The sequence below is a fragment of the Cryptomeria japonica genome, unplaced genomic scaffold, assembly GCF_030272615.1.
Source record: "Cryptomeria japonica unplaced genomic scaffold, Sugi_1.0 HiC_scaffold_79, whole genome shotgun sequence".
Taxonomy (NCBI): Eukaryota; Viridiplantae; Streptophyta; class Pinopsida; order Cupressales; family Cupressaceae; genus Cryptomeria; species Cryptomeria japonica.
The window spans coordinates 822-145000 of NW_026728901.1; the positions used below are offsets into that span (position 1 = coordinate 822).

A 144179-nucleotide genomic window follows, 5' to 3' on the forward strand; every position below is an offset into this window, starting at 1 on the left:
TCACAAAAACTTAATCTTCCTGCATTTTAAATCGAATCTTTAATAAGCACCACTTACACAAATCAAGAAAACCATGAACCCAATTGTTAGGGGTACCCAAAGATGCAACACTCTGTCAAAGGCTACTAAAAAGAATGGTACACATGCAAGTGAAGAGCTAAAGTTTGAAGCAAGTGATATAATGGAACTTGGGAATCCCTGGTGCTTCATTTGGAATTAGTGACATGAAAGATGGAAGACCATGCAAAAGCAAAGCAGAAAGGGCTCCTAGTATTTGGTGATTCCTTGTTTTGGCATTCCTTAGATACGAAACTCTCTATTCAATTTTGTTATTGTATGAAAATGAATGACATCAAAGTTTGAGCTAGAAGAGCCACCACTATAGATATCTAATACTAGCCTATGTGTTGCATTTAAAATATGATAATAAAGCAAAAACCTGAACATCTCACTAAATGCTAGTCTTTGTATGCACATCCACTTGACAAATTATTCTTCTTCCTAGGAGTGGTGAATTTATAGTGATAAGAAAAGACAAAATTTAATAGTGTAGCATCATAAATTGTCATCGGGCCAATTTACACCACATGTTTGCACCCCTACTTTAGCACATCTCCCCCTCCTCTCCTATTTGGGTGCATTCAGTGTCTTAACTCCAATTTCAATGCCACATACACCTACCAAATGACTCCTTGGAGGTGTGTCCTCCTTCGTGGGCCCTAATTTTGGTGCCTTGGTCCTGGACCAGAGCACCCAGTGCCTTGGTCCCCCTCAATGGGGCCCAATTTTTAAGGGAGGGATGCAACCTATCTCTCTAGTGGGAAATGAGTTTAGTGGCTCAATATGACTATTGGTGGTTGGCCTAATTGATAAATTGACCTAGGATCTGATATATAAAGACATTAATCAATTCATTTCAGTATGTCTTCACATTCAAGCAATTAAGCATTCAAGCATTTCTGGAGGTCTTCAAGGCTGTGTTTTCTTCATTCAACCATTATGAAGCAAATTACAACATTCATATGCAAGCATGTGTGTGTGATTAGGTTTTTTTCATATTTATGCCATTTCATACAACACATGTTATTGCATTCAATAAGCAAACCATCATTATTAGCTATTGTAGATTTTTGGTATATCTTTCCATTATTTATTTCAAGTATTTGCAATATTTCTTTCAAGGTTAATTCTTAAACTGGGATTTGACTTATGCAAACCCCTATTCCCAACCTATTTCCCTTCTCTAGTGTGTGCAGGAACAGGTACGAAGATGTGATCTTCAAGATAAGCTTTATTTACACTAAAGAATCAATTCTCTATTGGAGTGTGAAAAGTGCAGAGGACCAGAGTGACCACCGTACCGGTATTGATAAATCGGGATCTCCTTCTGGAAAAAAATCCGAATAGATTTACAATCCTCAAAGCCAAGTTCATGGCTCAATCCGACAGTTGCAGCTCATTGTTTATGCATAATTAATTCAATTTTATCCCATTTACCCTAATTTGAACATCTTTAACAAATAAATTCAACTCAAGGGAAAGAAGAGGTACATCCAACACCCCTAGAATCTGATCAACATCTAGATCTATTTGGTTTAGATCTATCAAATTCCTATCTTTGCCTAATGTGATGGTCCCCAAGAAAAATATTAGCAGTTTTCATACATGTAATGGTGGACACCCTAATATTTTCACCATTCCATTTTGGTGAATCCGATGCCTTATACCTTTAATTCTAATTTATGTTCTCAAATCTAAGTATTTATGCAATTTAAAATCCAAATTTACATTTACAAGTTTCATTTCCAATTGAATTTTAAAACTTTAGAGGTTAATTTCACAAAAAACCCTAATTTTTCAATTATAAAATTGAGCTCGTGATTTGTTTAATTTGGATTAATTGTTTCAGATCTAATTTGAAAACATTTCAAAATTTAAATTTAAATTCATAGATCTCACTTTAATCAAATTACATAAATTAAGAGGTTTAATTCATAAAAACCCTAATTTATTTTGGTTAATTAGATTTGTGGGTTGCATAATTCATCAATTCAATTTTTAGATCTGATTTTAAAATGGAACTTAATAGATTTGATTTATCTTCTATTTCACATATGATTACTTTTCTTTTAACTTATATTTATCATAATCATGTGTTGGATGATGGCTTCTTTCATTTCACATTTATTCTTTTCATTCATTTAACTTTAGCATATTTCATTTTTAGAGATTCCAAATTACTACCTTTGAATCAACTAGATCTCAAAGCTTTCATTTATAGTTCATGTTGTTTTATCATTTATTTTTTAGGAAAATGCATTTCATATATTGATCATATTAAAGCTTTTGTAGATCCCAATCCTAAAGATGCTAATGGAGAACCTAATACTTATACCTCTCCTAGGGTATCTAATGTGAATTTAGAATAAGCTAATACTCCTATCAATGATCTCTCTAATGGACAACAATTATTGAAGAACCACATGGCACCATCTTCTTCTCATGCACATAGCCTATCGCAAGGGGGATAAAATCAAAATATTGGTGTTTATATCTCTCTAGATCCTCCTTATTCTCCTAGCGTCTATCTTAGTCATCAAAACATTTGTAGAGAGGTGATGTTATGTACTTTATTCGTGATTTATCTCCCATAATAACATTAAGCAAATATGAGGCCTTAGATGATAAGGATCTTCCTTCCCAATCTACCAAAGAGGATATGAATGATGATAGAAAGAAAAATCCTCCTCTACAAGATATTCCTTCTTCATCTACTTGTCCCATTGTTCCTTCTAAACACACTTACACTACAAACTTAAAAGAAATTTATTGTAATGTTCCTCCCCTTGTCGATTAAGAAATTCTTATAGGAGTGTATTTAACATAATATCAAAACAAGGTTTTAGAGGACAAGGACTTGGAAATTTTGAACAAGGAATTAGAGCCCCTATTTATAAAACCTCCTACACAAGCTAGCACATAAGGCCTAGGAAATTATCATAATTATCCTATGGATGATCTCCTTAGGATTCAAGATTTCAAAGATCATTTTGCAAGACAAAAAAACTATCATTCATCTCAGAAAAGTGTTGCTTCTTCAATAGCTCTTTTTTTCTCATATCACCAAACATATAAACACACTACCAATGATTGTCTTGATTTTCAAATGGAATGAAAGGACTCATTGATAGAGGCATAGTTAAAATCATAGATGACAATCGTTCTTGCGCTAGCAATCCTTGTCCTAGATGACCCTAAAGAGAGAGTGTCATCACATGGCGTAAGATGGTTACCCTAGGTAGGTCTCCATAGGTCCCGGCCCCCATCCTGGGTTATCCTGGTAACTTCTCTCGAACCCTCGGGTCCATCTAAGCATCATGCGGACCCTACCAACCTTTCGTGAAGACAAGGTCGTAGGTCTGCCATTCTAGGCTTTCCCACAACACCTTGAGCCTATACAAGCACTCAACCATGTGTCGGGTACAATATCTTAATTAAATTAATAACTACCCACCCCCTAATCAATTATTAGGTTATCACTTATTAACTGACTTTCGAGGGGTTATCCTGCCAACCATTTCGGGTGTGAGCCCCGCTCGAAAGCCACTCTCTCTCCTAGGACCCTAATAGGAAAGGTCTCTCTATGAGAAGTCTATGGCGAAACTGACAGCCATATCTAATCCTGGCATACAACCGGTGAAGGATTCATCATCACTAACCCAGGATTGACCATTTGGAAACATAACACACAATGGCTCACATCCACAGGGTTTATACAATGACACCTGACTAAGATGGTATATGTCATAAGACAAATGACAACTCACCAAAATTGCAACGAAATTTAAACTTGATTGTAGCTACTATAACACAAGATCCTAAACAGGCAATCTTTTCTTAAATCAGTCAAATGCATAAATCACTTGCAAATAAGATTTCTAGAAATAAAGAATTCACATCTATATTACTATAAGGAAAGTATGAAGTCACATGTGTAATAAAATTAATTGAAAACACATTTAAAATTTAACCCCCCAATCATAAGATTGATTAATCTACAATTAACCCAAGTTGGTTATAACCATGATTTAAATTAAATTTCCAATTCAAACATGTTTATATCCTCGTTCTTGTAGGTAGATGTAGGCTGGGATTCTCTCTTCCTTTATTAGTTTTTCGTGGCTAGGTCTCCTAAATTTGTCTACGACTATCACGACCCTAGACTGGGTTATGCTATGGATACTTAGATTTGGCAACTAAATCTTGCTTTGGGTCTTGCTTACCTTGATTCATCTTCGATGCGTCAGTAAGTTTTTGTCAGGAAGGTTTGAGAGTATATTGATCTATCTTGTCTTGAAATCTTCGGGTATGTTCTCATAGTGGAAATCTATGGAAATGTTTGTATTAAGACAAAACACAGGAATTTATCAATTTTGGGTTACAGTTGCTCGTAATTCTCAATTCAAACTAGCCTAACAGTGTGTAGGAAGAATGTGGTTTCTGTTTTGACAATCTGACTATGTAGGATTCAGGTGGAGGTCTTCGTCATGTCTTACTCAGAACAACACCATCTCAATATGAGTAGAATATGACTCCATTGTAGTCAAATTATGCATCCATCAGCAATGGAACGAGTATGGTGTTCTCGATAGGAATTATCAATTGTAATTTTCTGTATTGGCATCTGGCCATTTATTGTATTACCCGATTATTTCCAGGAATTATTTTTCCTTGGGCAAGACTGGAGGTTTTCTTCTCCCGATTCTTTCCTACCAGTTCCCACACTAAATTGGGTTGCAAACTTTCATGTATTTTCATTTTATTAATACAATTATTTGGCCACGACCTATTATTCATCAAAAAAAAAAACACTAGTGCATAATCTTCTTTAGTACCACATGAATCAAGTAGGGTGGTATTATAGACACCATTTCTAGGAACTTAGTAAGCAAGGGTTATGTTCTTATTAGATAGTGCATTAAGTAGACTAAATTAATGGTGATGAATGAGGATTAAAGACATTAAGCAAGTATGTAGGACACCTAGAATGATGTTGCAAGCTAATGATGCCCTTACTAGGATGTTACATGATCTTTCTATTATATTTTCATGTAAATATTATTTTGATTATCTCATGATAATTTAAATGAAGTGAAATTAGTCCTTACAAACACTAACCTAGGTTGTAATGTGGAATAAATTAGACTTTAATTGAATAATAATGGTTAAAAAGGAATGAAATTATCAAATCGAATTTTAAACTGTTAGGTTCAAATATGCATGTATGCAAGTGACCTACATGAATTATGCATTTGTGGGTGTAATCTAGGATGATGAATGGTGGAGATTTGATATGATTACTTTTGGTTTTAATTGTGTTTTTTTTTTAATGAAAATTTTGGGTCACACTCAGTTAAAATCAAACTGACGATTCATAAATATCCATTATTAAAATCAAAAGTAATAATATCAATTCTTCGCGGACTATGAAAAAATCATGCCAACTAATGGTGGAGATTATTGACTATGTTCATACCTTTGAGATGCATGGAGATGAAATGAGATTGGGATAAAATCATTGAAATTCGATGTAAAATTATGTCAGGACATATACTAATCAATACATAAAAGATAACCTAATCAAATTAGGCCTAAAACATAAAAGAAGAGGACATGAATATACAATCTTTTCTATTACAATATGGATAAATATAAACATTAGCAAAATTAAAGAAAAAATTAAAACAAAGCAATTTGAAATTTTGTTGCCAATCCTTGGATGAGTTTGGACAAAAAAGATGTTTCCACTCTATGTATGATTTTTTTTTTAATATATGAGATTCACAAACAATTGTTTTTTAAATATATTAGAAACTTGAATTTAATTACTATATAATCATATTTAATTTTTTAATCATAAAATAAAATTAGTTTTTTATCAAAACTCTATTACCTATATAATTTTATAATGATAAACAGTTAATGAATAAACCACAATTAAAAAAACTGCTTGATATTCAACATAGATTTTTTTTTTAAAATGCTTGGCCTAAAAACATCTCAACTCCGAAAATTTAGTTTGTGCCCCTGATTTCTTTATTATTCTTGTATTTTTTAAGTATGTTCTATTTTTGTGTGAGTCATATGATCTGGTCTATGTTTTCCAGCGATCTCAATTTTATGTGAAAGCTTTTCCTGGTCGATACGAATATTTGTGGAAAAGAAATGCACGGGATTTAAGTCTAATAAAAATTGTCAGTCAATGTTGGAAATAATTGGAATGAAAAATATATAGTCACAATTTACATAGTTAATTTTCCATATTGACACGCCATATTCTTGTTTTACACGATACCCATCACATTCAAATTGGACCCTCGGATTTGTTGTGCCTTACCTTCACATGACTTTTCCACCCATTGAAAATGACAAAAATGTTACAGTGTTGATGTGACACTCTTTCTTTGCATACGCGACACTCTTCACACAACATTATTTAACCACAGTTAGAGATATATTCATCATTCGTCTCCCATGATTTCTGATCATCTCTTTTCTTTCAAAGTAAAGATAATAAGAATTTTAGTTTCCAAAACAATGGAAGCTATGTTTGCAATTATAACAATATTATGCTGCTTCACTTCCCCTGCAATTGCATGCCCCTTCCCTGAAAGAAATCTTCTTCTGGATTTCAAGGCAGCCGTTGTAGATGAGTATAACACACTAAGTTCCTGGCACGGATTCAATTGCTGCACGTGGAGAGGAGTCAGTTGTAATCTCCGCATAGGCCATGTTTCTCGACTGGATCTGAGTGGATTCAATTTGGAAGGTAACATCAGTTCATCGCTGTTCCAACTTGCACGGTTGGAGCACCTCGATCTCAGTGACAACCTCTTCAAGGGTAAATTCAGTCCTCCCCATAATAGAAAGTTGAAGAGTCTCACTTTTCTTGACTTGTCATTTGCTGGTTATGTAAATGAATCCTTTCTGGGTGATGTAAGTGAATTTTACGTGAGTTTGGAAAGCTTATCAAATCTGGTGAGCTTGGAATACCTCTCTCTTGCTGAAGTGAACATCTCTGTAAACAAAGAGTGGGGTGAAGTTGTTGGCAGTCTATCCAACCTTCAACAACTCAGCATGTCTGACTGTGGGCTTGGAGGACAAATTCCCAATTCCCTTCTCAACCTCACCTCTCTCCTCCATCTCGATCTATCATACAACTATTTGTCAGCATATATACCAGCTTGGATTGAAAATGTGACTGGGCGCTTGCTCTCTCTTGATCTCTCTGGGAATTACAATCTTGGAGGAGACATTTCTTTCATTGGACAACGAAAGTCTTCTTTGTCACTAACCAGCATTGATCTTTCACGGACAGCCATCAAGGGCCGAATTCCATCTGCTATATGGAATATCTCATGCTTGGAGCGTCTTCGTCTGTCAGGTACCAGAATTGAAGGTGAGATTCCATCTGCTATAGGGAATTTGTTGTCCTTGCAAAGTCTTGATCTATCACTTACCGGAATTGAAGGTGAGATTCCATTTGCTATATGGAATATGTCGTCCTTGAAGGATCTTCTTCTATCAGATACCAGAATTGAAGGTGAGATTCCATCTGCTATAGGGAATGCGTTGTCCTTGGAAAGTCTTTATCTGTCGTATACCGGAATTGAAGGTGGGATTCCATCTGCTATAGGGAATGTGTCGTCCTTGAAGAGTCTTTATCTGTCTGATATCTCTATTGAAGGTGAGTTTCCTGTCTCCATACTCAATCTCTCTAAACTTGTTGAATTGGACCTGTCCTACAACATGTTAACTGGGGTAATCCCACCTTCAGTGGACTCACTTTCTTCCCTTGTTAGTCTTGACCTTAGTGCCAACGAATTGAATGGTACGATTCCATCTACAAATTCAAATCTTGTTAACTTAAGAAGCCTTTTGCTCCACTCCAATAGTTTAAGCGGCCTCATTTCCCTTTCCGTATTCGATAATCTCACTAGTCTTGATAGCCTGTATCTTTCTTACAATCAGTTAACTGTAAACATTGATTCAACATGGATTCCGCAGTTTAAGCTTTCCGCTTTGGCATTAGGCTCTTGCAATTTAGATAGAATTCCATCGTTTCTTGTGACCCAATACGACTTGGAATATCTAGACCTATCTGCTAACAGTATCCAAACAAATATTCCATCTTGGATATGGAACTTACCCAGCCTTTATAGTTTGAACCTTAGCTGTAATCAATTAACTGGGTCATTGCCATCTAGACAAACCTTACCCATGTATATTGACTCTCTAGATTTGCACAATAATAGCCTAGAAGGTTCTCTTCATCTTCCTCTCGCTGGAGCTTATCTGCTGGATCTGTCGACGAATCAGTTTAATGGTTCTATTCCTAGTCACATCGGTGCGTATCTTGAAAATGAAAGGTTCTTATCCTTGTCGCGGAATAACCTCAGCGGAGCGATTCCAGATTCTATTTGCACTCCATATTTGCAGGTTCTTGACCTTTCAAAAAATACGCTGAGCAGTGTCATTCCTCCTCATTTAACCAGGAATTGTTCTTCTCTTAGTGTTCTAGATTTGGCAGAGAATCATCTGGAAGGTAAATTGCCAGCAGAGTGGGGCAACATTACAAACATGCATACATTGAAGCTCAATGGTAATCATTTGAGAGGAGTTATTCCCTCATCCATTTCAGAAGGCCGATCTCTGCAAGTATTGGATTTGGGAAATAATGATTTGGAAGGCACCCTTCCCCACTGGATTGGAAAGCTATCACAGCTGCATGTGTTGGTCTTAAGGTCTAATCATTTTCATGGCAGTATCCCACGCCAGGTAATTGGCCTTCCGAATCTTCAAATTCTGGATCTTTCTGGCAACCACCTTTCAGGAGCTATTCCAAGCAACCTTACAAACCTGCTTGCAATGGTCAATGCATCGCAGAATAATTCAAACCATTTGGAAGACGTTAGATATACAAATAAAATTACAATTTCCTGGAAAGGCTGGGATGTTGAATTTGTGAATGTTCTCTTTATTCTTAAATGTATTGATCTTTCAAACAACAGTTTATCAGGGAGCATTCCTTTTAAAATGGGATCTCTTCAAGGCTTGATAGCCCTTAACCTTTCAAGGAATCATCTCAGTGGCCGAATCCCAAAAACATTGGGACACATGGATCAGCTAGAGTCTCTGGACCTCTCGCTAAACAGGTTGAATGGCAACATTTCCTTAGAACTTGAGTTCCTGAGTTATTTGGAGTTCTTGAATCTATCTTACAACATGCTTGATGGAAAAGTACCCCATGGAGGACAGTTTCTAACTTTTGGGGAGTCATCCTACTTAGGCAATTCTAAGCTAAGTGGGATTCCATTTACCAATATAAGCGTGTGCAACAACTCTTCTGGCTATGGCAACTGCACAAGTATTGAGAGAATTGGTGAAGCAAAGAATTCAGATGGTGAAATGATAGGATGGGCAGTCGGACTTGGATTGAGTTATGGTTTGGGATTCTCTGTTGTGATTGGAGTATTGACTTTAAATAAAAGGGTGAGAAAGAGAGCCTTCGATTTGTATGATGTTGTAATATTAGCTATTGATGGGTGTATAAGAGGTTAATAGATGAAAGTAGATACAACTGTATAGAGGGTTTTGTTAGTATAATGACAAAGTTTTCTTTTAGTATATGGCCGCTGCAAATTTATTAGCATGAGGTGTGTAAGAAATTGTTGGTGTCTAAGAAACATTTCTAGGGGTAATATATGAAATTCAAAATGATTCCTTGGTTTTAGCTTTTCTAGTGTAAAGGTGTTTTTTCTTCATCAGTGTATATGAAGTTTTTTTTAAGTGTTTTTGTTTTATTAAATAATTTGATGTGTAAAATGTAATTTTAAGGGATGAAATTGTATATTTTATTATTTTAAAAATTATAGTATTTAATTTAATTTTTTGTATTCTTTGATTTTTATTTTAAAATTTATTATGTTTTATTATAATTTATTTTGATCTCTAACGATTTCTATTAATATATTTTTTTAATTTACAAATATGTTATATTATAGGATCAGTTTTTTGGACCAAGTAATATAGTTCAACCAAATTTATGTCTATTTCAAAATGTAAATATCTTGATTTGTGGGTGATCTTTCTACAATATGTTTTTGAGCAATTGAACATCTCCTCCCCTCCATAGGATGAAGTTCACAAACCCTTATTTAAAGGAAATATCGTAAAGACTAAAATCTTTGCTAAGGAAAAATTAAGATTGACAAAAAGTAGAAAAACAAACTAGATTGAGGTAAATAATGAAAAGGAACACAGAAGAAAAGTTTTAAAGTTTCATTTATGAACTTCTACAAAGTAAATAAAGTTTGAAATAAAGGTAAACATCTATAGAATGATAATCTAGTTTTTGTAATTATAATTATTGATCCAATGCAGAACCAAATAGAGATAATAGGAAAACAAATTAGGGAAAACAAAGGAAATAAAAGAATATACGAAAAAAACACATAATATAATATTTATGTGGAAATATATTTTTGAGAAAAAAATAAACACAAGAAGAGATGTGCACTGGTCTATATAAATTTCAATAGAGTTTACAATACATCACTAACACCCTTCACTTTTTGTCTTTATTTCAACATCGTCTATTCTTTTCTTTGAACTCTCTGTCTTGTTGTAATCTTAATACAATGCCCTCATTAAAATGTGTTTCCTTCTAAGGAAACGAATCCTACCATAATTTCTATGACCTAATGATGAATGATTTAGATTGACTAAAAAATTATATAATTTTACAATGCAATTTTCTAAAAAATTCCATTTGGGAGCACTTCCCTAGAACCCCTGCTAGGGAGAATCTTGGAGGGGCAACAGTAGTGGGGGGTAAGTGCCCCCACACCCGTTTTTAGGTATTGAGATCTAAAAGTAGCTAAAATAAGACCATTTCTTAGTGAGTACATATTCTATTATGGAATTTTACAAACAGTAGGAATAATTAATTATACAAGATTTACAAGGTTGATGGCACCTTAATCATAACAAATGAGACATATATACATTGCATTCATAGAACTTTGACCATTAAATATACTTGACTTTGTTTTGTTGTACCTTTGGACCTTTCTCAAATACAAATTGCTAATTGAAACATTGATGGTGAATTCCTATTATTGTTGGCCATAGCAAACTGACTTCCAAATAATTGATGAATCCTTACTAAGTTGCGGACTGTTCAGCACGTGTTGAGGACGTTTTCTAGAAAGCTACTATTGTTGGCCATAGCAAACTGACTTCCAAATAATATTCAACGTTCACATACAGGTAGACTCTTCAAAGTATCAAATTTTAATATTAAGAAAATATGTTTCCTACAAATTTCGTCATAGCACATGATTTGATTTGATTTGCCGATGTGAGTGTCCGCATTAATTATAATAAAAGAACAAAACAGCAATGTTGGGACAATGGGTGATGAACGGATCTATCTGTTTCAATAATAGAGAATGAAATTGATACGAAAATAATGTTTTACCAGGTTTTTAACTCAGTAGTTTTTGAGTCCATCATATTGATTTGAAACACCTTTTTTTTTCCTATTTTTAATTCCTGTTAAGGCAGGATATTATTGTATTTAAAAGTTCTATAATTTATCTACCAAAACAAAATAGTAGATGGTGTGTGGTGAACAACTCTATTATCTCAATGATAAAGAAAGAAAATAATATTTTACCAAGGTTTAATGTAATTTTAGGAATACCATTTCTTCTAATTTAAAAGAAATTCATAATCTTTTAAAAGTTTTCTTTAGTAAAAGTATATTATTCATGTTAATCACTTTTCATTAAAAGCACTCAATAAATATTCCTAAATATTCTTGATCTTTTTGTTTACCTATATCAAGATATGAGAATGTGTTATGCGATATAATTTGAACAATTCTTTTTGAGGAAAATATAGATTTTCAATGTGAAGACTAAAATACAAAGTTAATTAAAATTTTAAAAATCCATAAAAATATTCAACTCCCTTGCATTCACCATATATAGTTTCTCTCATTAGAAATAAGAAAATGTCCATACAACAAGTTTAATCTAGATATAAATTATATATGATGATGTACTAAATGTGATGCTAGAATATATTATGTAATTAAGGGATTCTCTAGAATTTATAATTCATTCTCATGTTTATGCATTCATTTTAGATTATATACATATAATACCTATTTCATTCTTAAAAGTTTCACAATATATACTAATCTATTAATCTTCCCATTGCTATACTCTTTAGTTCTCACTTATATGCTTCCTACACTTTAATAAATAGATCTTCGAGTTTATGATTCCTTGGTTGCATATGTTCACTCAAACCAGTTTTACACATTATATGGTACATTTTTCTTTTACATTATAGAACTAGAAAGCTACTAGATACGGTTTGAACTAGTTTGCTAGAAAGGATATCTAATTTTTCTTAAGAGGGTGGGTATTCTTAGACAATAATTACCCCACATTTGCCTTTTTGGAAGGTATGTATCCCTAATGAGGATCCCTTCTCTTTGTTTCAAACTGCATATCCTTGATAAGGATCCCTTTACCCTTATTTAAATACGTATATATCATTTGTGATGATTCCTTCCTTTCTTAGAGGTGTGTACATCATTCATAAGGATATGTTACTCACTTGGATGCATGCATCATTATTGTGTATCTCTTCTTCATGTTGAAGGTGTGTTTTCTTGATATGGATCTCTCTCTTATCCTTGAGGCATTAGTATAAAAATATGCTAACATATAAAGGGGAGTATATGACCTCCTTTTTGTGTATTATTTTCTTTGGTGTGCCCCATAAGTGGTGGCATTGTGTTGCATAACACCCCCTAAGGTGTGATCATCAAATCTATCTCTTACAGTTTTTATTGTATATGACTTCTCTTGATCATCCACTATAGTGTGAGCTATTAGTGTGATCCATTTTTACATTCCCTAAGGTTTTGATTGTATATGATTTAACCAATATAACATAAATTTCTAGCCAATGACATCCATTTCATATGACTCATCATGATCATCTAGTACGACATGGCTTGCTATTTTGATCTCTATTGTTGTTTACATTCCATAAAGAATTTATTATATAGTAGAGTGTGTCTTTCTAGTTTTTTTTGTTTGTTCTTGTTTATGTTTCTTAAGGAATTGGTCACCTAATATAGTATGGCTTGCTAGTTGTGATTGTTTAGCATAGCAATATATGGATCACCCAACATAACACAACTTGTTGGATGGTGGAATCCATACCGTATACATTTCATTGCAAGAAGTTGAGTCCACATAAAGTTCCTAAAGTGGATGTTCTTTTTCTTGATTTTTAAAATTTTTCACAATTGATCTTAAAAATTGAAATACTTAAAGATTGAAACACTTCACCTAGTTGATGTTGCACAATTCCACCAACTCACTAGGCCTAGTTGCACTCTAGACCTCCAAGTCCTTCTCAATCTCTTCTAGGGATTGATTCTTTACCATTATAAGGTGTTTTCTTCAGGTGTTTTGGTTAGGAACCATATCAATTCACAGTGCTTCTCAGGTGCTCAATTCTGGCCTCTTGGATTCAACTTGTCAAACTGACCTCCTACTATTGTGGGATGATGCAAATGTGTGGAGGTGTCTTCTAACATTTTTTGAATGCATTTAGGATCCATTAGTGGTTTGGAATCATTAGGTTTCTTACCGATTTCAAAATCTTGCCTAGGAAAGGGCTACAAGGAATGAGCCCCACTTTGGCCTCCAAATCCGATTTTCTAGGGCTTGAAGGAAAATGATACAAAAGACCCTCAAATAAATTTGGATTTTATTCAAAGATACACCTAAACCTGAAGGATTTGTGTGGTTTTGTCCCCTCGTTTCACCGTACAATGTACTAACCCCAAAATGAGGGCTTTGAAGGGTTTACTAGGCCTTCAACTAGCAGTGAATGAACAAGTTGGGGTTTTGGCATCAAATGGATTTGTAAAATATCCTCCCTTAATGAAAAAGTCTATCCCAACTCCATGGACCCCTCCAAACTCTGAAATGGTGATTTGGCACACACCCCTGCAATTAGCACTTCATTTTCACCTTGTTTCCTCTTGCCGGGTTGCTCCTCCACTCACCTAGAACAAGGTGACAGTCATACTTCAACTCTTCTCCAGAAATTGAACCTGAATATTTAAAATGTAAAGTTGGTTGCCTACAATTTCCCAACTAGACATGATTGTAGCATGTGTGGAACTCATGGGGCAACCATATTTACAAGAAAACTATTATATACAAGCCAAAACTGGCTGCTTGCAAACTTAAGAAAGAAAACACCAATGAACAGTATTTATAAAACTCTAAATTGAACCAAAAACACAAAAACAAACAAGATTTCAATCCATTGCTGGATCAATGGATTCAATTCATATTCAATTGCAAAATGAGTGAAATGAAGCCGAAATCATGTCAACAAGACTGAAAATGAATAGTTTCAATTGTTGAACTTACATCACACACTTCTCTAACCTTGGTAAATGTGAAAGAGAGGGTATTTATAGCTTTCCCACATTTGGAGTCCTCCTAGGGTGTTTGAAAATCCCTAACTCCACTGCTAACCAATTCAGGACAAAAGTTGTCATGACAACTTTCAAAAGTTGTCATGACAACTTTTTGCAACTTTGTAATTTTTGCACTTTTGGTCTCTCCAAACTATAAGACCTATTCCAAAACAAAACATATGAATTTTCAAACATGTCTAAGCCCTATTTAACCCTCTCTAATTCCTATATCAATTTTTGACACTTTTAACCATCAAGAAGGTCAACCACCTACTCAAACCCACTATTTACATAAAAATGCAAACCTAAGAAGAATTAACTCAACCTAGGCCTACATTGAAAAAAAATACCAACTCTTGGACCCTCCTGGAATCCTTATTCACTACTGACTTCGCTTGGGTCAATACAAGCCAAAATTGTGAAAAATAATTTGCCTAAGTCCTAGGTGCTCCTGCACCATTCTCCCAAACAAAAGAAGATCATGTCACCTCTCTGGAAATCAGATTCTAATCAATCCCAAGCTTCTTAAACTCTATCTCAATCACCCATGTAGCTTCAACATCATACATACCCTGCCATTTGATGAGGTTCTCCCAATAGGCTTGATACCATGTCTTCTTGGCGATCCTTGAACTCAACACCTTCTTGACATGTGGATTTGGTTTGGCTGGTAATTGAAGGTGGTTCACATCATCTGATACCTCTGAGTGACTACAATATGAACCTTGAATTGGTCCCTTATAGTCAATTAAGTCTGCTATGTTAAAAACCGGTGACAATCCTATGTCACTAGGTAGATCCCCATTGTATGCATTTTCTCCATACTTGGCTAGAATGGTACATGGACCTATCCTTCTCATTTGTAACTTGTTAGGCACTCCTTGCTGTAGCCTTTCTTTTTTTAGGTGCACCATGACAATATCTCCCACTTGAAATTGTAGATTTTTCCTCCTTTCATCAACTTTTTGCTTGAGTTTTCTTATGTTCTCCTTCAATGCTTGCTTGAGTTTGCTTCTGTTCTCCTTCAATGCTTTCTTGACTGATTCATGTAATTCCTTCATTGATTAAGCAAACTCTTTTGCATATCCACTTCTTGCTGCTGCACTACCTAAGTCTCTCAACTCCAAAATTCCTCTTGGGTGCACTCCATAGACCACCTCAAAAGGGCTCTTGTCGGTAGTCCTATTCATGGTGTCATTGTATGCATATTCAGCTTGTGAGAGTACTTGATCCTATGTCTGACCATATTCCTTAGTAAGGCACCTTAATAGGTTTTCCAAGCTCCTATTCACCACTTCAGTCTGCCCATCTGTTTGAGGATGATAGGGTAATCCAAAAGAGAGGTTGGTGCCAATCTTTTGCTAGAGTGTCTTCCAAAAATTACTCATGAACTTTGAGTCTCTATTGGAAACAATTCTCATGGGTAAACCATGTATCCTCACTACCTCTTTGAAGAACAATTGAGCTACTCGGCATGCATCATGAGTAGTCTTGCAAGGCACAAAGTGAGCCATTTTGCTAAATCTCTCCACAATGACATAAATGTTGTCATATCCATGTTTTTTCCTTGGTAAACCTACTACAAAGTCCATACTAATGCATTCCCAAGGTCTATTTGGTATAGGAAGAGGTTGGTATAAACTGGCATTTGTAGAAGTACCTTTGGCCTTTTGGCAAACTATGCAAGTCTCCGTATACTTCTTCACATCTTGACTCATCCTTGGGCAATAGTAGTACCTTTGAACCAACTCTTGAGTCTTATTGACTCCAAAAAATCCACTAAGGCTTCGATTATGCTTCTCTTGTATGAGATTTTCCCTCATTGAGCCTCTAGACACACAAAGCTGCCCACCTCTAAACAATAGTCCATTTTGCAAAGTAAAATCAGAATACTCACTATGGAAGTGGTTTTGATACTCCTTTTACACCTTGTAGGCATTTGAGAAGTCTTCGTCATCTGGATATAAGCCTCTAAAACTGTCAACACCTATGCTTCTCAATTGGATCTCTTGGATTGTCAAAAGTCTTCTACTCAATGCATCCGCTACCCAGTTTAACTGCCCTTTCTTGTGCTTCATGGTGAATGTATAGGCCTGCATATACTCCACCCATTTCATATGCTTATGACTGAGCTTATCTTGTGATTTTAGAAAACTCAATGCTATGTTATCTATATAGACTACAAATTCCTTAGGGAGGAGATAGTGTCTCCACTTTCTCAAAGCCTGCACTAAAGCATGCAACTCAAGGTCATAATAGGAGTATTTCTTCTTGGAATCACTTAGCTTCTCACTATGGAAAGCTACTGGTCTTTCTTATTGGCTTAGGACAACACCTATCTCAACATTGCTTGCATCACATTCTACAATGATAAATTTCTCAAAACTAGGCAACACTAGCACCGATTGAGTAGCTATCGTCCCCTTCAAGGTTTCAAAACCTTTTTTGGCTTCCTCATTCCCCTGAATTTTTGCCTTCATTCCACCTCTAATGGTGTCTAACATCGGTGCACATATAGCACTGAATTTCCTAATGAACTTCCTATAGTACTGAGCTAGTCCATGGAAGCTTCTCACCTCTATTGCAGACTTAGGAGTGGGCCAATTTACTCTGGATTCAACCTTGTTGGGATCCATCTTGAGGTTTCCTTGAGACAATACAAACCCAAGGTAAACCAACTCTTGGCTGACAAACTCACACTTATCCAAGTTCATGGTTAGCTTTTCATCATACAATCTTTGTAATACATCTTGCAAATGAGTAATATGATCTACCATCTAGATATACCACCACAAATTTACCTATGAAATCCTTCATCACCGCATTCATGAGTCTCATGAAGGTGCTTGGATCATTGGATAATCCAAATGGCATTACAAGCCACTCATAAAGTCCCTTTGTTGTCTTGAATGTTGTTTTCCACTCATCACCCTCTTTAATCCTAATTTGGTGATATCCACTTTTAAGGTCACTCTTGGTAAAGAACTTAGCTTCCCCTAAACAATCCATGAGGTCTTCTATTCTAGTAATAGGGAACCTATATCTGATGGTGATCCTATATATGGCTCTATAATCAATACACAACCTCCAAGTACCACCTTTCTTTGGGGCTAACATAGTAGGGACAGCACAAGGGCTAATGCTTTTCCTAATTAGGCCTTGGTCTAAGAGCTCATGGATTTGCTTGGTAATCTCAACATTTTGTTGGGGAGTCATCTTATAAGATTCCTTGTTAGGTAAGGATGCTTCGGGAATGAAGTCTATTTGATGGCTTATGGCTCTTTTAGGAGGTAATGTGGCTAGTTGTCCGTCACTTCCTACGCCTTTGAATTTCTTCAACAAATCTTGCACCTGTTTTGGCAAATCTAACTGTTCTTTCTTGTCTTCCTCTTTAGGGTTCATCACTAGTGCAAATCCTACACCTTCACCTTGCTCAAGTGTCTTCAAAAACTATTTTTCACTTGCCAAAAGAACATTAGGACCTGCTGCCCTTTTCTCACCTTCCTCAAGGATAGAGTGAATCTTGAATGTGACTCCATCTTTCTTGAATGAGTATGCATTCTTGGCTCCATCATGGATAGCTTGTCTATCAAATTGCCATGGTCTTCCTAATAGGAGATGACATGCATCCATGGGTAGGACATCACATAATACCTTGTCCTTATACCTTCCAATGGTACAATCCACCCATGCTTCCTCATTGACCAGAACATGTTGGCCTTTGTTTAACCAGGTGAATCTACAAGGATTGTTGTGAGGTATCCTTTGTAATTTGAGTTTACTCACTGCCTCTTCTAATACAATATTGTTTGTAGACCCTGAATAAATGATCACTTTGCACACTTTGCCCATAATCTTGCATTTGATTCTAAAGAAGGACCTTCTTTGGCTAGGCTCTTCTCTGACTAGTTCCTTGATCAAAGTTCTCCTTATCATCAAGTTGTCACCTACTTCTGACTCTAAGGCAACCTTTGAGGTCACCTAGTTCTTTGTTCAGTACTTCTTCCTCCAAAGCCTCCCCTATGGCCTCTATTGCTACTTGAGTCATGTTTTCTTTTCAGTTTTTCCTCCACCTTAAGGGCAAGTTGAAAGGTTTGATGGACTGTTTTTGGGCTCATTAGGCTGATTTCTTCTTGGATGTTCCACCGTAGACCATTTAGGTACCTAGCACCCTTGAGACTCTCTTCTTCCACCACATGAGATCTAAGGCTAAGTTTGTGAAACTCCTGCATGTAGCTACTAACATCAAGGTCTTTTTGTCTTAAATTTTGTCTCTTCCTATGGATTTTCACTTCATAGTCATCAGGGAGGTAGACTTCTTTAATTTTTACAAGCATCCCTTTCCAAGAAGAGATGGGTGCTTCGTCCATTTTCTTCCTCTCATCTTTTACAAATTGCCACCATGTGAGAGAAACTCCTCTCATCCTGGACTTATCTACCATGACTCTCTGGGATTTAGTTATACCTTCATATTCAAATTGGTTCTCCATACCTTCTATCCATTATAGGACCATTTCTGCCTCCATCTTAGCAGTGAACAATGGCAATCCTTCTAGTGATTTACCACTCAAGGCTTTCAACGCCTTCAGGAAAGGTTCTTTCTCTAGGACAGGATCTGGTTCAGGCACTTTGTCTATCTCTAACACTTCTTTACCCTTCCCTTCCGCTCCTTCAACCTTTACCAACACTTCATCAGCCTTAGTTTCAATTGCACCAAGCTTACTCGCCAATTCAATCAATCTCTCTTTCAGGAGTCTATTCTCTTCCTCCTGATCATCTACTTTCCTTGCCAAGTCTGCATTGGTCAGCATGATTTTGTCTCTTACATATTCCACTGATGACATCAACTCTTTTCACCCAAATCTTATAGGCTCTGATACCAATTTGATGGGGTTTACCAAGCCTGCTAAACACTTCACCTAGTTGGTGTTTCTCAATTCCACCATCTCACCAAGCCTAAATGCACTCTATACCTCCAATTCATTCTCAATCTCTTCTAGGGATTGATTCTTGACTATTCTAAGGTGTTTTCTTTAGGTGTTTTGGTTAGGAACCCTATCAATTCACAGTGCTTCTCAGATGCTCAATTCTGGCCTCTTGGCTTCAACTTGTCAAACTGACCTCCTGCTATTGTGGGATGATGCAGAGGTGTCCAGGTATCTTCTAACATGTTTTTAATTCATTTAGGGTCCATTAGTGGTTTGCAGTCGTTAGGTTTCTTATGGATTTCAAAATCTTGCCTAGAAAAGGGCTACAAGGAATGAGCCCCACTTTGGCCTCCAAATCCGGTTTTCTAGGGCTCGAAGGAAAATGATGCAAAAGACCCTGAAATAAATTTGGATTTTATTCAAAGATACACTTAAACCTAAAGGATTTTTTTGGTTTTGTCGCCTCGTTTCACTGTACAATGTACTAACCCCAAAATGAGGGCTTTGAAGGGTTTACTAGGCCTTTAATCGGCAGTGAATGAACAAGTTGGGGTTTTGGCATCAAATGGATTTTTAAAATTTCCTTCCTTAATGAAAATGTCTATCCCAACTCCATGGACCCCTCCAAACTCTGAAATGGTGATTTGGCACACACCCCTGCAATTAGCACTTCATTTTCACCTTGTTTCCTCTTGCCGAGTTGCTCCTCGACTCACCTAGAACAAGGTGACAGTCATACTTCAACTCTTCTCCAGAAATTGAACCTGAATATTTAAAATGTAAAGTTGGTTGCCTACAATTTCCCAACTAGACGTGATGGTAGCATGTGTGGAACTCATGGGGCAACCATATTTACAAGAAAACTGTTATATACAAGCCAAAACTGGCTGCTTGCAAACTTAAGCAAGAAAACACCAATGAACAGTATTTATAAAACTCCAAATTTAACCAAAAACACAAAAACACACAAGAGTAACTCAATCCATTGCTGGATCAATGGATTCAATTCATATTCAATTGCAAAATGAGTGAAATCAAGCCAAAATCGTGTCAACAAGACTGAAAATGAATAGTTTCAGTTGTTGAACCTACATCAAACACTTCTCTAACATTGGTAAATGTGAAAGAGAGGGTATTTATAGCTTTCCCACATGTGGAGTCCTCCTAGGGTGTTTGAAAATCCCTAACTCCACTGCTAACCAATTCAGGACAAAAGTTGTCATGACAACTTTTTGCAACTTTGTAATTTTTGCACTTTTGGTCTCTCCAAACTATAAGACCTATTCCAAAACAAAACATATGAATTTTCAAACAATTCTAAGCCCTATTTAACCCTCTCTAATTCCTATATCAATTTTTGACACTTTTGACCATCAAGAATGTCAACCACCTACTCAAACCCACTATTTACATAAAAATGCAAACCTAAAAAGAATTAACTCAACGTAGGCCTACATTGAAAAAAAATACCAACTCTTGGACTCTCCTGGAATCCTTATTCACTACTGACTTCGCTTGGGTCAATACAAGCCAAAATTGTGAAAAATAATTTGCCTAAGTCCTAGGTGCTCCTGCACCATTCTCCCAAACAAAAGAAGATCATGTCACCTCTTTGGAAATCAGATTCTGATCAATCCCAAGCTTCTTAAACTCTATCTCAATCACCCATGTAGCTTCAACATCATACATACCCTGCCATTTGATGAGGTTCTCCCAATAGGCTTGATACCTTGTCTTCTTGGGGATCCTTGAACTCAACAGCTTCTTGGCCTGTGGATTTAGTTTGGCTGGTAATTGAAGGTGCTTCACATCATCTGATACCTCTGAGTGACTACAATATGAACCTTGAATTGGTCCCTTATAGTCAATTAAGTCAGCTATGTTGAAAACCGGTGACAATCCTATGTCACTAGGTAGATCCCCCTTGTATGCATTTTCTCCATACTTGGCTAGAATGGTACATGGACCTATCCTTCTCATTTGTAACTTGTTAGGCACTCCTTGCTGTAGCCTTTTGTTTTTTTAGGTGCACCATGACAAGATCTCCCACTTGAAATTGTAGATTTTTCCTCCTTTCATCAACTTTTTGCTTGAGTTTTCTTATGTTCTCCTTCAATGCTTGCTTGAGTTTTCCTGTGTTCTCCTTCAACACTTGCTTGATTGATTCATGTACTTCCTTCATTGATTAAGAAAATTCTTTTGCATATCCACTTCTTGCTGCTGCACTACCTAAGTCTCTCAACTCCAAAATTCCTCTTGGGTGCACTCCATAGACCACCTCAAAAGGGCTCTTGTCAGTAGTCCTATTCATGGTGTCATTGTATGCATATTGAGCTTGTGAGAGTACTTGATCCTATGTCTAACCATATTCCTTAGTAAGGCACCTTAATAAGTTTTCCAAGCTCCTATTCACCACTTCAGTCTGCCCATCTGTTTGAGGATGATAGGGTAATCCAAAAGAGAGGTTGGTGCCAATCTTTTGCCAGAGTGTCTTCCAAAAATTACTCATGAACTTTGAGTCTCTATTGGAAACAATTATCATGGGTAAACCATGTATCCTCACTACCTCTTTGAAGAACAATTGAGCTACTTGGCATGCATCATGAGTAGTCTTGCAAGGCACAAAGTGAGCCATTTTGCTAATTCTCTCCACAATGACATAAATGTTGTCATATCAATGTTTTGTCCTTGGTAAACCTACTACAAAGTCCATACTAATGCATTCCCAAGGTCTATTTGGTATAGGAAGAGGTTGGTATAAACTGGCATTTGTAGAAGTACCTTTGGCCTTTTGGCAAACTATGCAAGTCTCCATATACTTCTTCACATCTTGACTCATCCTTGGGCAATAGTAGTACCTTTGAACCAACTCTTGAGTCTTATTGACTCCAAAATATCCACTAAGGCTTCCATTATGCTTCTCTTGTAGGAGATTTTCCCTCATTGAGCCTCTAGACACACAAAGCTGCCCACCTCTAAACAATAGTCCATTTTGCAAAGTAAAATCAGAATACTCACTATGGAAGTGGTTTTGATACTCCATTTACACCTTGTAGGCATTTGAGAAGTCTTCGTCCTCTGGATATAAGCCTCTAAAACTGTCAACACCTATGCTTCTCAATTGGATCTCTTGGATTGTCAAAAGAATTCTACTCAATGCATCCGCTACCCAGTTTAACTGCCCTTTCTTATGCTTAATGGTGAATGTATAGGCCTGCATATACTCCACCCATTTCATATGCTTATGACTGAGCTTATCTTGTGATTTTAGAAAACTCAATGCTTGGTTATCTATATAGACTACAAATTCCTTAGGGAGGAGATAGTGTCTCCACTTTCTCAAAGCCTGCACTAAAGCATGCAACTCAAGGTCATAATAGGAGTATTTCTTCTTGGAATCACTTAGCTTCTCACTATGGAAAGCTACTGGTCTTTCTTATTGGCTTAGGACAACACCTATCTCAACATTGCTTGCATCACATTCTACAATGATAAATTTCTCAAAACTAGGCAACACTAGAACCCATTGAGTAGCTATCTTCCCCTTCAAGGTTTCAAAACCTTTGTTGGCTTCCTCATTCCCCTAAAATTTTTCATTCATTCCACCTCTAATGGTGTCTAACATCGGTGCACATATAGCACTCAATTGCCTAATGAACTTCCTATATTACTGAGCTAGTCCATGGAAGCTTCTCACCTCTATTGCTGACTTAGGAGTGGTCCAATTTAATCTGGATTCAACCTTGCTGGGATCCATCTTCAGGTTTCCTTGAGACAATTCAAACCCAAGGTAAACCAACTCTTGGTTGACAAACTCACACTTATCCAAGTTCATGGTTAGCTTTTCATCATACAATCTTTGTAATACATCTTGCAAATGAGTAATATGATCTACCATCTAGATATACCATCACAAATTTACCTATGAAATCCTTCATCACCTCATTCATGAGTCTCATGAAGGTGCTTGGATCATTGGATAATCCAAATGGCATTACAAGCCACTCATAAAGTCCCTTTGTTGTCTTGAATGTTGTTTTCCACTCATCACCGTCTTTAATCCTAATTTGGTGATATCCACTTTTAAGGTCACTCTTGGTAAAGAACTTAGCTTCCCCTAAACAATCCATGAGGTCTTCTATTCTAGGAATAGGGAACCTATATCTGATGGTGATCCTATTTATGGCTCTATAATCAATACACAACCTCCAAGTACCACCTTTCTTTGGGGCTAACATAGTAGGGACAGCACAAGGGCTAATGCTTTTCCTAATTAGGCCTTGGTCTAAGAGTTCTTGGATTTGCTTGGTAATCTCATCTTTTTGTTTTGGAGTCATCTTATAAGTTTCCTTATTAGGTAAGGATGCTTCGGGAATGAAGTCTATTTGATGGCTTATGGCTCTTTTAGGAGGTAATGTGGCTAGTTGTCCGTCACTTACTACGCCTTTGACTTTTTTCAACAAATCTTGCACCTCTTTTGGCAAATCTAACTGTTCTTTCTTGTCTTCCTCTTTAGGGTTCATCACTAGTGCAAATCCTACACCTTCACCTCGCTCAAGTGTCTTCAAAAACTATTTTTCACTTACCAAAAGAACATTAGGACCTGCTGCCCTTTTCTCACCTTCCTCAAGGATAGAGTGAATCTTGCCATGGTCTTCCTAATAGGAGATGACATGCATCCATTGGTAGGACTTCACATAATACCTTGTCCTTATACCTTCCAATGGTAAAATCCACCCATGCTTGCTCATTGACCAGAACATGTTGGCCTTTGTTTAACCAGGTGAATCTAAAAGGATTGTTGTGAGGTATCCTTTGCAATTTGAGTTTACTCATTGCCTCTTCTAATACAATATTGTCTATAGACCCTGAATCAATGATCACTTTGCACACTTTGCCCATAATCTTGCATTTGATTCTAAAGAAGGACCTTCTTTGGCTAGGCTCTTCTCTAACCAGTTCTTTGATCAAATTTCTCCTTCTCATCAAGTTGTCACCTACTTCTGAATCTAAGGCAACCTCTGAGGTCACCTAGTTCTTTGTTCAGTACTTCTTCCTCCAAAGCCTCCCCTATGGCCTCTATTGCTACTTGAGTCATGTTTTCTTTTCAGTTTTTCCTCCACCTTAAGGGCAAGTTGAAAGGTTTGATGGACTTTTTTTGGACTCATTAGGCTGATTTCTTCTTGGATGTTCCACCGTAGACCATTTAGGTACCTAGCAACCTTGAGACTCTCTTCTTCCACCACATGAGATCTAAGGCTAAGTTTGTGAAACTCCTCCGTGTAGCTACTAACATCAAGGTCTTTTTGTCTTAAATTTTGTCTCTTCCTATGGATTTGCACTTCATAGTCATCAGGGAGGTAGACTTCTTTAATTTTTACAAGCATCCCTTTCCAAGAAGAGATGGGTGCTTCGTCCATTTTCTTCCTCTCATCTTTTATAAATTGCCACCATGTGAGAGCAACTCCTCTCATCCTGGACTTCTCTACCATGACTCTCTAGGATTTAGTTATACCTTCATATTCAAAGTGGTTCTCCATACCTTCTATCCATTATAGGACCACTTCTGCCTCCATCTTAGCAGTGAACAATGACAATCCTTCTAGTGATTTACCACTCAAGGCTTTCAATGCCTTCAGGAAAGGTTCTTTCTCTAGGAGAGGATCTGGTTCAGGCACTTTGTCTATCTCTAACACTTCTTTACCCTTCCCTTCCGCTCCTTCAACCTTTACCAACACTTCATCAGCCTTAGTTTCAATTGCACCAAGCTTACTCTCCAATTCAATCAATTTCTCTTTCAGTAGTCTATTCTCTTCCTCCTGATCATCCACTTTCCTTGCCAACTCTGCATTGGTCACCATGATTTTGTCTCTTACATATTCCACTGATGACATCAACTCTTTTCACCCAAATCTTATAGGCTCTGATACTAATTTGATGGGGTTTACCAAGCTTGCTAAACACTTCACCTAGTTGGTGTTTCTCAATTCCACCAACTCACTAGGCCTTATTGCACTCTATACCTCCAATTCCTTCTCAATCTCTTCTAGGGATTGATTCTTGACCATTCTAAGGTGTTTTCTTCAAGTGTTTTGGTTAGGAATCCTATCAATTCACGGTGCTTCTCAGATGCTCAATTCTGGCCTCTTGGCTTCAACTTGTCAAACTGACCTCCTACTATTGTGGGATGATGCAGAGGTGTCCAAGTATCTTCTAACATTTTTTGAATGCATTTAGGGACCATTAGTGGTTTGCAATCGTTAGGTTTCTTACCGATTTCAAAATCTTGCCTAGAAAAGGGCTACAAGGAATGAGCCCCACTTTGGCCTCCAAATCCGGTTTTCTAGGGCTTGAAGGAAAAAGATGCAAAAGACCCCAAAATAAGTTTGGATTTTCTTCAAAGATACACCTAACACTAAAGGATTTTTTTGGTTTTGGCCCCTGGTTTAAACGTACAATGTACTAACCCCAAAATGAGGGTTTTGAAGGGTTTACTAGGCCTTTAACGAGCAGTGAATGAACAAGTTGGGGTTTTGGCATCAAATAGCTTTGTCAAATCTCCTCCTTGCGTGAAAAAATCTATCCCAACTTTATGGACCCCTCCAAACTCTGAAATGGTGATTTGGCACACACCCCTACACTTAGCACTTCATTTTCACCTTATTTCCTCTAGCCTGGTTGCTCATGGACTCGCCTAGAACAAGGTGGCAGTCATACTTAAACTCTTCTCCAGAACTTGAACTTGCATATGTATAATGTATAGGTGGTTTCCTGTCATGTCCCAACTATCCATGATTTTAGCACGTTTGGAACTCATGGGGACCATATTTACAAGAAAACTGCTATATGCAAGCCAAAACTAGCTGCTTGCAAACTTAAGCAAGAAAACACCAATGAACAGTATTTACAAAACTCTAAATTGAACCAAAAACACAATGACACATAAGAGTAACTCAATCCATTCCTGAATCAATGGATTCAATCCATATTCAATTGCAAAATGAGTGAAATCAAACCAAAATGTTGTCAACAAGACTGAAAATGAGTAGTTTCAGTTGTTGAGCTTACATCACACACTTCTCTAAACTTGGTAAACATGCAAGAGAGGGTATTTAAAGCTTTCCCATGTGTGGAGTCCTCCTAGGGCATTGAACAAACCCTAACTACACCGCTAACCAATTCAAGACAAAAGTTGTCATGACAACTTTCAAAAGTTGTCATGACAACTTTTTGCAACTTTGTGATTTTTGCACTTTTGGTCTTTCCAACCTATAAGACCTATTCCAAGTCATCACATACAGCTTTTCAAACATGTCTAAGACCTATTTAACTCTCCCTATTTCCTATACCAAGTTTTGACACTCTTGACCATCAAGAAGTTCAACCACCTACTCAAACCCACTATTTACACAAAAATGCAAACCTAAGAAGAATGAACTCAACCTAGGCCTACATTGACACAAAATGCTAACTCTTGGACCCTCAAATGTAAATAATACAAAATTTATTAAATAAATTAAAAATATGATTTTCATAAAAATAATAATTGAAAAATAAAATAAAAAATTCCAAAAATCCAAAAAAATTTACATATTTGAAATCTACACACCATAATCTATAATGTGTTTTAATTTCGTCAAACAGTTATGTCAAAGAAGGCTATAGATATATGTTGAAAGTCGGTATTTTCCATTGTTGTTGACATATCCTTGTACTTGTAGGTCCAAGGCTAAGGGTCGGGCTAACCAAGCCTAGTTGCTGAGCTGAAACCTAATGCAAAGGGCAGGTTGGAATTTCAAACTTTAAATAACGGGTACCCATTATTTAAATGTAATGGGCACTCATTATTTAAGGTGTGAAAATGAGTTTGTAGAAATTAATAAAATATACTTTAAAATAATGGGTAACTTTTTAAAAAATATATATATTTAAGATAACATTACTTGTTTTTTAAATAATGGTTACCTACTATTTAAAAAATGGGCAATCATTATTGAATTTTAGTCTCAGGCTCTGATGCATAATAGGTACCCATTTCTAGTGGTATCTTTCCCAATGCACAAACTTCCCCAAAATTGTGCTCGTCTTCTTGCACTTGTCCATATATGAATGACCAAACATAACACGACTTATTAGCTAGGTAAATTCATGTAGCTTGGAATGTCTGTGGACCCCCAACACAGCACACTTGTTGATTTGTAAACCATGGAATATCGTCTTAGTGGTGTATGCTTTAGTCTCTTTCTAAAAGTCCACGTGTCTTTACAATAGCATTTTGGGAATGATACTTAATATTTGGCACAAATTTTTAATTGAGGTCTCTTCACCTAGTTGAATTGGAACCTTTGTTTGTCTTATTACTACTATCCTTTTTTGTGCTTTGTGTTCCTTTTGTGTCCTTAGTAAGTGTATCCTTCTTTTAGTATTCTTGTGTAGGTTGAAAAGATCCTAGGCTCTAGAGCTTGCAAATCCCTCAACTTAGTGTTATCCTATCCCTAGAGTGCCTTGCTCTCAACTGCTATATTTCTTTACTATGAGTATGAGCATAAGATCATACTTTCACTAAAGTAGGGGCTAAATATTACGTCATAAATTGTTTACGTTAAAAATTTTAAAGTTTATCTAGTACCTACTTTAGTGAGGTTTCTATTAGATCATTTTAAGACCATTTGTGCTCTATCCTACCCTATAATTTTACTGATGAGCCTATAACTTAATCATCATCAAATATAAAATTGAAGACTAGGTCCTATGTTTAGGATCCTGACATTTTAAGTTTCCCCTTTTGAAGGTTCCTTTTTAAGTGGACCTATTCCTTAATTCTCTAGTCCCTCTAAAAGAAGCTCAAATTTTATTATTGCAAGTGTCCACCTTCATTATTAGTGATTTGGTCTAAGAATTATTTGCATTTGATCATTATTTTCTAATCTATATTTAAAATAACCTTGTAATCTCTACATAAAGGACATCTTCGATCATTCATAAGGCCCTAAGGTAGATAAGACTATCTAGTAATCACATTACAATATAATCAAATATAGAGCTATAAATATATAAAGAAGTAGACTGCAAGAATTCTATATTCAAGTATGGATTCATATTTGTCATTTATTTTCATTCTTTTATTGCACTATTATTTGCAGGACTTCCAAAAGAGAATCACATTACTAAAGGGAATCATGCCATTTCAATATTTCACCATTGATTTAGCCTCTATCTTTGCAAGGGCATGCACTCTATCACTCATCATAGTTGTTGTGGAGGTGGGAACACAAACATAGGGTTTGAATTAGGCAAGCCCTTATACAACACAACCATTTTCCCCTTTTATGTGTGTGTAGGTTCAAATCTAATAGTGAGAGAGCTATAGAAGAGCACAGTAAATAGTGATAGACTATGATGGATGTTGAATAGATGGAATACTAGGGTTCCTAACACCCTTTTTTCTCTATAATGACCCAATTTTTTGAGAGATAGATGTGTGGAGCCTCCTAATCGCATTTTTAGTCATCTTCCACAACCTTCATCACTTTTAGACTAGGGCACCCAGAGCTTATATCCTGTATAGTTAGCTTCAAATTTACGATCATAGTTCCTCTATGTATTCTCATCTCATATCTATCTTATTGTTCATGCTTTTCATCCTCTATCTACTGTATACAATTAAATTTAATCATTTTGTCATTTTTAGTCTAGATTACATACACACACATCACTATCTCATTCTTTTTCAATTAAAGAACATAATCTCAACACCTAGCTCTCTTGTTTAGGATAATAATAAGGCCTATTTATGTTACAATGTTACAAAAGGACCTTGAGATCGTTTTAGCTTAGAGGTCTGAAATCCCATTGTTTCAAAAATATTACTAAAATACCAAGTCATCTACCTCCTAATGTTGAATATACAATAGCCATTATAAGAATGTTACAACATAAATATTTTATCCATCTACCCATTATTAAAAAAAACTTTTGAATTGGAGTGTAAAAAATGTGCAACAATAGTACTCTAATAAACTACAAGATGATATCTTTTGCGTTCCAATTTAATTAGTACTAGCAAAATTGATTCCCACGAGTAAGGTTTTTACCTAAATCTATGTAAACAACATACACCCCTATGACCTATAACATTCTCTTCACCTTTGATATCTAAAATTGTGGTGTCTATAGAGAATAGTGAAAGTTTATCGTGGAGAGATTATTCTTCTTAGTCAAACCCCTAAAGTGAATTTAATGGTTTGAATAAGGATGAAATACTTGTTATGAAATTTTGCAACACCATAATGTGCAAATTATCTCAACAACTAACAACTAGTTGAAAGGAAGTAAGATAAGTTTGGGGCAATTTGTTAACAGGTTCAAAATAACAACTATAATTCTAAATTAGATTATCTCCATCAGTTAAAACGATAGACGTCAAGACATAGATTATACACAAATTAATTCCAAATTATTTAAAATTCAAATAAAATTAAATTCAATGATACCATGGTGAATTCCCATAGTTGTCAGGAATATGAAAGGTAATTGATTTAAGCATTCATTGATGAATCCTTACAAAGTAGCGGACTGTTTAGCGAGTGTTGAGGACGTTTTCTAGTCAAGTCAAATCGTAACTTGACTGCAAGTCGGTACCTAGAAAGTTGTAAATTAGATTTCTAATGGGTAACAATCCTTTTCTCATTGCCGTATTGCATGGGTTCAGTCCAGAAATTCAGGGGGGGAGAGAGGACTGAACGAGACGTGGGTCCCAGTGGAATCCTCCGTTCTTTATTTTTTGCTTTCTTCTTTCCTCGCACTTATCGGGTAAGACGAAGAAAATTCAAAGTCATAGCGGAAAGAGATGATGCACGTATTGTATGCATTTAGCATTATGGTATTCATTTCACGTGAATTAACTTTTACATTTCTTTTTTTTATTGATTGTAAGCCGATGTGACTGTCCGCATTAATTATAATAATGTAGGCTTATATTCATTGTATTGGTTAATCCTATTGATCATTTGCATATTGATGAGAATACAGTTTGTTCTTGTCAAACTATTGTCTCTCTTTTGTGTGCTTTTCATTGTGCCCTTGATCTTGGAAAAATCTCACACTTAGGATAATGCATTCATTGCAGTTTGCATATGAGACACTTAGGCAAGTGTGCATCTAGGGAAGATGGTTGTAGGACAAAGTCCACCTTTTGTGGTGTTATCTTGTTATCACATTTTACCTTCGGTGGATGATCAACCTTTAGTGTTCAGAATATTCTGTTATTTCTCCTACCTACCCCTACTTACCTTTGTATTTCATTGAGCCATATGTCATGGTTGTGTGCTCTCATTCCTTTCCTTTATAAGTAGGCTCATTCACATTGTATGCAATCCAATGATCTAGTTGATCATGTTTTGCATCTTGATGAGAATACAATTTGTTCTTATCAATATTTTGTCTCTCTTGTTTGTGATATTCATTGGGCTCTAGATCTTGGCTACTTTTGACAAATTCTCACATGAGTGAATAACGTCTAGTCCCTAATTAAGATCACATACCTTGTAAATTCCTAGTAAGGAGACATATTCACATGTTAAGTTAACTTAGTTCCTAGATGTCATTGTAGAAGTTAGTTATAATGGGGCCATGCTCACCACATTTATTTTTAGTTACCTAGACATTTAATATTAACATTGAGGATTTAATCATTGTCATAATGTAATTTCTCATCCTACATCTCACCTTGCCTATATAAGCAAGGCTAATGTATATTTGTAATCTATCCCATATCTCATATCTCAATATTGAGGAAATCTCATTATGTAGCATGCTCTCTTGTGGAAGGCATCATTTTTTTTGTAGGTGATCCTAGAGTTTTCAGCTCCTACATGAGCTCCTACACTAAGCAGCCTCCTTGGCTTCAATCCTTGAAGCTAATTTTTCTTGTCATTTCTTTCACTTTTTCTCATTTTATTTTCAATTTTAGTTGATATTTGTAAGAGCCAACATTCAAAATTTCCTTACCCATAGAACATTAGTACTACTATGAATAAAACACATTTAGCTATATAATTTCCTTGGATAAAAAAAAAAATCATTCCTCTAAAAATATAACCTTGCTAAATCATTAAATAGATTGCATCATTTTTTTATTTTCCATAATTTACTTTTACTATTTTAAAAAAAAAATCTCATGAGCACAATAGATAAATTTTTAATCACCATAAAATAAAATATATTTTAAAAATATTTTCTATTTTCAATGTTGTCAAAATTTTGTTTTACTTTTATATAGATTATGTCTTTATTTTAGTAGTTTAAATTTTACTAATTTAACAAAGATTTAATGGTTATAGAAAAAACTATTTATAGCTATATTGGCCAAGAACTACATATATTTTGTTTGTTCCATAATCCACTTTTTGTAGTTTTTAGCAGATGGGACTGCAAATATTTCTATATTGGCCATTCTATGGTACCTTTAGGGGTTTTTGTAGTAGCAAGTAGTAAGACAGATTTCTATCCCTCATTAGACTCGTGGGATGTAAGATAGATTTCTATCCCTCATTGCAAATATGGAGTGAATGATGCTATTGCTAAGTGGAAACTTGATAATGTGTTTTTTGTGGAAGTTAAACTTAATAGCCTCTATATTGCGTCTTTTGTATCCCACATATGGAGAGAGGTTACTTTATTTTACATGTCGTATAATGAAGGTACGAGGATAAATATTGTGATGGCTTCATGGACATATAAGTTTGTTATTGATAGTGGGGATGACCCTTCACATAGTTGTGTGTGGGTCCTTTCTTTTATCAGTGGATAACCTATTGATTTTTGCTTACTTTATGCTTCTAATGATCCATAAGATAGAAGTGAATTATGAGAGTGGATGTACAAAATGCTTCATAGAGATAGAAGTGAAGTGGTGTACAAAATGACTAATAGAAAGAAAAAATAATAACAAAATTATATTTGTTTAACTAGTTTATTTCACTAGCTTTCTACTTAGTTATTGTCTTGATCACATATGTTATGATTAATTAAAAACTTCAATTAATTACCCTACCCATTAAGATATCATATATATTTTTGAGGTATAAATTCTATAATAATCTTGAAAAATTCACTACGAAAAAGTATAATAATTAAAGTAATTTTTTCAATCTTTGACGCCTCTTCATTTCTAAGGAACCCCTGACTTACAGGGCCTCCCCTCGAGAATAGAACACAAAACTCTGGTTTTGATGAAAGAGGTAACCAGGTAGAGTCAAATAATACAGTAGTTGCAGATGCAGAAATAATGGATTGATGGTGGGAAGTGGCAGTGGGATTATGTTATGGGGTGGGATTTATTTCTGTGATTGCTTTGTTGCGTTTTCACATAGAATGGAGGTACAGATGCTTCGTTTTTCTGGATGGTGTTGTTTAGAGTGTGAATTGTTTTTAGGTTGAAGGTGTGCACTTATAAGCTTTTTCTACTTACAGTTTTAGAACATTTCTTTTAAAATATGAAAATTATGTGGTATTTAAAAAAAAAAAATTCACATTATATGGTGAATGATCTATTCTCTTAGTTTTCTTATTGAAATTTTGACAAATAGTAGGTAAATATCTACATCAATTTGATATCATACTATTGTTGAGTAAAGAGGGATCTAATTAAATTTAGGTGATAGTGAAAATATAATTTAAGGACTTTAATATTACACTTGCACAATGATTATATAGGTTTAGATGGGATTATTTTTAATTCCAAATAATTGAGAATGAATATATATTCTTCCTACCCTATTTATTTGTATATGTTTGGAAATCATATTATTATTGGAAAAAAATTTAATTTGAGCTCTTATTGCACATCCACAGGTGGATATAGTTCATTTTGAAACCCAAACCATTTACATGGTCATACTAGTTGAAAATGATGATCATACATATGATCTTGAAAACTATGTAAATGTTTACATCCTTAATAGCTAAGATAGATACGCCATATACCTTGCATGAACTTTGTACAAGGGAATATACTCCCTCCTTACTAGCCTTTTTCTTCAGGAATTCATTAAAAAAAAAAAAAAAAAATTGTCCTTATCTCAGTTATGTACATCCCCTCTCACTTGTTGTAGGGAATCTTAGTGATTTCCTTGATGAAGAGGGGTGTTCACTTCAATATAGTTATTGTTTCTAGGGCTAGGTGAGATTCACCTTACAATCCTAAGAATAATGTATTTCATTTCATTACTTTATGAGAAATAATTTTGTGCCTCCAACAATCATGGAGAGGGTAATTAGATGCCCTACACAAAGAAGAGAGATAAATATTTAGTTATCCTCTCTTAGTGACATAGGAAATGCATGTAAGCTAAAATAGAATTAGAGTGGGGCACGAGATTTGTCTCATTCCAGATGAAGGGTATAGCTATGGTAGCTACATGATATATTACTGTGATAACATGTAGTAATGGTTATGAAAATGTGTAGGAGCACCTTCTGTCCTGTATGACAATTATGACAAGTTATGGCATATTCCTTACAAAAAGATAAATGCATACTATTCTAAGAGTTTCCACATGTGTATGTGTATGTGTATATGTGTAGGTGGGGAAATTAGTATTTTTTCCACATATGTGTGAGTTATGTTTGAGCCTGAATGGGCATTTTTAAGATGTGATATGGGGTCATATTTTATCACATTCTTCACAATACCATTCATGGTATCTTGCACTATTTTTTCTTATAAATTAAAACCTTGGGATAGAAAAGTATATTTTTTGTAGGTTAGATTGATTTATGTCAACTAATAGTCTCTGTGCAAGAGCTCTCCATCATATTTATCAACTATGGTAGATGCTAAATCTCTTATCTTTTCTTGAAGTTCATTAATTCTCATTAACTACACAATTGTGGCTCTTTTATGAGATTTGGGTTTCTCGTCCTACATAGAAGTATTTTGTAAACTAATATTATTGATGAAAGCATGATGTCTCTTTTTCCAAATCGAACTTTAACCTTGTGGGAGTTAGCAGGCTAGGTTATAAATCTTGTTGTTTTTTCTTTTGATTTTCTTGTTTATCCTTCATTGGAGACTCCTCTTGCTACTCCTATTGTTAATATTTCACTATGGTCTCTTTCTTTGGTTGTTTTCACTTATTAGGAGCATGTCCCTTTTGACGATGTCTCCCTTCTCTTGGTATTACTAGGATTGTCTTGTTATTGCCTTTTTCTATCCCTCCATTGAGCTTATAAGATTTTTTTGCTCCTTTGTAGTTAGGACCAAATTAGAGGAAAACTTCACTAAAGGTGTGTAACCTAGAAATATACTTCAAAATTGAACTTGCAAGATTGATTAGTTTTCACAAATAACAAGAGAATCCTACAGAATACTCCAAAAGTTACCAATGAAACAAATTATAAAGGATTTAAAACTTAGAACATTATACCTTCACTTACTGTCCCATTGTGTCCTATCACCATTTGAACTTGGTTGTAGATATTCGCTCTCAAACTACACTATAGTTGCTTCCAGGATAAAAATTTGATGAATAGACCGATAACTAGATTTTTGATATGCAAGTTGCAATGATTATGAAAAACTATATGAAAATGATTAAGCCAAAGGCACACTTCTAATTTTCTTAGAATGCTTGATTGCTAAAACTCATGGATGCAAGATAACTATTAGATGACTACTAGACTTAGAATTCTTAGGGAATGCCCTTTTTATAGATATTTATGAGCAATCTTGCAAGATTGATGGCTATGAAGAGATTGTTTGGAATGTGAGAGAAAAAGGTGGAAGGAGAGGCTAAGTGTTAGAAGGCTCACCTTGACTGGGGTTGAAGACTTGAGAGAATATAGGATGGTTAGAGGAGATTTAGGGATGTTGAGACAAGTGGACTCAACTTACTCCAAGAATGTAGGGATGTTGGAGAGAATATAGGGGAGTTGAAAATGTGTGTACATACACATTATTTTATTTAGGAGATGGAAATTGAAGATAAATATGGCTATTTAATAATTGAAAATTAATAAAAATTTTAGCAACAAAATTGTGAGTTGGCAACATTGAGTGATGTGGAGATGAGTTGAGATAAAAAAAGAAGATTAAATAATTATAAAATTATTTAATTAATGGAGACCTTAGAAGAATGCATAATGCATGATTAAATATTAAATATTTAATAAGATTGAATTAGAAGAAAGACTAAATGAATTAAATTAATTAATTTTTTTTAATTTAATTCTTTAATAGAGGAATTATAATTAGATAAATAATAAATATTTATTTAATTATTCATATAAAATTTTGAGTGTATACATTTTGCCCCTCTTTGAAATATTGTTGAAACAACATTGTTTCAAAGAAAATCAAGTCTCGATATTTTTGCCCCTATCGGTGATAAAATGCCACTAGTGTGTGCCCCCTTGGGAGATTGATCATGAAATTTTGAATTTTTTGATTTACCAATGAATTCCACAATAAAATGATGAAAAAGTTTGATTTAAAAGCCCCTAGAAATTAAAATTTAATTTTGAAAAATAAAATTTCCCCTCAAATTTTAAAAATTAATTACTCCTTTAATAAATCAAAAAGGTAATTATTTAAATCACATTGGGCCCATTTCCACCTTATTTGCATTTTGTCATTTTGGAGAGTGAAAGTAGGAGAGCTAACTTGGAGTGTTAAGCTATCACCATGGTGGTACCATACACGATTCACCACTTCGAGTGAGTGCAGAGATACCAGAGACCGACTATGTATGGAGCCCCGGTAGGTACCCTAAACTTATTCTTGCATTTCAATTTGTACGATTTTCTGATTTTTCCAATGTGTTAGTTAGGTTTTTAAACTTTTTTATTTTTTTCGATCTTGATTTAGCGCATTTGTTTGATTTTTTAGTCCTTTTACTTGTTTTTTTTGTGCTTTCACTTTTCTGGCACTTTTGTGCAAAGTATTTATGCTTTTGTTAAATTTTTTCACATATTTGTCATTCTTGCACATGCATTATGTGTTTTCTCATCTTTGTCGGATTCGACAACACATTCATTTAGTCTTGTGCATACACTCGATCTTTTCATTCATTTGTTAGATTATATGGCGCATTTGCTTAGTTTTACACTTTAACTCAAAGTTGCCATGCATTCATTACATGTTGTAGCGCTTTTGTTTGTTTTAGTGCAAATACATAAATTTTTCATGTTTTTGTGGTTTGGTTTAGCGCTTTTACATTTTTACCTTGCACGATTATGTCTTAAGTCAATTTTGTTTGATGAATCAATGATTTTTTATGTGTCGAGATAGATAGATGATGTGATTGATAGATTGATAACCATGATTCATGGTTTTAGATTGGATAGAAGCTCAAAGAGACCGGTTTAGTCTCTGATGAAGAGCTTGATGAATAGATTCCTTGATAGATAGGATAGATGAATTGATAAATGATGATTGACTTAGACAACATTGTTTGCATAAATAAGAGAGATTTGATGTTCTCAAGTGTCGTGAGCAGTTTCCCTCGATGCAACATTTAGTTCCTGAGTTAGATGCAGTTGCCTTGAGACATATTGATGCCTATGGTTTAAGATAGCTCCTGTATATGCTTGATATCAGGATAAATAGGGGATTATTGATAGCCAATTAACCAAATGGTATGATTACATCTACAATTTCAAATCTTGTTAACTTAAGAAGCCTTTGGATCAACTCCTATAGTTTAAGTGGCTTCATTTCCCTTTCTATATTTGATAATCTCACTAGACTTAAAGAGTCATATCCTTCTACCAAACACTTAATTGTAAATATTTATTCAACATGAATTCCATAGTTTAAGCTTTCCTCTTTGGGAGTAAGACCTAATCCCACTCTCATGCACACATTGGAATACAAAATAGCCTAAGGAGATGATTCACTTTGACTACTTCTTGCAAGAGCGACTCAAGGAATATCTTTAGGGTCTATATTTGTTTTCTTCTATGAAGAGGAGATATGTAAAATGTAATTATATGATAAATTAAGCTAGGGAGATGACTAAAAGTGCAGATGTAAATTGAAATACATAAAAATCTAGATCTAACACTGAGATACAAAGTATAGAACAAGAAATTAAACTTATATGTGCACCTGTGACCAAAATTTGAGCGTGACTGAGCAGGACCAGGGTGCTAGGTGCCTTGGTCTCTAATACTGCACTGAGCTGGAATCCTAAAAACTATAGATTAAGATCCTTGCAAGTTGAACTGCTAAAAACTACAGAAATATATTGCGGGCTAGGGTGCTGGGCACCATGGTCCTAGTGTTTTGGGGCCTGTTTTTGGATCTGAGACTGCACTTGTGAGTTCTATCTTTCCAAAAGATCGTGCATCCATTAGATTCCTTTACCTGCACTCGCAACTTGAAAAATGGTGTTTGGGTGGCTATATAGTATTTTACCTTAGTCAAACCCCTTGTTTTGGTGATTTTTACCTCCACAATAGTCAATAATGTATTGAAAATGTGTGTGCAAGAACCTTATGTGTGTATAAGATCTTAAATGTACTAAAATATAAGAATAAGAGTTCTATCCTATGATATGAGCATACAACCCTAAATGAACATGATGTAAATGAGAATGCTTCAAATTACAAATACAAAACTTGATCTAAAGCAACAATATAGGTCTGAAAATAAGTATTGTGAAACTCATACAAACATATAAAAATAACATGAAATCATACCAAACCCTAAGGGAGAGGTACAAGCCAATCAACTGTCAGATATCTCCTATTATTCTTCAATATCTTTAAAGCTTCAATTGATGATGAAAATGGTTGATGTAGAATTTATAAGAAGCTTAATTTTCTAATTGAATACTTCATATAAACTTATAGTTTCACTTCATAAGAGGCTCCTTCAATTGCTAGAGTTGTCGGATCCTTCAAATGAGGAAAGGAAAGGTTATATGTATGAAACCCTAACTTTACTTTTGATAATAGGTCGACCTAAAAGTCGTATAATTTCACACCAATTCGGTTATAAACATTATAATATTTCCAAAACATGATCCTAAAATTCGAGGAGAAAAAGTAGGGACCGATGTGAACCACATCGGTCTGACCAACTTTTTCCCAAATTTTTAGGGATGCAAGGTATCGTGATTATAAGGTGATCCCCAACTCGATGCGACGATTCAAGATGTTTAGATATGTGAAATTAGGCCTTGAAGGTCAAAATAGAACATAGTTAGGGCTTTGATGAATGAATTAATTAAAAAAATAAAAAATAAAAAGGAGCACACTTATAGTTAAGGGCCCATTTTTATGATATGTGAAGTGATAAAAGAGGATTTTAGATTTAATTAAATTCATTAATTAAATGCTTAAAGGGGATTTAAAATGAAAAATGCAACACACTAAGGTGGGTGCTAACCTAAGCATGGAATTGTACCACCCAATTAAGAGTGTACAATTTACGATGCTACAATCTTATACTATTATTTTACTGTTTGATTCTTCTCAATGATATTGAAATTATTGTTATCAACATTCATGATTTGATGAATTTATGTGCTAGAATAGTGTAGGGTAAAATGTGTTAAGCAACTGTTTGGTTAATTTTTTATTGGGTTTTAGAAGTATCACTAACTAGACATCCAAAGGTAATTCAATACCTATAAGACTCTTACACATAACCTCCATCTGATGCACCTAATTTATAGGATATAACAAATGACATCTATACCAAAATCAATGATTTACATGGGGAAAATCCTTCCAAAAGAAAAATAGCACACTTTAAAGATACCCAATTTATTATTTAAAAATAAACAAAGTAATACTATATAGTTGCATAACAAGTTTCTCATAGAAGTATCACTAACTAGACATCCAATGGTAATTGAATATCTATAAGACTCTTACACATAACCTCCATCTCAAGTAGCTAGTTTATAGGATATAAAATACAAGAAACTATCAAATGGTATTACAAAGCCATGAGCTAAAACTAGCTAAAAGTGGTGTCCAAATTATTTTTTATTCAAGATTCCCTATGATGTGTTAAAAGACACACCAACACATGTAACTCCCTTTTACAACTCATTTATATTCCAATACATTTTTATATTTCCCATTTCAAGAGACCCAAGTTCTAGAGGTCATAAATTTGATCTGAGAGTTTGATTGACAAACCACTTGAATAAATTTGGTAAACACATTTTTATACAAACAATAATTTTTCAATAACTTGAGTTTATATTTTATATTAAGTATATGAAATATGGTTGGATATGATGAGTTGTGCAATATGTATGAGAAGTTAGATTATGTTTAACATTTAAGAGAGAAAAAAAATCAATTGTATTTTTTTTAAAACGTTTTATGGATATTAAGATCATTAGCTAGTTTTATTATAAGAAAAAACGTTATTTCTATAAATCTAGATTAAACAAATAAATAAAAATAATTATCTACAATGGTGATGCACGAGGATTAAAGACATTAAGCAAGTATGTAGGACACCTAGAATGATGTTGCAAGCTAATGATGCCCTTACTAGGATGTTACATGATCTTTATATTATGTTTTCATGTAAATATTATTTTGATTATCTCATGATAATTTAAATGAAGTGAAATTAGTCCTTACAAACACTAACCTAGGTTGTAATGTGGAATAAATTAGACTTTAATTTAATAATAATGGTAAAAAAGGGATGAAATTATCAATCCAATTTTGAACTGTTAGGTTCAAATATGCATGCACGCAAGTGACCTACGTGAATTATGCATTTGTGGGTCTAATCTAGAGTGATGAATGGTGGAGATTTGATATGATTACTTTTGTTTTTAATTGTGGTTTTTATTTTCAATGAAAATTTTGGATCACACTCACTTAAAATCAAACCGTCGATTCATAAATATGCATTGTTAAAATGAAAAGTAATAATATCAATTCTTCATGGACTATGAAAAAATCATGCTAACTAATGGTGGAGATTATTGATTATGTTCATACCTTTGAGATGCATGGAGATTGAATCAAATTAGGATAAAATCATTGAAATTCGATGTAAAATTATGTAGGACATATACTAATCAACACATAAAAGATAACCTAATCAAATTAGGCCTAATACAATCTTTTCTATTTCAATATGGATAAATATAAACTTTAGGAAAATTAAAGAAAAAATTAAAAAAAAAGCAATTTATAATTTTGTTGCCAATTCTTGGATGAGTTTCGATAAAAATGATGTTTCTACTCTATGTGCGATTTTTTTTTTAATATATGAAATTCACAAACTTGTTTTTAAAAATATATTAGAAACTTGAATTTGATTACTATCTAATAATATTTAATTTTTTAATCATAAAATAAAATTATTTTTTATCAAAACTCTATTACCTATATAATTTTTATAATGATAAACAGTTAAACTTTATACAAAATTATTCAGATATATAATTAAATTTTATATAATTTAACTTGTTACCAAATATATCTTAGTGTTCAAAGATCACATGAATAAACCACAATTAAAAATGTTGCTTGATATTCAACATAGATTTTAGAAAAAATGCTTTGCTTGAAAATATCTCAACTCCGAAAATTTAGTTTGTGCCCCTGATTTCTTTATTATTCTTATATTTTTGTAGTATGTTCTATTTTTGTGTGAGTCGTATGATCTGGTCTATGTTTTCCAGCGATCTCAATTTTATGTGAAATCTTTTCTTGGTTGATACAAATATTTGTGGAAATAAAATGCACGAGATTTAAGTTTAATAAAAACTTATCGGTCAATGTTGGAAATAATTAGAATAAAAAACATATAGTCACAATTTACATAGTTAATTTTCCATATTGACACACCATATTCTTGTTTTACACGATACCCATCACATTCAAATTGGAAATATCACTCCACGACCCTCGAATTTGTTGTGCCTTACGTTCACATGACTTTTCCACCCATTGAAAATGACAAAAATGTTACTGTGTTGATGTGGCTCTTTGCATACACGACACTCTTCACACAACAACACTTAACCACAGTTAGCGATATATTCATCATTCTTCTCCCATGATTTCTGATCATCTCTTTTCTTTCATAGTAAAGATAATAAGAATTTTAGTTTCCAAAACAATGGAAGCTATGCTTTCATGTGGCAGAGTTGCATTTGCAAACATAACAATATTATGTTGCTTCACTTCCCCTGCAATTGCATGCCTCCTCCCTGAAAGAAATCTTCTCCTCGATTTCACTTCCCCTGCAATTGCATGCCCTCTCCCTTAAAGAAAACTTCCTGGCACAGATTCAATTGCTACACGTGGAGAGGAGGTGGCTGGTGTGGGCCCATAGCTTCTCCCAAATCCATTCCATCGAGTCTTGTTTAGCACCGTTAATGTTTGAATTCAAACTTTATTCCCGCCCAATGATTCCCATTTATATCACTGCTGTCATGAAATGGTCAAGGATTTTTACAGCCCAGCACAACACAGCCCAATAATTATCAAATATCATAGTTGGAAATGCTATGGTAGAGATTCAATCAAAATGTGGAAGCACAGACAAGGTACGTGAACGGTTTTACAGAATGCCTTGAAGAAATATGATCTCACGGAATGCTGTGATTGCAGGGTATGGAGAAGATCTATTTCTTGAAAAGGATTAAGATGATTTCAACCAAATGAGATGGGCAGGTGTAAAGCCAGACATCGCAACCTTTGCCAGCTTCCTCTCAGCCTCTGCAAAAATGGGAGCTTTGGAATAGGGGATGGACATCCATCACAAGAATTTATTCAGATCCTTTAGTTGCAACTATCTTGACTGCCCTTTTAAATATCCGTGCAAAATGTTTAAGCAAAGATGAGGGACATGAACTGATTGACAAAAGGCCATGATTGCAGGATATGCAAAATCTATAAGCATAGGAAAGGCACCTGATCTGTTTGACAAAATGCCTCAGAGAAATAGAAATATCTTCTCATGGAATGTCGTGAATGGGATACTAACAAAAGATTTCATTTATATCCACCAAGTTCTATAAAAGATTGCATTGGACAAGCCATGGGCAGATAGTTTTTGAGCTTATTAATAGCTTTACAATACTTTGCAATTTTGAAAGATACCCTCGAAACAACATTGTATTATCCATATTTCTAAATGATACCATGGATACCCACTTGCTCCATTTCTTCTTGAGCAAAACAAACACTCTCCCATGTTTTGCCATCATGACCTACCTAATAGGTCTAAAAGACAATTTTGTTCATTTGTAATAACAATGCAAGTTCTTTTTCTTATCATAAGGACTGTTTCTTACCATTCAACCCAATTATATGTAACCTAAATTACTATTTTGTAACAATCAAGCAACATTATAGTTCGAATTTTGCTCTGAAACTAAATTGAACCTTTCCTTGTGGGGTTTCCACAACCTCAATTTAATTTTCTTACAAATCCTCCATTAAAAATCTTGGAGAATGAGATGATAACAAAAACACAAATTAATTAAATTACAAGGCTTCCAAAAGCAACAATTTAAATGCATCTCGAGTAAACAAAAATATTCCACCCATGCTTCTCATGCCACTACTACTTATACTTTTAAATCTTCAATATATTAGTGAAGCAATTTGATCAATTTAAGAAGAAAATGGATGTTATCTGTGCAACTTTGACTCGATTATATTAAATAGATGTTTCTTATGAAGAAAAGGATTGAAATTATTAACTATAGTCAATGGGCCCTTGAATTGTTGGTGAAGTCGAATGGTTCTTAATGAACCCATCAAGGATCAAGTCTTGCTAAGTGCATGGCTCCAACATCTTGAAATAGGATGAGGTCGAGATCGTGCCTTGGGTGAATTTGGATACCCCTTAGTCCTTGGCTCTTATGATAACTCTTGTTCTCTACCAATAAAGAAAGAGGAGGACAATTTCATTCTTCAATATATATGAAGAAAGAGAAATTTTCATCTTTATTATCCAAAGAAGAATAAGAAATCAACTTTTAACAATCTCAATGCTAATTGATTTGAAGGCACTACTTTATGAATCAAATAGTTTATTTAGGATATTTATAATCTCATCATTTCCTTTAATATTTGTGTTGTGTTGATTTTTGATTCCTTAGGCTTGCCTAATTCTTTTCTGTATCATTTCATTAAAAAATTTGTGAGATATTCTATCTATTATTTTTTCTGTAATGAATTTTTTATTTATAATGCATGTACAAAAGATTGGTTTAACCTAACTTCCTATAAACTAATTATATCTAGCTATATTAAATTATACATTTGATTAGCATTTGGACAAATCTCTCCTTATACATACCCGTGCATAAATCCTTGAATCTCCCTACACAATTAATTCATCTAAGATTTCAATTTTTTTAAAGTGAAATGTCAATCTACTCCAAGATTGTGCATTACCACTATTCTTGAAGAAGACTATAAATTCTAAATATATTGAAATTTATTGGATTTTAAGATCTAATAAGTCAAAACAATTGATAATTTTTCAAGAAGAGGCCTACACCATTTGACATCCTTGGCCCTCCATTAAGGTCATTATCCCTTTCCATTTTATTAGATAATTCTACTAGAAAGAATCCTCTTGAGAGGAATTTCAGTGTATAGGATTCTCCTATTTGATTTTCAATTTAATTTTTCATTTTCCTTTTTCAAGATAGGAGCCAATAAAATTTATAATTTCAGCAAACTAAATGAAAGATGAATTTCATTCTCTAGTCAAGAGCAAACCAAATGAAATATGAATATCATTCTCTAGGCACAAATTATTAGATGAGGATCTTGATTGATGGAATAGAATTATTGTTAATTTTCCCTAGCCTCACTTGCTTCTCTTAACGTTGATTTCCTTTCTTGAAAGGTGAAAGATTCATTAGTCTGTTTCAAGAACTATTTTCATGGACATTATTAAAAAAAAAATTTGTTGAGATATGATTGATTATTAAAAAAAAATGACATTCTTTTCTTTCCTTTTTGCCACTCATGATATTCATGTATTCTTTTTGTATAAGTGTACTTCTTCCTATGGAGTTGTTCAAATTAGAAAGATTCTTCTTGCCTTTTTGTGCACCTTTTCTTGGAATTTTTCCTAACCATTGCTAGTTTATTTCTCAATTATATTTTTCATCAAATTCATGGTGATTATGCTAATGATTTACCAAACCCTCAAAATTGGTTCATAATTTGTTGCTCCAATTCACTCACATGTGGTTTCTCACTATTTCTTATGGAATATTTAAATTATTTGTATATTTAAATGGATATTTTAAGAACTCATTACATATTAACACGTTACAGTCACTATTATTATTTATAAGTTTATAGAGCCATTTTTTATCAACTTAGAGACAATCTATAATTGGTTATAGAGCTTACTAGGAATATTTTCATAATAAATATGCCCTCAATCATAAACCCAATTAAATCAAAGTTGCACACATTATGTTTCTATCATCCTTGAATTTATGCTTCATTAAATTAGTTTATTAAATGGTTCAATATAGTGCATAATTAAGGATGATTAGGCTCTGTAAATCTAATTAAAATAAATTAGCATGCCTTAGGGATTTATTATCTTTAATTTGACATGTGATGTGACCAATAAAATTATTTGTTTAATCAAGTGTTCAATTGCAACAAGCCCTTTATATGAGTAAGGGAATTTGTTATGTTTTATGAATTAGTATGTTAAAAATGTATAATACCTTAATTGTTATCATTTAAGGAATTAGAGTTACATCAACTAAAACTTGATTTAAAATTAAGGACATTCAACTAGGTGAAATCCAAGTACTGTGACACATCATGATAAAAGAAATGAATAGCACTAGCCTTTGGTCTAACTTTTAAACTTGAAGTACATGAAAGTGACATAAATTTTTAATGCATTTAATGTTTTTATTTAAATTTTAAATAAAAATATTAAATTATATTTCAAAAATTAACATTTTCTTTAATAATTAAAAAATTTCAAAAAATGATACCATCTCAAGATATATTATGTTCTCTAGAACATCATATTTATTTATTTATTTTAAAAATTATATATATATATATTATATTTTAATTTTAGATAAAAAGTAAGAGACCATCAATAATAAATATATTATTTAAAATTCAACGGCTTGTCCGTGCTTCCACAGTTTGCATACGTTTGTCAGAGCATTTGCAACCGTGCCAGCTCACCACATAGCTCCCATTTTGGTACAAGCTGAAAGAATGCTAGGAAATAAAAATTGCCCAGAGGCTATTAGCAAACACGTACTGAATTCACTATACTTACTGGGCGGGAGAAATTTGAGAATTTGAATGCTAACGGAAACGGGACAAACGGCAACGGATGGTGGCAAAGGGAATGGGCCCACACCTGCCATACTAAGCGGTCAACGCTTAGTGTGTGCTGTTTAAGGGTGGCTGTATCTTTCTTACAATCACTTAACTGTAAACATTGACTCAACATGGATTCCGCAGTTTAAGCTTTCCTCTTTGGGACTAGGTTCTTGCAATTTAGATAGAATTCCATCCTTCCTTGTGACCCAATATAACTTGGAAATTCTGGACCTATCTGCTAACAGTATCCAAACAATATTCCATCTTGGATATGGAACTTACCCAGCCGTTATAGTTTGAACCTTAGTTGTAATCAATTAACAGGGTCATTGCCATCTAGAGTAACCTTACCCAAGTATTTTGGCTATCTAGATTTGCACAATAATAGCTTAAAAGGTGCTCGTCCTCTTCCTCTCGCTGGAGCTTATCTGCTGGATCTGTCGATGAATCAGTTTAATGGTTCTATTCCTAGTCGCATCGGTGCGTATCTTGAAAATGCAAGGTTCTTATCCTTGTCGCGGAATAATCTCAGCGGAGCGATTCCAGATTCTATTTGCACTCCATATTTGCAGGTTCTTGACCTTTCAAAAAATACGCTGAGCAGTGTCATTCCTCCTCATTTAACCAGGAATTGTTCTTCTCTTAGTGTTCTAGATTTGGCAGAGAATCATCTGGAAGGTATGCCAGCAGAGTGGGGCAACATTACAAAGATTCATACATTGAAGCTCAATGGTAATCATTTGAGAGGAGTTATTCCCTCATCCATTTCAGAAGGCTGATCTCTGCAAGTATTGGATTTGGGAAATAATGATTTGGAAGGCACCCTTCCCCACGCCAGGTAATTGGCCTTCCGAATCTTCAAATTCTGGATCTTTCTGGCAACAACCTTTCAGGACCCATTCCAAGAAACCTTACAAATTTGCTCGCAATGGTCAATGCATCGCAAAGTAATCCAGACTATCTCGAAGAATACACTTCAATTGGTGCTACATATACAAATCAGATTAAAATTTCCTGGGAAGGTTGGGATGTTGAATTTGTGAAAGTTCTTTTCATTCTTAAATGTATTGATCTTTCAAACAACAACTTATCTGGGAGCATTCCTCCCGAAATGGGATCTCTTCAAGGCTTGATAGCCCTTAACCTTTCAAGGAATGATCTCAGTGGCCGAATCCCAAAAACATTGGGACGCATGGATCAGCTAGAGTCTTTGGACCTCTCGCTAAACAGGCTGAATGGCAACATTCCATTAGAACTTCAGTTGCTGAGTTATTTGCAGTTCTTAAATCTATCTTACCCCACGGGGGGCAGTTTCTAACGTTTGGGGAGTCGTCCTACTTGGGCAATCCTAAGCTAAGTGGGATTCCATTTACCAATGTAACCGTCTGCAACAACTCTTCTGGCTATGGCAACTGCACAAGTATTGAGAGAAGTGGTGAAGCAGAGAACTCAGATGGTGAAATGATAGGATGGGCAATCGGACTTGGATTGAGTTATTGTTTGGGATTCTCTATTGTGATTGGAATATCGATCTTCAATAAGAGGGTGAGAAAGAGAGCCTTCCATTTGTATGATGTTGTAATTTTAGCTCTCGATCGGTGTATAAGAGGGAATAGATAAAAGTATATAGCATTGTATAGAGTGTTTTGTTAGTATATGGAGTAAGTTTTCTGTTTGTTTTGTTAGTATATGGAGTAAGTTTTCTGTTAGTGTAGGGACACAAAATTTAATAAGCATAAGGGGAGCCAGAAATCGTTGGTGTTTCTATGATGTAAACATCGCGAGGCGTAATATAGAAAATTCCTTGATTTTAACTATTTTAGTGCCTAATTGTACATGTTTTATTTTTATTATTTTTAATTTAATACGTAAAATGTATGTGTAAGGGGTAAATTTGTATATGAAGTAAAAAATAAAAAATGTTTTTTTTTTTATTGTAAATATGTAATTATAGTACCTTATTTTATTTTCTTAGTACATTGTTAGATTTTTATTTAAAGATTTATTAATTACTTGGTATTATATATCATTTAAATTTCCATCAATAATTATCAATAGATAGTTCAATTCAACTTGTCTATTTCAAAATTTAAATCTTTTATTTTTTGACTGACCTTTCTATGATAAAAAAGTTATTATGATATAATGATCCAACCAATTAAATCACTAATGAAACAATTACTTATCCTTAAAAAAATGGCATTTAGAAAAAAATAATATCATCCACTCTAGAAATTCATTTTCCAATAACCATAAAAAGAACATCTCAAATTCTATGTCTCTTTATAATAAAATTGTTTAGAGTTTATAAAAAGTTCTTGAGATTATTTCTTAAAATATACCCTTCTCTTAATTTATATAAAATCTATTTTATCTTATCTTAAGAATATACCTATCTCTTCATGTTACTTACAATCTCTATTTGATGTTCACTATAATTATAAACGACATGATATCATATATCTCATGTGTGTGTGTGTGCACGCACACACGTGTCTCATTTTGAAATCTAAGATGTAAGAATTCAAGAATACAATATCGACCACCTAATATATTTTGTAATTAATTTTTGTGAATTAAATTATGCAGAATAGTTTTGAAGATCAACATTTTAGATCATACATCATTATCTATTTTTAGTATGAGAATAATAGTGATATAAATTAATATCAAAAATTTAAATATCAATTATGAAAACATAATATTTCACTTAATTCATATTACTATTTTTAAAAAAGAAACATAATGATTTGAATTCAATTTCAATTATTTTTGTATAATGTTTAGTATAAAAACTAGCCTCTTATTATAAATGCCTCACTTTTATGAAATTTGAAAAAAATAAAAAATCCATAAGGTTCCTTCTTATCCTCGTATCTATGGGGATACTGATCTTAATAACCCCTTGCAAAAGTCTATTGAGATCGAACTAAGCAGCTTGCATTGGTTTCAACACTTGGATTGTGAAGCTCTTCCTTAAATTGGTGTTAGCTTTCCCAAGTTTATGAGAATCTCGTATGGAATTGTTTTAAGAGGGCCTCTGATGTTTGTCCCTTATATTCTATGTCTTCCAAGTATATGTCTATGGTAAAGGGCAACAAACTAGTGTCTAATATGCGTACGAAGTCTACTAAGTTTATTCTTGTAAGAGATTTGAATAAAGTGAAAAAAGTTGCTTGAAAGAAGAAAGGTTTATCTAAAGGATATTTTAATAATATATTTGATGTTTTAGAAACGTTTTATGACATGAATTTAAATGTGCTAGGCAAAATTTTAGAAATTTCTACTTTGCGTCCTTCTTCTTTTGTTGTTGATGTATCTAAGGAAGTCCTGACTCCTTCTAGTGTGCATTCTATTATTGGGCTACTAATCATAAAATGTCTGTTCCTTCCAAATATGACTTGGTGGATTCCTTCAAATTGATCTATTGCTTATTTTGCAGTTGTTCCCTTTAGTTACCCTACTTATACTTTACCTAATGGTTGTAGGATGGTTCATGCAAATGAGAATCTCAAGAAAAATATTCCTCTTCCTTTGGGTCTTTAGTAGTAGAATCTCAAAAAAGATACTTTGGACAAGAATAGCAAGGTTGGGAGGAAAAGTTATCAAAATAAAGTAAAGTTTTTGGGTGAAGCTTTAGTAGAATTGGATGATGTTCATCCTCTGGACTTGCATTTCACTGACTCTCACTAATGATTATCCTTTCATGGAATGCAAGGATTTGGGTAGCACCTCTTATCAAATAGTTTTTTTCAATCTTGTTCAACATCATGAGATGGTTATTTTGTTCCTTCGGGGGACTAAAATTTCCATGGATGATATATGAAGTCTTTCTTACACTTTGTCAAAGGGATGCTAATGTTAGTATGTGGGGGTGATAGGGGGAAAAGGAGGAGTGACCTCATCAACTTACTTCTATATTTTTCATTTCTTCCAAGCACTCACTATCCTTGGTGGACAAATATTTTTCTTCTATTGATCTTATTCTTCTTTCTGACATTAATGCACCAACATATTTTTACAATAAGCTTAAGTTATGGTCTAATTTATATCTTTTGCACACTTTATTTGTTTCTCTTCTATGGATTTTGGATGAAGACTTTAATTCTATTCTTTCTCTTGAAGACATTATTAGAGGTCTTAGTTGACTAGATCAATCTTTTATCCTTTTTAAAAACAATATTTCATTTCTCAATCTTGTGGATGTTAATCCTATTGATGCCTCTTTTACTCGAGTAATTGTCATTCTTTGGAATAAATTTCTAAAAGATGAGATCATTTTTTTTTCTTCTTATTACATTAGTGATAAGTGTCTCACAACTTTTGAAAATTTGGATTCGATTCTTCTCTTTTTCCTATGAAGAATCATGTGTTTTTTTAAATTTCAATTAATGTGGCTACAAGATCATGCTCTCTATGAACACATGTCATAATGGTGGAATTTGGAAAAACCTCCATGTGGTAATTCCAATTACTAATTCTCCAAGTTACTCCAATTTATAAAATTCCAACTCAGAAGGTGGCACGGTTCTAGATTTTGGAATATATTTATATAGACGAAGCCAGATTCAATCTCAGTTGAATAATGTTACTTCTCTTATTATAGATTATGGTATGACCATGGATCACCTTCGAAAGGAGTCTTCTTTATTGAAATGACTTCATGAATGGGAGCTTTGTGAAGATATTTTTTGGAAACAAAAATATTGCATCACTTGGCTTTAGGAGGGTAGTCAAAATACTACTTTCATCCATAATTATGTCAAGGATAAGAATTGTATTAATCCTCTTTTATATGAGGTAGAGGAAAACCCTTATTCTTGATGCTCTCAAAAGAGCATAGAATCAAAATCTTCTTGACAAAACCAAGAGGAAATCCCATCACTATGGAAGTGGAACTTATGAGGGGTTTGAAAAAAGAGTCCGTAATCCCAAAAACCAATATATAGATCAATGTAACTTTGTTGAGTAACTTTGAATCAATGTCAACACAAACAAATTATAGTAAAAAGAAAACAACTTCTAGATTTTGTGATATCATTAATATAAATGAACTGGCCAATTGCATCACCAACTCGTTGGATGATACGTTAATTCTAGAATTCCAATGGGAGTTATGAAAATTTAACTCATATAATGGTCAAATTAAATTTACTAGCATTAAAATCAATAGACCATCTTTGAAGGTGAAGAGAATTCTTACCAGAAAACCAAGGACCACCCTAAAGAACGCAAGAGAATCCCTCATATAATTTGAAGGAGAATATGAGAAATATGTTCAACAAAGATTACACATTTTGTCTGAACCATTCCATCTATTAAATGGGCTCCTATAGATAGAGTCAATGTTTGGCTTGTGACCAAGAAACCTCCCAATGAGTGAAGACTGCAACCTAGAAGAAGTTTTGCAAGCCCAAGGATCTAATAAAGAGTAGAGTGAAAATAATCCAAAGAAGAGATCCTTTAGAAATTACATTCAGTGGTATTGGAAGGAGAAGACACTCTAAGAATTGAGGGTTTGCATAGGTGAAGGAAATAATTTGGTGAAACCCAAACCAATACTAGGTAGAGGAAAAAAAACCCTTATGTACCCAACAATAGGGAACAACACCAAAAATTGCTTTACAATATAAATAACTTTAGTTAAATGAGAAGAGGACCCAACATCTAACTTGCATTAATAAATAGGCATCTAAGGAGGATCAATGTCGTCGTCCACAACCTCAAAAAAAAGTCTGTAAAGTAGAGCCCTTCTAGCCCCCAATGACTACCTCAACACAAGAGTCCTCAACCAAATCTAACCCATGAAGAGGTAAAAACAAAATCATAAGAGGGGGAAAGAACATGAAAAAAGTAGGTGCAAGGACATAGCGGAAATTTTAACACTTGACAAAGTGGGTATTTTGATACTTAGCTTAATTGAGTATATCTAATAGTAGCTCATCGTCTGATTCACTCTAGAGAGCCTCCTCATCCACCTAAATACCATCAACAACAAACAAAGTAACATCCCCAATAGGCAAGAATCCCCAAACAACAAACTCAAAAAAAACCTTATCACCCTTAATAAGCCCACCCTAGTATTCCCCTAACTCTTACATAAGAAGAAACTCTAGGGTTTCTCCTCATAGGTTCCCTTCATTGTTTAACATTGTGCTCCACACTTTTATTTTGTTTGTGTGTAGGGGAAAAAGTGAGACTAGGTTAACATGCCCTAATCCTACCTTTTGACACACATTACGGAATACGAAAGAGCCTAGAGATATCGCACAATTGGCTACTTCTTTTTGTGAAAGAGAGAGCCATGGGATATCTATTAGGATTTCTATTCCCTTGTTGAAATTGTAAGATCAAGTAATGCAAGTTCAAACCCTAATCCCAAAATGCAAGTATGAACTAATAACAAGATTGCAGAATTGAGATTAAACAATGAACAGCTGTAAATACACAGATGAAATAAGAATGCAGATATGTACCCAGAGTCAAAATCGGACTGAAAATGTTCGGGACGGGAGCGCGGGCACCACTATCCTGAAAACTGCACCGGAAACTATCGTTCTACACTCTAAAACACTGTCAGAAAGCTATCTGAAAGCTGTCTGTCCGGAGGACCAGGGCGCCCAGCGCCTCTGTCCCAGGGACCAGGGCGCCCAGCGCCCCTGTCCCAGTCTTCTGCTCTGCAATTTGATACAGAGTGCTGTCTCGACCTTCTCTCTCCGGATCTGTATCCCGCGGCGTCGTCCGAATCCCGAAACCTGCAATGATATCTGAAACAGGGTGTATGGGCGGCTATATAGGGTTTTGCCTTAGTCAAACCCCCGCTTCGGTGATTTCCACCTCCACGAATAGCCGAGTTGTTTTGTAAAATGTATTGTGTGTGCAGACCTAGTGTGTGTGCAAGGTCCTAAAATGCAAGAAAGCAAACTAGAGCAACCTAGAAAGTAAACCCTAATTGCTTGTAAATGATAACGTAAATGCTCTAAATCAAGATGCAATGTGATCTAAAGCATGAATAAATGATGTATTGAAGCTTATGTAAAGACATGAAAACAACATGAAATCATACCCAACCCTCAAGGGAGGAGTACAAGCCAATCTTCAGTCGGTAATCTCCTATTGTTCTTCAATGTCTTCCAAGCCCTAAGTGGATGAATGAATTTGATAGATGCTTGATAGAAGGATGTTGAATGTTGTTGAAGTCTTCAAAGATCTGCTCTTTCGCTGCATATGAGGTTCCTCAAAACCAAAAATTAGATCCCTTCAAATGAAGAAAGAGAGCTCTTATGTAGGAAACCCTAGGTCGTAAATTCGTCTTTTGGCTGACCTAGAGATTGAATATCCCACCAATTTCTTGGGGTTAAGCTTTATTTTATGATTGGATCGTGCTCCCAAAATTTCGGGAAAAATGTCCGGGACCATGTGCACTCCAGGCGCCACGGTCCCGACAACTTTTCACCAAATTTTCAGGGCCGTCGGATATGATAATTTTAGAGAGAATCCCGAAGTTACAGGTGATTTCGAGATGTTTTGACCCCAAAATCAAGCCCCCAAGTTCGAAATAGGACTTAATTAGGGTTTTTGATTGAGTGATGTATTGGAGGAATAAAATGCAAAGGGCACGCTTTAGCGAAAGGGCCCAACTTTATGATGCAAAGGACGATGAAATAGGACCTTAGACCTAATTAATTTGATTAATTAAGTGCTAAAGGAGAAATGCAATGCAAAATGCAAAATGCACTAAGGCGGGTGCTAAACTAGGTGTGAAATTGTACCACCCTAGCAAGTGCGTACAATTTACGACGCTACATTTAGCCCCCACTTTAGCAGTCATATGAGTACTACATGCATATGCAAGCTAAAGTACAGAAAAGTAAACATCATTTGAAAAAGGATATATCCATAAGTTGTCGGAAGAAGCCCCCAACGATATCTGCAGTACACAGTTAGGAACCGCACCCTACAAAACACACGTTAGATCACAAAATCACCTAATGCTTACTAGGGAAAGTGATGAAATCTGTGAGTAGCTATATGCCCCCCCCTATTTCGGCTTGCTTATTAGGGAGGTGAATTAGGGTAGCATGTTTACTTGTGACAAATTGTGTAAGAGAGTATTGATGAGGGGTGTTCACTAAATAGGCTTCATTAGAGCACTTTTTGGAACATCCCGAGAGTAGGGGAAGGAAAATACGATTCCAACGCAACAAACGGCTCGAAAATCGCATCTCCCAAACCCAAGTTATGATAAAATGAATGATAGAGGAAAATTAGGGTTTCAAAAGTGAAGATAAACAAATGAGAGTATATACTTTGAAAGTGACACTTACATTTATCACTTTGTTGATTTCAGAATACTATTCAGTGCAGCGGAGCCCACATAGCCATCATCATGCCTTCACGACGACCGGAGCGTCCCACGAGGATCAAGATCCTGCGCCAGGCCATGATCGACGACGAGCCACTGGACAAGGTGAGTTGACTGAATGTTTGACTTTTAATTTTTTTGCATTTTGACTCTTTTATGATCGTATGCGGGCCTTGAAGGCTGACCGGGGCCCACCCAGGGCGCCATGGTCCCTGTGGGGCGCCCTGGTCCCCTCAGGGCGCCATGGTCCCCTCAGGGGTGCCATGGTCCCTTCAGGGTGCCATGGTCCCCTCAGGGCGCCATGGTCCCTGACAGGGCGCCATGGTCCCCAATCAGGGCTTGGCGAGGGGTTTCAAGGCTGGCATACGATGTTCGATAGTTTGCATTAATGATTTTGATGATCGAGTACTGATTACGATTATGTTTTTGTGTTGCAGGGTCTCCCGTACATGAGAGAGCATACAGCGGGACATATTCTTCACAGTTTGCGAGATCAGATTCCGCGGCTGACTCAGGCAGAGAGAGACACACTATCGATTGTGGGATTGTGGTATGTGATCCTCATGCTAGCCATTCGGTTCCATCCTGCGATGCTGATGGCATTGATGGAGTGATGGGATCCTGACACATGCACTTTTCACCTTCCAGTAGGAGAGTTGATGGTCACACTCGAGGATGTGTACCGTATACTTCGTCTTCCTACTAGAGGAGTGATTGTTACATACGCGACCGATCGGTCAGTGGAGGATCATCAGAGAGAGCAGGTGTATTGCATAGGGAGAGTCATGCCAAGCGAGACGAGAGGTCGCATCATGGTCAGCTGGCTCTTACATCCTACAGGGGAGGTACCCCTTCTGAGACGCCTTATGATCGCCATCATAGCACTAGCCGTCTGCCCTAATGGGTGAGGGACGCACATGCATGGGGGTCTCACATGGTGTATCAGAGCGATGGAGAGACATAGGAGAGTGTATGCTTGGGGTCGGAGTATGCTTGCACATCTCTATCACGACCTTGAGGAGTACGTATTCGGATAGGGTTTCAGTTTAATGACATGCACACTTCTGCAGGTGTGGATTTTAGAGCACTTCACATGCACCAGGCCCGTCGGCTTTCTGCTGAGTACAGCGAGCAAGTGACCTAGGGTGTTTGCTTATCCACTTACCAGCGAGTGGAGATTTGGAGATTTGTTATATTGGAGAGTGGTTTTTGATAGACTGACAGCCGAGGTGACAGTGTGGAGACCGTACCTACGGATGCATAGATGGGATGGGATGGAGAGACAGTTAGCATGCCTACAGAGGAACCGCCTACTGCGGGGACGATATTCACACATCATAGTCCCATTCTACTTCGACCGAGTACGGAGGCAGTTTGGGCTAGAGCAGTGTGTTCCAGCCGATGTGCCCATCTATACTCGATACTCACGGGTCCTTCCCAGACCTAGAGCAGTAGCGAGACCGACGATAGATGACATCGAGACTACAGACTTAGAGGGATCAGATCAGGATGTAGTCACTGATTATTCTGCAGAGCCTGGAGCACAGCGCAGGTACGTCTCATGGTTTATGAGATCATATCCAAGTCCTATCTTTCCACCAGATCATCCGACAGGCTATCCAGGCCCATGGAGACATGGAGACCGAGACGAGGACTAGGGATCCAGGTCAGAGGAGCCAGAGGAGGGAGAGGGTCATGAGGAGGTGGGAGATCCTGATCCACCTACAGGCGATCAGCCCAGTGCCGAGGAGGAGGAGGAGGAGGATACAGATAGAGAGGAGGACGAGGAGGATGCAGGTGATGATGCGGATGAGGACGAGGATGAGGATGATGAGGAGGACAATGAGGAGGAGGATAGAGATGATGAGGAGGAGTCGGATGCAGCTCCCCACCATTCAGGAGATGATACCATAGCTCTGGATCCACCTCTTATTCCCCAACAGGGGGAACATGAGGCGATACGGAGACCTATTCCTAGTATCGTCCAGCCTACACCCGTCATGCACAGATTATTCGAGCGAGGGGAGCCTAGCGGTTCCCAGGCACAGATGCTACCATATCATGATCCCTACTGGCGTGAGGGAGATCCAGGTATAGTAGGTTTATATTGATTGATTGATGTTTTGATGATATAGAATGGTACTAACAAAAATCTGTTCGACTGCCACAGCTAATGTGCAGGAATGGTGTTCCCTGATTCAGCAGGCAATGACAGACATTTCCATGATAGCACAGATCCCCAGTTCCTCACAGATTGCCTATAGGCCTCAGGGGAACGCGGGTCGGCATGAGGACTTGTTTTCCCCATTCCGAGTACAGGTAGACATATGGAGGGAGAGAGAGAGAGTCCTATCAGAGGACCTTCAGTAGGCGCGGCAAGATCTAGCAGCAGCTTAGGCCGAGGCCACCACCTATCGCGCGATCCTTATGGATAGTGATCGTAGGAGTTCCTCTCGGAGTCACTCACGGTCTGTATCGCGCTACACACCCATGGGTCCACCTTAATAGCCAGATCAGGAGGGAGCGTCCAGTCGACACTCTCCAGCCACTAGTCCTAGGGATAGGAGATGATTTTATGATGTAAAAGAGAGGTCACATTTTGGATATACAGTGACCTATATTTGTATACGATCCACACATATATGTATATATACATGCTTCTCTTTTGCCTCAAATGTGTTATCTTTAATGCTTAAAACAATGTATATTTTGCTTTGATTAAATCTAATACATTTGGTAAATGTACATGTATGTTCAGAATTTAATTTCCATGTGATTGATTTCTCAATGCTCCATAATTAAATTGATACATGTGTGACTTAATTAAAATATTTAATCAAGTACTACATTGATGATAAGGAAGAAATATGCATTAAGTCTAAGAATCATATAACTAATGTGATTTAATTTTGAACTTAAACACAACATGATACAATTCTACTTAACACATAACGACACTGTATAATATGCTAGCATAATGGAAATGTAAATCTTTTACAATTTACATAAATGAATTCAAGACAAACTATAAAGTAAAGAGACGCGCTTGTCAGGAATGAAGCAATGTAGATTAAACAACATAACATTTAATTCTATTTTGCTCTAATTAGGAGATACTAACATATTATCCAATGTTGAAGAATTGAAAAGAAGATAGATGAAGAACGAAGAATTAAGCATAATATCTACGCAAGTGCATAGCATTGATAGGTTCTTTAAGAGGCATACCGTCTACATCTGCTATTTTGTAAGCACCTGATCCATAATCCTCAATAACGATATATGGTCCAAGCCAATTAGGACTAAATTTTCCCTTTTCTGCAGGTAAGGCATTCACATTGTGCTGATTCTCATAAAGGACTAAGTCACCTACTGAGAAGGAACGTTGAATGACCTTATCATTATAGCTTCGTTGTAGAGTTTTGTGATATGCTTGAATATGCTCAAGAGCATTTATACGCTGTTCATCAAGCATCTCAAGCTATTGAAGTCGTTGTTCTCTATAAGAGTCATCATCTACTATACCTTTGAGAGAAACCCTAAGTGATGGAATCTCTAATTCTAAAGGCATAATAGCGTCAGCACCATAAACAAGATTATAAGGAGTAGTTCCCGTAGCAATTCGTACACTCGTTCGGTAGGCCCAAAGAGCATAGATTAGCTGGTTACTCCAATCCTTACCATGCTTATTCACGGTTTTGCGAAGAATTTGTTCAATTATTTTATTAGATGATTTGGCTTGACCATTTGACTGAGGATAGTATGGTGTAGAAAATCGATGTTTGATATAATACTTCTCGAGGAATTTCTTCACGTCCTTGTTCTTAAATGATGTCCCATTATCTGAGATAATAGTGGAAGGTATCCCGAATCAAGAAATGATGTTTTCTAGGAGAAATTGACAAATCACTTCGGCAGTAGTAGAGTGAAGGGGAATAGCTTCTACCCACTTCGTAAAGTAATCTGTTGCGGTTATAATGAAGGTGTGTCCTTGAGATGAACGAGGAGAGATTTTTCCGATAAGATCCAAACCCCATGCGGAGAAAGGCCAAGAAGCTACTTGAGAACGAAGTTCTTGGGCAGGAGCATGAATCAAATTATTGTGTTGTTGACATTGATGACATTTCTTAACAAATGAAAAGGAATCCTTCTGCATAGTTTGCCAATAGTATCCCATACGAAGCAATCTATGAACCAAGGATTTGCCCCCAAAATGCCCCCCACAGGCACTTGAATGTGCCTCTTCAAGAGCAATGGGGATTTCTGATTTGTTAAGACAGCGAAGGAGAATACCATCATAACCCCTTCGGTAAAGAACATTAGAAAGAATGATATATCTAGCAGACAGCTTGTGGATTCTAGCCCTAGTGTTCCTATTAGCGGAATTAGGAAAGGTACCATCGGTCAAATATCTTACGATATGCGAGAACCATTCATCTGAATCTACAAAGTCACAACATGTTACCAAGCTAGAATCGTCTACAATAGCTGGAGAAATAAGGTTGTGAATAATGAATTTAAGATCAACCACAAGGTCCTCTAAAGATACAAGAGAAGCCACACATGCCATTACATCCGCATGTCGATTATCTTTTCGAGGAACGGGTTCCATGGTATAAGAATCGAATTTTTGTAATAAAGAGATAGCAAGATCTTTATATTGTGATAATTTGTCTTGTTTTGCTTGATACATTCCTGTTACGTGTCTTATAATCAATTGCAAATCTCCATAGATATGTATGTGTTTTATATTCAGAGCTAAGGCTGCTTTTATTCCCACTATAAGAGCCTCATATTCAGCAATGTTATTAGTACACAGGAAATTTAGACGATATGATAAGGGAATGGATTTCTTTGTAGGAGAAATTAGAACAACACCTGCCCCCGATCCCGTACGACACTTAGAGCCATCAAAGTATAACTCCCAAGTTTCATCTTTCTCTATAGAAAGAATAAAGTCATCAGGAAAAGACTCAGGGTTAGGGAAGGAGAAAGGTGAAGGGACCTCAACTAAGTGATCGGTCAACGCTTGTCCTTTAATTGCTCTTTGTGAAACAAATTTAAGGTCAAATTCAGTTAACATCATAACCCACTTAGCTAGACGTCCTGATAAATCAGTTTTAGAGAAAAGATGCTTCAAAGGATCAAACTTTACCATGACATGGACTTCTGAATTTAAAAGATAATGTCTTAATTTCTGAGTTGCAAACACCAAGGCCAAGCATTGTCTTTCTATCGCAGAATATCGGGTCTCATAATCGAGTAAGGTACGACTTATGTAATAAACCGGACATTCCTTACCATCTTTATCATGTTGTGCTAACAATGCTGCGAGAGCATGAGAAGAAGCAGTTGTATACAGAAGGAAGGGTTTAGAAGGTTGGGCAGGTTGAAGAATAGGAGGACTAGCCAAATACACTTTTAAATCTTCAAATGCTTGCTGACAATCCTCATTCCATTGAAAAGTGATATCCTTTTTAAGAAGTTGAGTAAAAGGAAAGGTATGATCCGCAAGTTGAGACACGAACCTACGAATGGCTTGAATCTTTCCTTGTAAGCTTTTAAGCTGAGAGACATTTCTAGGAGGTGGCATGTTAACAATAGCATCTATTTTCTTAGTGTCCACCTCAATCCCACGATGCGAAACTATGAATCCTAATAGTTTTCCACTATCCACACCAAAAACACATTTTCGGGGATTCAAGCGCATGTGATACTTACGAATTCTTTCAAAGATTTGACGAAGGATTTTAACATGATCCATGCGAAGAAAGGATTTGGCTAAAATATCATCAACATAATCCTCTAAAATCTTATGCATATAATCATGAAAGATAAGGGTCATCGCTCGTTGATAAGTTGCACCGGCGTTTTTAAGTCCAAGAGGCATCATTATCCAACAAAACGTACCCCAAGGAGTGGTGAAAGCGGTTTTGAATTGATCTTGAGGGTTTATGAAAATTTGATTGTAGCCTGAAAAACCATCCATGAAGGATAACAAGGCATGTCCTGCCGTAGAATCAACTATCATGTCAATGTTTGGAAGAGGGAAATCATCTTTTAAAGAAGCCTTATTTAGATCCCGAAAGTCAGTACACATTCTTATTTTGTTGTCTGGTTTAGCCACAGCGACAATATTTGAAATCCATGGGGAATAGTCAATATGGCGGATAAATCCAGCCTCCAATAATTTTTCAATCTCAGCCTTAACAAGCAGAGCCACCTTAGGATTCATTTTTTGAATCTTTTGTTTCATGGGCTTAGCATCAGGAACTAAGACAATATTATGAGTAACGATCTTAGGATCTATACCAGGCATGTTAGAATATGTCCAAGAAAAGATCTCAGGGAATTCATGCAATAGTTCTTCATATTGTTTCTGTTCCTCTTCATCCAAGCATTTTCTGATTTTAATAACTTTCTCTTTATTGCAAGGGTCCATCTTAACATCAGTCATTTCACTTATGAGAAGATTACTTTGTTGAGGAGTATCCTTTAACTGAGGGAATTCTTTCACAATCTCATCATTATCAATCTCTTTTCCAAAATAGGCTTCAGTGTTCAAACAATAAGGGAGTCCCCTATTGTGATGATAACGAGGAAGAGTGTCATAGGCTCCCAAGAACTTAGCTAAAGCATCATCGGTAGGGAAGATATCCAAAGCACAATCACTCGAAGGATCCCCATCAATATACTCAGGGTGTTGTATTGATAGAGATGTAGAGATAGCATTAACACTAATGCATGGTCTTTTAGAAGCTTTAGTACGTCTGCAGGGATTATAGCCAAGTCCAAAGGCATAATTGTGAAAATTAGTCTCTAGAGGAACTCTTATCCCTTGTTCATGAGCACCACAACCTTTTCCATGATACCCATGCTTAGCAAAAATGCGAAAACCACGACCATAACGATCAGCCATTTCAGGAAGAGAAGGTGGTTTTTCATAAGACAAAGAATCAAACTCTTCATAATTAGAGGTGTGAGGAGAAGAAGTTTGAGAAGCGGCCACAAAATTATTACTCATAGATTCAGGTAAGGTTGATTGATTTTTAGCTTCTTCTTTCTTTTCAATTTTATGATTTTCAGCTTCTTCCTTCTTTTCAACTTTAAGTTCTCTAGAAGGAACCTTATATTCACCTACAAAAGTAGGGTTAAAATCAAGAGATCCCCAATCATCTTCTGCGAGAACCTTCTCAAGATCAAAATCCTTTTTATGTGTAATTCCAAGTCAAGAAGGATCTTCTTCAGGAGTTCCAGACTCATCCAAAGAATTTTGATCATCAGAGAGCGAAGACTCATCGATAGGTTTCTTGTTTAAAGAGTCATCACTAGACGAGGATGGCTTAGAAGAATCTCCTTTGGAATTAGATGTTTGTAGACAAGCTTGAAAATTAGTATCACCTATCAAAGTATATGTCTTATTGTTATAAACGAATTTAACTTGTCTATGTAATGTAGAGGGGACAGCTTGCATGCTGTGAATCCAAGGCCTCCCTAATAACAAGTTATATGTTAAATTTCCCGACATAACATGGATAGGAGTAGGCAAAGTAACAGGTCCCACTGTGAGAGGTAAGGTGATGATACCTAATGAAGTCTTAGCCACATTGTCAAAGCCACGAATGGGACGAGAGTCAGGCTCAATAAGAGACGTATCCACATTCATCTTATGCAATAGATTAATACTACACACATTAAGGCTAGAGCCATTATCTACTAGTGTTCGTCTTATAGCAGTGTCTTTCATGATAACCACAATCATCAAGGGATCATATTATTGTTGAATTTCACTAGTAGGCAACTCATCTTGGGTAAACACAATTTGAGCTTTAGGATTCATCACAGAGTTAACCAAAGATGCTATATTACTAGATGTATTCGGTGGAGGAACATTCAAATCTTTCAAGGCATCTTGTAACATTCCATGATGAGCGGAAGAAGTTTGAATCAAATCCCAAAGGGATATCTTAGCAGGGGTAGCTTTAAGTTGTTCTATGAGATCATATTCCTTACCCATAACTTGCGAAATACGGGGAGCTTGAGGAAGAATTGGTTGAGGATTAGGAAGAGAAACTGGAATAACAGGAGGGGGATTAGGTTGCCTATTATTTCTGGTATGATAAGTATGGGCAACCGCATGATAACTCTCTCTAGTTATTTGCTTAGCATAACTGTAAGGACTTATAGGTTTTCTTCCTTGTACGGTGATAATTGGTTTATTCGGGGTACGAAAGGAATCATGATCATACCGTCCTTGGACAGTAAGGAGAGGTGATTTAGGAACTTGAAAGGTGGGAGAAGGATAAGAACCTTAGACTTCAAAGAGAGGCTTATTATGTTCATTCAAGTTTATCATGTTAACCAATTTAGAAGTCTTGTTCTTGTTTAAAGATTTTGACAAAGCCACAAAGTCATCAAGAGCATCATCCAACAAAGCATGATCATATCGATTAAAAGGTTTGTCTTTTGATTCAAAAGGAGACATCTCCTCATTGAGGGGATTATTGAAAACAACCATGTTACTAGATTCAGGGGAAGAGTGGATAGGAATGTATCCTTGAGAGGAATCATTCGACTTATCTTTCTCATCACACCTAAATGGCATAGTAACAAGGTTTATGAGTTTTTGGTAAAATGAAGGTTTGGCATCCTTAGGGTTTAAAAACTCATCTAAAGCTTCATCTAATTCATCTTGGCTATACTCATAATAATCATCAAAAGCATAAACATTTTGCAAATAAAAATCTGACATTTTGAAAAGATTGCATAAAATTTAAACACACAATGCAAAGAAACACACTTTTTTTTTTTTTTTTCTCTTTTAATGAAAATGAAATGAAAACACACTAAATCTAGATCTAGATCTAACAAATGCAATGCAAGAGGAAGCAATGATAGATTCACGTCGGGTTCACCAAAATGTGTAGGGGAAAAAGCGAGACTAGGTTAACATGCCCTAATCCTACCTTTTGACACACATTACGGAATACGAAAGAGCCTAGAGATATCGCACAATTGGCTACTTATTTTTGTGAAAGAGAGAGCCACGGGATATCTATTAGGATTTCTATTCCCTTGTTGAAATTGTAAGATCAAGTAATGCAAGTTCAAACCTTAATCCCAAAATGCAAGTATGAACTAATAACAAGATTGCAGAATTGAGATTAAACAATGAACAGCTGTAAATACACGGATGAAATAAGAATGCAGATATGTACCCAGAGTCAAAATCGGACTGAAAATGTTCAGGACGGGAGCGCGGGCGCCACTGTCCTGAAAACTGCACCGGAAACTGTCGTTCTGCACTCTGAAACACTATCGGAAAGCTGTCTGAAAGCTGTCTTTCCGGAGGACCAGGGCGCCCAGCGCCTCTGTCCCAGGGACCAGGGCACCCAGCGTCCCTGTCCTGGCAGGACCAGGGCACCCAGTGCCCCTGTCCCAGTCTTCTGCTCTGCAATCTGATACAAAGTGCTATCTCGACCTTCTCTCTCCGGATCTGTATCCCGCAGTGTCGTCCGAATCTCGAAACCTGCAATGATATCTGAAAAAGGGTGTATGGGCGGCTATATAGGGTTTTGCCTTAGTCAAACCCCCGGTTCAGTGATTTCCACCTCCACGAATAGCCGAGTTGTTTTGTAAAATGTATTGTGTGTGCAGACCTAGTGTGTGTGCAAGGTCCTAAAATGCAAGAAAGCAAACTAGAGCAACCTAGAAAGTAAACCCTAATTGCTTGTAAATGATAACGTAAATGCTCTAAATCAAGATGCAATGTGATCTAAAGCATAAATAAATGATGTATTGAAGCTTATGTAAAGACATGAAAACAACATGAAATCATACCCAACCCTCAAGGGAGAAGTACAAGCCAATCTTCAGTCGGTAAATTCCTATTGTTCTTCAATGTCTTCCAAGCCCTAAGTGGATGAATGAATTTGATAGATGCTTGATAGAAGGATGTTGAATGTTGTTGAAGTCTTCAAAGATCTTCTCTTTCGCTGCATATGAGGTTCCTCAAAACCAAAAATCGGATCCCTTCAAATGAAGAAAGAGAGCTCTTATGTTGGAAACCCTAGGTCATAAATTCATCTTTTGGCTGACCTAGAGATTGAATATCCCGCCAATTTCTTGGGGTTAAGCTTTATTTTATGATTGGATCGTGCTCCCAAAATTTCGGGAAAAATGTCCGAGACCATGTGCACTACGGGCGCCACGGTCCTGACAACTTTTCACCAAATTTTCAGGGCCGTCGGATATGATAATTTTAGAGAGAATCCTGAAGTTACAGGTGATTTCGAGATTTTTTGACCCCAAAATCAAGCCCCCAAGTTCGAAATAGGACTTAATTAGGGTTTTTGATTGAGTGATGTATTGGAGGAATAAAATGCGAAGGGCACGCTTTAGCGAAAGGGCCCAACTTTATGATGCAAAGGATGATGAAATAGGACCTTAGACCTAATTAATTTGATTAATTAAGTGCAAAAGGATAAATGCAATGCAAAATGCAAAATGCACTAAGGCGGGTGCTAAACTAGGTGTGAAATTGTACCACCCTAGCAAGTGCGTACAATTTACGACGCTACAGTTTGTAGATGCATGATAATTATATTATTTTCATTAATAAAATATAGATAGGCTCATACTATTACCTATCCGCAAAGAGACACCAAGAGCACACGAGGGATGTGCAACAAATAAAATATTCCCCCACCCAAAAAATAAGAAAAAACAAGTAGGGTGAATAGAGATCCAACAAATACACTAAAAGAATAGCAAAAAAAGAAGAATTGAAATAATGAAAAAATATAGTAAAACCACCCAACATAGACACAAAGAGATGGTCTACTATATGGGGGTAGCCTTCTTGCCAACTTGGCACAAACTAAGCACTTTATAAAAAAAAAACTTTTTTACTTGACCCAATCTTAGAGCTAGGGGAGACCAACATGAAGTCAGGGGTAGATTTCACTAGAGATGACGTGGGGCCAAAGACAATGGCTAGGGACTTGATGTGTTTTCTTTTTTTTTCCCTTTTCCTTTCCATCTCATCCTGGATAGCCTATAGGGAGGCATTATGATTACTATCCATGTTCTTACAAGCAAGGTTTACCTTCCCAATTTTATTTTAAGGGCCTCCTGGGTTTTCTTGACCTCTTGGCCCAGCTCAAGTTTGGTCCCTAGCATCTTGATCTTGGAGTCTGTATCATCAATCTTTCTGCCCCTAGCCCCAATATGCCAACAAGATCATTGACAATTCTCCAAACTATGCCCTCATCCAGGTTGTCCACCCAAGTGTTAGCCTTGGCCTTTGCCTTAGCCACTAAATCCAGTTGGTTGATCTTTTAATGACCACATTCATGTTTGCAAAGAGCCATTTTAATAGGTTGTCTCATCTTTTTATATCCTCATGCAGGTCCTTCACAATGTTAGTTAGAACCAAAATAGAGCTCGATGGTTTAGTATTAGTAGAGGAGGGAGGGGTTATGGGGGAAGGGCTAGTGTTAGCACCAATTTTAGCAGGGAACCAATCGAACGACGTGGTGTCTAAGGAGTATGAATCATCCAATGAAAGAGGCTTAGAGAAAAAATATCCAACAATATCTATATTTTGTTGCATCTGAGGTTGAGCATGGACATCCTGATCCTTTTTGGTGGTGAAAATGGTCTTAAATTTGGCCATTCTAGCAAGTATTTTCCTATTGGCCATTTTAGAACCCAAATGAGACACTACCTTGAATTAGAGGGAGTAACAATAAGATCTACATATAAATTGGCATCATAGGTGAACCCAATCTCAATAGAAGGGACCCCACTAGAGGGGGATAAAGCTGGTTAGAAATTATACAATCTATAAATGAAGCCCTAATGGAGTGGGGGTTAACCTTTAATAATGGCTTTAGAAACAGACTGAGAAAAAGATGATATAACCTAGAAGGAAAAACTCATTCTTACCCCATGATAGAGATGATTTAACATGGGGAATTTCTATAGATGGAGCCTACTTTTCCTTTCTTCTAAGGTGAGGTACTTCATAAACAATATAGCTTACTCCTTCCAAATATCTGGTAGTTCTTCCCTAATATAACCACTTTGAAGCTTGGAAACCCTTTCCCTAGGTTCAAAGAAATGATCAAAGTCCTCTTTATGATTCCCTTTTTTCTTTTTGGGAAATGAAACTCCATCAAGGGATAGCCCAATCACCTTTTCTACGGTCTCCATTGAAACCATAAAGGTGACACTACCAATCTTAATAGTACCATTATCCTAGACATGAACAAATGTTGTAGATAGCTAAATATTAGGGTTGGTCATCCCCTCTGCATAAGTATCTAGATTTCCTTAATCACCTTATTCCAAAGATCTTTATTAATCTTAAATTCAAAGAATTTTTTGGGTTCGATCTAAATCAAATCACCACCCATATCCGTAGAAAAGAAAACTAGGTTGAGAAAGCGACAAGCCTAGAGAATATAGTGGTAAGTGGTACCAACAAAATTTAAATCTTGTTGCGTTAGCTAGTAAGGAATGGAAAAGGAAAGAAAGAAAAGTACTAAAAAGGCAACATTGGGATTATTCATCATTAATAAATAGGCCCTTCAAAATCATGCCACAAGCCTCTATCAGGATTTTGTAAAAGTGAATCCAAATTTCAAAATCATTAACATATGTGCCTAAACTTGTCCCCTAGATAGTTTTCTTCCCACAACACATGGTAGAACCTGACATCTCTGAGAGTAGGATGGAGAGCATGACACTTGATAATAGCGAGTTAGATTTATAGTTTGGTTTAGCCACACGTTTAAGCATCATTCTTGTATTGCAAGAATCACCTTCAATAATGATGCATCGAAGCTCCTTTTCCCTTGCTACAATTAACCCATGATAGATCATTGCCACTTCAGCCAGTCTCAAAGCTTGAGCACCAAAATTTTCTACACAAGAAAGGATGAGGTTGCCACGTGAGTCTCTAATCACTTTGCCCCCTGCTGCCTGACCCTGGTTACCACGAGAAGACCCGATGATATTCAGCTTCAGCCAACCAGTGTGAGGGATAGTATTAATAAGACATTAGTTTTTCATATTTTTTATTATATTTTTTAGATAATTTTAATTTATATTGATTTTAATATATATTCATTTATATTATAGATATTTTAAAGAGTGACATTCTAAATATACACATATAATATAATTTTGTAATTGATAACTTACAATTTTTTGTGGTGATTAAAGAACTAGTTACTTTTCAAAATTTAGTGGCTCCAAAATTTGATCATTATTTTAAATATATTTCACCATTTCTAAACAATACAATCATTCTCTTGAATAAATTCCTTGTGAATATATAATTTCTTACCTATTGAGATAAAATCTCTAAAATTTTATTATTGAATATTATTACACAACAAAATCATACTAGTTATAGTATTCTTTCAATTTTTAATTTAATTTTGATAAAATTCTATGCCTTATATCTTCTATGAGTCATGAAAGAAAGGATACTAAATATCACAAAGAAAAACAAGGGTCACTAAGTAATTCTATGTATCACAAGAAGGAAAGTATGAGCAGAGTGTATGCCCCCACGTTAAAGCGATCGCACGCACCTTATTGGGAGTGATTGCTTTAACGTAGGATACACCTAAGAGAGAGAAAAGAGGGAGAACATTATCGCAAGGATTTAGCTCCCAATTGAGGTATAAAACCAAGGATAATGAAGAGAAAACACAAGGTAGTGTTGCTTTTCTTGGGGTCAATATGTTGTATAATAACTCATGTATATCATATTTGTATGTGCATATAATAATCTTCATTCCCCAAAGTATGACACTACCTTAGAAGAAAAGGAAGAGAGGATGTCTTTTGAGTCAACATGAAAGAGACCAAGAGAAGATCTCAATGCTTTATATCATGCCCAAGTAGACATTAAGGGAACAATAGAATAAGAGGAGTACACAATAGAAGAATGGTCACAAAAAAGAAGGAGAGGAGAGAGAGAGATCTACAGTGCTAATATCGCTAATATAGAACAACATCCACCTCTCGATCTTTCTCATCACTATTTTGGGAAGGCGAGCAACATGCCAAAGAAGCGACATCGAGCACATCGGATGGAGCTATCACAAGACCCAAACAAGGACTATGCTCATGTTGGAGGCCACTTTGTTCAATTCTAGGAGCTAGGATTAGGGTTTGTGAAAACTCATCCAATAAATGTTTGTCCACATCAACATACTCATAGTCACTATTATAAGCATTAGGAGTTGTATTGCCATTATGAATAAAATTTTCACCCATTTCTTCATCAATGTTTAAAGAAAGAGGAGCAAGAACATGAGTAGGAGTAAAACCATCACATGTTTTATGAAACTTATGATTTGGAGATGTTGGTTGAAAATATTTCTTAGGAGAAAAGGGAATCATGTCAACTGTCAGAGTCTGAGGAGACTGAGTATTTTGAGGGGTAGCTTCACGAGCTTGAACACGACGTATTTGTCATGCGTTCTCTTGCACAATGATTCCATCGAGTCTTAGTTGAAGTTTGAGAAGGAGGAGGAACATTTGAAGAAATAGGAATTTTTCCCTCCTTGATAGTTGAAGGTTTAGGTTGAGATCTTTTTGGTTGAACAATAGTTGAAGTAGGCTTCTTCTCTCGATAAGAGGAAGGAGATGTAATTGCACCATAGGAAGGAGAAATATTAGGTGTAGGAAGGAGACCAGATCCAACATGAGGAGGAGGTATAGGTGTAACTTTAGGTGGAATATTTTTGTTCTCCTTAAGAGAAGGTAAAGTCACATACATAGGAGTAGGTGGACAATTTTCCTTAGGAGGGAGATTAGTTCTATTTGAGAGGGGAAGAACCTCTTCTTGAAGAATAATAGGAATGTCAAGTGTTGGAAATCTAGGTTGACTTAAGGATAAGATCATATCATTCTTCCATTTTTGATAAGATTGAAAAAGAGCACCACTCCTTGATGGAGGAGATTGAAATTGTTTAGGCCAAAAGAGATCAATAGGAATACCAGTGCTTCCTTCGGATGGACGAAATAAGATATGGTTCATGGTTATTATTTCTCCATTGTGAGGGAATTTAACACACTTGTGTATTGGAGAAGCAATAGCCTTCATGGAAGATAGCCAAGGACAGCCCAAATTCACACGGAATTTCTCAGAAGAAGGTATGATAACAAAGTCAACATCCATGGATTTAGCATGAACTCTAACAGGAATAGTGATAGAACCAATGGTAGGACAAGAGAAGCCATCAAATAACTTCATCACAACATTAGAAGCATCATATATAGGCTTATGCAATCATAAAGTAAAAAGATATTCATTAGTTATGACATTAACCGTGCAAGAGGGATCAAGCAGGGCCCCATGGCAAGGGATATCCTTAACCTTCACAACTATGTATAAAGGACCATCCGGTTCTCTAATGGTCTTGCTAGGGTCAAATAAAATACATGGATCCTTAGGCAAATCTTATGTTACTACCATATTAACCAAGTTTGGAGCCGTACAGGCGAATTCCTCAGAAGTGAGAGAATTAGGCACAATATCAATAATGTTAGAGGTATGAGATGGCAAGGGATCAGTGAAAATCTTAAGATTTTGATTAGGAGGAGAAACTGATTTATTCCCTTTATCATTCACACCTGCCACAAATATAGTATTATTATAAATCAAGTCTTGAACCTTCTTTTTCAATGAAAAATATTTCTCAGTATCATGACCAGGTTGATGAAAAAATTGGCAAAAGGAATTGTTATCAAAATAAGGAGATGGAAGTTTGGAAGGATCAATTTCTTTTATAGGGGGAAGTTAGATAACATTTATATGCAACAAATGAGACATATTACAATCTAAAGATTCATTCAAAGAAGTAAACGGACTTTGTCTTTGGAAAAATTTAGGAATAGAAGGCACACCTATTGTTGGATTCACATGGTTGTTGTTGATTGGATCATTGAATTCGATGAAGATTTTTGTTGGTTTGAACTTCACAAACGGTTGCTGAGCACTCTCCCCCTTATCACTCAAAGCCATAGGAGTGGATTGCTCCATTTGACTCACAGCCAGTTCATAATTATGGAGTGTTGAGAACAACTACGGAAATGAAGTAGACTCAGATAAAATAAGCTTTTCCCTGATATCTTTTTGTCAATTAGAAATGAAAATTATTTGAATATCATTATCAAGTACATGAAAAGAAATTTCAACACACAAATGCTTATATCTACCAATGAAATCAGTCCCTTTTTCTTTAACACCTTGTTTACAATGCATTAAATCAGTCAAAGTGATTTTAGGACCAATGTTGTTTTAAAATTGTTGGATGAAAGCATTTGCCAATTGTTGAAAAGAAGTGATAGAATAAGGAGGCAAAGAGAAATACCATTGTAAAGCCTTATCTCTTAGTGTTCTTGTAAACAGTTTTGCAAGCAATCATTGATCATAAGAAAAATTAGCACACAAGGTTTGAAATGCTTTGAGATGCGTTAGAGGATCACCTTTTCCATTATAGAGTTCCAATTGAGGGATCTCAATATCAAGAGAAAGTTGGCTCGCAACATGAAAGGCGGGCGCACTAAACTTGGATTGACTCATAAAAGAAATTTGTTGTTGTAAGGAAGACACAGTTTGAGCAAGATTCTTAAGTGTCATCTCAGTAGAAGAATTAATATTAGACATAAGTGATTGAGAAGGTGGTGTGATGTTATTGAAAGAAGGCATGGGCTAAGAATAAGGTGGTGGGTCATTATGATAAGTAGGCATTAGTGATGATTGTGTAGGAAAAGGAACACTTAAAGGAGAAATAAAATTGTTGAAGAAATTTCCCCCTTATGTCACACTGATTGATTAAGGAATAATAGGAACACTCATGGAAGACATAGGTAATGATGGAGGATTGAATGAAAAAGAGAGATTTTCCCATGACCTATAGTTGTAGGAATGACATTTTGAGTTGAAGTAGCCATGATGCTGGATGTAAAAGTAGGAATACTAGTCATAAGATTAGTCAAAGGAATAGAGAAATTGACTTGTGTTGAAGGTTGTGAATAACCTACGGTTTCAACACAACTCTTGATAGGAATGACATTAGAATCAACAATATGTACAATGCCATGCATTATATAAATTCTATTCTTATCACTTTGAAGCATGTGTTTAAGACCTTCAATTTATGGAAGAGATTCACTATTAGGGTAATCTTGGAACATCCATTGTTGAAAGCTGTGAAATTGATTGTCCAATATAGAAAGTTGATCTAAAGAAACCCTAGTTAAGACTTTTTCTTCATCATGAGATCCATTAATAGGCACATGATTAGGATGAGAAGAATTAGCATGATCCTCATTAAAGAAGTCACTCAAATTAGGCTCCATCTCCTCAGTAATTAAACCTTGGGAAGCCTTAATTCTAATGCTTCATCTAAGAGGAATAGGATAGGTAGGACTTAGAGTGGTAAAACTCATGCACTAGAGGGAAAGTTTGAATTTTGAATTGTAGAACAAAGCTTACAAAACTGAGTAATGCAAAATTCAAGAAAATAATGATTACAGAATTTGAACTTTGTTGGGGACACATGATGACACAATTTCCAAAATTGAAAGGAAATTGGAGATTTTTTAAAATTAGGGCCAAGGGAATACCACTTAATTTTAAAATTAGAATTTTTAAAATCAGGGCAGACAATAATTAACTTCTTAATTTTAAAAAATTCTTGAAAGTTGAAATGTTGAATTTTAAAGGTATTTCCAATTCTAGAAGGATCAAAAATCGATAAAATCAACCAATCTTTCAGATTTAGGCTATTAAATAGAGTCATAACAGTGTCCCAAGATTTCAGGAAAAAAATCGAGGACCGTGGCGGGAATGCACCTGGTCCGACCAACTTTTTACAAAATTTTCAGGGATGGATATTGCAAGTATTTTAAAGCCAACCCCCAAAATTGGCAAATTTTATGATCTCTAGATGGGTGAAATGAAGGCACAAATGTGAAAATAGGACCCCGTTAGGATTTTGAAGAAAATGAGGAATTGAAGTGCAATTTTGAAAAGGGTCAATCGTAATGGATAGGGATACCTTGGAAAATGTTTATAAATCTGAATGTAATTGAAATTGATTTTAAATTCACACAAAATTCAACTAATTTTAAAAATTAGGGTTTGATGGCCTAACCACTTAATTTTGAAATTTGAATTTTGGGAAAAGGGGAGAAAATTGAAATTTTGAATTGTAGGATTGAAGACAAATCTGAGAACAATCAGGAATCTAAAAATTAAGTTTAAATCCAATTTTTGCGAAAGTTCAATATGATTTTTGAAAATTAGGGTTTTAGCAAATAACCTCTTAATTTTGTAAATTTTAATTGTAATTTGAAAAAGGCAACGAGGAAATTGAATTTGACAATCAAGACAATTTTCAGATCTAAAATAATCACAAACAATTTGTACAAATCACAGGTTCAATTTTAATTTTAAAAACTAGGGTTTTTAACAAATTAATCACTAAGGTTACAGAAAGTTAAAACTTGTAAATGAAAAATATGCGATATTGTTCAAAAGAAACTATGCAAGATGTCGGGTTCACCAAAATGTAATGGTGGAAAATGGTGAATGATAGATCAAGAGGAAGACTACCCTTTCCCTCAAAGAGAGATGAGAGTTTCACTATTGATTATCCTTCAAACAATTTTCACCATTACATTCGGAAGAAGGAGATGATAATTCACTAGATTCAATCTATCCACATAAGATGGTAGATTGAATTCTGAATGAATTGGGGAATGTTAAGTTGATCCCCTCTTCCTTTTTTGAAATGGAAAGGAAGTGATAGAGTTATGTAGTGCAAAAGTGACAAAGAATCAATTATAACTTGAGATTAGGATATGGGATGAAGTTGTGCACCTAGATTTGGCAACTTAAAATGTCGAGACGAAGTCACCCTGTGAATTTGAGGAAAATTTGCTCGGATCGTGGTGGGAATGTACACTATCCTCCGAAAAATCCATGAAACAAAAAGGGTTTTTCCACCTCAACAAATGGATCCCGAATCCGAAAGTACAGCTACACACTTGCAACCTACACACAGAAAAGAGAGGAAAATGGGATGGGATTGGGGGTTTGCCTTTAGGTCAAACCCTAGTTTTGGAATTAACCAAGTAATGAAAGAAAGTACTTGCAAGTAGATGTAAATGAAAGACTGAATTGTAAATCACCTCAAGGGAGCTTGTAGTAGCAATTCTGATAGAAATTTTTGTGTGGAATTGAATGTTGAAATCAGTCTCCTCTTCAATGGTTGAATCCTTGACTTGAATGCAACACCTAGCCTTGAAGGGAGACTTGAGAATGCTCAATGCTGGAAAAGAATTCTTGAATGCTTGAATTCTTGATCGCTTGTGAATTTCCCACTCATCCCACCTTATGCAAATGAGAGGAAGAATGCCCATTAAATACATGTTGGTAGGTTTGAATTTCATCACGGGCCGACATTGGGAGAGTTTTCCCGCTCATAGCACAACCCACAATGCATGCTCTAGGAAGGTCCTACCCCAAAATAGGGCAGGGGAAAGGGAACCACACCCCTATCTTGGGAGGAAAAGGGTGCCACGCCCTTGTCCTAGGGGGGATAGGTGCGTCACGCCCCTGTCCTACCCCTTTCTTTAGGGAAGAGTGCAGACAGAGTTATGCGGAGACCAAGAAAGAAATTATTTTCGCAAGCCAAGCAATCTCTAGTCTCCAATCAGGCTAGAGGATTCGAGTTCACATGCGTGAGGACCTTATTGCAGTCAAAAATTTCTAGGACCACAATTTTATGACACTAAAGGTATATGATGGATATAGATGATGGTTGAAACATATGGCAATGGATGCATGTTATAATGTAAGTGACAATGGATATTATGATATGAATGTAGATTAAGGTACATTAAATAGGTTAAGGTGATAACCTAATCGAGAATATAAATACCTAGAAGTGGGATATTTGATCATGGATGAGAGCCTATGGTATAAGTCTATATTATATACTAGAAATGATATTATGTGGATGTAAAAGGTAAAGTGAGTGATCTAAGATATGGATATATATGAAGATGATATGTTAAAAGAGGATGCTATGATATGAATTTAGATGAGGATATGGTATGTGCGTAAGCTATGATATAATCTATGAGGAAAATATATGGTTATGGTATGGCCAAAGGATGAAAAATATATGGATGATAGTAAAATAAAAGATATGTTTGCATATTTAGAGTGATATGAGACTCTGGATGTATTTGGAAAAATTGCATTATGCATGTAAATTTTTTTACGTGGACATATTTTAGATATCTATGATAAGGGATACTATAGTTATGAATGAACACATTAGTCTAAATTATGGTGGTAGATGCCAAACTAGGTTGCAGATGAGATGATGATATGATAATAGTAGAAAATTAAACATTTACAAGAAGGAAATAATGTTAAGAATAATAATTTTATTATAAATTTCAAATGATATTGATGTGAAGAAAAATATTCTTTAGATATATTTAATAGGAAGTTAATAAGAGGTAACCTTGTCTAATAAACCTATAGAACCTATAATTTCTTGATGCATTTTCTCATATTTCTCACATGTATTATCTAGAATTTTATCTTTTGCATACATGTCTACTATGAACTTTCTTCTACATCATTTACTAAAAATAACCCTTATTTTAACCTTTGATGGATGTCCATACCGGGTTCCAAGGATACCTACTTGGATACACTATAGAGTTCATACAATAGAAGATAAAAAATAGCTCATGTAACCTTTCCATACTAGCCATATCCACTAATTGATATTATCCTAGTGTTGCCAGAACGTATGAGATATTGTATAGAATTAGAGGTTGTTTAAGAGTTGAAACTTGGTGAATAGTGCACTCTTTCTTTCATTCTCTTGGAAAACTTACCACTTTTATGGTTTTGATTATTCGCAAGTATGATATGCCCCTTAGCATTGAATGATCTCTTGAGAAGTACGTATTCCTTCCTTGAGAGGATTTGTTCCATTAGGAAGGTATATTGCTTCACAATAATCACCATCAAAAGATGTGTAATGTTTTCCCCTTGTTCTCCTCACTTGCAGGGCAAGGATTTTCACTCCTTTCCCTTTCTTTCTTTCTCATTTATCATTATTTCCTTTAGGGGCTGCATTTTTTATATGTGATTATCATGTCTTACAATGCTATGCTTTTATAATTAATCCCCCTTGGGAAATATGCGATGATTTTTCTCTCTTCCTTTCAAAGATTACCACTTCTTGAGACATGTATTTTACATATACTAATGTCTTTCCTTCCATGCATTTGTGAAAGTACATTTTGCATTTGATTATGTTTAATCTATCTCTTAAAGATTGTGTAAGTTCTTCTTATTGTCCCTACACTTGGGGGGTAATGATACCTCTCTCTCTTTCTCTAGGGATCCACTTTTCCCTATTTTGTGGATGGTGTGAGTTATATTACTTGATGTCATTCCTTGTGCAAAATTATTGGTGGTTTCCTCATGGGTTCTCTCTTATACAAGAGGTGTAAGTCCTTGACTACAACCTCTTTCACACTTGGTAATGTACATCTATGATAAATTCACCCATCCCTCTTGGGGCTAAAAGTGAGTCATCCCTCATTAAGAATCCCTTTCACCTAGGAATAGGAAGAAGGATTGCATTCTTGTTCTCTCCTTTTCTTTGTTCTAGATGATATTATATTTGTCTAAGACAACTCCTATTGGAGGGGGATGTCTTTTGAACAAATATCTCTTCTCGTCCAAGGATCTCCTTTATACTTATAGAAAGATATCTCTTTTCACCTATCCTATCCTTTCTTGAAGAGTATTCCCTCTCTTGTACAGTGGGACATTCTTGGAACCAGAGGGCAGCCTCTTAGAGCAAGATGTCATCACTTTTCATTTCATGGATTTTTCGGAGGACTGTGTGCATTTTCAATAGGGTCCCGATGAATTTTCTCCTAATTTGCAGGTAAGATCCGTATCAGTCTAAATATCTCAAATCCGTAGTTACAACGCGATCTAGAACCGGTAGCTCCTCATTTCACTTATTTTATCTCCCTTTCCTGCATAGTCATCAAATCAACTTTCCCATTTACAAAAGAGGGAAAATCACACTTCAACCTTTGCAATCCACTTGGTATTCACATCCTTACTCCCTTTGGATTTGAATCAAGTGGATTCAAGCCCCTCTTTTGAATGTAAATTTCTCCCAAGTGAAAATCATCCTAGTGACTTCCTTTCTCTCTCCTAGGTGGGGAGTCACTAGGGTTCAATTTTCCACTTTACAACTACAAAATTGCGATATTTTATAATGCATTTTAAAAAAAAAAATTCTCTATGGGGGCATGAACCCTAAAATCTAATTGGAGGATCTTTGGGTGGCGACAATAGTGGTGTGTAAGTGGCCCCACACCCCTTATTAGGTACAAATATCCAAATGTGTCTAAATAAGACTATTTCTCAGTGAATGCATCTTCCTTGATGGAAATTAAAAACAATTTTAGGAGTAATTATCTACATAGGATTTATAAGGTTGATGGAACCTAATTCCTAATAGATAAGACATATATATGCTGAATTACTAAACCTTTGACCATTAAATTCACTTGGATTTATTTTATTTATTTCAACATTTACCTTTTGGACCTTTATTCAAATACAAATCACTAATTGAAACATGGTGAAATTGAGAGAACTATCTTTGAAAAAATATTCTATAGCATCATTATAATTATGTAATATGATTAGATTTTATAAAATTGCATGAAATAGATTGTGTTTTGTCAATAACAATTGAAGCCAGGTAAATTGTATTAGAATTGTTAAAAACCCAATCAACTTACAACGATTCTTTGTATGGATTCTTTCTTTCATGCATGTCATATTGTCATGATGTTAAATGCAACCTAAATTAACAATTATAAAAGTCATAATGTACACTTTACTTGATAAACTTCTCATCTATGATACCATTCAAATTTATTGATATTTCAATTAATGATTTATCGTTCTAACTTTCTAGATCCCTATATGTAAAATAAATCAATAATGACCATGTATTTATTTCATATAATTAACTTTATTTCTTTTTCAATAATATATTTCATTACAAGTCAATATACCATATTATAATATAAAATATTTCTAATGTCCTCTATAAAGTGAAAGTTGACTTAAATATTTAACAATCAACGATTAAATTAGAAGTAACATGACCAAAGATTTTCAGAGGAAAACTAAAGTATTTTTTCAAAATCAACGGTGAAAGAGGTAGCCGTAATTGTCAAACAGATGATAATCCATTGGGTGATGCATTTGTCACGCTCATCGAGCTTTTCCTTGTTCAACATGGCAAACGACTAGTTGATTTAACCAGTGAATGCAAATTGAATGTCCAAATGCGTATTCGAAAGGTTTTCAAGGTAGCAACTTAAATCATTCAGAGTCGAATCAAACCGCAAGTATTCGTTTTCAGTCATTTATGGCCACCTAATTTAGACTTTCTTTCTAGTGATCCTTTTCGGAAAAACCAAAAGGTCATATAATTGAATTAGAAAATACAATTGTATTTCAAATATTTTTCAGGTAGCCACTTAAAAAATTAAGAGTCAAATCAAATCGTGAGTTATCATTTTCAGTCATTGATGGCCACCTAATATAGATTGATTTCCTTGTGAGCGACTCTTCCTAACAAATTAAAGTCAATTAATTGACTTATAATATATTATAAATTAGATTTGTACTACAAACATTTGTGAGGTAGGGACTTGAAGCATTTAGAGCCAAACCAAACTGTGAGTATTCATTTTCAGTCATTGTTAGCCACCTAACATAGACTCACTTTCTTTTGGTCGACTCTTCCCAAAATATTAAAGTCACTTAATTGACATAAAAAATAGAATAAATTAGAATTGTAGTAAATAGATCTTTGGTGAATTTACATAATGTGAACATTATTTTAAATTATTATAAATGTTTATAAGAAAATATTTAAGATTAAAATATTATTCAAAATATATGTAATCAATTAAAAATATTTTCAAATATTTTTTAATATTTCTTTGTAACCTTTTATTTAAAAGTCAATTAATAATTACTAATTCAAGATATATATATATATATATATATTTAAGGAAAAAAATATTAAACATTCAAAAAATAAAATTAAATAGTTAATAAATTAAGATATTTATAAGACAATAATTTTATTACAATATTGATTTCTCTAAGGATGGCCTTCATGCGGGTCTGCGCAGGAGGCCGAGCTAGGGTTTCGCGGCCCTAGCTCCCAGGCGATGCTGATGTGGGTTCGCACGGGGCGGGGAGTGTTGGGTGTCGGGGGAAGACGGAGGAGGAAGGAGTTGCTAGGGCTCGGTGGTGGCTGTGGGGGTGGTCGCCAGGAGGTGGGAGGGTTGAGTGGGGGTGGGGTTTTGTTGTTGCAGCCGAAGCTTTCCCGGGGGTTTGGGGTTTTAGGTGGGCCGATCCTTGGTGGTGCGAGTGAGGGGAGGGGCCTTGGGTGCTGAGCCCCGTGGGGAGACCTAGGGGTGTGGGCCCTCAGCCGTTGTCCTTGTTTTTATTTTTTATTTTTGTGTGCCTCGATGGTGACTTTGGGTGGGGAAGCCTCGCAGGCGATTCCAGCTATGGATTTCTATGCTACGGTGGGCTCAAAACACCCATTTCAGAATGTAAAGACGTTTAACAATAACCTATTCTCTTTTGATTCGGGCTCTGGGAGTGCTGGTAGCTCATGCATGGTGAAAATTAATGGTTGCCTAGAGAGATGCAGTGAGAGGCTGAAGTTGATCATCCCTCCTAAGATTATAGTTGATGACATTGAATACTTTTCAAATCACTCGCTATACTGCAAGTTCTTGGGAATGAGGGTTTCATTGCATTTTTTGGAAAGCTGGGCCTAGCGGACATGGGCACCGAAAGGGGAAATGGAGATTATGCTGCTGGCAAATAACTATTTCATGGTTATGTTCAACTGCATGGAGGATCGCAATAGGGTCTTTGAAGGAGGTCCGTATTTTTACAACCAGATGGGATTATTCATCAAACCTTGTCATGCGAGGTTTAATCCTTTAGAGGAGCTCCCAAATAGAGTTCCGGTGTGGGTTCAGCTACCACATCTTCCAGTGGAATGCTATCGAGAGGATGTGCTACAGATGCTCGCTGCTTTGCTTGGGAGGCCAGTGGGATCCTCGTTGCAAACTCTGGGGAGAAAGGTAATGACCTTTGCACATATCTGTGTTGAAATAGATCTTAGTAAACCCTTGCCAGATGCTATAGATATGTGTGTAGGCTCTTATTCATTGGTTCAACAGCTAGATTATGAGACTTTACCATTTTGCTATCGTCTGTATCATGAGTACGGTCATTTATAGCGTAAGTGTCCTAGATACAAACCGGTAGTGAGACAACCTTAGCAGTCAGAACTAAGCCTTGATAGGGCTGAGAAAGGGAAAGCTGTCATGTCGGGTGTGGTAGAGGGTGCTGATGGTTTTGTCTCAGTTAAGACAAAGAATAGGAACATAGGACAAAAGAGACCCTTACAGGAGAAACGGGAGGAGGATACCTTTAACAGATTTGAGGCCCTGGATGACCTGAGCCATCAGGAAGTTAACCCAGGGTTTACCCCTCTAGATTAGGGTGCATCAGGAGGGGTGCTAGAAAGTGTGATGGAGGAATCTTCCCAGGCCTTTCTAGTGATTGGAAGCCAGCAGATGGAGATGGACTAGATAGTTGGGGCTCAGTTGGGCCTGGCTCCTATTATTGAGGTGAACCTAGCTGAGGGGGAGGGTTCTCTGATAGCTTTCAAATTGGAACTGGTTGGGGTGAAAAGTAATAAGACAACCATTCACCTAGGTCTACATCAAAGAGATATTAAGAAAAGTGCTTCAGAGAAGAACTCAAAGGTTGGCAGAAAGAAGGATCTAGATAAGATCAAATTGATAGGTGAGAATTTGGTTGAGTTAGGGTCAGTGAAGACTTTGGATTCACACTTTTCCAACCCTCCTAAATGATTGTGCTCTGATGGAATGTAAGGGGCTTGAACAATGACCCTAGACAAAAAGCTGTTCAGGATTTGATTAGGAATCACTCACCTAATGTCCTTTTCTTGCAAGAAACTAAACTTACTGTGGATAGTTGATGGGTCTCGTACCAAAGTTGTGTGGGCGAGGCGAGTGTCAGTGTGTTGGGGCAGCTGGTTCCTCGAGAGGGGTGGCCTATCTTTGGAACCCTTTAAGGTTCTACCCTATCTAGTGGGTTGCCTCCAGATCCTCTTTATCTGGGGTACTGGCTAGTCTTGAGACTAGGGAATTCATCTTGTTTTTGAATATCTATGCTCCCACTGATTTTCAGGGTAAGCAAATCTTATGGTCACATGTGTTAGGTGTGCTTAGGTTGGCCCCTTTTCATCCTTCGATTATGGCAGGAGACTTCAATGCCATCCTAGAGTTGAGTGAAAAGAAGGGGGGCGTAATGTGGTTGGAACCTTCTTCTTTCCTTTTCTAGGATAGTACCTCCTTGCTGCAGCTAGTTGACGTCAAGCCTAGCAATGGTTTGTTCACTTGGAACAACAGGAGGGTGGGAGAGAATTGGATTGTTGAACGATTGGATCATTTTCTGGTTTCCTATTTTTGGATTGGCAGGGTGTGGTCCACATGTTCTGAGATTCTTGACTGGAGAGGGTCGGATCACTGGCCCATCAAGCTAGTTTCATCTTCGGCTCGGGTTGCCCATTTGCCTTCATTCAAATTCCAACTTATGTGGCTTTGGGACCTGTCATTGCAGGTTCTTGTTGAGGACTGGTGGAGGAAAGGGAGACCAGCCTTTGGCACTACCATGTACTCTTTTGCCAAGCAACTGTAATTTGTTAAGCTTCAGCTTAAATAGTGGAACCGTCAAGGTTTCGGGAACATTTTTCATGAGAAGAAAGCTTCTCAAATCACACTGAATGAGATCACCAATAAAATTAGGGAGCATGGGTTGTATGAGGAACTACTTAGAGAGGAAGACAGGGCTGTCAAGGTGGTTGAGGAATGGGAGCTTCGGGAAGAAATATATTGGAAGCAAAGAGCTCATATTGACTGGTTGAAGGAGGCGGACAAGAACACCGCTTTCTTCTTCAACTCAGTGAAAGCAAGAAGACACGAAAATTCCATTCCCGTATTGGTTAATGACAGAGGTGAGTTATCCTTGCAGGAGATGTCTAGGGAGTCTCTCCAGTTTTTCCAGTCCCTCTTTAGGGAGGACTCTCAGGGGGAAACAGTGGAGGAGAATCTGGTTCTGGATTGCATCCCTTCTCTTGTCTCAAGGGAGATGAATGAGCAGCTTTTGTGTCCTATTTTATTGGAAGAACTTGAGAGGATTGTCTTCCACATGAGGAAAGGAAAGGCTTCTGGACTGGATGGGTTCCTGGTTGAGTTCTTTCAAGAGTTCTAGGATATAATTAAGCTGGATTTATTGGAAGTAGTCCAGGAGTCCCAGAGGAATAAACAGATGCTTAGGGCATTGAATGTGACCTTCATTGCCCTAATCCCCAAGTGCGAAGGGGTCGACCAGTTAGGCCAGTGCCACCCGATCTCCCTCTACAATGTGATTTATAAGATTATCTCTAAGCTGATAGCAGATAGATTGAAGAAGTGCTTGGGGAATGTTATTTCTGAGGAGCAGAGTGGGTTCATGGAAGGGCGCCAAATTCTAGATGGGGTGGTCATTGCTACGGAGACCATTCATTCTATGGCAACATCCAAGGAAAAAGCTATGTTTATCAAGCTGGATATGGCTAAGGCGTACGATAGAGTTCAGTGGTCCTTCCTTCAGAAGATCCTCAGGTCTTTTGGTTTTGTGGAAGAGTGGATCCTCTGGGTTATGAGTTGTGTTACGTCCACCTCTTTCCTTGCGCTCATCATTGGAGACCATACTCATCTATTTGGTGATTCTAGGGGTCTCCGCCAAGGAGATCCTCTCTCCCCTTATTTATTCATTCTTCTTGCTAAGGGTCTGGGGAGGTTGACTAAGCATAATGTGGGCTGGGGTTTTTTTTAGGGTTGGAGATGGGGGAATGACTTGCAGCCGCAGTCTCACCTGCAGTTTGTGGATGATACAACCCTGATGGGGCTTGCTCGGATCAACGAAGCTTCAAATCTGTGTAAGGTCCTAGATGTTTATCTTGCAGCATCTGGCCAGATGATCAATGAGGATGAATCTTCCATCCTCTTTTTTAACACTCCTGAGTCTATTCAAAGGAGGATTGCTCTTATCTTGAGATTCCAAGTTGGCTCCCTGCCCCAGACGTATTTGGGTATTCCTATTTCTCCTGGAAACCCCTCTAGGGAGTCGTGGCAAGGGATCTTGGATAAATTCCGCTCCAAGGTTGAACACTGGATTCATAGATGGTTATCCTTTGTGGGGAGGGTTCTACTAATTGAGTCGGTGGTTCAGGCTTTGCCGACCTATCGATGTATGCTTCAGGTGGCTCCTAAGTGGTTCTTGAAGGGTTTGGACTCTCTGGCTAAGAAATTCTTATGGGCTGGTAATCTCACCTCTTCCAAATGGAGTCTGGTCAATTGGGACCTGTTTTGTAGGCTGAAGTAGTCTGGGGGGCTTGGGTTAAGGTAGTCTATTCTATTTGGGGAAGCACTTACTACTAAATTATTCTGAAGGTGGTGTGTTGAGCAGGACCGAGGCTGGGCTAGGATTTTGGCCAACAAATATATGCAGAGGATCCCGATGGAGGAAATCCCTAGATATCTACTTGAAGGAAAGGGCTCATCGATCTGGTACACTCTCAAGAGGGGGGCTTCTCTCATTAAGGCAGGGCTTTTTTGGATCTGCAGAAGGGGGGAAGAGGTTCTTTTCTAGAATGATTCTTGGGATGGATACCCTCCCATTCTTGATCAGTTTCCTAACCTTGGAAACCTGGGCCACAGGTTCTTGGAAGCTGGATGGTCAAGGGTGAGTGACTTTAAGGCTATCTATAGGCGCGGTCGGCTAGAATTGGAGTGATGGAAGACTCCTAATGAATGGCTGGTGGTTGGGATGGAGGAAGAATGTGCAGAGTTGTAGGGCATTTTGGCGAATAGACATTGTAGCTCCATGAAGGGTAGGGATGGGATTGCTTGGTCTCCAAATCCTAAGGGCATTTTTTCTATGGCTAGTGGTTACTAGGAATTGTTGAGTCAAAGACTTGAGGGAGAAGAAGTGAACTGGTGGAACTAGGTGTGGAATAATGCTTCTTGGCCGAAGTGTAACTGCTTTGCCTGGACTTTGGCTTGGAATAGATGTCTACCTTGGGACAATATCTGCAAGCGAGGATTCCTGGGGCCTTCTATCTATGTTTTATGTGGTAACGGAGAGGAAAATTCCTCACACCTATTCTTCAGATGCCCCTTCTCTATGATGATCTGGCACTATTGGTGGGGGGTGTGGAAGCATCCTTGTGTCCATGCGGACTCTCTGGTGGAGTTTTGGAGCAGTTTGGGCAGACCTCCTATTCCATCCTCCTTCCTCCAGATGGTTTGGTATATTGGGCCCATCTTCATTCTGTGGTAGATCTGGCTTGAAAGGAATAGGAGGATCTTTCAGGAGGCCAAATTGTTTGTTCAACAAGTTTGGAATAGGATCATTGTTATGATTTGGGAGACAGTGGAAGCTAAATGTGAGGTGAATTTCTCGTTGGGTAGAGATGAGGCAGATATTGTGAGTAGGCTTGGATTGCAGGAGTTGTCTCCTGACTCTGCTTGTATTAGGAAAGGGAGACAGGCTATGAAGAAGGTGCAAAGGGTTGGAAGGTGGACACCCCCTCAGGATGAGTATATCAAGATCAACACTGATGGCTCATCTAGGGGCAACCCAGGCCCTACTGGTGTTGGGGGTGTTGGCAGGAATAGTAGGGGGGAGGTTGTTTTCTTCTTTTGGGTGTATAAAGGGTATCAGTCTAATAATTTTATGGAGGGTTTTGCGATTCTTTATGCACTTGAGTGGGCTTTGGCGAGGGGTTTTAGGAAGGTGATTTGTGAATCGGATTCACAAATTGTTGTTAACTTGTTGTCTGATCAAAAGGTGAGTGGGATTCAGTGGCAGTTGGCAGGGATTGTTCAGCAGATTCTTCAAATTAGCTCTTTAATGGAGCAGGTGTCCTTCATCCATATTCCTCATGAATGGAATGGTGTGGCTAACTATTTTGCCAAGTGGGCATCGGAACATGATAATGAGTGGAAAGGGAAGGCTGGGAGCATCTCTTTGGGGATTACTGTCAGGAATTGCAGAAGATTCTCACTGAGGACATGGGTGGCTTTGAAGCTGGTTGATTTGTGGTTGGGCTAGTTGTCCTTTTCGGGGGCCTCGGGGCTCTAATTCTTTTTGTAATGCATGTTTCTAATTCTCAATAAAGTTTTTACCCTTTTGCAAAAAAAAAAAATAAATAAATAAAATTTTATTACAATATTATTTTGATTTAATAAGTTAATTAAGTTGCACACAAATAATAGCTAATTTTAACTATTTATAAAATTATTTATAAACATTTTTCTATGTTACGATCATATGATTTTAGTGATGAGACATATTATCGAGAAATTCAATTTTATTTTTTTAAAGCCTTCTTTAATAAATATATATTATCCATGTAAAGGACTCATCATATATTTCTCAATAGTCTATCTTTGTGTTTACTTAAAAGGATACAAACATGCATTATGTTATATAAGTTGAACAAATTTTAAAGGCAAATATAAATGCTCAATGTAAAGAGTAAAATGCAAAGCTAATCAAACTTTAAAAAAACCATTAGAACATTGGACTCCCTTACATTAACCATTTATGGTTTCTCTTGTAAAAAATAGGGAAATTCCCATGCAATGAGTTCCATCTAAATATGAATTCTATGATGATGCACTAAATGGGATGCTAGGAAATATGATGTGGTTAAGGGATTCTCTGTAATTTTTAGTTCATCCTCATTATTTATGCATTCATTTTACATTTATGTACATTTAATACTTGTTTCATGCTTCAAATCGCACAATGTAATGTAATATATTAATCTTCATCCTCACTTTTATGATTTCTACGTTTTAATAATTAGATCTTCAACCTAAAATTAATTAGTTGAAAACATAGCTTAAACCATGGTACATTTTTTGTTTACATCATAAAGCACATTCAATACATAGAAGGAAAATTTACAAGTTGCAAAGAAAAGTGATGTGATAATAATAGTATCAAAAGGAGAAGTAAAATATGGTAATAATCCACAAAACCATCACATGTCATAGGTAAATATTAATTATCCTCAATTTTGTGGGATCATACTCAATATATCTTCACTATGAACTAAAATGCATAGGAAAGAAATTTTCTAATTAAAAATGATATCACGTCCCATTTATCATTTATTTTTTCTTACATTATTATTTCACTTTTATTGATGGATCTTTATATCAATATTTAAATTTTGAAGAATATTAAAGGAATTAAATATACAAAAGTGGACATACTATAATCATAAATGAAAACCCAGTGGACATACTACATTAACCAAGACAATGAAAATCCAGTGGACATACTACATTAACCAAGACATTGTTAGTGAACAAAAATAAAATATATAGAATGAATTGTACAATCTATAAAATTAAAAGCATTCCAACATATCAATATTATTGAAAATACATACAACTTGGAAACAAATTACATTATACATTTTTTTTCACTCCTCCAATATTTTTAAAAAGATATAATATAAAAACAATAATAATATAGGAGATTTTTACTATAAAATTATATAAATTATAGGTAGAGTGTTTGTACTCAAAACAGACATTAAAAATTATCTTTTTGAACCAATATATTTCTTTTTGGAGTTCAATGAACATATGTTAGTTACATCAATGATCTAATTTCCTAACAAAAATGTAGAGTTATATATCAAAAATTCTAATTTTTTGACATAATTTACTAAATAAATTTAATCTCATTGAAGAAAAGATTGCAAGATATGAATAAAAAAGATTTGTCAACAATGACTTAGAATATTTGGGCAAGTGCAAAGTAATGAGTCACAAATTCGCGCAAGTCCACATGTTGGAAAACACACTCTTATAAACAGGGGCCCGTTTTCAAAAAACGGGGGCCCGTTTATGTTTCAGGCTCCCAAGCCAAAAGGTAACGGGGGCCCAAAGCAAAAATAAACGGGCCCCTATTTTGTTCTAAAATGGGGGCCCACTTTTAAACAAAACGGGGGCCCGTTTTTTAAAATGGGGGCCCGTTTCTAAAAAACGGGCCCCCGTTTCTAAATCACATTTTTCCTTTTTTTTCCACAAGCCACCCTTGTTTGAAAACGGGGGCCCATTTTGTGGAATTTGATTCCACAACCTGCCACTTAGCTTGGGATTAGACCTAGGATAGGCCTGGGATGGCCACACCTGAGACATGGACCTGCAAATTCAAATCTCCATGAATGATAGCACAAATATGAACTTCTGAAATAGTTTACGTGCCTCTAATCAGAGAATTTTTATACAAAATTAAAACCCATTTCAGACTATACTATCTAGATTCTAAATATGTAAAAAAATTTAAAAATTGATTATTTTAACTATTTTTAATTTAATTTATACTAAATCGGGTCCATAAATTTGAAATATTAACTAATTTTGTTAATTTAATAACTTTTTTATTTTAAAGAATTTTGGAAAAAAAATTATATGTCATCAATCTACACAAAATTCTTTTGTATTTAAAAAAAAAAAACCAAAAAATGTTAAGTTTATATCAAATTATGTGGGTCGTACACGTCAAATTTTTAAAAAGATAATTACGGCCATTAAAAAATTAATTAAAAAAATATTAGAAAAAAAAATACAGAAAAATATGCTCATCAATCTTTAGTGTGTTACAAACCATTTCCCAAAATGGTTTGAGAAAATAATTTTAATTGTGTCAAAAAGTGTGGGTCGTACACATGCATCGTATGGTCCTGAAACATGCATTTTTAAAACATAGTTTTCAGAAATCCATTCAAAAAGTTATTTTTTATTATGTGGGTATTAAAATAAATTACATATTTGGAAAGTACACTCAGAGGGATATCTTTTATATTACTAACTTTTTCCAAGATTCAATCTCTAAGTGTTTCAAAATTTAAGGTTAAATGAGACAAAATCTAAAAATTATGGAAAACACTTCCACTTTTTGGCCAAAAAGTGGACTCATCTTCTTGCACTGACCCATTTTAATAAAATGTAATTGATAGATGTAAATAAAGATAGATTCTTAAATGTAAACATAATATCTAGTTTGTCAACTTAAACAATAAAATGGAAAATGCAACATAATTCCTCCATAAAAATTAATGAATGAACAAAGTTAAAAATTACAAATAATAGATGAAGAACAAAAAATACAAACAAGTCAAGGCTTGGCACCTAGCTTAATTGGTGAGAGCTTCTTGTGGTAGGGACAAGGTCACAAGGTCTAGTCACCCAGGAATCACATGGTATTAGAGGGTATGTTGTGCCAACATCACTAGTCACATTAAAAGGATACCTGGCACACAGGAATTTATAGGGGGCTACCTGATTCTTGTAGTCCAAAAAAATATAAAAAAGAAAAAGGAATCGAAACACAATAGAATTTCTCATAGAAGAAAACACAAGGTACTTGCTTCTACCTGATAATAATAATAATAATATATACCAAACTATCATAATCCTTAAAACTATTGCAACATGGTAGGGAGATGCAAGATGAATCATTTTGATACCAATGATGTAAAGACGTAAATCGTGCCAACTTCAATAATAAACGAAATACTCTTTATTCTTAAATAAACTCATAATTCCTTTAATAAGTCTATTTCATTCCACTTTTCCTTCCATAGCTTCATTTGATCATTCCATTTATATCATAATAAACACGAAATTTCTATTAAAGATAAATATTCTTCATTCAATAAATCGATATAAATAGTATCTCAATCATACAATACTTAGGATTTTCAAGTTGCCTTAAGTTCAATAAAAAAAGAATACAAAGTAAAGGGTGAGATGCGTCCTTTGATCTGCAACCCAAGCTATCTTCAATACAATCTTTAGAATGAAGAAAGGAACAAGATTCAGGTTATTTTTCCAACCAACCTTGGAGCTGACACTTCCTTGGAATTGTTAGTCAATTAGGAATACTCGACCCTGCACGAATTGCTTAGCAAAAGAATTCGATAGACAAGATGGAATCTGGTGTGTGCCTAGATGATACATGCATTTTCAATTTTCAACATAAAGAAATCCATCTGTTTCAATGGTCAATAAGTTACTTGGCCGAGTATAATGCCATGCATAGCAATAAAAGATAGTTTGGAAAAGAAAACTATTCTCTATATAATTCCACATTTGGCACCTGTCCCAGAAGGTAACTTTCCAAAAACACAAGCCTATCTAGCTTTGTTCATATGAATCTAGAATAAATATATACAGAAGACAATCTTTCATTTTTCAATTCTAGCTTCCTATTTCTCGCAAGATAAAAATACAATGTTAAAGAAGACAATCTTTCATTGAATAAAAAGAATCAATCTTTTGTTACAACCAATCCTATCTGACATGAAGCAATCTTTCATGGATAAAAAAATATATATATCTAAAAATAAAATGATCTTTCGCTTCTATCTTTCCAGCAATTTAAAGACAAGAATTAAATATTAAGACGGTGTAACACATGTATGTATCTTTACATAAAAAGTGAATAAAAATGATTACACATTCTTTTATTCAATTATGAAAAAATTTAAATAGCGTAAACATTAACTTGCATTCTATTTCTTATGGCTTAGAATTTCTATGTTTATATCATCTAAGCTCTCTATCTTTCCATGTGTTTTGGTTTGTCTACCTCTTTTCTCAAATACCATATTTCGTTTAATACTAATATGTGACTTTTCATGATTTATGAATTCAACTAACTGAATTTAGTAAATATTCTATGAGTATTAAGTAAGACGACATTCCATAATGCACATACCTATATGGCTTCTTCAAACGATATACCAAATAATCCTCATAACTTCTAATGTAAGGATCAAATTCAGAAGTATAACTCTTTTCTTCACAAATTCAAAATAAGCTTCAATTCTTAATAATTCTTTACCCTAGTATTTCATCTTCTTTGTGGTTCAAATTTCAAGATTTCTATGCACAATTACTCTATCCTCTTACTCAATTTCTAGAGGGTTTGGTGGTCTAATATCTATGAATTACACTTATGTTTATCAACAATCTTTAAGAATATATTTCCTTAATACAATTATGTATAGAACATAATTTTCTAAAGAACGTATTTCGATTTCATTCGATAGAATTCTCATAATAAAAAATCTAAAAACTATGACTCCAATTATTTCATTTGATTATCATCTAAGTCTAATCAAAATATAACATTTTCTCTTTAGATCTCTACAACAAACTTTTCTAGAATAGAACCTACCACTAAGTGATATTATCGTTGTATATGATCTCTACTCGCTGTATTATTGTCTTCTTTCAATTTCACCAATTTCTCAAGAAGGTCGTTGTTCCTCTGGCGTGTCTGCTACTCTTCCTTGTTCTAGTATTTGACTCTTTTCTCTGATTTTCGATGCTAAATCTAAGATGATCATCACCAATATTTTACGACTGGTCGTAATACTCCTAAATCTCTAATACTTTCTCTTCTACATTCCATTCCCACACCCTTTGATTTCTATGTCTCTCCTTCTAAACTCTTCTATAACCTTCTTCTTGCCCTACTCTTCTCTATCTGTTGATCCTCTAACAATACTATTCTCTATAACTATTCTAATCATGCATCTTTCTCTTTCTCTATTCTTTCTTCTCTATTCTTCTTGTTGTCGTCATTCTTGTCATTCCTTCTATTGAGCCTACACTGTTATTTATCCTATTATCATCCTACGTTGGCTGCTAATATTTTCGCGTTTTCTTAGCCATCTCTACGCAACAACTGTTAGTCATTGAACAATTTCATTTCTAAGTGGTTTAGAACTCTTAGGGGTTGTATACATGTCGACTAAGCTCTGCAACTATTGTTTCAAATATTTAATAAACCTAATCACCCGTACTCTATGTCGAACTATCTTCTTCGACTTAGCTAAGGTTTGGCCTAACAACAAGTGCTAGATATTAATGCAGACCTCTGTTGTTTGGAAGATGACACAGTTACAAGATTATTGACTTCCTCTACCTATTGATAACATGCACATTTTAATTTTCTCTCAAGCACTTTAGTGTTTGTCAAGTGTAGGTTCATTGCCATCTTTGCCACGTCTCTGCCATGTTTGACTATGTCGATGGGTATTGACCTACCAACCCACGTCTGCCGATTTACCATGAGTTGTCATGCCAGGTCGACCACCATTCATCGGTTCCTTACTATCCTGAGATTTCGACTCGCCACCTTTTATAATATTATATATATATATATATAAATATATATAATAAATTACTAATTTTATATATTACATGTTTATATTAAAGAAAGTATAACGTAAAAATATTTATTAGAAATCATATATATAATCTTAATTTTGCAAATGTATGTTCATAAATACATTACTTTGAATAGTCATGTTTATCTAATAAAAGTACATTCTCTTATACAAGGGACATTAAATCATCCTTTATAAAGAATGTTAAATTGTTAAGTCACTAACTCTTATTCAAAATATTTAACTACTTTTCACCCTCATACATGAAATAAATTTAACAATTGACATTTACTCATAAAATTTCATTCTTATTTCAAAATCATGCATCAATGATATCATAATTGTATATACATAACTTTTCTACTATGGTGTGTGAGATATTCCATCTATTCTAGCCAAGTCCATGAGCTAGGACAACTCTACCTAAACCATGTTCTCACCTTCATTCGTGTTATCTTGTTCCTGCATTCACTTGCACTCAATTGCTCATTAGCAATGATGATCACAATTTTACAATAAAATTTATTACTGATCATTCAGTTGTATATATATCATTTTAGTGCATCCAATCTCCTATCTTATTTCATTAACAATTCCATTTTCATTTCATTTCAACTTCATTTGCGTAAAATAAACATTATTTTCTTAATTAAATAATTGTGGAAAAATAGGGTTCGTGACAAATGATCTAGATCTTAGGTGGTCCAAGAGATAATAATCTAAAAAAGAATGTAAATGTGACATGAATGTGGAAGCAATCTAGAGACAATTTTTAATATTAAGGAGAACTTAAAAAATACAATAAACTATTTTATTAATCTACATGTTGTGTTCAATGTATACTCTCAAAGAAGATAAATGTTTGTATTTCATCCTATATTTCCTATATTTATCTATGTCTAAGTACATGATCACAATTATTTTATTATGGTATAGGTGTACATTTATATATATTATGTACATGCTGATGAAGAAAAAGATCATTATGGAAATTTAAATTGTTAGGCTTCCATGTGTAAGACTTCACCTTTTGATGCTTAGAATTCTAGTTTCTCAATATGAAAATACATGACCAATTATGTAATGGCTCCAAAAACATTTTTAAAGTGTTGTGTGATATTTTAAAATGTTGTGTGATAATAAGTATTAAAATATAAAGCATGTTGTGTGTTCATTAAGAAGAATAATTACAAATGTTGCATGAAGCTCATAGAATTTTTATTCTTTTTTTTGGGTTTGATTATGTGATAGTTTTTTTGCATTAAAGTTTCAAATCACACTACATTATCCATCATTAGGATGAGGAATGTTAGAGGAGAAGAAATGAGCATTGTTGTAGACCCAAATATTAAAAAGAAGAGAGGGTGGGTGGGGGGGGTAGAGAGAGGGTATGGGTGGCACAAGAAACCAGGAACACATAAAATTTAAAATCATAAATAATATATAAGAAAAAATAGAAATCAAATATAAATTCAAAATATTCTAATTGAACTTAAATTCTATAACAAAAGAAAATACTAAAACATATAGGAATGGAAAATATTAAAGAGAACAATAAATAAATAAATGATACAATGTAAGTGAATAAAAATGAAAAATTAAGATACAAAACACATACAATGATTACAATATAGCTAGAGTACAGTATATAAATAAAAAGAAAAAGAAAACTCATAAAGCAAGAAATAAAAAGGAAAAACGAAAAAATTACAATAATTTTATAATCTAGTAAAATAAATACAAGAATAGAAAAAAATATTAAAAATAGAACATACAATATAATAAAATTGGTAAATGAACAAATAAATGAAAAGTGGTAGCTTAATATAAAAATATAAAATAAGAGAATAGTTAAAATAAGAATGAAAATAGATAAAAAGAATAGAAAACAATTGAAAAAAAATAAACAAGAAGAGGGAACCTAAAAACTAACACAAGAAAAGCAAAAAAAAAAATCAAAAAGAAAAACTTGAGTATTTTAAAGGCTTGTATAGAATACTTAGTGCAAGAGTACAAAAATGAAGAAATTAAATAATAAAATAACATACAAATAAAATACAAAATATACTAAAGAGAGTAAAAAGCAAACCAATGAGACAATAAAGAAAATTTAAGCAAGAAGAAATTAAAAAGGAGTAAAATAGATAAATAGTAGAATAAAATAAACACACAAAAAAACCCTCATAGAAAAATCTGTATGAGAAAAAGTCTTTGGCAAATTTGTCCAAAATACCCTAAAAAACTCATGTATAATCCTACCAAAAATAGGCGCGAATGCTCAAACGAAGCATCTAACTGATGCTGCATGGAAAAGTAACTCCTCTACTGAAAAAAGAACTGCCACACTACCCAAAATAGGTCTATAAAAGCAAACCCCTATCTAAAGAACCTGCATGCCCTGTTGTGCCAAATATAGAATTAAAAAAGAAAATACTCCCCTCTAAAAGCTGCATGACGTATACTGCCAAATATAGCTCCCTAAAAAAAGAAAACTCTCTCTAAAAGTAGAACTGCCACTATCAATCTGCATGAATTTGGTTAAATATAGCCACAAAACTGTCCCGCCCCCTCTGAAATTGGATGCACAAACTGATATCAAGAAGCTTAGATAAAAATATCCTCTTTTGTTGCAAAGTCTGCAGGCAACTTTATTCTTTTCTCTTAATATTTTTAATCTAAATTAATTATAATAACTGAGATAATTATTATAATAATATTATATAATATTATATAATATTATATTAAAATAAGCAATTAAACTATGAAAATATATTAAAACAACTTTTATTAAGACTTTTATTTATTACTTGTCTTCATAAAAGCTATTTTAATATTCTCATATAAATATTTTTAAATTTAAGCTTCTTCAATTAATTCTTGGCCATGAAATTGTTTGTATGAGTGATTTTCCTTTTTCTAAAAAATAAAATTAGGGCATGTGAATAGAAATAGGAAAACCCTAAAAACATGGCATTATTTTACTTTGCAATTTGTGGAGTGAGTTCTGCCACCATGCACTACTATGGGAATGGAAACTAGGGCTTCAATTGGATTGTGGTTGCTACTGAGACTCCAACATTGAGCATTCTTTGCATGATTTCTGAGCGCAATGCGTGATATGAGATATTTTATTTTTAGCCACTTTCTTTGAAAGAAAAAGTGTAGTTGTCCTGTTATTTTCTATGTATTTGCCTGTGTAGGGTTTTATTGTCCTCTGTGTATACATAACGTCATGATGTGCCTTATGTTGGCTTTGATGATTTCTTGATAGTGATTGCTCTATGATTTTAATAAACCCCTGTTATCATGCCATCCTTCGCTCTGATTATTTTTTAAACTCTACTCTACCATGATGTATTACCTCAGTAACTGTTGTATTGATGATGACCAAAAAACAAGGCTCTTTCATTTCATTTGTCTTGGTAGTGCAAGCATTGGTTATCGAGTTAAGCGCCTTCTTTAGCTGAAACTATATCTTCTTATCTCTAATTCTTTGGCTTCTCTTATGCTGGCTGGTATTGGCGGCCCTAAGCTCGCATTATATGATTATTTTGAAGATGTCTAGAGCTGATATTGATCATTGTCTTTGTGTTGTGGTTTAATGATAATGGCTGCCCCTTTGAATATGAAATGATATCATCTTTTTAGATCATTTCAAGACTTTCTTTTACAATTGTAAAAGTATAGTTCACTGTTCTTGTAGTTGATAATCTGGTCTATATCTGATGATCACCATTTGTACCTCAAAGTTGGTTGTGAAAAGTCCTACTGGTTAGTGTCGTTGTGACATTAATTTTTGTATATTGACTATTAAAACCATTATGTAGAGCTGCTATGACACTCTCATTGGCTGGGCCTGCTCCTTATTATATTGGACAATATGTTGGTAATGACTATCATGGCAAAATGAACACTACTCTTTTGACTATTTTAACTTGTTCTTGCACATAAGCAACTCAATCTAATAGATTTTTCTCTTTTTTGTATGTGATATGACCTTGTGCCTTTTCCAATGAAGATGATTGCTCTGTGAATAGTTTATTAATAGAAGATACTCTGACTGTGACCTTGACTACAACTCGGAATGCTTTCTTCATTTTTACCTTACTGATTCCAATAACATTGATCTTTTCTTTGGTTGCTCTGGTTCAAATCTCTTATTTATTGCTTACTTGTTGTATTGTGTAAGGTCATTGCATTGTTGATACGGGTGCATCTCAGTGTATAAACCTTTTATATATAAATCTAAAGTAAAAATTGATCATCTATATCGTTATGATTGCAAGCTCTTTTATATATATGTGTAATGCCCCGCCAGAAACCCTAAAGGAAAACAACGCTACAAGGAAACTAAAGGGTGAAATAATTTTTTTTAAAAGATTAAGTGCATTAATTATAATATTTCACATATAATAACACAAGCAGAAGTCTAACAATGACATCCTAAAGAGTTACCAACGAAGATTACTTCAAACTACAACACAATGTTAATCCAATTATCCATCTAAATTAGGGAAAAACAATAACGATTAATTAACTCAAATTCATAACTGATTTCAAATAGATAGGTTTAAAGAGTTACAACATATATACTTCCAATAATTCATTTATACATAAGATGAAAGATAACTGAAATAACATACATTCCATTGAACTTCAAATTACAACATTCCATAAATTACATAGCTTCAATAGAACGAATTAAGAACATAGGTTACAATGCCAAGGTTACAAAGTTTAATAATACAATGACCACATGGTCACAACTGTACAATAATCTCGAACATGAGCTGATACAAGATTCATGAATCAAGAACCACTAGAGAAGCCGATCCTCGCAAGAAGGTAAGGACCAAGATATCCAATGGGAAGTGGTACTACCACCCGACCATGTGATCCTATAATGGAACCACCCAACGGTGCTAGGAGATAGCAGAAGACCCTCAAGCAAGAAATAAGGCAAGAACAACAGTACACATGAATCCGCAGAACTCAAGTGACTCAACTCACAAGACACTAGTGACCCTAAAGAGAGAGTGTCATCACATGGCGTAAGATGGTTACCCTAGGTAGGTCTCCATAGGTCCTGGCCCCCATCCTGGGTTATCCTGGTAACCTCTCCTAAACCCCCGGGTCCATCTAAGCATCATGCGGACCCTACCAACCTTTCATGAAGACAAGGTCATAGGTCTGCCATTCTAGGCCTTCCCACAACACCTTGAGCCTATACAAGCACTCAACCATGTGCTAGGTACAATATCTTAATTAAATTAATAACTACCCACCCCCTAATCAATTATTAGGTTATCACTTATTAACTGACTTTCAAGGGGTTATCCTGCCAACCATTTCGGGTGCGGCCCCTGCTCGAAAGCCACTCTCTCTCCTAGGACACTAACAGGAAAGGTCTCTCTATGAGAACTCTATGGCAAAATTGACAGCCATATCTAATCCTGGCATACAATCGGTGAAAGATTCACCATCACTAACCCAGGATTGACCATTTGGAAACATAACACACAATGGCTCACATCCACAGGGTTTATACAATGACACCAGACTAAGATGGTATACGTCATAAGACAAATGACAACTCACCAAAATTGCAACGAAATTTAAACTTGATTGTAGCTACTATAACACAAGATCCTAAACAAGCAATCTTTTCTTAAAGCAATCAAATGCATAAATCACTTGTAAATAAGATTTCCAGAAATAAAGAATTCACATCTATATGACTGTAAGGAAACGATGAAGTCACATGTCTAATAAAATTAATTGAAAACACATTTAAAATTTAACCCCCCAATCATTAGATCATGATTAATCTACAATTAACCCAAGTTGGTTATAACCATGATTTAAATTAAATTTCCAATTCAAACGTGTCTATATCCTCGTTCTTGTAGGTAGATGTAGGTTGGGATTCTCTCTTCCTTTATTAGTTTTTTGTGGCTAGGTCTCCTAAATTTGTCTACGACTATCACGACCCTAGACTAGGTTATGCTATGGATACTTAGATTTGGCAACTAAATCTTGCTTTGGGTCTTCCTTACCTTGATTCATCTTCGATACATCAGTAAGTTTTTGTCAGGAAGGTTTGAGAGTATATTGATCTATCTTGTCTTGAAATCTTTGGGTATGTTCTCATAGTGGAAATCTATGGAAGTGTTGGTATTAAGACAAAACATGGGAATTTATCAATTTTGGGTTACAGTTGCTCGTAATTCTCAATTCAAACTAGCCTAATAGTGTGCAGGAAGAATGTGGTTTCTGTTTTGACAATCTGACTCTGTAGGATTCAGGTGGAGGTCTTCGTCATGTCTTACTCAGAACAACACCATCTCAATATGAGTAGAATATGACTCCATTGTAGTCAAATTATGCATCCATCAGCAATGGAACGAGTATGGTGTTCTCGATAGGAATTATCAATTGTAATTTTCTATATTGGCATCTGGCCATTTATTGTATTACCTGATTATTTCCAGGAATTATTTTTCCTTGGGCAAGACTGGAGCTTTTCTTCACCCGATTCTTTCCTACCAGTTCCCACACTGAATTGGGTTGTAAACTTTCATGTATTTTCATTTTATTAATACAATTATTCGGCCACGACCTATTATTCATCAAAATAAAAAAACACTAGTGCATAATCTTCTTTAGTACCACATGAATCAAGTAGGGTGGTATTTATAGACACCATTTCTAGGAACTTAGTAAGCAAGGGTTATGTTCTTATTAGATAGTGCATTAAGTAGACTAAATTAATGGCAATGAATGAGGATTAAAGACATTAAGAAAGTATGTAGGACACCTAGAATGATGTTGCAAGCTAATGATGCCCTTACTAGGATGTTACATGATCTTTCTATTATATTTTCATGTAAATATTATTTTGATTATCTCATGATAATTTAAATGAAGTGAAATTAGTCCTTACAAACAATAACCTAGGTTGTAATGTGGAATAAATTAAACTTTAATTGAATAATAATGGTAAAAAAGGAATGAAATTATCTAATCCAATTTAAACTGTTAGGTTCAAATATGCATGTATGCAAGTGACCTACATGAATTATGCATTTGTGGGTGTAATCTAGGATGATGAATGGTGGAGATTTGATATGATTACTTTTGGTTTTAATTGTGTTTTTTTTTTAATGAAAATTTTGGGTCACACTCAGTTAAAATCAAACTGACAATTCATAAATATCCATTGTTAAAATCAAAAGTAATAATATCAATTCTTCGCCGACTATGAAAAAATCATGCCAACTAATGGTGGAGATTATTGATTATGTTCATACCTTTGAGATGCATGGAGATGAAATGAGATTGGGATAAAATCATTGAAATTCGATGTAAAATTATGTCAGGACATATACTAATCAATACTCAAAAGATAACCTAATCAAATTAGGCCTAAAACATAAAAGAAGAGGACATGAATATACAATCTTTTCTATTACAATATGGATAAATATAAACATTAGCAAAATTAAAGAAAAAATTAAAACAAAGCAATTTGAAATTTTGTTGCCAATCCTTGGATGAGTTTGGATAAAAACGATGTTTCCACTCTATGTATGATTTTTTTTTTAATATATGAGATTCACAAACAATTTTTTTTTAAATATATTAGAAACTTGAATTTAATTACTATATAATCATATTTAATTTTTTAATCATAAAATAAAATTAGTTTTTTATCAAAACTCTATTACCTATATAATTTTATAATGATAAACAGTTAATGAATAAACCACAATTTAAAAAATTGCTTGATATTCAACATAGATTTTTTTTTAAAAATGCTTGGCCTGAAAACATCTCAACTCCAAAAATTTAGTTTGTGCCCCTGATTTCTTTATTATTCTTGTATTTTTTAAGTATGTTCCATTTTTGTGTGAGGTGTATGATCTGGTCTATGTTTTCCAGTGATCTCAATTTTATGTGAAAGCTTTTCCTGGTCGATACGAATATTTGTGGAAAAGAAATGCACGGGATTTAAGTCTAATAAAAATTGTCAGTCAATGTTGGAAATAATTGGATTGAAAAATATATAGTCACAATTTACATAGTTAATTTTCCATATTGACACGCCATATTCTTGTTTTACACGATACCCATCACATTCAAATTGGACCCTCGGATTTGTTGTGCCTTACCTTCACATGACTTTTCCACCCATTGAAAATGATAAAAATGTTACAGTATTGATGTGACACTCTTTCTTTGTAGAGATATATTCATCATTCGTCTCCCATGATTTCTGATCATCTCTTTTCTTTCAAAGTAAAGATAATAAGAATTTTAGTTTCCAAAACAATGGAAGCTATGTTTGCAATTATAACAATATTATGCTGCTTCACTTCCCCTGCAATTGCATGCCCCTTCCCTGAAAGAAATCTTCTCCTGGATTTCAAGGCAGCAGTTGTAGATGAGTATAACACTCTTAACTTCCTGGCACGGATTCAATTGCTGCACGTGGAGAGGAGTCAGTTGTAATCTCCGCACAGGCCATGTTTCTCGACTGGATCTGAGTGGATTCAATTTGGAAGGTAACATCAGTTCATCGCTGTTCCAACTTGCACGGTTGGAGCACCTCGATCTCAGTGACAACCTCTTCAAGGGTAAATTCAGTCCTCCCCATAATAGAAAGTTGGAGAGTCTCACTTTTCTTGACTTGTCATTTGCTGGTTATGTAAATGAATCCTTTCTGGGTGATGTAAGTGAATTTTACGTGAGTTTGGAAAGCTTATCAAATCTGGTGAGCTTGGAATACCTCTCTCTTGCTGAAGTGAACATCTCTGTAAACAAAGAGTGGGGTGAAGTTGTTGGCAGTCTATCCAACCTTCAACAACTCAGCATGTCTGACTGTGGGCTTGGAGGACAAATTCCCAATTCCCTTCTCAACCTCACCTCTCTGCTTCATCTCGATCTATCAGAGAACTATTTGTCAGCACATATACCAGCTTGGTTTGAAAATGTGACTGGGCGCTTGGTCTCTCTTGATCTCTCTGGGAATTACGATCTTGGAGGAGACCTTTCTTTCATTGGACAACGAAAGTCTTCTTTGTCACTAACCAGCATTGATCTCTCAGGGACAGCCATCAAGGGCCGAATTCCATCTGCTATATGGAATATCTCATGCTTGGAGCATCTTCGTCTTTCAGATACCAGAATTGAAGGTGAGATTCCAGCTTCTATTGCGAATTCGTTGTCCTTGCGAAGTCTTGATCTATCAGATACCAGAATTGAAGGTGAGATTCCATCTGCTATAGGGAATTTGTTGTCCTTGCCAAGTCTTGATCTATGACTTACCGGAATTGAAGGTGAGATTCCATTTTCTATATGGAATATGTCGTCCTTGAAGGATCTTCTTCTATCAGATACCAGAATTGAAGGTGAGATTCCATCTGCTATATGGAATGCGTTGTCCTTGGAAAGTCTTTATCTGTCGTATACCGGAATTGAAGGTGAGATTCCATCTGCTATAGGGAATGTGTCGTCCTTGAAGAGTGTATATCTGTCAGATAACAGAATTGAAGGTGAGATTCCTCTGTCCATAGTCAATCTCTCTAAACTTGTTTCTTTGGAGCTGTCCTACAACAAGTTAACAGGGGCAATCCCCCCTTCGTTGGACTCACTCTCTTCTCTTGTTAGTCTTCACCTTAATGCCAACGAATTGAATGGTACGATTCCATCTACAATTTCAAATCTTGTTAACTTAAGAAGCCTTTGGCTCCACTCCAATAGTTTAAGCGGCCTCATTTCCCTTTCCGTATTCGATAATCTCACTAGTCTTGATAGCCTGTATCTTTCTTACAATCAGTTAACTGTAAACATTGATTCAACATGGATTCCGCAGTTTAAGCTTTCCGCTTTGGCATTAGGCTCTTGCAATTTAGATAGAATTCCATCGTTTCTTGTGACCCAATACGACTTGGAATATCTAGACCTATCTGCTAACAGTATCCAAACAAATATTCCATCTTGGATATGGAACTTACCCAGCCTTTATAGTTTGAACCTTAGCTGTAATCAATTAACTGGGTCATTGCCATCTAGACAAACCTTACCCATGTATTTTGACTCTCTAGATTTGCACAATAATAGCCTAGAAGGTTCTCTTCATCTTCCTCTCGCTGGAGCTTATCTGCTAGATCTGTCGATGAATCAGTTTAATGGTTCTATTCCTAGTCACATCGGTGCGTATCTTGAAAATGCAATGTTCTTATCCTTGTCGCGGAATAACCTCAGCGGAGCGATTCCAGATTCTATTTGCACTCCATATTTGCAGGTTCTTGACCTTTCAAAAAATACGCTGAGCAGTGTCATTCCTCCTCATTTAACCAGGAATTGTTCTTCTCTTAGTGTTCTAGATTTGGCAGAGAATCATCTGGAAGGTAAATTGCCAGCAGAGTGGGGCAACATTACAAACATGCATACATTGAAGCTCAATGGTAATCATTTGAGAGGAGTTATTCCCTCATCCATTTCAGAAGGCCGATCTCTGCAAGTATTGGATTTGGGAAATAATGATATGGAAGGCACCCTTCCCCACTGGATTGGAAAGCTATCACAGCTGCATGTTTTGGTCTTAAGGTCTAATCATTTTCATGGCAGTATCCCACGCCAGGTAATTGGCCTTCCGAATCTTCAAATTCTGGATCTTTCTGGCAACCACCTTTCAGGAGCTATTCCAAGCAACCTTACAAACCTGCTTGCAATGGTCAATGCATCGCAGAATAATTCAAACCATTTGGAAGACGTTAGATATACAAATAAAATTACAATTTCCTGGAAAGGCTGGGATGTTGAATTTGTGAAAGTTCTCTTTATTCTTAAATGTATTGATCTTTCAAACAACAGTTTATCAGGGAGCATTCCTTTTAAAATGGGATCTCTTCAAGGCTTGATAGCCCTTAACCTTTCAAGGAATCATCTCAGTGGCCGAATCCCAAAAACATTGGGACACATGGATCAGCTAGAGTCTCTGGACCTCTCGCTAAACAGGTTGAATGGCAACATTCCCTTAGAACTTGAGTTCCTGAGTTATTTGGAGTTCTTGAATCTATCTTACAACATGCTTGATGGAAAAGTACCCCATGGAGGACAGTTCCTAACTTTTGGGGAGTCGTCCTACTTAGGCAATCTTAAGCTAAGTGGGATTCCATTTACCAATATAAGCGTCTGCAACAACTCTTCTGGCTATGGCAACTGCACAAGTATTGAGAGAATTGGTGAAGCAAAGAATTCAGATGGTGAAATGATAGGATGGGCAGTGGGACTTGGATTGAGTTATGGTATGGGATTCTCTATTGTGATTGGAGTATTGACTTTAAATAAGAGGGTGAGAAAGAGAGCCTTCCAATTTTATGATGTTGTAATATTAGCTATTGATGGGTGTATTCGAGGTTAATAGATGAAAGTAGATACAACTGTATAGAGGGTTTTGTTAGTATAATGACAAAGTTTTTTTTTAGTATATGGCCGCTGCAAATTTATTAGTATGAGGTGTGTTAGAAATTGTTGGTGTTAATGATGACAGAAATATTTCAAGGGGTAATATATGAAATTCAAAATGATTCCTTGGTTTTAGCTTTTCTAGTGTAAAGGTGTTTTTTCTTCATCGGTGTATATGAAGTTTTTTTAAAGTGTTTTTGTTTTATTAAATAATTTGATGTGTAAAATGTAATTTTAAGGGATGAAATTGTACATTTTATTATTTTAAAAATTATAGTATTTAATTTAATTTTTTGTATTATTTGATTTTTATTTTAAAATTTATTATGTTTTATTATAATTTATTTTGATCTCTAACGATTCTTATTAATATATTTTTTTAATTTACAAATATGTTATATTATAGGATCATTTTTTTGGACCAAGTAATATAGTTCAACCAAATTTATGTCCATTTCAAAATGTAAATATCTTGATTTGTGGGTGATCTTTCTACAATATGTTTTTGAGCAATTGAACATCTCCTCCCCTCTATAGGATGAAGTTCACAAACCCTTATTTAAAGGAAATATCGTAAAGACTAAAATCTTTGCCAAGGAAAAATTAAGATTGATCAAAAATAGAAAAACAAACTAGATTGAGGTAAATAATGAAAAGGAACATGGAAGAAAAGTTTTAAAGTTTCATTTATGAACTTCTTCAAAGTAAATAATGTTTGAAATAAAGGTAAACATCTATAGAATGATAATCTAGTTTTAGTAATTATAATTATTGATCCAATGCAAAACCAAATAGAGATAACAGGAAAACAAATTAGGGAAAACAAAGGAAATAAAAGAATATATGAAAAATATAATATTTATGTGGAAATATATTTTTGAGAAAAAAATAAACACAAGAAGAGATGTGCACTGGTCTATATAAATTTCAATAGAGTTTACAATACATCACTAGCACCCTTCACTTTTTGTCTTTATTTCAACATTGTCTATTCTTTTATTTGAACTCTCTGTCTTGTCGCAATCTTAATACAATGCCCTCATTAAAATGTGTTTCCTTCTAAGGAAATGAATCCTACTATAATTTCTATGACCTAATGATGAATGATTTAGATTGACTAAAAAATTATATAATTTTACAATGCAATTTTCTAAAAAATTCCATTTGGGAGAACTACCCTAGAACCCCTGCTAGGGAGAATCTTGGAGGGGCAACAGTAGTGGGGGGTAAGTGCTCCCACACCCCTTTTTAGGTATTGAGATCTAAATGTAGCTGAAATAAGACCATTTCTTAGTGAGTACATATTCCATTATGGAATTTTACAAACAGAAGGAATAATTAATTATACAAGATTTACAAGGTTGATGGCACCTTAATCATAACAAATGAGACATATACATTGCATTCATACAACTTTGACCATTAAATATACTTGGCTTTATTTTGTTGTACCTTTGGACCTTTCTCAAATACAGATTGCTAATTGAAACATTGAATGATTTGAAGGAACTATTTTTGAAAACCATATTATATAACCTCATTACAAGTATGTAATTCTATTACATTTAAAAAATATTGGATGAAATAGATCATATTTTGTCTATAATAATTGAGCTTAGGTAGACTATTTTGAAATTGTACAAAGTAAATGGGTGAACTAAAAGTACTCTATAAATATTGTATCAACTTACAACTGCCCTTTGTATGGCTTCTTGCTTTCATAGAGCTCTCATTGTTATTATGTTAGATGCAACCTACATTAACAATCACAAAAGTGACAATCTAAATTTTACTTGATAAAATTCCTAACTACAAAACTATTCATATTTATTGACATTTCAAGTAATGATTTATTCATCTATTTAAATTTTTAAATTCATACATATAAAAGAAACTAAGAATGACTACTTACATCAAATAATTAATCTTATTTCTTTCTCAATAATATATTTCACTACAAATCAATATATTATTATAATTAATCGATAGGCTATCTCCTGTGGGACACCCCGGATTCCAAAAAAATAAATAAATAAATTTCACATTGCTGTTGTTTCATTTCAGTTGTCTAAAAAGGTGTGGTTACTAATTTTTTCGTTTCTTCACCTTTACATAGGTTTTCCCTTGTCTCCACACATTGCTACACACTCCCCTTTCAACATTACACTCTTCTTCTCCTCGCACACCCAACCATGCTTATCTTCATCTTTTGGTACTTTTTTTCTAAATGTTTCAGATATTGGTTTTTGTAATTCTTATTCTTAAATCTAATAAAAAATAATAATAATTTAAGCTAACACAATAAATTGTATACTAACAAGAAATTAATTATAGATTAATTAATTGTGATAGTAATTGAAATGCAAGTATTATGAGGTTAAAATATGTTTTGTGATCAAATTTGATGTTGGCAAATTTTGACACTTATCAAATTTGATGTTGATAACTTTTGATTATAAATTAAAAAGAAAAATCTTAAAATATGCTAGTATGTTCTAATTTTAATAAATGTTCGTATAATCTTATGAGGATGTGGTAGTAATGTTGTATTGATGTTCTTAATTAGATTTTAGTATGGATTAGTTTGGATCAAAATTAATTAATTAGATGACTAAATATGATTTGTGGTTTGCCTTTCCATGTAACACTGTAATGTGCAAATCACATTTCCATGCTTATTTCAACATGACTTCCAAAAAAGAGGTATAAGTTTGGGCCAATTTGTTAAGGAAGTCAAGACATACATGATACACAAATAACATAGATGATACACAAATCAATTCCAAATTCCAATGGTGCCGTGGCGAATTCTTATTATTGATACGACAGATAATAGCGGACTGTTCAGCGCGTGTTGAGGACGTTTTCTAGAAAGCTACTATTGTTGGCGATAGCAAACTGACTTCCAAATAATATTCAATGTTCACATCTACATAGTTGTAAATTATTTTTCTACAGGTAGACTCTTCAAAGTCATATTTTTATATTAAGAAAATATGTTTCCTACAAAAATCATCATAGCACATGATTTGATTTTATGGGTAAACAATCCTTTTTTCATTGCCGTATTGCATGGGGTCATAGTAGATAGAGATGGGTAAGCATGGCGGTTCCAGTGCAATCCTCCGTTCTTTATTTTTTTCCGTTTCTTGGAATATTCTTGTTATAGCCGAAAATTCATTGCCGAAAATATAAAAATATAAAAGTTAAATTGGGGTAATCCTTATGTAATTTAGTAATATAATTTTCTTAAATATAATGAGAATAATTTATTTAAATATTATATAATAATAATATATTACTAAAAAAGATGTATATAATATTATAATATAATATCTTAATTTTAATTATTTCTTTTCAATTTAATATTTCTAACAAATACATTTTCACAAACTTTAATTAATTAATGAATTAATAGTCAATTAGTCCTCTTATGTTATTGTTTGATTCAATTATATTTAGACACTTTAGTTCTAAAAAATTAATGACATGCAAGTCAATTTTTATTTATTAAAAATGCAGAAGTAAAAAATCATATTTTGGCCCACTGTTATAGGGAATAGTTTTTTTATTTTCTCTATACAATATTTTTTTCAATTTCACATCCAATGCTTACATACTACACTATACAAGTCTAATTTCAATTTTTTAATGTGATTAAATAGGGAAAAGAAGTATAATTTTTGTTGAATTTGGTTCATAATTTCAATTTAGAGTTTGAAACATTCATCAAACTAAAATAATTAATCTTTCAACAATGAAAAAATATTCCAACCAACACCTACCACATTTATTTATCATTGATTCTAAAACTACGTACACCTATCCCTTTATTTAGTTATAATACATAATTCAATTTCGATTATCCATCCTAGCTCAATTATTAGATAATTATTTTTATTTATTTGTTTAATCTAGATTTATAGAAATAATGTTTTTTCTTATAATAAAACTAGCTAATGATCTTAATATCCATAAAACGTTTTTAAAAAAATACAATTGATTTTTTTTCTTTCCTAAATGTTAAACTTAATCTAACTTGTCATACATATTGCACAACTCATCATGGGCTTCCTCGACATGCTATTGTTAAAATTAAAGCAAACAACATATATACCTCTCTCTCTCTCTCTCTCTCTCTCTCTCTACACACACACACACACGCACACACACACACATTTATCTATCTCTTTCTCTCTATCTCTCTACTCTTATATATCTCTCCACCTCTTCCTCTCTATTTCTCCCTCTACCTGTCTCTATCTCTATCTATTGTTCTCTGTCTTCCTCTCCCCCTCTATTGCATCTCTACTTTCAACTACTCTAAACTAACCATATTGATGATAGGAACTCGAAGCTTTGTGTCTCTTGTTAATATTGTAGAAGATTTGAACTCAATACCATTAGATGCCTACAATATAAACTTTATCATTAAATAAGGTATGATTTGACAAAAAAATTCACTTTTATGAAAATGAACATTTTAATTAGCATGTTATTTATTTTTATTTTTAGGCTTTAATAAGATGAAATATTGGAAATTTTCTTATTCATCTATTATAGGTATTATTTTAACTCACGCATTTAATCATGGAGTTTCTTTCAAAATTAAGAATTTTTTCTTTTTTGTAAAGACAAAATCTACCAAAACAAAATAGTAGATGGTGTGTGGTGAACAACTCTATTATCTCAATGATAAAGAAAGAAAATGATAAGAAAATAATATTTTAACAAGGTTTAATTTAGTAGTTTTTGAGTCAAGTATATTCATTTATATTTTAGGAGTAGTGATTTGAAATAATTTCAATTTATGATTTTTTTATTTTTAATACGATGAAATATTATATTTTTTTAATTCATTTATTGTAAATATTATTTTATTAAAATGTATTTAATCATGCAGTTTTTTTAAAATAAAAAACATCTAATTTATTCTAAAGAGAAAACTTATCAAATCAATTATGAAAAACATAATACAAAATTTCAAGTGATGTTTACAATGGTGAAGCATTCGATCATTCCTTGCCTATCCAATACTAGAATTACTTTGTCTCAAAATTTAAAATGATATTTAGCATGGTCAAAAATTAAAACTTTGTTATCCATCCATTACTAGCACGACTTTGTATCAAATGCATTTAACCATAGCTTTTTATTCAAAATTAAGTAAACTTAACTTTACTCTAAAGACAAACCTACTAGATAGTAGATCAAAATTTCATGTAATCCTTATAGGAATGAAACATTGAAACTTTCCTCACCCATCTAGTACTAGTACTACATTGCCTCAAATTTGTACGTGATGTTTGTAAGATTGGAAGCTTTGAAAAATTTCTTACCCATCCATTAATATCTAAAATAAAATTTAAGGTGACATTTACATTGGTCAAGAATTTGAACTTTTTAACCCATATACTACTAGAACTACTTTAACTCAAATGAACTTAGTTATGAAGTTCCTTTCAAAATTTAAAAAAACACTTAAAACTTCCTCTAAAGACAAAATTTATTAAACTGTTTTAAAAAATATTTTACAATATTTTAGGTAATGTTTACAATGGTCAAACATTGGAATTTTGGTTACCCATTCATTATTGATACTAATTTGAATCAATTATGTTTAATCATGGATTTTACTTTAAAATAAAGAACACTTTAACGTTTTCTCTATTGACAAAACCTGCCAAAGCAATTAAGAAAATGTAGTACAAAATTCTAGGTGATATTTAATCGAGATAAGTATTCAAAATTTTGTTACCCTTCCATTAGTAGTAGTGCTTTCACTAAAATGCATTTAATCATGGAGTTAACTTAAAATAAATAATAATTAATTTTCCACTAAACACAATACCTAGAAAACCATTAAAAAAATATACAAATGTTTAGGTGGTAATGTTACCAAAATTTTATCACACTTAAAAAACTTGGTGACCTACAACAGGTCCTATGTATTGCAGAGAAAAGGTACACAATTTTTTTCCAAGTTTACTATCTTTATTAAAAAAAATGTATGCCATACAAGTATCTTATTTCCAATATGAAATATATGAATCAAGAAAGAAAACATCTGCATGTAATATATCTTTATTTATAAAGAGAAAACTATTCACAAGATCCCACACAAGTCGTGGGAATAGCTGAGAAAAGATCACATTGATCATAGAAATGCAAACACAAAAGGAACAGAAGAATGTAGGAAGAAGGGAAAGAAAGAACCCATCGTTGCTTGAATAGGTTGATGAATTCTGGAGAAGGGTCTTCTGGTCAGCTTCGTAGATCCAATCATCCCGTTGTCCACTCCATGAGATGACCTGAAATAGAGAGAAAAATAATTTCGTTAGAGCTTCGGGTTACTCTTACATACATAAACCTACTCCTACTATGCATGCACCGCTATATCAGATTCAGAATAGAGAAGATCAATGTAGAAAAGATGTAATGAGAAAACAACAAGTATCATGTTCTATCTAACTTGTTTGTTCCATGTGCAAATACAGGTTTCCATTTAATAAATATCAAGTATGTGGGTTAAAATGGGCTTTCGAAGGGGTTGAGCTCAGCATACATGTCACTACTCACAAAATATTTACAAGGTTGATGGTAATCCCAACAAACAAGAGTTATATAGGTTGGATTCCTAGAACTTTGACCATTAAATATACTTGGCTTTTCTTTATTGCTTCCAACATTTTACCTTTGGATCTTTTTTGAAATACAAAGTGCTAATTGAAACATTGAATGATTTGAATGAACCATTTTTAAAAATAATATTATATTACCTCATTACAAGTATGTAATTCTATTAGATTTAAAAAATAATGGATGAAATAGATGATATTTTGTCTATAATAATTGAGCCTAGGTTAACTATTTTAGAATTCTACAAAGTATTGAGTGAATTAAAAGTGCTCTACAAATATTATATCAACTTACAACTACCCTTTGTATGGATTTTTTCTTTCATAGAGCTCTTATTGTCATGATGCTAGATGCAACCTAACTCTACAATCACAAAGTCACAATCTAGACTTGGTAAATTTCCCAACTATGATACCACTTAGATTATTGATATTTCAATTAATGATTTCTTCATCTTTTTAATTTTTTAAATTCGTGCATGTAAAAAAATTTAAGAATCACCTATTTACATCAATTGATTAATCTTATTTATTTCTCAATAATATATTTCATTAAAAATCAGTTTACTATTATTGTAATATAAAATATTATTAATATATTTATTTTATAATCATCTCTAAATACAAATTTCACTTAACACATACCAATCAATTGTTATATTTAGAAGAAACACAACCACTAGTTTTCACAACAAAACTAAACTATCCATTCAAAATTAGAAAGTTTACTGTGTGATGCATTTGTCTTTCCATTGTTCAAGATGGCAAAGACATGTCGATTTAAGAATGAATGAAAATTGAATGTTCAATTGCATATTCCAAACATTTTATAGGCAATGAATTATAAGTATTCATGATCAAACCAAATGTTGTGTGCATTTCTAGTCATTGCCGACCATTGTTCCCACTAAATAAAATGAAAGTCACATAAAAAAATTTATTCACTAAATTTCTTTTAGAAGGACTCTTCCCAACAAATAAAAGTCACATAATTGACTTAGAGAATGTGATAAACTAGAATTGTATTAAATAGATATTTTGTGAGCTTACACAAAAATGAACAACCTTTTAAATTATAATAAAATATTTTAAATTTTTTATTAAAAATTATTCATCAAAGATATATATATTTAGTTGAAAAATATTATATATTTGAAGAATATAAATTAATGGTTATAAAATTAATCTAATTTCTAAGATAATAATTTTATTTTAATGTTATTTTGATTTTGTACATTAATTAAAGTACATATAGAAAAATAGTTAGCTATAATTATAATTATTTTTAAATTTTTTTAATAAAATATTATGTTAAAATCATGTAATTTTAGGAACAACATTTTTAAAAAGTTTTCTTTAGAAAAAGTATATTATTCATGTTAATCACTTTTCATTAAAAGCACTCGATAAATATTCCTAAATATTCTTGATCTTTTTGTTTACTTATATCAAGATATGAGAATGTGTTATGTGATATAATTTGAACAATTCTTTTCAAGGAAAATATAAATTTTCAATGTGAAGACTAAAATACAAAGTTAATTAAAATTTTAAAAATCCATAAAAATATTCAACTCCCTTGCATTCACCATATATAGTTTCTCTCGTTAGAAATAAGAAAATGTCCATACAATAAGTTTAATCTATATATAAATTCTATGATGATGTACTAAATGTGATGCTAGAATATATTATGTAATTAAGGGATTCTCTAGAATTTATAATTCATTCTCATGTTTATGCATTCATTTTAGATTATATACATATAATACCTATTTCATTCTTAAAAGTTGCACAATACATACTAATCTATTAATCTTCCCATTGCTATACTCTTTAGTTCTCACTTATATGCTTCCTACACTTTAATAAATAGATCTTCGAGTTTATGATTCCTTGGTTGCATATATTCACTCAAACCAGTTTTAAACATTATATGGTACTTTTTTTTTTAACATTATAGAACTAGAAAGCTGCTAGATACGGTTTGAACTAGTTTGCTAGGATGGATACCTTTTTTTTTTTTAAGAAGGTAGGTATTCTTAGACAATAATTACCCCATATTTGCCTTTTTGGAAGGTATGTATCCCCAATGAGGATCCCTTCTCTTTGTTTCAAAATGCATATCCTTGATAAGGATCCCTTTACCCTTATTTAAATACATATATATGATTTGTGATGATTCCTTCCTTTCTTAGAGGTGTGTATATCATTCATAAGGATATGTTACTCACTTGGACGCATGCATCATTATTGTGTATCTCTTCTTCATGTTCAAGGTGTGTTTTCTTGATATGGATCTCTCTCTTATCCTTGAGGTATTAGTATAAAAATATTCTAACATATAAAGGGGAGTATATGACCTCCTTTTTGTGTATTATTTTCTTTGGTGTGCCCCATAAGTGGTGGCATTGTGTTGCATAACACTCCCTAAGGTGTGATCATCAAATCTATCTCTTACAGTTTTTGTGGTATATGACTTCTCTTGATCATCTACTATAGTGTGAGCTATTAGTGTGATCCATTTTTACATTCCTTAATGTTTTGATTGTATATGATTCAACCAATATAACATAAATTTCTAGCCAATGACATCCATTTCATATGACTCATCATGATCATCTAGTACGACATGGCTTGCTATTTTGATCTCTATTGTTGTTTACATTCCATAAAGAAATTATTATATAGTAGAGTGTGTCTTTCTAGTTTTTTTTTTGGTTCTTGTTTATGTTTCTTAAGAGATTGGTCACCTAATATAGTGTGGCTTGCTAGTTGTGATTGTTTAGCATAGCAATATATGGATCACCCGACATAACACAACTTGTTGGATGGTGGAATCCATACTGTATACATGCCATTGCAAGAAGTTGAGTCCACATAAAGTTCCTAAAGTGGATGTTCTTTTCTCAATTTTTAAAATTTCTCACAATTGATCTTAAAAATTGAAATAATTAAAGATTGAAACACTTCACCTAGTTGGTGTTGCTCAATTCCACCAACTCACCAGGCCTAGTTGCACTCTAGACCTCCAAGTCCTTCTCAATCTCTTCTAGGGATTGATTCTTTACCATTCTAAGGTGTTTTCTTTAGGTGTTTTGGTTAGGAACCCTATCAATTCACAGTGCTTCTCAGGTGCCCAATTCTGGCCTCTTGGCTTCAACTTGTCAAACTGACCTCCTACTATTGTGGGATGATGCAAATGTGTGGAGATTTCTTCTAACATTTTTTGAATGCATTTAGGATCCTTTAGTGGTTTTGAATCATTAGGTTTCTTACCGATTTCGAAATCTTGCCTAGAAAAGGGCTACAAGGAATGAGCCCCACTTTGGCCTCCAAATCCAGTTTTCTGGGGCTTGAAGGAAAACAATGCAAAAGACCCTCAAATAAATTTGGATTTTATTCAAAGATACACCTAAACCTAAAGGATTTTTTTGGTTTTGGCCCCTCGTTTCACCGTACAATGTACTAACCCCAAAATGAGGGCTTTGAAGGGTTTACTAGGCCTTTAACCGGCAGTAAATGAACAAGTTGGGGTTTTAGCATCAAATGGATTTGTAAAATCTCCTCCCTTAATGAAAAAGTCTATCCCAACTCCATGGACCCCTCCAAACTCTGAAATGGTGATTTGGCACACACCCCTACAATTAGCACTTCATTTTCACCTTGTTTCCTCTTGTCGGGTTGCTCCTTGACTCACCTAGAACAAGGTGACAGTCATACTTCAACTCTTCTCCAGAAATTGAACCTGAATATTTAAAATGTAAAGTTGGTTGCCTACAATTTCCCAACTAGACGTGATGGCAGCACGTGTGGAACTCATGGGGTAACCATATTTACAAGAAAACTGCTATATACAAGCCAAAACTCGCTGCTTGCAAACTTAAGAAAGAAAACACCAATGAATAGTATTTATAAAACTCTAAATTGAACCAAAAACACAAAAACACACAATCCTAACTCAATCCATTGCTGGATCAATGGATTCAATTCATATTCAATTGCAAAATGAGTGAAATCAAGCAAAAATCATGTCAACAAGACTGAAAATGAGTAGTTTCAGTTGTTGAACTTACATCACACACTTCTCTAACCTTGGTAAACATGAAAGAGAGGGTATTTACAGATTTCCCACATGTGGAGTCCTCCTAGGGTGTTGGAAAATCCCTAACTCCACCGCTAACCAATTCAAGACAAAAGTTGTCATGACAACTTTTTGCAACTTTGTAATTTTTGCACTTTTGGTCTCTCCAACCTATAAGACCTATTCCAAATCAACACATATGAATTTTCAAACATTTCTAAGCCCTATTTAACCCTCCCTAATTCCTATATCAATTTTTGACACTTTTGACCATCAAGAAGGTCAACGACCTACTCAAACCCACTATTTACATAAAAATGCAAACCTAAGAAGAATTAACTCAACCTAGGCCTACATTGAAACAAAATACTATCTCTTGGACCCTCCTGGAGTCCTTATTCACTACTAACTTCATTTGGGTCAATACAAGCCAAAATTGTGAAAAATATTTTGCCTAAGTCCTAGGTGCTCCTGCACCATTCTCCCAAACAAAAGAAGATCATGTCACCTCTTTGGAAATCAAATTCTGATCAATCCCAAGCTTCTTAAACTCTATCTCAATCACCCATGTAGCTTCAACATCATACATACCCTGCCATTTGATGAGGTTCTCCCAATAGGCTTGATGCCTTGTCTTCTTGGCGATCCTTGAACTCAACACCTTCTTGGCTTGTGGATTTGGTTTGGCTGGTAATTGAAGGTGGTTCACATCATCTGATACCTCTGAGTGACTACAATATGAACCTTGAATCAGTGCCTTATAGGCAATTAATTCTGCTATGTTGAAAACCAGTGACAATCCTATGTCACTAGGTAGATCTACCTTGTATGCATTTTCTCCATACTTTGCTAGAATGGTACATGGACCTATCCTTCTCATTTATAACTTGTTAGGCACTCCTTTTTGTAGCCTTTCTTTTTTTAGGTGCACCATGACAAGATCTCCCACTTGAAATTGTAGATTTTTCCTCCTCTAATCAACTTTTTGCTTGAGTTTTCTTATGTTCTCCTTCAATGCTTGCTTGAGTTTGCTTGTGTTCTCCTTCAATGCTTGCTTGACTGATTCATGTATTTCCTTTATTGATTAAGAAAAGTCTTTTTCATATCCATTTCTTGCTGCTGCACTACCTAAGTCTCTCAACTCCAAAATTCCTCTTGGGTGCACTCCATAGACCACCTCAAAAGGGCTCTTGCTAGTAGTCCTATTCATGGTATCATTGTATGCATATTCAGCTTGTGAGAGTACTTGATCCCATGTCTGACCATATTCCTTAGTAAGGCACCTTAATAAGTTTTCCAAGCTCCTATTCACCACTTTGGTCTGCCCATCTGTTTGAGGATGATAGGCTAATCCAAAAGAGAGGTTGGTGCCAAGATTTTGCCAAAGTGTCTTCAAAAAATTACTCATGAACTTTGAGTCTCTATCTCAAACAATTCTCATGGGTAAACCATGTATCCTCACTACCTCTTTGAAGAACAATTGAGCTATTTGGCATGCATCATGAGTAGTCTTGCAAGGCACAAAGTGAGCCATTTTGCTAATTCTCTCCACAATGACATAAATGTTGTCATATCAATGTTTTGTCCTTGGTAAACCTACTACAAAGTCCATACTAATGCATTCCCAAGGTCTATTTGGTATAGGAAGAGGTTGGTATAAACTGGCATTTGTAGAAGCACCTTTGGCCTTTTGGCAAACTATGCAAGTCTCCATATACTTCTTCACATCTTGACTCATCCTTGGGCAATAGTAGTACCTTTGAACCAACTCTTGAGTCTTATTGACTCCAAAATATCCACTAAGGCTTCCATTATGCTTCTCTTGTAGGAGATTTTCCCTCATTGAGCCTCTAGACACACAAAGCTGCCCACCTCTAAACAATAGTCCGTTTTGCAAATTAAAATCAGAATACTCACTATAGAAGTGGTTTTGATACTCCTTACACACCTTGTAGGCATTTGATAAGTCTTCATCCTCTGGATATAAGCCTCTAAAACTGTCAACACCTATGCTTCTCAATTGGATCTCTTGGACTGTCAAAAGTCTTCTACTCAATGCATCAGCTACCCAGTTTAACAGCTACCCAGTTTAACTGCCCTTTCTTGTGCTTAATGGTGAATGTATAGGCCTACATATACTCCACCCATTTCATATGCTTATGACTGAGTTTATCTTGTGATTTTAGGAAACTCAATGCTTGGTTGTTTGTATAGACTACAAATTCCTTAGGGAGGAGATAGTGTCTCCACTTTCTCAAAGCCTGCACTAAAGCATACAACTCAAGATCATAAGAGGAGTATTTCTTCTTATAATCACTTAGCTTCTCACTATGGAAAGCTACTGGTCTTTCTTATTGGCTTAGGACAACACCTAATGCAACATTGCTTGCATCAAATTCTATAATGAAAAGTTTCTCAAAACTAGGCAACACTAGCACCGGTTGAGTAGCTATCTTCCCCTTCAATGTTTCAAAACCTTTGTTGGCTTCCTCATTCCCCTAAAATTTTTCCTTCATTCCACCTCTAATGGTTCCTAACATTGGTGCACATATAGCATTGAATTGCCTAATGAACTTCCTATAGTACTGAGCTAGTCCATGGAAGCTTCTCACCTCTATTGCTGATTTAGGAGTGGGCCAATTTACTCTGGATTCAACCTTGTTGGGATCCATATTGAGGTTTCCTTGACACAATACAAACCCAAGGTAAACCAACTCTTTCTTGACAAACTCACACTTATCCAAGTTCATGGTTAGCTTTTCATCATACAATCTTTGTAATGCATCTTGCAAATGAGTAATATGATCTGTCCTATCCTTACTGAAAATGAGAATTTCATCTAGATATACCACCACAAATTTACCTATGAAATCCTTCATCACCTCATAAAGGTGCTTGGATCATTGGATAATCCAAATGGCATTACAAGCCACTCATAAAGTCCCTTTGTTGTCTTGAATGTTGTTTTCCACTCATCACCCTCTTTAATCCTAATTTGGTGATATCCACTTTTAAGGTCACTCTTGGTCAAGCACTTAGATTCCCCTAAACAATCCATGAGGTCTTCTATTCTAGGAATAGGGAACCTATACCTGATGGTGATCCTATTTATGGTTCTATAATCAGTACACAACCTCCAAGTACCACCTTTCTTTAGGGATAACACAGTAGGGACAACACAAGGGCTAATGCTTTTCCTAATTAGGCCTTGGTCTAAGAGCTCTTGGATTTGCTTGGCAATCTCAACTTCTTGTTGGGGAGTCATCTTATAAGTTGCCTTGTTAGGTAAGGATGCTCCGGGAATGAAGTCTATTTGATGGCTTATGGCTCTTTTAGGAGGTAATGTGGCTGGTTGTCCATCACTTACTATGCCTCTTTGAATTTCTTCAACAAATCTTTCACCTCTTTTGGCAAATCTAACTGTTCTTTCTTGTCTTCCTCTTTAGGGTTCATCACTAGTGCAAATCCTACACCTTCACCTTCCTCAAGTGTCTTCAAAAACTATTTTTCACTTACCAAAAGAACATTAGGACCTACTGCCCTTTTCTCACCTTCCTCAAGGATAAAGTGAATCTTGAATGCGACTCCATCTTTCTTGAATGAGTATGCATTCTTGGCTCCATCATGGATATCTTGTCTATCAAATTGCCATGGTATTCCTCATAGGAGATGACATGCATCCATGGGTAGGACATCACATAATACCTTGTCCTTATACCTTCCAATGGTAAAATCCACCCATGCTTGCTCATTGACTAGAACATGTTGCACTTTTTTTAACCAAGTGACTCTACAAGGATTGTTGTGAGGTATCCTTTGCAATTTGAGTTTACTCACTGCCTCTTCTAATACAATATTGTTTCTAGACCCTGAATCAATGATCACTTTGCACACTTTGTCCATAATCTTGCATTTGATTCTAAATAAGGACTTTCTTTGGCTAGGCTCTTCTTTGATCGGTTCTTTGATCAAAGTTCTCCTTATCATCAAGTTGTCACCTACTTCTGACTCTAAGGCAACCTCTGAGGTCTTTCTCCTTGAAGACTCTTCTTGAAGATAGTTCACTCTTATTTCACTACCTTGTGATGATGATCCCTTCTCTGGACACCTATATGCTGGATGGCCAAGTTGGTTACAATGGTAACACTTCATTGTTCAAAAATATGAGGAACCTCTACCTTGACCACTACATCTTCCCCTGGAACCACTATTTGATCCCCTTCCTCTATTGAATCCTCCTCTACTAGTGCCACTCTCTTGCTGCTCTGTGAGTTTGGACTCACCTTGTGTTCTTTGTTCAGTACTTCTTCCTCCAAAGCCTCCCCTATGGCCTCTATTGCTGCTTGAGTTATGTTTTCTTTTCAGTTTTACCTCCACCTTAAGGGCAAGTTGAAAGGTTTGATGGACTATTTTTGGGCTCATTAGGCTGATTTCTTCTTGGATGTTCCACCGTAGACCATTTAGGTACCTAGCAACCTTGAGACTCTCTTCTTCCACCACATGAGATCTAAGGCTAAGTTTCTGAAACTCCTCTATGTAGCTACTAACACCAAGGTCTTTTTGTCTTAAATTTTTTCTCTTCCTATGAATTTGCACTTCATAGTCATCAGGGAGGTAGACTTCTTTAATTTTTACTAGCATCCCTTTCCAAGAAGAGATGGGTGCTTCGTCCATTTTCTTCCTCTCATCTTGTACAAGTTGCCACCATGTGAGAGAAACTCCTCTCATCCTCTACTTGTCTACCATGGATCTCTGGGCTTCAGTTATACCTTCACATTCAAAGTGGTTCTCAATACCTTCTATCCATTCTAGGACCACTTCTGCCTCCATCTTACCAGTGAACAATGGCAATCCTTCTAGTGATTTACCACTCAAGGCTTTCAACGCCTTTAGGAAAGGTTCTTTCTCTAGGATAGGATTTGGTTCAGGTACTTTGTCTATCTCTAACACTTCTTTACCCTTCCCTTCTACTCCTTCAACCTTTACCAACACTTCATCAGCCTTAGTTTCAATAGCACCAAGCTTACTCTCCAATTCAATCAATTTCTCTTTCAGGAGTCTATTCTCTTCCTCCTAATGATCCACTTTCCTTGCCAACTCTGCATTGGTCACCATGATTTTGTCTCTCACAGATTCCACTAAGGACATCAACTCTTTTCGCCCAAATCTTATAGGCTCTGATACCAATTTGATGAGGTTTACCAAGCCTAATCAACACTTCACCTAGTTGGTGTTGCTCAATTCCACCAACTCACTAGGCCTAATTTCACTCTATACCTCCAATTCCTTCTCAATATCTTCTAGTGCTTTACTCTTGACCATTCTAATGTGTTTTCTTCGGGTGTTTTGGTTAGGAACCCTATCAATTCACAATGCTTCTTCGGTGCTCAATTCTGGCCTCTTGGCTTCAACTTGTCAAACTGACCTCCTGCTATTGTGGGATGATGTAGAGGTGTGCAGGTATCTTCTAACATGTTTTGAATGTATTTAGGGTCCATTAGTGGTTTGCAATCATTAGGTTTCTTACCGATTTCAAAATCTTGCCTAGAAAAGGGCTACAAGGAATGAGCCCCAATTAGGCCTCCAAATCCGATTTTCTAGGGCTTGAAGGAAAATGATGGAAAAGACCCCGAAATAAGTTTGGATTTTCTTCAAAGATACACCTAACACTAAAGTATTTTTTGGGTTTTGGCCCCTGGTTTCACCGTACAATGTACTAACCCAAAAATGAGGGTTTTGAAGGGTTTACTAGGCCTTTAACGAGAAGTGAATGAACAAGTTGGGGTTTTGGCATCAAATTGCTTTGTCAAATCTCCTCCTTGCATGGAAAACTCTATCCCAACTCCATGGACCCCTCCAAACTCTGAAATGGTGATTTGGCACACATCCCAGCACTTAGCACTTCATTTTCACCTTATTTCCTCTAGCTTGGTTGCTCGTGGACTCGCCTAGAACAAGGTGACAGTCATACTTAAACTCTTCTCTAGAACTTGAACCTAAATATGTACAATTTATAGGTTTTTTCCTATCATTTCCCAACTATCCATGATTTCAACACGTGTGGAACTCATGGGGCAACCATATTTACAAGAAAACTGCTATATACAAGCCTAAACTGGCTACTTGCAAACTTAAGCAAGAAAACACCAATGAATAGTATTTAAAAAACTCTAAATTGAACCAAAAACACAATAACACATAATATTAACTTAATCCATTTTTTAATCAATGGATTCAATCCATATTCAATTGCAAAATGAGTGAAATCAAACCAAAATGTTGTCAACAAGACTGAAAATGAGTAGTTTCAGTTGTTGAACTTACATCACACACTTCTCTAACCTTGGTAAATGTGAAAGAGAGGGTATTTAGAGCTTTCCCATGTGTGGAGTCCTCCTAGGGCATTGAACAAACCCTAACTCCACCGCTAACCAATTCAGGACAAAAGTTGTCATGACAACTTTTTGCAACTTTGTGATTTTTGCACTTTTGGTCTCTCCAACCTTTAAGACATATTCCAAGTCATCACATATGACTTTTGAAACATTTCTATGACCTATTTAACCCTCCCTAATGCCTATACCAAGTTTTGACACTTTTGACCATCAAGAAGGTCAACCACCTACTCAAACCCACTATTTACACAAAAATGCAAACCTAAGAAGAATGAACTCAACCTAGGCCTACATTGACACAAAATACTAACTCTTGGACCCTCAAATGTAAATAATAAAAAATTTATTAAATAAATTAAAAATATGATTTTCAAAAAAATAATAATTGAAAAATAGAAAAAAAAAATTCCAAAAATCCAAAATAAATTAGATATTTGAAATCTACACACCATAATCTATAATGTGTTTTAATTTCGTCAAACAGTTATGACAAAGAAGGCTATAGATATACGTTGAAAGTCAGTATTTTCCATTGTTATTGACATGTCCTTGTACTTGTAGGTCCAAGGCTAAGGGTCGGGCTCACCATGCCTAGTTGTCGAGCTGAAACCTAATGCAAAGTGCAAGTTGGAATTTCAAACTTTAAATAATGGGTACCCATTATTTAAATGTAATGGGTACTCATTATTTAAGGTGTGAAAATGAGTTTGTAGGAATTAATAAAAAATACTTAAAAATAATGGGTACCTTTTAAAAATATATATATATTTAAGATAACATTACTTGTTTTTTAAATAATGGTTACCTACTATTTAAAAAATGGGCAATCATTATTGAATTTTAGTCTCAGGCTCTGAAGCATAATAGGTACCCATTTCTAGTGGTATCTTTCCCAATGCACAAACTTCCCCAAAATTGTGCTCATCTTCTTACACCTTTCCATATATGAATCACCAAACATAACACAACTTATTAGCTAGGTAAATTCATGTAGCTTGGAATGTCTGTGGACCCCCAACACAGCACACTTGTTGATTTGCAAACCATGGAATATCATCTTAGTTGTGTATGCTTTTGTCTCTTTCTAAAAGTCCACATGTCTTTACAATAGCATTTTGGGAATGATACTTAATATTTGGCACAAATTTTTAATTGAGGTCTCTTCACCTAGTTGAATTGGAACCTTTGTTTGTCTTATTACTACTATCCATTTTTGTGCTCTTTTCTTTTTCTTTGTTTTCTTTGTGTTTTTGCAAAAAAGAATTATGACCATTTTATGCTTTGTGTTCCTTTTGTGTCCTTAGTAAGTGTATCCTTCTTTGAGTATTCTTGTGTAGGTTAAAAAGATCCTAGGCTCTAGAGCTTGCAAATCCCTCAACTTAGTGTTATCCTATCCCTAGAGTGCCTTGCTCTCAACTGCTATATTTCTTTACTATGAGTATGAGCATAAGATCATACTTTCACTAAAGTAGGGGCTAAATATTGCATCATAAATTGTTTACATTAAAAAATTTAAAGTTTATCTAGTACCTACTTTAGTGAGGTTTCTATTAGATCATTTTAAGACCATTTATGCTCTATCCTACCCTATAATTTTACTGATAAGCCTATAACTTAATCATCATCAAATATAAAATGGGAGACTAGGTCCTATGTTTAGGATCCTAACATTTTAAGTTTCCCCTTTTGAAGGTTCCTTTTTAAGTGGACCTATTCCATAATGCTCTAGTCCCTCTAAAAGAAGCTCAAATTTTATTATTGCAAGTGTCCACCTTCATTATTAGTGATTTGGTCTAAGAATTATTTGCATTTGATCATTATTTTCTAATCTATATTTAAAATAACCTTGTAATCCCTATATAAAGGACATCTTCAATCATTCATAAGGCCCTAAGGTAGATAAGACTATCTAGTAATCATATTACAATATAATCAAATATAGAGCTATAAATATATAAAGAAGTAGACTACAAGAATTTTATATTCAAGTATCGATTCATATTTGTCATTTATTTTCATTCTTTTATTGCACTATTATTTGCAGGACTTCCAAAAGAGAATCACATTACTAAAGGGAATCATGCCATTTCAATATTTCACCATTGATTTAGCCTCTATCTTTGCAAGGGCATGCACTCTATCACTCATCATAGTTGTTGTGGAGGTGGGAACACAAACATAGGGTTTGAATTAGGCAAGCCCTTATACAACACAACCATTTTCCCCTTTTATGTATGTGTAGGTTCAAATCTAATAGTGAGAGAAATGTAGAAGAGCACAGTAAATAGTGATAGACTATGATGGATGTTGAATAGATGGAATACTAGGGTTCCTAACACCCTATTTTCTCTATAATGACCCTTTTTTTGAGAGATAGATGTGTAGATCCTCCTAATCGCATTTTTAGTCATCTTCCACAACCTTCATCACTTTTAGACTAGGGCACACAGAGCTTATATCCTGTATAGTTAGCTTCATATTTTGGATCATAGTTCCTCTATGTATTCTCATCTCATATCTATCTTGTTGTTCATGCTTTTCACCCTATATCTACTCTATACAATTAAATTTAATCATTTTGTCATTTTTAGTCTAGATTACATACACACACATCACTATCTCATTCTTTTTCAATTAAAGAACATAATCTCAACACCTAGCTCTCTTGTTTAGGACAATAAATAAGGCCTATTTATGTTCCAATGTTACAAAAGGACCTTGAGATCTTTTTAGCTTAGAGGTCTGAAATCCCATTGTTTCAAAAATATTACTAAAATACCAAGTCCTCCTCCTAATGTTGAATATACAATAACCATTATAAGAATGTTACAACATAAATATTTTATCCATCTACCCATTATTAAAAAAAACTTTTGAATTGGAGTTTAAAAAATGTGCAACAATAGTACTCTAATAAGCTACAAGATGATATCTTTTGTGTTCCAATTTAATTAGTACTAGCAAAATTGATTCCCACGAGTAAGGTTTTTACCTAAATCTATGTAAACAACATACACCCCTATGACCTATAACATTCTCTTCACCTTTGATATCTAAAATTGTGGTGTCTATAGAGAATAGTGAGAGTTTATCATGGAGGGATTATTCTTCTTAGTCAAACCCCTAAAGTAAATTTAATGGTTTGAATAAGGAGAAATACTTGTTATGAAATTTTGCATGCTCAACACTTGGAGCTTTTATGAATTGTGAAGGTTGCATAAGAAAAGACACGAATTGCTTTCCCCCATGCACGAGTCAAAACAATTTATGGTTGCAGGAAGGAACATTCAAAGACAATGACATGATGTATTGAGATAGAGTACAATTTTTGTTTTCTAGAGTCTGGGGGTATCTAGTGTTTTCTTGAAAATAGGCACAGTTTATCTATATCTATTGTTTTGTGGGTTGCAAGTCCATTGACTCTAGGATGAACTACTTACAATATTGCTGCCATAGTTGAATATAGTTTACTCTATTGTTGTAAGATCAATTTGGACATCAGAGATAGTGTCTCTATGTTGTTGTTTTGTTGTTGGTTGTTGTTTCAGATATTGATTTTCACAATTCTTATTCTTAAACCGAATAAAAAATAATTATAATTTAAGCTAACATGATAAATTGTATATTAACAAGAAATTAATTATAGATTAATTAATTGTGATAGTAATTGAAATGTGAGTATTTTGAAGTTAACATATGTTTTATGATCAAAGTTGATGTTGGCAAGTTTTGACACTTATCAAATTAGATGTTGGTAGTTTTGATTATAAATTAAAAAAATAATCTTACAATATGCTAGTATGTTCTAATTTTATTCATATAATCCTATGAGAATGTGATAGTAATGTTGTATTGATTTTCTTAAGTAGATTTTTAGTATGAATTAGTTTGGATCAATATTAATTGATTAGATGACTAAAAATGACTTAAGGTTTGCCTTTCCATGCAACACCATAATGTGCAAATTACATTTCCCCTGCTTATCTCACCAACTAACAACTAGTTGGAAGGAAGTAAGATAAGTTTGGGGCAATTTGTTAACGGGTTCAAAATAACAAATATAATTCTAAATTAGATTATCTCCATCAGTTAAAACGATGGACGTCAAGACATAGATTATACACAAATTAATTCCAAATTATTTAAAATTCAAATAAAATTAAATTCAATGATACCATGGTGAATTCCCATAGTTGTCAGGAATACGAAAGGTAATTGATTTAAGCATTCATTGATGAATCCTTACAAAGTATGTAGCGGACTGTTCAGCGAGTGTTGAGGACGTTTTCTAGTCAAGTCAAATCGTAACTTGACTGCAAGTCGGTACCTAGAAAGTTGTAAATTAGATTTCTAATGGTAGACTCTTCAAAGTATGATATATTAATATTAAAAAACATGTTTCGTACAAATTTAATCACAGCACATGATTTTATTTTATGGGTAACAATCCTTTTCTCATTACCGTATTGCATGGGTTCAGTCCGGCAATGAGAAATTCAGGGTGGAAGAGATGACTGAACGAGACGTGGGTAAGCATGGCGGTCCCAGTGGAATCCTCTGTTATTTATTTTTTGCTTTCTTCTTTCCTCGCACATGACACGGGTTTTGGAAAAATTCATTGCCGTATGACACGGGTTTGGAAAATTCAAAGTCATAGCAGAAAGAGATGAATTGATTGTATGGCATTTAGCATTGTGGTATTCATTTCACGTGAATTGATTGTAAGCCGATGTGAGTGTCCGCATTAATTATAATAAAAGAACAAAACAGCAGTCTAAGGACAATGGGTGATGAACGGATCTATCTGTTTCAATAATAAAGAATGAAAATAATGTTTACATTGGTGAAGCATTCCATCATTCCTTGCCTATCCAATACAAGTATTACTTTGTCTCACTATTTAAAATGATATTTAGCGGGGTCAAAAATTGAGACTTTGTTATCCATCTATTAATAGCACCACTTTGTATCAAATGCATTTAAGCATAGTTTTTTATTCAAAATAAAGAAAAATTTACTCTAAAGACAAAACCTACTAGATAGTAGTAGAAAATTTCATGTAATCCTTATAGGAGTGAAACATTGAAACTTTCATCGCCCATCTAGTACTAGTACTACATTGCCTCAAATTTGTAGGCGATGTTTGTAGGATTGGAAGCATTGAAAATTTTCTTACGCATCCATTACTATCCAAATTAAAATCTAAGGTGAGATTTACATTGGTCAAGAATTTGAACTTTTCAACCCATCTACTATAACTCAAATGCACTTAGTTATGAAGTTCCTTTCAAAATCAAGGACACTTAACCTTCCTCTAAAGTCAAAATATATTAAACCATTTTTAAAAATGTATTACAATATTTTAGGTAATGTTTACAATGATCAAGCATTGGAATTTCGGTTACCTATTCATTATTGGTACTAATTTGATTCAATTGTGTTTAATCAAGGATTTTCCTTCAAAATAAATAACACTTTAACTTTTCTCTATTGACAAAATCTACCAAATCAATTTAAGAAAATGTAGTACAAAATTTTAGGTGGTGTTTAAACAAGATATGTATTTGAACTTTTGTTAACCTTCCATTAGTAGTAGTACTTTGACTCAAATACATTTAATCATGGAGTTCCATCCTTTTTTATTGTCTTAGAGAAATCGGATATCCAATTTTTATAGTTAAATTATATAATATATAATATATAATATATAATGTATTATATAATATATATTATATTATATAATATATAATTTATTTTTTAATTTAAAATTACCTATAAAAATTGGGTATCCAATTCGCCCAGGTGTTTACCATGCCAAAGTGTACTGACACCCAAGCCAATTAAAAAGTCAACACGGATTTTTGTGTTTTTAGGCGAGTGGAAAAGGCTATTTTTTTCACATCTCCACTTTTTGGCCCCCAATGATCCTGCACTAAACTAAGAATAAGAACCACCATGATAAAAAGGACAATGTCAACTACATTCTTTATGCTTAGTGCTAAACTTCACAAAGGGAAAAACAACATTCTTGACATACTTCAATTTCCAAAAGATTCTAGTAGCTAATTATTCTTGATCATCAATAGGTGTATGCTTATTCTTTTGTGATGTAGGATTATGATTGTTGGAAGAAGAAGGTTTGTCATCCATGGTTTTAACTTTGCCACTATCAATAAGTCCGTTCATTGCATTCTAAAATCAAGACAATCATTGGTAATGTGATCATTAGTCTAGTGATATGAACAAAAAGGAGGTTTTGAAGAAGAAGCACTTTTATCTACACAAATTTCTTGTTGTCTTGCAAGATGATATTTGAAGTCTTGAATCCTAAGGAGGTCATCCATAGGAGATTTATGATCATATCCTAGGCCTTCTATACTAATTTATGTAGAAGGGTTTATAGGGACTCTAATTCCTTGTTCAAATTTTCCAAGTCCTCATCCCCTAAAACCTTATTTTGATATTATGTTAAAGAAACTCCCATAAAAATATTTTAATTGATAAGGTGGTGGAACATTATAGTAAATTTATTTGAAGTTTATAGTGTAAGGATGTTTAGAAAGAATGAAGGGATTAGTAGATGAACAAGGAATATCTTGTTGAGGAGAATTTTCCTTTCTTTCATCATGCATATCCTCTTTGGTAAATTGGGAAGGAAGATCCTTATCATCTAAGGCCTCATTTTTTGTTAATGTTAAGTATAGAGATACATCATGAACTAATTGTATAACATCATCTTCTCTTCAAATGTTTTGATGATTAAGATAGGCTCTAGGAGAATAAGGAGGATATAGAGAGATGAAAACTCCAATATTTCGATCTTGCCCCCCTTGTGCAAGGGTATGTGTATGAGAAGAATATGGGGTCATATTGTTCTTAAATTCTTGTTCTCCATTAGAGAGATTATTGATAGAAGTATTAGCTCTTTCTTCCTTCACATTAGATACCCTGGGAGAGGTACAAGTATTAGGTTTTCCATTAGCATTTCTAGAATTGGGATCTACAAAATCTTTAAGGTGATCTATATATGAAATGCACTTTCCTAAAAATATCACCATAAAAAAAAAATGCACTATAAATGAAAGCCTTGAGATCAAATTGATTGAAATGAATAAATTTTGAAACTCTAAAAACAAAATATGCCAAAGTGCTATGAATGAAAAGAAGCAATATGAAATGAAAGAAGCCATTATCCAACACATGATTTTGATAGATATAAGTGAAAAGAAAGGTGATCATATGGGAAATTGAAAATAAATCAGACCTATTAAGTGCAATAATGAATGTTTTAAAATTAGATCTAAAAATTGATGTGAAAAATTGTACAACCCACAAACCAAATTAAGCAAAATAAATTTGATTTTTTATGATTTAAACCTCTAAATTTATGTAATCTTATTAAAATGAGATCTATGAAGTTGAATTTGAGTTTCGAAATATTTCTAAATCAGCTCTAAAACAATTAATCCAATTTAAACTTTTGAATTTTGAACTTTGAACCTTCCCTGTCCATGGTGACTCTTTCTGCTCCTCCGTTGGGGCTTCAGGGAGCTATAGTTTTACCAGCTGGTGGCTTAGATAAATAGGGAGATGTTGAATCTAAAGATGGTAGGGGCCTGGATGCTAGATTTTAGGTGGACCCGGGTGACGGTGCCACTAGGAAAGTACCTTCTTAGGAAGTTCCTCATGACTCTTAACGTGATCCTCGGTTGAGTCAACCTATCAAGGGGGCCACTGAGCGCGCTTTTCTTGCTGGTGCTATAGAGAATTGTTGGGCATCTTTGTTTGGAGTCAAACTGACTAGGAAGTCTTGCTTTCCCCCTGTCTTTATCATTTGTGATAAGGCCAGTGGTAAGGGGACTCTTTCGATTCCGGATCAAGTTATAGACCATAATATTGCTATTATGGGGCTTACCCTCATTGGTAAATTTTTTGGGCCTAGACCCAACATTGATGTGGTAAGGGTATTTGTAAGTCGTAGATGGAAGCTCAAAGGATGGGTCGATATCTTTTCTCTTACGTGGGTATTTTTCTCTTTTATGTTCTCCTGTGTCGAAGATATCTCAACGATCTTTAGTGGGGGACCATGGATTATGGGAAGATCTTCCTTAACCCTAAAAAAATGGGCTCCTAATATGGATATGTCAGATACCTTTTTTGATACAGTTCTTGTATGGGTGAAACTCCTGGGGCTTCTTTTAGAATATTGGCATGAAGATATCTTTAAGGGTATTGCTGGAGTGTTCAGGGAACTACGCTCGATTGACCCTATGATGACAGTAAGGAAAAGAATGGTTTATGATAAGATATATGTGGGGGTTAGCAGATCTAAGGATCTTCCTTCCTAAGTTGAACTCATTTCGAAGCTAGGATCATTGTTCCAGATCATTGAATATAAATCATTGCCTTTTGTCTATTTTTTATGCAAGAAGGCTAGACATTGGGCAAAGAGATGCACTTAGAGAAATAAGAAAGATGAAAATGGTAATAAAGACCATAGGGTTTGGAAGCCTAAGAAAGTGCTTTATGAGGCTCAAGGTTGTAAGGAACATAATAAGCTTGATATGCCTAATGAGATCCAGGTGGATAGAAATGTTGGAGAAGATAACAAGATGCCTAAAAAGCAAAATGAGGTCCAAAGGGATAGAAATGTCAAGCAGGATACTCATCACTTTGAACATATTATTGGTACTAAGGAGAAAGGTCAGGAGAAAAATGGTATAGAAAACATACAAGAAGTGAAGAATAGTGAGACAAAAGAGGAGGACTAAGAGGATGATTGATGTAATGTTGAGGTACAGGGGGAATAAGAAAACAATGTAAGAGTTGTTGAGACAGTTGATATTGATGAGGAAGATGATTTGGAGCAGGGAGAAATGAACCCGAATGATGTTGGATCCAGATGCATATCCCCTAGTATAAGGCGGAGTGAATTTGAAGGGGAAGGGGTGAACCCTATCTACACTTTCAAGGACCATCAATCTTCACCAGTCTGAGGCTCTTCTTTTATAAATATTCTTTTAGGATTGATTAAGGAACCCACTTCGGGTGATTCTTCATCTCAAAATTCCAATGGAGGTCATTTTGATTTGGACCAGAATATGGTCTTTCTGGATTCCATGCGCTCCCCTAAGGAAAAAGAGAATATAAGTTTGGAGCAGATTTATTTTTATGATTACATGAACTATACTAAAGTGGAAAAGAAGAAGAAGAAAATGCAGCAAAAACCTGGTGCTAGTGTCACCACTTGCAACAGATTCGGAGTGGATTGTGGACCTTCTCGGAGTGTAGGAAGGAAATACAATAGGTGGCAAAGACAACATGTGTCTATGCAAAAGATTATGGATGGATAACAAAAGACGATCCATGAAAGTCTTTTTAACTCTCCTGGTAAGAAATGAAGATTTTATCCTAGAATATTAGAGGTATGAATAGTTGTCATAAACATGACATAGTTCACAATTTGGCTAGGGATCATAGACCAGACATTTTTCTTATTCAAGAGACTAAAATGTCTAAAGAAAGAGTGGAGAAAATTAAGTTTTTTAAATTTTATGAGGCTCAAGGAAGTAGTTCTGATGGGGCTTCTGGAGGAGCTGTCACTCTGTGGAATTCTTATTTAATCCAAGGTGCTCCTCTTTGTCATGATGATAACCATGTTGCTACATTGTTTAAACATATCGGGATGGTTTTTCTTGGATATTGTCTAATATTTTTGTGTCTAACAACAAATTCTCTAGGAGAAAATTTTGGGCTAGACTTTCTTCCATTCATTGTAAGCATCCTAACATCCCTTGGCTGTTTGTTGGAGATTTCAACACTCCTCTCCAGGAGGCTGAGAAATTTGGGGGTTCTCAAATACAGCTTGATAGTAAATAGGATTTGGCTATTTTTATCAATGATCAGTGCCTTATTGATCTTGACTTGACTGGATCCTCTTTCACTTGGTCAAATTATGGATTTGGGATGTGTTGATTCAAGTTAGATTGGATCGGGCCTTAATTTCTATTGAGTGGCTTCAACACCACTCTTGTTCTTTGAATACTATGATTAGAGTCAACTCTAATCATTATCCTATTAGTCTTATGGCTGAACCCAAAGGCGAGCAGCATAGAATGTTTCCTTTTAGATTTGAGAAGATCTAGTTATCCCATCCTAGCTTGTATAATAGTGTGAAGGAGTGGTGGAGTGTTCAAATTGATGGTATAACTATGTTTCATATAGCTAAAAAGCTGAGATTTGTGAAGGAGATGGTTAGAAAATGGAATAAGGAGATCTTTGGGGATATGTTTTTTGCAGAAATCAACTCTTCAAGTGGAGTTGAGCATCATTCAAGATAAGATACAAAAAGAAGGATATGTGGGTGATAATTTTTCCAAAGAAAGTGATGTCTTGTCTAAATACCATAGCATCATATCCCGTGAAGATATGTTTTAGAGACAAAGATCAAGGTATTTATGGCTTAACGACGGTGATAGAAACACAATATTTTTTCATGTCACTAATCTTAAACATAAAGCAGCTAATAGAATTGATCACCTTGTCAGAAATGGTAGAAGGGTAGAGAAGGAAAAGGATATTAGTGAAGCTAATGTTGAGTTTTTTAGGGAGCTTCTAAAGGCACACCCTATGTTGGATCTGGATGCCCAAAGTATTCTAGCAGATATTATTTCGTAAAGTGCTCTCTGAAGATCAAAATCACAATTTGGTAGCTATTCCCTCAAATGAGGAAATTAAAATTGTTGTCTTTTCCTTTGATGGTAATATAGCCCCTGGCCCCGACGGTTTTCCTATGTTCTTCTTTTAGCACTTCTAAGATATTGTGGAGAATGATGTTTCTAATGTTGTTAAAGAGTTTTTTGGAGCTAGATCTTTGCTTAAAGAATTAAATGCAACCTTCATTGTTCTCATTCCTAAAATGCATGGGGTTAATTCTTTGGATGCTTTTAGACCTATCAGCTTGTGCAATTCCTTTTACAAAATCATTTCCAAAGTTTTCACCTCGCGAATGCGATAGATTCTGCCCTTTCTGATCTGTCCTCAACATAATGGTTTTGTCCCAGGGAGACAAATCCTTGACTCCATCAATATTGTTCATGAGAATATTCATTCGTTGATGGAGGCTAAATCTCCAGGTTTTTTTTCTAAAGTTGGACATTGCAAAGGCTTATGATAGGTTGGATTGGTGTTTTTTGAAAAATGTTATTTATGCCTTTGGATTTTCGGGTAAAGCAATTGGTATAATCTGGCATCTTATCTCTACTGCTTCTACTGCTATTATTGTTAATGGGTCACCTTCTCATTTCTTTAGAACCTCAAGGGGGTTAAGGCAGCGCGGCCCTATATCCCCGATTTTGTTTACTATCATGGCCAAAATTCTGGGTAGATTTATTCATAAACAGGTGTTGGATGGATCTCTAAAAGGTTTGAAGCCTTCCTCTACTAACATGACTTTTTCTCACTAGTAGTTTGTGGATGTCACAATATTATTGGAGAGCTCTTTTTTTGGGGAGGCTAGAGTCATTAAATCCACCCTCGGCCTCTATGAAAAGGCCTTGGGATAGATGATCAATAGAGCTAAGAGTTTCATCTACTTTATTAATACTCCGGAGTCAAGGCAAAATAAGATTACTAACATTCTTGAATGCGGGATTGGTTTGTTTCCTTCCACTTACCTTGGTCTTCCTCTAGGACCTAAACCTTCTGATACCTTTTGATTCTCTCTAATTGACCAGTTCAATAGGAAGTTGGATGGCTATAAGGGGACCCTCCTTAGTCAGGCTGGTAAGATTTCGCTGCTCAAAACCACTCTTCAGAACCTCCCGATGTATTCTCTCAATTTATTCAAGATCCCCTCTAAATATGCATATACTATTGAAAAACTTCAGAAAAGATTCCTTTGGTCTAGGGTGGAGGAAAGAAAGAAAATTCCTTTGGATATTTAGTACCTTTGGATACTTGTGGGCTTGTGTTAGGAAGTCCATATCTTTTTGATAGACAGACAATCTTTTATAGGGGGGATAATAAGTATCATTTGTTCAAAGAAGGTAAAGAGTACATAGTTAGATCGCATAAATTTAAAACTAATCTTGCATTAGTAAATACTGGTCAAATGAAAAGATTAGTAAATGCGGGTAAAAAATTTATACTTATTCTTGTAAAATCCAAGGATGATGATAAATCCTAGGAATTTAAGGGGTGTAAACCAGAACATAAGGCCAAGTTGGTCAAAATTATATCTACATATGATGACCTTTCTCAAGAACCAAAGGGGTTGCCCCCCAAGAGAGAGATCCAATGTGAGATGCATTTGTAGTAGGACATGCCTCTTCCTAATATCTACATGTATCACTTATCTGTTCTACATAATGATGAGATCAAGAAACAAGTTCAAGAGTTAGACGAGAAAGGAGTGATTCGACCAAGTACATTTGCTTGTGGCTCACTGATTGGACTAGTGCCAAAGAAGGATGGGTCTTGAAGGATGTGTATCGATTACCAAGCCCTAAATAAGATCATGGTAAAGAACATGTATCCTCTTCCTTGTATTGATGATTTACTTGATCAGCTAAAGTATGTGGTTTATTTTACTAAGCTGGATTTGCAAAGTGGTTATCATCAGATTAGGATTGCAGAAAATGACATTTGGAAAACTACATTGAAGACTAAACAAGGACTATACGAATGGTTGGTAATGCCTTTTGGTCTGTGCAATGCACCAACCACTTTCATGTGTGTAATGAATGATGTATTTCGTCCTTTCATTGATGAATTTATAATAGTCTACCTAGATGATATCCTTGTATTTAGTGAGTCCTATAATGATCATGTAAATCATATAAAGAACATTTTTGATATTTTGAGAAAAGAGAAACTTTATGTAAAGATGTCAAAATGCGAGTTCACAAAGACATCTATAGTGTACTTAAGCTATGCCGTAGAAAATGGCCAGTTGAAAGTTGAACCTATGAAGGTCCAGGTAATTGTAAAATGGCCTAAGCCAAGTACAGTAACCAAAGTCAGAAGCTTCTTAGGAGTTGTTTAGTACTTGAGAAAGTTTATTTCTAACTTCTTCTATATAGCATTGTCATTGCATGCATTGACAAGTACAAAGACAAATTTCCAGTGGGCAGAACCTCAACAGAAGGATTTCAACACTTTGAAGGAGAAGTTGAGCACCGCACCTATTCTAACTTTTCTATATTGGCAAAAACCATTCAAGATCGAAATTGATGCAAGTGGGTTTGCCATGGGAGCAGTTCTAATGCAAGGAGGTAAACTGGTATGTTATCACTTTAAAAATTTCACATCTCTAGTCAATAACTATCCTACTTATGATAAAGAAGTTTATGCACTAGTTCAAAGTGTTAAAAAATGGAAGCACTATCTAATGGGCAAAGAAACAATCATCCACACTGATCACCAACCAAAACAGTATCTACATTCACAATCAAAATCACAACAAAGTAGGCACTTTAGATGGATGGGATTCCTTCAACAATTTCATTTAGTAATTAGGTACAAGAATGATGTCCATAATAAGGCAACATAGATGCTTTCCAAACCTCCTATGATGAATGCTTTGGTTATCCTCTAGGGAAGTTCCATGGTTCATGAAAGTTTCCAGGAACAATATGTCATGGAAAATAATTATGTATAACTATTCACATGTACTAAATAATCATGTAGATATCCATGTTAGGAAAATTATGTAGTTTACTTTCACAAAACACCTTAGGGTTATACAAACAAACGTGTGCAAGCACACCAAACACTTGAAACAAGGGCTTTTTTTAATGAACCAAATCAAAGTGTTATCTAATCTAATGCACACTCCCAATTATCACTTAAAAAATTTCACATCTCTAGTCAATAACTATCCTACTTATGATAAAGAAGTTTATGCACTAGTTCAAAGTGTTAAAAAATGGAAGCACTATCTAATGGGCAAAGAAACAATCATCCACACTGATCACCAACCAAAACAGTATCTACATTCACAATCAAAATCACAACAAAGTAGGCACTTTAGATGGATGGGATTCCTTCAAAAATTTCATTTAGTAATTAGGTACAAGAACGATGTCCATAATAAGGCAACATAGATGCTTTCCAAACCTCCTATGATGAATGCTTTGGTTATCCTCTAGGGAAGTTCCATGGTTCATGAAAGTTTCCAGGAACAATATGTCATGGAAAATAATTATGTATAACTATTCACATGTACTAAATAATCATGTAGATATCAATGTTAGGAAAATTATGTAGTTTACTTTCACAAAACACCTTAGGGTTATACAAACAAACATGTGCAAGCGCACCAAACACTTGAAACAAGGGCTTTTTTTAATGAACCAAATAAAAGTGTTATCTAATCTAATGCACACTCCCAATTATTAAGGTCATAAAAGAAAATAGGTCTCCAAAATGGGACCTATATGTAGCCAAAATTAACACCTAAGTTATATAGTTAATACAAATAAAAGGAATTTCTCAAAATAATTTTATAAATAAGCATAACATTATATTGACTCGTTATTTTATTTAATCCATAATTAATTGAAGATATAGATATTTTCTTTATTTAATAAAAAAAAAAAAACTCCCATTCATATAATGTTGTTATAATAAACAATGTCCAAGTAAATTTCCTAATTTTTGGCATTATTTTAAAGAAAATATGATTGTATCAATATGTTATAAATAATAGGTCACCTGAACAATTAGATATTAATATTAACCTATTGTCTAAATTAATAAACTTAAATCTGGATAAAGGAAATAACAAGTTTCATACAAAATATACCTTCAAATTTACATTCAAATTCACCTTCAAATTAATGTTCAAATTTAGCTTCAAATTTACGTTCAAATTCACGTTCAAATATATGTTCAATTTACTTCCAAATTTACTTGTAAATAAAAAAAAATCATAGGAAAGAAAACATCATATAGGATCGTGGTCGCCTAGGAAACCGTTGTGGACCAACAACTTCTTGTTTCAGTTGAAAGAGGTTCGACTGAAACCATTTTGGCCAAAATAATTTTTACCAAAATAAATCTAGCCAAACATGCTTATTGGCATCCTAAGTGACAACCACATAATCATTTTTCAATAAATTTTTTAACTTTTCACTTTTGCTATATTTTTCTACAATAACAAATCTAAGAATACCCTTTGGTAGAGCTCAAAGTCAAGAATCTAGACATGTATATTTTTTTAATTTTTTGATAATTTTAATTATTTATTTTTTAAATATTGCAAGTAGGTTTTTAAATTTGAGAATAGGCTAATTTTAAATTAAAAAAAATATTAAATCATATTAAAATATTTTACAAAATATATTTTTCACTAGAGGATAAAATCTTTTCCAAAAGGGTATAATTTGTTTTTTGGTAATGATAAACTTAATAGACAAAAAGTGACAATAAATGAAAAGTATAAAATTCAGCTATGTTGGACTTTAAAATGTTGTTATGAGGAAAAAAATACATCAAAATTTAATTTTTCTTTTTTTCTACACTGCATATGCATGTCATTTATTTGGATAATTGAAATCCCCCCAAAAAGGTGTTTTTTCATTCTTTTTGGTGACACCGACTAGACCCCCTAATTTTCAACAATAAAAATTATGCCTTTAAATATATTAAAAAATTGTTTTTTTTAATATTCAAAACATAACAGGCATAAATTTCAATAATATTTTTACATTTCATTAGTTTATGTCATTTTGAAATTCAAATTACAAATTCTACTTTTATGCGATCAAAGTTGAATAGTTTTAGTTGTGTTGGCCACTTCCTTTATAAAAGTGTGATACAGGTTTGTCCTTTTACCCATGAAACCATAAATCAACAATATAAAATAAAAACTGGAAATAACCCAAAAATGGTACCCAAATTATCTCCAATCCAGGATTCCCTATGATCTATAAAAATACGTACTAACATGTGTGACTCCCCCATACAACTCCTTTATGTATCCAACAAGTTTTTGCATCTCGTATTTTAAGAGATCCAAATTTGAAACGCCATAAGTTTTGATCAAATTTTTTGATTGATGACCTATTTGAACTCTCAAAAATCTCATGAAGTTCTCTATCAATACATAACTCGCTACATTGGTTACAACCACTCTTGGTCCCAAAAAGTTTCTTTAAGGCATTCAAATTGGAGAGGAAATTTTTGGACATATTTTTAAACTCACTATAAATAATAACCTTATGTAATTGGAATGTTGGGGCACTGTTATGCCAACAAGACCGAAATGGATGATACTTGGGATGATATGAATGAGGATGTTTTATGTATATGTATGAATGGTTGAGCTATGTCGATGTAGGAAGAATGTTTTGTGTAGTATGATACATGATAGAATATGATATGATATGTTATGCTATGGGTGTAGGATGGAGTTGTAAAACAAGGATGATAGTTGGATGTGAATGTCGCTAATAGTCTAAGTTTATAATTATGGATGTATATGATAATGTGATAGAATTATTAGATGACAAAACTTGTGTGATATACTTTCAATGCAAATAGTGATATGGTATTTGTATGAATGTAAATAAAAAATGTGATTGTGTATGTACATTCCAGCCTAGGTTGTGGACAAAAGAAAGGTGTATGAAGGTTGATTCGTACAATAATAGATGCATATGCTAATGTAAATGACAATGGATATTATAATGGAGGTATGGTGTAGATGTAAATATTGGTATGATAGGGATATCAGTCATTGCCTAGTCGAAGATATTAATGTCTATGAAGGATGATATGTGACTATGGATGTTAAATTCTATGATAATGTGGATATGAAAAGTAAAGTGTAAATAAAGTATTGTCAAAAATTTAAAATAATGGACGTATATTAAATGATAATGGATGTTTATGATGTGGATGGGGTTAGTAGTCTAACTTATGTCAAATGAATCTATGTGAAGATCGAAACCTATAACTAAATAAGAATACTAGTATATGATGTATATAGATAATTATCGAAACCTATGGTGATGGATGTATGTTCCAATTTAATTAAAATGGATGGGGTATAAAACAGATGTAAGTGATGGTCAAACGTAAGGTATGCTTGTCTAGGAAGGATTATATATGAATATGAATATTAATGTACTTGATTGTATGGTTTTGACAAAGTGGTGGTATGATATGGAGGTGAAAAGAAAAGTTTATGTGAATGATGGTCAAAGATGTTGGATAATGGGTGTTTAGAAAATTAAAATGGATGTTTATGATGTGGATGGATTTCATTGTTTGAATTAGGTTATGGATGCATGCGAAAGTAGACACCTCTGAATTAGATAGGGTAATGGTATATGATGGTTGAAATATATGGCAATGGATGCATGCTATATAATGTAAGTGACAATGGATATTATGATATGGATGTAGATTAAGGTACATTATAGGTTTAGGTGATAACCTAACCGAGAATATGAATACGTAGAAGTGGAATATTTGATCACGAATGACCACCTATGGTAGAAGTCTATATTATGTACTAGGAATGATATTATGTGGATGTGAAAGGTAGAGTGAGTGATCTAAGATATGGATATATATGAAGATGATATGTCAAAAGAGGATGCTATGATATGAATGTAGATGAGGATATGGTATGTGCGTAAGCTATGATATAATCTATGAGGAAAATATATGGTTATGGTATGGCCAAAGGATGAAAAATATATGGATGATAGTAAAATAAGAGATATGTGTGCATATTTAGAATGATATGAGACTCTAGATGTATTTGGAAAAAATGCATTATGCATGTGTATTTGTTGATGTGGACATATAATCGGTAGCTATGATAAGGGATACTATAGTTATAAATGAACACATTAGATTAAATCATGGAGGTAGGTGTCAAACTAGGTTGTAGATGAGATGATGATGTGATAATGGTAGAAAATTAAATATTTACAAGAGGGAAATAATGTTAAGAATAATAGTTTTATTATAAATTTCAAATGATATTGATGTGAAGAAAAATATTCTTTAGATATATATAATAGGAAGTTAATAAGAGGTAAGGTCTAATAAACCTACATAACCTATAATTTCTTGAGACATTTTCTCATATTTCTCACATGTATTATCTAGAATTTTATCTTTTGCATACATGTCTACTAGGAACTTTCTGCTACATCATTTACTAAAAATACCCCTTATTTTAACCTTTGATGGATGTCCACACATGGTTCCAAGGATACATATTTGGATAGACTATAGAGCTCATACCATAGAAGATACAAAATAGCTCATGTAAGATTTCCATCCTATTCATATCCACTAATTGATATTATCATAGTGTATCCAAAACGTATCAGATGTTTTATAGAATTCTAGGTTGTGTAAGAGTTGAAACTTGATGACTAGTGCACTCATGAAAAAACATGGGTTTTAGCCTTTAAAAAAAAAACCTTAGCACTCATGAAAAAACGTATCAGATGTTTTATAGAATTCTAGGTTGTGTAAGAGTTGAAACTTGATGACTAGTGCACTCATGAAAAAACATGGGTTTTAGCCTTTAAAAAAAAAACCTACATAACCTATAATTTCTTGAGACATTTTCTCATATTTCTCACATGTATTATCTAGAATTTTATCTTTTGCATACATGTCTACTAGGAACTTTCTGCTACATCATTTACTAAAAATACCCCTTATTTTAACCTTTGATGGATGTCCACACATGGTTCCAAGGATACATATTTGGATAGACTATAGAGCTCATACCATAGAAGATACAAAATAGCTCATGTAAGATTTCCATCCTATTCATATCCACTAATTGATATTATCATAGTGTATCCAAAACGTATCAGATGTTTTATAGAATTCTAGGTTGTGTAAGAGTTGAAACTTGATGACTAGTGCACTCATGAAAAAACATGGGTTTTAGCCTTTAAAAAAAAAACCTTATTTTTACAAGATTTAAAATATAAAATGATGATGAATCATGGTTGCATAATAAAAAACTAAAATTTAAATATGCATGTTACCCCTTTGTAAGACATAAAAGCCACAAAATATTGTAGGATAAAATTTGCGGGTAGTCACAGATAAAGTTTATAATTATTGTTTGTAACAAGTTTTTTTCATTTAAATTTGATTTATAGCATAATGAAAAATGATGTAAGATGAAAAAAATTCACTGTCGTATGACATGGGTTCGGAAAATATGGAAGATGAAGAAAATTCATCTATCGGTTGGTAATGATTTTTTTTCTTCTCATTGCCGTACGATGGTTCACATACGTATCGTCTTCATTCACTTATTCAATATTATTTTGATTCAAAATCAAGAGCACGTGGATATTATTTTGATTCAAAATCAAGAGCACGTGGCTTTTTTCTAAAGACAAAAACTACCAAATTATTTCAAGAAAATGTAATGCAAAATTTTAGATGATGTTTACATTATATAAGTATTGAATCTTTCCTGGTCCATCTAGTATTAGTACTATTTTGCCTCAAAAATTTATTATGATATTTAGATAGATAAAGAAATGAAACTTTTGTTTACTATTCATTAATAATGTTATTTTAACTTAAATACAATTAATCATAGTGTATTCTTTAAGATTGATAAAACTTAACTTTGTAAAGATAAAGCCTACCAAACCACTTTAAATAAAATAGTATAAGATTTGGCGTGATGTTTAATTGTATAATTTTCTAGTAAACTGTATTGATTTATATTTTAGTAGTAGTGACTAACAATAATTCATTTTCTGAACATGATCATTTTATTTAACATTTATTATATTTCCTCGATGTTTGGTAGGGTAAGATATTGGAATTTTCCTTACCTACCTACTATTATTAAAATTTTGACTCAAGCGCATTTAAACATAAAGTTCCTTTCAATATCAATAATATTCAACTTTCTTCTAAAACAAAATCTACCAAACCATTTAAGAAAAATTAAACACAAAATCTAGTACTACTATGTCTCAAAATTTTAGGTGGTGTTTAAAAAGGTCAAGCATTGAGGCTTTTATCATTAATCCATTATTAATACTAATTTGACTAAAATACACTCAGCTTTAGAATTAGGAATACTCAACTTCCTAATTTGCGGGTAGTGACAAATAAAGTTTATCATTGCGGGATGTAAGACGAAGAAAATTCATTGCCGTATGACTTTTTTCTTTGTTAGTTGGCAATGATCCTCTTCTCGTTGTCGTATGAAACAATTCACATACACTTATTCATCTGCATTCACTTATTCATCTGTTACAGATATTATTTTTATTCAAATACATTCAATAGTAGACTTTCAAAATCAAGAGTACGTGACTTTTTTCTAAAGACAAAAGCTACCAAATTATTTCAAGAAAATGTAATAATTTTAGGTGATGTTTACATTATATAAGTATTGAATCTTTCCTCGTTCATCTAGTATTAGTATTATTTTTGTGTTAAAAATTTAGATGATATTTAGATAGATAAAGAATTGGAATTTTTGTTTACTATCTATTAATAATGTTACTTTAACTTAAATACATTTAGTGATCGTGTATTTCTTAAGATTGATTAAACTTAACTTTGTAGAGATAAAATTTATCAAACTACTTTAAATACAATAGTATAAAATTTGGCTGTATAATTTTCTAGTCAAGTGTTGATTTATATTTTAGTAGTAGTGACTAACAATAATTCATTTTTTGAATATGAACATTTTATTTAACATTTATTATATTTCCTTGATATTTGGTAGGGTAAGATATTGGAATTTTCCTTACCCACCTTCTATTGTTAAAATTTTGATTCAAGAACATTTAAACATTAAGTTCCTTTCAATATCAATAATATTCAACTTTCCTCTAAAGACAAAATCTACCAAACCATTTAAGAAAAATGAAACACAAAATTTTAGGTGATGTTTACATTGGTGAAAGCATTAGATAATTCCTTTCACATCTAGTACTACTATGTCTCAAAATTTTAGGTGTTATTTAGAAGGGTCAAGCATTCAAACTTTTACCATTCATCCATTATTAATAGTAATTTGATTAAAATGCATTTACCTTTAGAATTAGGAATACTCAACTTCCTCTAAGGAAAAATCCTTCCAAAACATTTAAGAAAAATGAAATACAAAATTTCAAAGGGTAAAAAATTGAAAATTTTACAATTAATTCATTATTAATAATATATAAGTAAAATGATGAGGAAATAATTCTTTAAGAAATTTTCATTTTTAAAATTTTGAGTAAAAATCATTCATTTAAATTTTAGGAGGAATAACTCACAAGAATTAATTTTTGTTCATATGAATATTCTATTTGACATTTTTTATAATTATTCGATGTTTAATCAAATGAAGTATTATAATTTTTCATACACATATGCTAAATGTACTATTTTCACTCAAATTCATTAAAGACATTAAAAGGATTAAACTAATGGTGATGAACTATGATTAAAGACATTGAGAAAGTATGTATGATACCTAGAATGATGTTGCAAGCTAATGATGCCCTTACTAAGCTATTCCATGATTTTTATATTATGCATTCATGTGAATATTTTATTGATTATCTAATCATATTTTAAATGAAGGTTAGTGCTTAGATACACTAACGTAGCTTGTAATGTGGAATAAATTGCAATTTAATTGAATCATAAAGGTTTAAAATGGATGAAACTATCAACCCAATTTTAAAGTGTTTGGTTCATATATGCATGCATAGAAGTGGCCTATGTCATTTATGCATTTGTGGGTCTAAAATAGGATAGTGAATGGTGCATATTAGATATGATTACTTTGGTTTCAACTGTGTTATTTTTTTCAATCAAAATTTTGCATCACACCGTTAATTTACCAAAATGTTGATTGGCAAGTATACATTCCTAAAATTGAAAGCAACAATATCAATTATTCATGGACTAGGGAAAACTCATGTCAGCTAATGGTGGAGATTGTTTATCATGTTCATACCTTTGAGATGCATGGAGATGGAATGATATTAGGATAAAATTATTGAAATTCTATGTAAAAGTATGCTAAGACATATACTAATCAATACATAAAACATAACCTAATCAAAGTAGACCTAAAACATAAAAGAAAAGGACATGAATATACAATTTTTTTAATTACATTATGGATGGACATAAAAATGAATACACAATTTTTTCTATTACATTATGAATGGACATAAACAATAGAAAAATTAAAACAAAGAAATTCAAAATTTTTTTGCCAATCCTTGAATTGGTTTCGACAAAAGGATGTTTCTACTTTATGCACGACTATAATTTTTTTTTTTTAAATGTAAAAGATTCACAAACAAGAATTGAAGGTAAGATTCCAACTTCTATAGGGAATTTGTTGTCCTTGAAAAATCTTTTTCTATTAGTGACTAGAATTGAAGGTGAGATTGCAACTGCTATAGGGAATATATCAATTTTGAAGGATCTTCTTCTCTCAAATACAAAAATTGAAGGTGAGATTCTAGCTGCTATAGGGAATATGTCATCTTTTAAGGATCTTCTTCTATCAAATATCAAAATTGAAGGTGAGATTCCATTTTCTATAGGGAATGTGTCATCCTTGGAGAGTCTTTATATGTATGATACTTCTATCGAAGGTGAGATTCCAAATGCAATAGGGAATTTGTCATCCTTAAAGGATCTTATTCTCTTAGATACTAAAATTGATGGTGAGGTTCCATCTGCTATAGGGAATGTGTCATCCTTGAAGTGCCTTGATCCATATGATACCTCTATTGAAGTTGAGATTCCTTTCTCCATGGTCAATCTCTCTAAACTTGTTGAATTGGTCTAGCTATCTTACAACATATCAACTGGGGTAATCCCACCTTCATTGGACACACTTTCTTGCCTTGTTAGTCGTCACCTTTATGACAATGAACCAAATGTTATGATTACATCTATAATTTCAAATCTTGTTAACTTAAGAAGCCTTTGGCTCAAATCCTATAGTTTAAGTGGCTTCATTTCCCTTTCTATATTTAATAATCTCACTAGAATTAAAGTGTTGTCTCCTTCTACCAAACACTTAATTGTAAATTTTTATTCAACATGAATTCCATAGTTTATTCTTTCCTCTTTGGGACTAGGTTCTTGCAATTTATGTCAAGTTAATTTAGGCACACTTCCAAATTATTGATCTTCGTGTATGATGAAAATGGAATCTAGTAAACTAAGACCTACTCCCACTCTCATGCACACATTGGAATACAAAAGAGCCTAAGGAGATGATTCACTTTGACTAGTTCTCGCAAGAGAGAGTCAAGCAATATCTTTAGGGTTTATATTTGTTTGCTTCTATGAAGAGGATATGTGTAAAATGTAATTATATGATAAATTAAGCTAGGGAGATGACTAGAAGTGCAGATGTAAATTTAAATATAAAATAATCCAGACCTGACACTGATATACAAAGTATAGAACAAGAAATTAAACTCACACGTGCGCCTGTCACCAAAATTTGAGCCTAATTGAGCAGGACCGGGGTACTAGGTGCCTTGGTCCCTAATACTGCACTAAGATGGAATCTTAAAAACTATAGATTAAGATCCTTGCAAGTTGAATTGCTAAAAACTGCAGAAAAATGTTGAGGACTAGGGTGCTGGGTGCCTTGGTCCTAGTGTTCTAGGGCCTATTTTTGGATCTGGGAATGCACTTGTGAGATCTATCTTTCCGAAAGATCGTGAGTCCATTAGATTCCTGTACCTGCACCTGCAACTTGAAAAATGTTGTTTGGGTGGCTATATAGTGTTTTACCTTAGTCAAACCCCTTGTTTTGGTGATTTTCACCTCCACAATAGCCAATAATGTATTGAAAATGTGTGTGTAAGAACCTTATGTTTGTATAAGATCCTAAATGTGCTAAAATGTAAGAATAAGAGTTCTATCCTATGATATGAGCATACAACTCTAAATGAACATGATGTAAATGAGAATGCTTCAAATCATAAATACAAAAGTGGATCTAAAGCAATAATGTAGATCTGAAAATAAATACTGTGAAACTCATACAAAGATACAAATATTTCACAAGTGACACATAATATAAATATTTATTTTAGATTCAAGATGTTTCTTATGAGTTGTGGCCCATGAAGTTTGAGTGTTACAAGAATGGTGCGTGAATCAAGGAGCTATATTTGATGATGTTGTATGATTCTTGATATAAAATAATGAACATGAATGTTAAAGGGAATTACATGTGTTGGTATGACATGATTATTAGAACAATTTGCATGGAGTATGGTGCATGTAGTTGCATGCCAAAATGTGTATTATTTTAGGTATGATTAACACTAGTGTATAATCTTGTGTAGTAGCACATGAATCAAGTACGGTAGTGTTTATAGGCATGCCATTTAACAATTTAGTAAGAAAGGGTCATGTTCTCATTATCTTACCCATTAAGTGGACTAAACTAATGGTGATGAACTATGATTAAAGACATTGAGAAAGTATGTATAATACCTAGAATGATGTTGCAAGCTAATGATGCCCTTACTAAGATGCTCCATGGTGTTTATATTATGCATTCATGTGAATATTTTTTTGATTATCTGATGATATTTTAAATGAAGGTTAGTGCTTAAATACGCTAACGTAGCTTGTAATGTCAAATAAATTGCAATCTAATTGAATCATAATGGTTAAAAATGGATGAAACTATCAACCCAATTTTAAAGTGTTTGGTTCATATACGTATGGATAGAAGTGGCCTATGTCATTTATGCATTTGTGGGTCTAAACTAGGATAATGAATGGTGGATATTAGATATGATTACTTTGGTTTCAAGTGTGTTATTTTTTTCAATCAATTTTTGC

The 144179-nt window shown here is 34.4% G+C and overlaps 2 protein-coding genes across 2 annotated transcripts; both read left to right on the forward strand.

The window, feature by feature from the left end:
* The first annotated feature begins 6597 nt into the window (after window positions 1–6597).
* On the forward strand, window positions 6598–78778 carry LOC131864177 (receptor-like protein EIX1). Its single transcript, XM_059215195.1, has 6 exons — window positions 6598–7444; window positions 7532–9616; window positions 46165–46518; window positions 46734–47078; window positions 47120–47385; window positions 78512–78778. Exons 1-6 carry the CDS (start codon window positions 6598–6600, stop codon window positions 78776–78778), a joined length of 4164 nt encoding a protein of 1387 aa, XP_059071178.1.
* Window positions 78779–100105: 21327 nt separating this feature from the next.
* Window positions 100106–102169, forward strand: LOC131864171 (receptor-like protein Cf-9). The gene has a single exon (XM_059215189.1). The coding sequence runs from the start codon at window positions 100106–100108 to the stop codon at window positions 102167–102169; it is 2064 nt and encodes a 687-aa protein (XP_059071172.1).
* The last annotated feature ends 42010 nt before the right edge of the window (window positions 102170–144179 follow it).

Bases quoted from the DNA above. Each gene is read 5' to 3' on its own strand.
- LOC131864171 (XM_059215189.1), top strand. From the start codon at position 100,106: ATGTCGTCCTTGAAGGATCTTCTTCTATCAGATACCAGAATTGAAGGT.
- LOC131864177 (XM_059215195.1), top strand. From the start codon at position 6,598: ATGGAAGCTATGTTTGCAATTATAACAATATTATGCTGCTTCACTTCC. The intron at 9,617-46,164 runs GTTAATAGATGA...ATCAATTAACAG, and splicing joins TATTGATGGGTGTATAAGAG to GGTCATTGCCATCTAGAGTA. The intron at 47,079-47,119 runs GCAACATTCCAT...AGTTATTTGCAG, and splicing joins CTCGCTAAACAGGCTGAATG to TTCTTAAATCTATCTTACCC.